The following is a 108,526-nucleotide window of genomic DNA, read 5'->3' as shown; positions in this document are numbered from 1 at the left end:
ATATCGCTGCAGTGGATGAAGCTGCTCCCCATACACAATTCTCCGCCGAAAAGCACAGCCACCCACTCTATGCGGCGGTGTTTCAACATTTGGTTTCGATAATGGGGCAAACACACAAAGTTAGACCATTAGGGCGGTTCCGCCCCTTTCGCCACCCCAAATTCTTGGAGTTTGCATTCAAGTTGCCTTTGCATGGGATGAATCAAAATCAAAGCTTGCTGGGCACTGCAGCTGTATAAATTTTACATTTGTTTCCTTTCAATTTAACAATGTGTACTTTTGGTATTGTTTTGCTTTTTAGCGTGTAGAAAGTGGAGTGGCTCGGGCTGCTCCTGCTAGCCATTTCTCTTTTCGTTCGGTTTTTTCGCCTGATTTCGCAATATTTATGATTAGCAATTTATTATTCATCATTTTTGAGTGTGCAAACAGAGGAAAAGGGGCGGTGAGTGGAGCACAGCTATGATGGGCTCTAATAACTCTTGTGGGAAAAAATCGGGACTTGGGGGACGGCTTTGCCCCACCATTAACTTGCACTTAATTTGATTAACAAAAGCCGATGTTTACATGCGCCGAATGCGATGGAAATCTATCATAGCTCGGCTCAACGAAAACTCGAAGGATTCCGTGGGGAGTTCATATCCTTGAGAGTTGTGCCTGGGCATTTTATCAGCAAGCTTAGCCCGCTTGATTTGTGTGCTCTGCAAAATGTTGCAAATACGTATGAGCATGATTCGGTCGGAGGAAATTTCAATAATTACATTATTCACAGATTTCTTTAGAATAAAATCGTGTCCTTAAACTGTGATCTGTTCCCAATCTTCAGCGCCAAAACACTGCAAACTGTCAGCTGCATGTGTCTGAAAAGTAAGGAAATAAGTAATAAGAAATGCGGCTATAGAAATCTCGAGGAAGGAAATCGCTGCTGAGTGGGAGTGAAACAAATCGCAGCACATGTTGGCATTAGCTTCGAATTACGCACAAGTGCAACAGCGGCACACCAGGACCCCAGAATATCGGCACATTCAGACACCAGGACATCCCAGAAAGGAAGTCCAGCCAGGGGCGGACTCTGGCAAACAGAGGCAACATTTTATTGATGTTAATTTAATGCAGAAGAAATAAAAAAGTCAACGGCGACGGCGGCGGCCGTGCAACGGAAATAAGAAATGAAACGGAGGCAACAGCGAAATAAAAGATTTGCATATAAACACTTACTCACACACACGAGGGCACAAATGTACAGAGCAAAAAATACCTATATTACAAAATATATCTTAAAAGATCAAGCTTACTAGCCCACAAATATATCTTGAGTTTCAGTTACATATTACATGTAAATACAACCAAGAAATGTAAGTTTTGTATCTCATTATGATATACACAAACGTATGGACTTAAATGTAACGTATTACATATAGTTCAAACTAATTTTTTGCAGTGCACCCGCATTTATATATAAAGATATTTGCATAACAGACGTAGACCGGATCGGAGCCCAAAAACTGTCATTGCCAAGGTTTTTACATCCGCTTGCCGCAATCATCGCCGGTTGCTGTTGTTGTTGCAGCAAAGGGGCGGGTCCTTGAGAAGGGCGACGTGGAGCACTGGGGGGCTGGAACAATTCAATAATATTTATAGCGTCGTCTCATTCTGGAAATGTCCGCGGCAACATATGCAAGTGGATATTGCTCTATTTTCAAGTGGGATTCCATTATAATATTGTTGTAAGTAGCGCAAAAGGAAGGGCCTGCAGTTCGGAGAAATGGGGATACATTCGAATATATGCAAATCGGAGGGCTCGGCCGCGTTGACACTTTGTGACTCGAAATTTATTGGCATGTGCGGGCAGACAGAGCCGCATTTCGAAGGCAAAGATACTTTCGCACTTACTCCCACTCAGCTATTTGATCCGAAATCGAAATCCACACATGACCAAACATTTAAATGTAATTGCACATATTTAAATTCAATGGGCTCCGTGCCAAAATATTGGAGCATTCAATTTATTGCCGCCGTCGTTCGATTGCCAAGCAAATGGGGAATGGCCGATTGATGGGCGTTGTTTGAAATCCATTTAATAGCTCCTAAAAGGCGCTAATTATTTAACCACATAAATCAGGGCGAATTTATTGGCAAGAGTTGGCACGGGAAAAACCAATCATTTCGAGTTAGCAAAGGAAAAAGGAAAATTAAGTCAACTGTAGCCCTTCGCATGCCGGCAATACATTGTAGTGAGCAGAAGAAGAACTTTAGTTGGAACTAGCGTGGTTTACCAATTTGAACTCTAATGTTAATTCTACAACATTAATATTCAGTGAATCCTGGGTCAGTAGCATCAGCTTATCGATTCCAGTACTCTAGAAAGTCCAAGATCCTGTCTGGCCGGCAAACAAATAAAAATGGTCATGCAATATTAATATTTATGCACAAATATTGGGACTGGGGAAAGGGAATACAAGTTTGCTTTATCTAAGTGAAATGCTAAAAGATTGATGACTTTGGCGCTGGGCTTGCCCATAGTGTGTGCCTGTATGTGTGTGTTCTGCCACGCTTATAAGAATTTATGGCAATCGAGGGCGAGAGAAACGCTGCGTATACGCAATATTTATATTTATGTATTATGAATCAATGCGAAAGGGCCGGCCAAGGCAATAAGAACAGGAGAAAAAATGAAACGAGTATAAAAGATGCGCACTAAAACAAAAGGATAACAATAACTTTTCGCAGGATGCGTGACGTGGTAAGCAGGGTAAAAATAAGAGAAATCGACGAAAATCCAAGCTTCTGGCCGGGGAAAAGTAAATGGTTTTGCAGACCTGCAGAGAAAGGTCCATTGGGGCGGATTATGAGTAAGATGCTCTCGATTCGCCGCCCCCCAAAAAGAATAAAGAACAGCGCACAGAGCCAAGTCATAAAAATTGCATGAAAATGGGGCCGGCAAATTCGGCCGCCTCTTCCACCGACTCATATGTGCGGGGATTATCCGCCGGATGGGATACGCCGGGCATCCAAGTGCTTGTCTTGTTTATTTGTTTGGCTTCTACGGCAAAAATTATACTATTACAATCAAGTTTACGATTGCGATTCGCTGCCCCCGTTGAGTGCCAATGAATGCGATGATGGCAGGATACGAACATGATCATTGCCATTGCGTTTGTTCCTGATGATGATGATGATTGGTTGGGAATACACATAAATTCATCTGCGAACGATTTTCATTGGGGACGGAGCTCTGACCATTTGGGACTTATCGACTAGGAAGTCATGCTTGCCGGAAGATGATTTTCTTTACATTTGTATGCATTCAAGTGGAAAGATAAGCTTAACTTGCTATAAATCCATATCTTAGATTTAAATAGTTTCTGAAAATATATTTAGTGTAGTGAAGACGCCTTTTAAGCATTCATTTTTACCCCGAGATGGAATCGCAGACAGATGAGCCTAGTCCTTCCGGCTCTCAACGCGTTGCCCTGCATCCTTTCCCTGGAACTCATCCTTCGTCGAATTCTAATGTGCAAGTTGACTTTGTGCAATCGCGCATTGCATGCCACGCAGTTACCCCTCAGCCCACAGCCCACAGCTCTTAACCCCCTAAGGATCCTCAGCCGTTCGAGGGATGCGGCAACTACATGGAGGCACTAACCGCAGCAACAACAAGGACAACGCCTGCGACAGGATATGGCAAGTGGGCAACTTTGGAGCGGGCGAGTTTAAATTGCCAGAGCTAAAAGGGTTGCCAGCAAGAACGCCGTGAAAAACGTAACTTTTTTCTGCTTTCCCCTACGATTTCATTCCTTCTTTTTTCAGAAAACATCGACAAGCGGCGCTTTTGACTGCCATTACCCACATTGCCACCCCTCGCAGCTTGTTTTTTGTGGCACAAAACTTTGCACTTTGACATGCAGCCACGTGTGCCATGATGCTATATGTTTAAGGTGTGTATGTGTGTGTGAGTGGGTTTGCAGGTGTGGGTGAATGCATGTCTGAGTGTGGGTGTCAGTGTGAGGGAGTGAATTGAATGAGCTTTCAATGCTGCCTCCGCCAATTGGCCGACAAACGTGTCTAATAGTTCCCAATTGCAATCACTGATTTGTGATTCAGAACGAGAAGTGGATTTTTACTTTCCCGGTGAGTATATTATCAGGAGTTGTTTGATCAACCTTGAGTTACTTATTTCAGTGTTCAGTCCTTAATCAAGGTTGAAGTTCAACGCAGTTTATATTTATGACACAGGAAACTTCTGAGTAAAGAATTATATATTCATTTCGTTGTTTATCGAAAAGCTTCCTTTTGTTTTTTGCATTAAGTTGTTGACTCATTTTCATAATTTTCTCTGTGGAGTAATCAGCGCACAAAATACAGTCATTATAATCAACGACCTCTTGGTACAGTAAACAGCCCCCTACAACGAACCCACGCGCACACGTGCGCACACTTGAAAAAAATCTTTCTACTCGCATGAATATTTTAAAGCTCGCATCACATTCAAATTATGATAATGATGGCGTGAGGCGAGAGTGTGTTTTTGCATATGAGTTAAAGTGGGGGGTTCCGCAGAATGGGTGTTTGAAGCGCTAACGAGCGCAGGTACACTCTCAGGAGCTCAGGGACAGCTCCCCAGATCCCCGTTCAAGGACCACCCCTCTGCCAACCCAATCCCAGTTCCACCCCACCATTGCCCAGCCCCCCCGCAAAATGCTTTCGTTAATGCATTTCATTAATTTTTATACAATTCGAATGGGCATTGTATGACCGGGGGTGTGTGCGTGGGTTTAATGAGCACTTTTGTGGAAAGGATTTTGAATGCGACTGATCGTTAGAAGTCACTTCGTGTGGCAACCGCCAGAGAAGTGAGGAATACACCTCTGCCCATAAGCTTCTTTGCTTTTGTCTTTCGTAGATGGGGATCTTAAATATATTAAAAGCGAAATATGATGCTAGATTAAAAGTGGTCACAAGAGAAAATTGTGCTAAAGGAGTCTTTGAATACACACTCACACTTGTCTGAATTTTTTGTAATTTATTCTAATTTACAATAAGCTAAACGTTAAACACTTCAATACTGTCAACAACTGATTAGTCATGGATGACATATTATCAACGGTAGAAGGGGGAACGTCCTTCTATGTATCTATGTACTCTGGAGCTGGTCGACAGACACGGATCTCGGTATCGTTCTCCTGACCGTTGTTATGGTGTTCCTCTGCTGCCTGCTCATCATCTGTCTGTCGCTCTTCTACCTGTGGGGCTGCGGACACCGCGCCTGCGACGAAGGATGTTGTGGTGATGATGGTGAAGGCGGCGGGGGTGGATGTTGCGGGGATGGTTGTGGCGACGGCTGCGGGGACTGCAGCTTGGACGATGATTAATTCGAGTTTCTATTAATATGTTCGTAGTGCTACGATATGCGATTTAAAATCCTATAAATTGAATGTGCCCAGATACAGATTCACTAGGAGCATCCATATGCTCATTGGAAAAATTGTGGTCTATTTATAAAAAATAATAAAATCGAGCTTAATTTTGAAATGCTATCTATTAGCTCAATATAAGGCAACCAAAATTCAAATTTTAAGCTCAAAAAGTAACGACTTCAGTAAGCTGCGACTGTACTCTTAAAATTAAAAAAAAATCTATACCCAATACAATATTTCTGAGAGCAGGGTGATCAAAATTCTTTAGCTGCTATGCAAGGAACGGTAAGAAGACTTCGTTAATTTAATGTGGCTTTCCTCATAAATATTTGCTTTCTTTTAGAGGGCTCAATCTATTATCGAAATCATCAAAATTTGCCATTTATTTCCCATAAGCTATGGCCGGGTTGGAGCCTACAACTGTCCTATCTGAATACGATATTGAATATATAGACATTAACATGACAACTGTGGCGTACCGTACAACCACTGGACACCCGGATACTAACCTAGGGGTTTGGGGACTTTTGTTCATATTCGTCGTAATTTTTCTCATCATTGCTGCATGCTGTGCTTGTATGGGTCTTCTCGTCCTTTTTGGTTGTATGAAGTCCTTTCTGTGTTTTCGCTGTAGACGCCGAGGTGACGAGTTTATAGGAAGGGATCCCTGACTGTCGTTGAAATTCTGTCATTAAAACTAAAACTTGTGCAAATAAAATTATATGTTTTATATGAATCGAAGTCCAAGGGAATTATTTTGCCGGAAAACTCACGCGGTCCTGCCAAACGGAAAAGCAAGAGGATGTACTAAAGTTCAATATATAACATTAACCAAACATAATTCCAGGGAGAAACGTCAGGACGTACCAGATTCCTGGACAAGTGGCATCTACCAGCAGAGAATCCTTAGCCAAAGTGCCAGTGTGACAAATGTAAACCGATTAGCCACAGCTGGGGCCGATTATCAGATGGCCCAAAGAAAATAGCCCAGGCCCTACAGAAAATGCCTCAGGTCAGGAATTTCTAGAGCTTTCTCTGCGGACTGTGGACTATGGACTGAGTGCATAAATTCCCTGCATCTCCTGCAGCTGTAGGAAAGACACAAAACACTCGCCCAAGTCCAAGTCGTAAATGCACTCAGCACTTTGTCAGCTCTCAGACAGGAAATGCAGTTGCCATTTTTCTTTCATCCCAGCAAATCCCGCTCACCTCCTGCCTTTGGCCCCCGCCCGGAAAGTCGTTCTGCAACTGTCTACATTTTTCACTTGCCATCCATAAAAAGTATCAGTTTTAGTTTCAGTTTTAGTCCTCGCCTGGCTAAAAGTCTCGTATGTCTTTTGCCTGTCTGTTGGCTCTGTTGTTTTGCTGTCTCAATTTCGCCAACGCTTCCATATTCAGTTTCATAATTTTTACCAAGTTTATCATCCTCTTTGCCAGGCATGACAAAGTTTTCATTGCCGTCGACACAGGGGCTGGAAAAAGTTTCCTCCAGCTGTGAAGTGCATTAAACAATGCCCTCATACATGATCTGAGTGATGGGGAAGGGGACGTGCTGTGCAAAATTGCATTTATCGAAGGGGAGTAAGTGCAAGGACACAAAAGGATAATAGCTGCGATGCACTTTCTTACTGCCATTTGTTGGTACATGTTGAATTTACAAATGCTATGAATACGTTTCTTTAAAGAACATCCACTTTTCGTTGTTTGTTAGCCAAGGCACTGATTAACATAATGCAAATTCAAACTTCTTTTTTATATTGCTTTTATTGATAATACCTCAAGGTCATGGCCGGTTATAATTAAACCACAAACATTCTCTTGCTCCACACACCCATAAATAATGTTTATAACTCTTCTTATCACTAAACGGCATATCATATTGCCTAACAATTCGTTCACCCGGGCCGCCACCCTCTAATCTCTGAAATTTCCCAGCCATTTGACGAATTCTCTCAGCTTCTCCAATCTTCGGGGGCCGCCACGAGTCAGGATTCTCTTCCACCTGCGCTCCACAGCCAATCGATCCTCCCTGTCTATGGACTCCAGGTGCTTCCTCAACTTCCGGTATATTAGCTTTTGGAGCTGGGCTGTCCGGGTCTGAACCGTGCGCTTCCATCGATCGAATCCGTTGCGCTGCAGGCAAAGGGCAATCAACTGGGTCTCGATACTGGAAGTTCTCAGTGGATCCCCCGTGGTATCCGAATCTAGATAGTCCTCAATCACGCCATAGAAGGCATTTAGCTTCTGCTCGGTTTTATTCGCATCTACGGCAGTGAAGGCGTCGAAACGATCCAAGTAGCCCAACAGAATGGAGTTCTGCGAGTCCAAGACGATCAGATCTTCCACCATATAGTCCACCAGCTCAATTGCCTGCGAAACTAGCTGAGTGCTGATTGTTTGCAGAGCGTAATCTGATTGCAAATACAACCGATAGCGACTTTGATCTCCATAGGCTTTGATTAAAGAAGGGGTCAGCTGGAATAATATAGAAGCATTTATAGTCAGTATAAATTGATTATGACAAATTGAGTATAATAAAATGTTAATTAACCAAGCTACACATATTGGATGATTTATTGATGGAAAGCTTTTATATGTTAACTTTTATATTACTTGTATATTCGATACCCACCAAGAGCAGAAAACCTAGGAAATTCTGGTAGCTCATGGCTGACTTGTTCGCTCGAAAGGCGTTCGTCTACTGAACATACTCTACTCAATTCAATGGACTGGGAAACAGAGCAAGTCGTAGATAGTCTTATCTATCTGAAATTTCCATGTTAAATCGGCGCTTGTCCAAAGGAAATAAATTATTTATAATTTCATAAAGATGACACATTACGGCATCAAGCCAATGACGTTTCGTAGGTGAAGAACCGGCAGATAAGTGATAGGTGGAGGTTTATTGGTTTTAAATTTATGAATGGACGCCGCCGGGGGCCAGACATTTAACAATGATTGTGATTCAGGCAAGCGTCTGAAGAGTTTTAGCCAGTGGCTCTTTATCTCTCACAGAGAGCAAATAATCCATCATGAACCGTGAGATATGTGCCCAAATCTAAATCGCTTAGCAACTGAAGATGGCCAGCGAGCAAGTGAAGGCAGAAAAGGGCAAAAGCTTGGCAGCGAAACTATTCATTGCGTAGTCGCAGCTTTGGCCGTAATAGTAGTGAAATAAAAGTCCACTTAGTCAGCAGCGGGACGGGCAGTGGAAGAGGAGTGGTGGGGAAAGGGGAAGAGGTTGAGAATGCGATATGGGGGGTCATTCATTGTGCTGGGGTCAGACCCTCAGGACAATCGCCTGTATCCGTGTGTGTGCCGTTGTGATAAATGCCTGAACTGGGTCAGTGGCGTACGATGATGAAACTCGGCGCGCCAAAACGGCAAATAAAACGCCGATTGTCCGTATCAGAGTTTCAAATGAAATCCTCTATCCCTGCCCCACAATAAATGCCTCGCATTTGGAGTTTTCGAGTGGCCGACAAATCCCCAATGCGCTGCGCTCAGCAACGCAGCAACGAACTGCAATTTCAACTTTGATAAGCGAAGTTTAGTGCAAAAATGCAAAAAAAAAAAAGGAAATAAAAAAAATCACCCTCACCCCCGCCATATGACAATGTTATTAGCGTAGTTTTTGCGATTTCCAGGGATTTAAAACGTTTTTATGTCCCTTTTTATGCGGCTAGCGTTGCGATGGTAACTTTTCAGTGCCGCATCCAAATCCTGATGGATGCGAAAGCGTTGAACCGGTCTAAACTTAATTGGGAATCTGTGCGAAAGGGTGAAGTCCCTGGGATTGTTGAGAATTCCGCAGCCAAAAAATCAAGGGAACATCATCAAGCCCGAAGACTGCCAAACAATTACGTCCTTCGGGGCTGAGAAATCCCAGCGCCTTTTATATGGCGAAACAATAACCGAGAACTTTGCCTCCGGCGAAACAGCCCCCTAACACAAGTGCTATAAATTGCCTCAACAACGCCTGCTGTTTCTCCGCCCAACCATTTCCCCTTTATCAACTCCCCACCCGTTGCATGCAAATTTCAATAACTTGTATTCGGTAACCCTTCCAACAACTGACACTGAATATCAAATATGAGTTGGGGCCAAAAATTATTTGCATACTTTCGGGGATGCTTTGCAGCACTCTAAACAACAAGCAGAGCGATACAAAAATGGAGATAATATGCATAGTGCGTTCTGCCTAGGCTCAAAATACCCTTTCTTTTACTATATACTATATTTATACTTTATAAGCTATAATAAAGATTGATAATATATCAAAGTGATCGAAATTACACAGCAAATGTTTTATTTCTAAATAAATACCAAATAAATAAACTGGTCAGAAACAACCTTAAGCTGAAAGTACCTTAAGTACCTTATAGATTTGAATGTTTTAATTTTTTTTATTGGAAACTTACTCAATACAACTTATTTTTTATAGAGTATTCCAACCGATGAGGAAGAAACCCACAGGAAGTACAACCAGACTCGCACATGTGGCGCGCTTTGGTTTCGGTGGGGGGACGAAAGCCCTAAACAGGAGCAAAAAAGGATACAGAAGCGAAAAAAGAGGAATCGCTACATGCCTTTGTAAGGGGGTGTAAACAGCAGAAGCAAGCCTTTTTTTTGCTACACCGAAACGAGTTATTTATTGCATTTGCAAATTTTACACAACATTTTGCAGTTACCTCAGTGCCGTAAAATCCGGTGCTCTCTCCACTTTTCCCCCGCAAAAGGTGGAGCCGAAGTTTATCGCGGTAAAAATTGATTCAGTTTGTACACATTTGCATGTGTATCGGGGTAGCAGACTCCACCTCGGGCTTTGTGTAATGCGAAGCTGCAAGTTCAATGAAGCCAAAAGGTGTTGCCTTCCCATCCCTCAAGCCGTGAAATGGATGTGCAAATATTTTCATAAATTTGTATGCCAAAGTTTCAGGTGTCATGTTTGAAAATATCCCAGAGAAATCCCGAAATTCCACAAAAAAAAAAGAGAGAAGAGTGCTGGAAATTTGATTTTTGCGGTGGCAATAAAATTTTGATTTCTTACATTCTTGCTTGAAAAATTGCAGCGATAATTTTTGATGGAGTTGTAAATTTCAGTTTGATTCGGAGGAAGCGGTTTATGAAATTGCAACATCATTTATTGTATCCCATAAATATCTTGGAATTTCTTGTGACATTTAGATAAGTGGAAAATTTCTAGGCGCTGTTCATATTAAATGGAAAAGTTAAGTGAGCTTTTTTTTCGTTTAACGATTTGATTTCCCTTTCATTGCTATATTTGCAACTCTTACTTTTTGAACCCTTTCCTGAGGATATTTTCCACAAAAAACGTAACTAATTCGCATGTCCTTCCGGTTGCCACTTATCTCTGCTGCTGTTATTTGGTGAAATATGGGGGATGTCAGGCCAAATAAAGGCGACCAATAAAAAGTGTGGCCAAGATAAGCAAAGTGGCGCAGACAAAGCCCGCAAAACAAAACCGGGGAAAAAAAGGCGACTGAAACCAGGTTGGAAAGCTGAACAAAAGCTGGCTATGATTTAAGTTTTTTTATTTTCTCCTCGCGCCAGCAAAATTGATCAAGATATATAGGTGTATTTTGCGGGTAACCTGGTTAAGTGCACAGTCGAGCTGTCAAGATAAGTTCCTTGTTTTAGGTTTCTGGCAACACTTTAAGCCCTTAATATGTGTGTCCAACTTTTGTTTAACTTTATTCGGATTTCTTTGACCGCACCGGTTAGTCTTTGTCCCGTATCCTTTGGGTTTCCCGTAAGATGAATGCGTTCTGCTTATCTGGTGGTCACTTTTCCCCTGTCTCGATTTCAATGTTGAGGATTCCCGATTTCCGGGCTTTCGTTGCCTGTCAAACGGTGTTTTAGTGCCGGTTACAGGATACTCCGGTCCGCCCGATTATCTCCTAGCTCCGTGCTGAAAGCGATATGTCTGCACGGTGGGCTGTCCCTTGTCCTCGGGAATGGGATATCCTTCGGCTTGACAGCATCTTAACTAATATAATGCCCAATTTTCTGTGGTTTATGGCTTACAACTGTCAATGCCTCGTCCGACCATCCATCTAAGCATTTGCCTCTGCGGGTTGCGGTGAGCTTTTTACGGGATTTTCCTTGACCATTGAAAGGTCGTTATTTAAATTGATATAAATGATATGTCCTTGCGTTGCCTCTCCTTCTTTTTTTGAGGTCTGTGTTTGGTCAGTACTTTGACATTCGGCGGGGCTGTAAGTGAATTTCAAATCGACATCAACGCTAAGTGACTTTGATTTATCATTGTGCATTGTGCATGAGTTATTTGCACACACGTTTGTGTCTCGACCACTATTTGAGCAATTCTCCTCGTCCTTGTCCAGAGTGCAAACACAGTGTCCTGTGGACACAGCTGTTGGACCCGCATGCTCAGGGTGCACGCAAACAATTAGCTGAAGTGGGGCTTCTGATTTTGGCTACACAACATCTTTTCAATCACATTAAAGCCATCGCCTCGGCGATATTTTATTGGGCAGTTTGCGCGTCTTTTAACAAATTGCAGGACATTACGTTTTTATGTTCGCAGGCACTTGGTCCTGTTTGAGTGTTTATCTGGCTATATCTCAAGATCCTCGCTTAATGGCATCGCTATAGCGAAATTTCATTTGGCTCGGGCAATTAAAATGCCACTGAAGTCGTTATTCAGATGGCTAGCTGCATTTAATGGAACACACTCATCCTTCGATTTCCTGCACTTTATGACTTATGCGCCAGTTTTTCCGAAACATTTTCCGAGCTAATTAAAGGACATCGCACAATGTTGCCTCCGCCCGATTCTGCGTTCAGAAGAATAATGTCGAAAATATTAATTACTTGCCATTATTCACACGCCTACACCCGTGATGCTCTCGAGACGCAGACTCAGGTGTTTCCTTCAATCCGTGGGATTTTCCGGGGGTTGCTTCTGTGGGTGGTGGATGGTGGGCGCTGAGTGGTGGGTGGTTATATTTCATGCCCCAACAAATGCCCCACAATCATTCAAACGCAGACACGGGGGATTTGTCGCCGTCTAAGCCCAACGTTGAGTTGAACAACTCAATGAGTGGCGGAGACCCAGTTTAAATGAAAGTGAGCTCCCGGCATGTTAATTATTTAGAAAGCATTCAGATTTATTTACTTAATTCTTCTGCCTTTATGTTCCTTTTTTTCGCTTGCTCTTTTGTCGTTCTACATTTTCTATTTGTTCTTGCAAGTGAGTTGGCAATTGTTTAACAACAAGGGTTTCCATGGTGCTGCCACGTAGTCCTGCGTCAAATGTGTCTTCAGGGAAATAGATCATTACATCTGGGATACTTTATGATTCAATTCACTTACGAAGCAGAGTAGTCTGGTGTTTAAAATTGAGTCAAAAATATGCTTCAAACCATTTTTGACATATACAACTTAAATATCACTTACCTTACAGCCAAATGATCGTTAAGTATACGATGTAATGTGTAAATACCTCAGAATACAAGAGTATTCTTCAGTGGTAAGTCCTTTTTAATTTATGAAATATAACGTTTTAAATGCAACTTTTTGATTTAATTTTCCTACTCAGTAGAGAAATATTCAATCCAGTTGCAACTTAAATTGTTTGCCTTCACCAGGATTTAACAGCTTTAGTGGAAACCAACAATTCAGCACAATTGACTGGGCAGTAAATATTTTACTTTACTTTGGTTTACTGAGCCACATATTTCCGCCACTCCCCTTATTTGTTTTTTTTTTTTGGCCTTTGTCCTGCTGTAGGCGTTTTGGGTTACTTACTTATGTGGGCGGCTGTATTTGTCGAGCACTTGTTTCGGCACTAGATTTATGCCTTTTCTTCTGCAGTTTCGGTTTCAGTTCACTGGGACCACTCCCTGTGCAGGGATATACAAGGACTTTATTTGTTTTACATGGATTTGTGCCTGGCTTCGTTTTGCTGCCCAGTGAATTTGTCGTATTTTATGGCATCTGATGAGGAAAAGCAAAGACCAGTTCATCTAGGTGAATCCATTATTTATTACAATCTGTACACAAATTTGCAGCTTGCCACTTTGATGCCATCCCCTGCAGTTGATTAGAGTGAAAAGACATGTTTTAATTTCTCGTTTCTTTTTATTTCGCTTCATCATTTTCTTCAGTCTTCGTATAAGAAATAACATTTTTTGTTGTTGTTGCTGTGGGTGTCTCTATCATTTAATTAAATATTTTTGCGTATATCATATTATTAGATTTAAACTTACGTTTGCCTGGCTTCAATTTGCCGTTTTCCCTTGCTCTTTTTGCACCTTTTATACACAAACTGCTTTTTATTTATGTTCAAATTGTATTTTCTGTCGGTTTTTCTAAATGCATTTCGTGCATAGCTAGCCTGCTTTTTGATTTTACTTATTTAGCACATACGCATATAGTTTTTATTTTAGAAATTTTTTTACACTGGCTTTTTGTGTGCTCTGTGTGGCTATTTTATGCAAATACCGGTTAGTTTTGCTCGCTATTTGCCTTGCTGTTGTCGCATTTAATTAAATTATTATTCGCAAATCAAACTCAACCGAAAAATAACAACAAACGAGCCTTGATTCTGAGTTATTGCTTTTTGGAAATCATTTATTCTTAAATCAATAATCTATGCACTTGACTAATGTTTTAAAATGCATTCCATAAATTATTTACAGTAAACGTTCAAACACTCTGCTGAGTGCTTCGCCATTGAGGGATATTTACAAATTATATTTATAATTTCATCAACTTTGAGTTCTGGCTCACTAAGATAATATAGGTGTTATAATTTAAGTTTTAGTTTTCCACTTAATGTTTTGCATATTGTCATTCGAGATGTTTGCTAAAGTTAGGAAACTTGGGAATATGGTTCAGCAGGATAATGGATGCCAATAAACCTCTTTGGCAGTTGGATTCATTCAGTTAGTTCTAGGCTGGACTGGACTGGACTATTTGGTCCCCATTAGTTTATTGGTCTGCCAAAGTGTTTGTCATTCTCTCCGTATATCCCAAGTGTTGAAGACATATTCAGTAAATTCAAGAATCAAATCAAGAAAATCCCATTAGCTCCTTTAGCTTGCATCCTGCTCAATCGCTATACCTAATATATATTCATATATATATATTTAAATTCACTTGTAAGTTCTTATTCGCTAAATGCTATCTAGAGTATTCGAATGCTAAATGACATTTTAACTATGAGTGGGAGAGAAAGAGTGTGAGTGAGATTTGAATGCAGCTTAGCTTAGTTTGGGGCCAGCAAATTGGTTTCTTTGAAATCGTATTCGTCTCTTAGTTTAGCGGTTAGTATACATTTCTAATATATCTGTTATCCGTAGGTAGTTAAGAGTATTTGTATGCTTTCTATACACGTAGACATATCCCTTGTTTCATTTGACGCTTGTTAAACTTTGTGGTTTATTCGAAAAAAAAGTTAACAAAGGTAAATCACCATGGTGTCGCATTAGTGGAAAATCTCGACGATGCAGAAGTTTGCTAGAAGCTTAGACACTTGCATTGGGTCAGATACAATAGCCTCCCCCATCTGCTTATGATTTCTTAAAAACCATTCGCATTTGATCAAAGATACCTAGTATCTCATCGAAATTTCCCACTAAAAGCTACCAGTTTTAGTGGCTACATCCTCACCTAAACTCGCCTTAAACTAACCTCTCACTTTCCCTGTTTTTGCTTGTTTTAAACCCCCGTGATTCATCCAACTCAGAACTGGCCACTGGCCTTGGCGCTCTGTACACAGCCCCGATAGTTGTTATTGTTGTTGTGGTGGTGGTGGTGGAGGTGGTTCAGCCCGACCATTTCCATATCCGTATTAATCTGGGTGAACCGCTCGCCCGTGCCACGCCCACGTCATACGTAGACCACGTGTGGTTTTCCCGACGATGGCGGAACGGGCGAAGGACCAGCCGAGGAGTTGGAGTGGTTCAAGGACGCCGCCTGCTTCAGCTTGCTCATGGTGTGAGTGTCCGGATACTCGTAGTGATCGAACCGCTCGTAGAGGTGCTCCGGTTCATCGTCCGCTTCCTTAACGGGCAGTTCCCAGGGCTTCAGGGCCCGGTATTCATTGGCAATGGTCTGGGCCGCCAGATAGCGTTCCAGTTCCAGTTTGTCCAGTTGTGGCAGAGTCGTCTGCTGGTACTCGTGGTTACCATTGCCCCCATGGGACTGCAGTGGCATGGCCTGATGGTAGTGATGGTGGGCTTGCAGGGTTTGTGCATGATGGGGATAGTTGAGGGTCATGCCCAATCCGTTAACATGGTTACCGCCCCCCAGGGTCATGCTTATGCCGAGGCCGAGGCCCCCGGGATTGTGACCCTGCAGGATGCGATCGTGAACGTTGATGATGCTCTTGCTGGTCCGCATGGGACCCCGCTCGTGGAGCAACTTCCTCCGCCGCTTGACAAAACGCAGGTAGTAGAGCACGCTGATTCCAATCATGGCCACCAGCAGGCAGGTGATCACCGCACACACCACGGTTACAATGTGGGCGGGGCAGGTGATCTCGCCCTCGCTCATGGTCAGGAGCTTCCTTCTTGTACGCACCTTATCCCGCCAGATGTCGCAGCCGATCTGCTGCCGATCCATTCGCAGGATACCGGAGTTCCTGTTCGAGGAGGACGTGGCCAGCTCATAGGCACTGGGTTCGGTGGTGTGCAGGGCATTCACTATATGCTGCTCGGCTATGTAGGCAGCCAAAGCGGCCACTCCGTCGTCCGTGGAGGCCACAGCGGTTGCCTCATCCGCCAGCTCCTCGTCGTCGGCTTCCTTGGCCAGAGCAGCCACAGCCCCACCGGCTGCGTGTTCCATACCCGGATCGACTCCCTCGAAGTTGCCGGTTACCAATCGCCAGAGCCACAGCAACGAGCAGTTGCACTGCAGCGGATTGTCCCCGAGGTATAGCTTCTGCAGCTGATCCACCGGGAACTGCGCCGAGTACAAGGTCTGCAGGCTGTTGCTCTGCATGTAGACCTCCAGGATGTTGGGGTTTCCCTGGAACAGGCGCATCGGTATGTCGCTCAGCTGGGGATTGTTGTTCAGGTGGAGCGTCTGCAGGTGCGTGTTGTCCACAAAGGCTCTGGAAAATGCAAAAATGGGAATATTTTAATAACAACTAACAATCATGTTTTACTTATTAAAATTCGGTCAATCGTACAAGATTATTCAACCTCAAGAAGAAAGAAACCTATTTCAAGCCTGAATGAATTTGTTTTTATCATTTATAATTGAAGCTTTGAAATAATTTAAGTATTATTATTTATTTTTCCGCAGTGATGGCTTTAATTAGCCGACTGACTATCTCTCTACGCCATTCGTTCTATCTTTTTTATTATTTTGCCAGGCTCCAGTGCAATGTTCGTTTTAATTATGCACACTGCACGATGCATCAGCATTCAACTTAAATGCCAGGCAATGAAATACATGAATAACACACATACGCTCAGCAGTTTTCCCAGCATTTTCCGGCGACACACACATTCGCACACACATGACAACGTCAGAGCTTCGACTTAAGCGACATGGATTTATTTAGCCTGCGTCTATTTCAACTTAATAAAAGAGGAGGTGGATGAACGGAAGGGATAAAAAGGGGAGGTATTAAGGGGCAAAAGGACGAAGGACGAGGCAGCAAGCTGACAAGGCTCCATGTTATTCGAGCTCCGTGGAGCGTTGTCGTAAATCCCTGCCAAGTTAAGTCAACGCGCTAAGTCGCTGACTTGGGGGAAAGGATGCAGGACTGCAAGGATGCTGGGCGAGTGTGTGCGTGTGTGTGCAGTGTATTACCCAATACCTAAGACCCAAGACCAGATCCTGCCAGACAGTCTCAGATGTGGCTGCAGCTGAACGAAATAAGTGCAACGTGGCGTATGAGCAACATTTGGCGAGGAGCTCCGTGCTGACTTGACTTACTCCGCTGACACAAAGCGAATTTGTCGCTTTTAAGCGTTCTGAAGCAGGCCACATTTCATTTCAATACTTGCAGCTTGCGACTTGCATTTCATGTTAAATGAACGCATTTATTGCACAAGCTGCATTTGCACTTGCAGTTGCATTTCCCAAGGACCCAAGGATTCAAGGACCCGCAGAGCGCATTGATTTGATAAGTGGCCGCATTTTGTTAAACCCTTCGAGGCCATAAGCTTCCAGCGAATTCATTCGACTGCGACTGGTGATGAATTCGAATGGCAGTGGCAATGAGAACGAAAATGGTTTGTCAGCACTAAAGTGCGGAATTCATTAGGTTGACTGATGTCCTAAGGGATTGGCAAGAGGGCTTGTGGCATTTGTGTTCGTCTGCCCGTTTTTCAGTTGAAAAATATATAATTTTGAGATGCCTAGTAAAAGATTTATTAATAAGATTAATTAATACCCAAAATTGGAATTGATATTAGGAATTCAAGATTAAACCAATCTTAAATGTTGTTTATTTCGTAAGTAGTGTGAAGTCTGTGCAGCAATGTCTGCAAAGTCCTTAGAATCTCAAAAATCGAGCGCCATTCCCAGCCAGACACACTTATCATTACCACACAATGCCCGCCAACCCGCATTCCAATTTACCTGAACTCCACTACTATCGTTCCACCTTTTGCACATTCAATTTCATGGCAAGTTTAACATTCAACTTAACTAAGTTCGAAAAAACCTCAATTGCAGGCGATCAACGTAAAAAAATGGGTCTTTGCATTACCAAAACAAACTCTGTCTGCATACGACATAAGCCGAAACTTACCCAAAACAATTTAGCGGGTAGCGCCAAAGCCGCACAAGCAAAAAATAAATTCAATTATTTGTGCAAATATTATGCAAATACCCCAGCAGGGCGTAGCCAACACGAAAACGTGACATCTAAGGAACTTTTTGGGCTCTTTCGAGGGGCTCCACAGGTTGATGATTTACCTCATAGACCTGTTGTTGGCCTAAAGTGCAACTGCCTAAAGAACCAAGTGACAAGGCAAACAAAATGGCGGGAAAAGTGGGTGGAAGGGGGTTTGGTGTGCCTCGGACCCACCCTTTTGCTGTTTGCCTTTGGTTTTTGGTCTGTTTCCCGCGATTCAAACTTCATTTTGCATGTTTCATGTTCTCGACTGGCTTCTCAACCTCCCCTGATTTCGGTTTTTCTTTTTTCCCGACTATTTTGTCTGCGTTTGCCAACGTCAAACGTGCGGAAACGGAAACGGCTGCTATGGGTGAAAGCATGTGTGTATGTGTGTCTCTGGCTGCGTGTGTGAGCCATAAATGTTTGCCTTGTTCCGATCTTTCTTTTTCCCTTTTATGCAAATTGTCTGTGTGTGCGCGTGTGTTTGTGTGGTGTGCGAATCTGAATTGGAATTGCTCGAAATCCGATTGAAATGTTTGCTGTCCATGTTCGCTGGGTTCACTCACGACTCCCAGGACTTTCCAGCGCGTCAGAGTTCAGTCACATCGTCAACTCGTTGGCAGGATGTATGTTCGGGTGTCTGGACGGTCAATCAGGCAGCCTGTCAAACAGTTTGTCAGTCGCTTTTTGATATAGTTTTGAATGGAAGTCAATCCGTTCGGACGGCCCAATTGCCACAAATCCCCACTTCTCTCTATTCATTTGATTGACGTTTTAACTACATCAAAATATAAAAGGATAGGCACTCAATAGGCCGACGATCTCCACTTTCTGAGGTTGTTGAGCTCTCCGACAACTTAACCCAGCTCTCGAGTTGCAGCCATACCAAGCCGATAATCAACTGCCATGCACGCTATGTGTAAAGCTTGGGGACACATTATCTATCAAATGATATGGCCGCGCAATTTGTTAATGACATTTTAAACGTTTTTAAATTACGTATACGCCCACATGTTCCTTTAATTTTTCACCCATACAATAGACAAGTGGGCGTTGTCACAAGAAACAGGAGTGTACTGAAATTGTCCTTCTCAACGCCCCTTTAATTTGACATAATCACAGTTTACTTATAAACATACATCTTGGTGAAGTTGAGTACAGTATATAAGATACATAAAAGTTGCCATAGCATAGGAAACTTAAAGAAATCGCATTGACCACATGCTTAAAATATATTGTTGCATGCTTTAAGTCTTCATAAGAGACAGAAAATTTACAACATACTTATTAACTATAAATAAACTAATAATGGTAATTTGTCAGAGCTTTTTCGAGTCCTATCTAATTATGTCACAGCGTAAACGCAAATGCACGGAAAATGAAAATGTGTGGAGAGCTAATTAACCTCGTACATCACATGATGACATTTATGGCCCAGACACTTGGCCATTTTCCTGGCGTATTTTCATTGCCCGCGACATTTGCAATGTTTCCCATTAAAGACAAGAGGTCAACGAGTGAGTGCTTAGAGTGGCCATTAAATTGTCCTCTCAATGCGATTATCAACCGTAGAGTCATTGACTGCCATTTGCAGGAGTTCCTTTTTTCTGCGCTGCTCTGATTGAGGGAAATGTTAATAAGAAATATGTCAGACTAATGAGCCAACAACAGGGAAAGAATCTTAATAAACAAGAGCAGAGTAAATTTACACAAAGGACTGAGTCAAAATGGTGGGGCCTTTGCTCCGTTTTCCCGCTGTTATTTGTGCTCGAAAAAGTATGCAATGCTTATTTTCGCAGAGACAGCGAGTAACAAAAAATTGCAAACAACAAAATGCCGAAGAAAAGACAAAATGAAAGCAGGAAGAAACTGCGGAAACAGTACAACATAAACATGCCATATTTCTCCATAAATTATGAGCTGGGAATTTTTCAAGGCGGCAGCTCAAGCCGTGAGTAGCTATTATGCGTATTTACCAGGGGAAAAGGGCGTTTAGTCTTAGAAAGTCGCCCGGCCGTCTATGCATATGCATTTTCCTCACCCTTAACCCCCTACTGCCTGAGAATTCGCGAGAGTTGAATTTAAATAAGGCTATACTTTGGCATAATGAGACAGCATTCGCTACACCTGTATACAGGTGAAAGCTATGAAGGGCAAAAGGTGGCGGGGAGCTACAACTTAATTAGCAGTGCTTTTAAGTGATTCTGTTTAAATGAAAAACAAGACAAGTGGCAATTACCAAGAAATTGGACAGAATACATTATGAGATGAGGAGAAGTAGCTAATAAAGAGGGTAATTGGAGCGTTGTATAGAAATATATAAACTGTATTTTCGAGAAAACAATAAAGAAACACCTAACATTTTATATGAAGTTTATGAATAACTATGGCTAAAGTGGTTATTAAATTTGGCCATATGTTCTACATCTTTTTTACCCCCCAAGACTTTATTTCTAACCCATTACAGTCCGCACAGTCCATTACACTCGAACTCAATTCCCAATTGTCACATTCAACTCCATCATCCGGCTTCCATCCTCATCAGGATTCAGAGCGCAGTCAAGGCAGTTGGGCCTGTCCCCAAAAATTGGGGATCAGCAACCCCAAAGCTGCCGCAAAACAAATGTCACACATGAACCCCCTACCCCGGTTCGCATAAATTTTAAAACAATTAGTTTCAATTTTGAAACCCACAACCAAATAAACCGGGCAACACCTACCGTCCGTTTTCCCGACTGACTTTCTGCTATTAAGTCATGTTCACTTTCACATTCCCTTTGATAAAAGCTAACGCTTTCGAAAATTGTGAAACTCCTGTTTCCGGGGGTTGTTTGTTTTTCAAGGGAGGTTAGAGTGGGTGGACAACGTGCTGCTGCCTAATGAATTTTGCAAGGACTCGCGCTGATTGTTTGGCCGTAAGGATTTCATAATGAGCAGCGATTTGGGGAAGGGAGAAGCACACACGGTCTTTTGGAGAAATGTATCCTGTCGCCCCATAAACCCGACTATCAACGTGTCGCCATCGCTGCTCGTCCTTTTCCGCCGCCAACATATCCCCCTTTCAGATTTCAATTAACGCATTTGCATAAATATTTACGTGTATGTCTCGCTATCTCTGTCTTTGGGGGTGTCTCTGTCTATCTCTCTTAGCTTGAAAGCACTTTGCTACATATTTACATGTGGGGAAATATGGTTAAGGATTGTAATCTCGGCAAGGCAACTCCTATACTATGTCGCGTTTACTCATTTTCGCTAAGGAATTTTACATACTTTTTTATCATTCAAAAAAGTAAACAAATTTATGTTTTCCGTGTGTAGTGGTAGTATCATTGTAGAAATCTTGAGGATACATTTTAATATTAAAAACAAAATCAAAATCCAGGGGAATTTACCACAATATTTATTGTGCCCCTTTTTATTTCTAAGTAAGCTTAAACTCTACAAAACTAGCATAAGGAAATAAAATCCTGCGAATTTGAGTTATCTATTGTTCGTCAGTCACTCAGACGAGGAAAACATGAATTTAGTTTGCAAATCAGTCAACACAGACACACTCAACGCACATGTGGTGTGCACACACTGGTATGCAAATGTGTTTGTGCAGATTGAGCAACAATTTCCACAGTCTGCGAACAATGTGTGGAGAAAAGTTTACACAAGCCTGAGACAGAGACCAAACAAAAGCCGAACAAAAAGCAAAAGCAATTACAAAGGCCAACAGAGTGGGTGGTTTCCAAAGCGGGCGGAAAATGGGGTTGCAGGGCGGATAAGCCTCGACCAAACTTGGGCCAAGAAAATCAAACGAAAGTTTCAAATTAAACTCATTTAAATGGCATACGACGAGGCTGCTGTCTGCTTTCCATTTCCTTCGGCGGGGAATCCCCACCGAACGCCCCTCTCATCGCTTGTCATGTAAGTCATGTTAATGTCATTGTAAAGCGGCATGTCGCCCAGGGGGCGTGGCATGCGGCTGCTACCGAGCGCAGATACATATCTGCCACATAGCTACTACCTCTCTGCTGTCGGTGGTTGATTGACATGGCCAATTCAAAGGCAGACAGGCAGGCAGTCGTCGAGACTCGTCCATTGATTTGATATGAAAATTGCCCGGAATTATTGAATTAACATATGCTCGAGTTGAGCTAAAGCATGTGCCCCTGCCCCTGCCACGCCCACTCGCCGCCTCTTGCGTTGAGGAAGCTTGTGCGGTGGCATCTTATTCCCAAAAGCGTATTAGCCATGATTGATTGCATCGAGCAATAATGATTTGTCTGCCGCTTAATTCCGTACACTTTAAAATGAATTACCAGAATGTGTATTTAACCTACCATATTCATTGAATATTAAAATTTTGGCTGAGCTGCCTTATCGGTACTGAGAAAAAGGGACTGCTGGTATTTAAGTTCATATTTTGAATTTATCGGCCTGAAGATCTCGTTTAATTTAATTGAGTCGCACATGGAAAGTGCTCTCTTATACACTCGTATCACTATAGTTTCATTGGAGCTTCAGTAGTGTAAAAAATTGGCTTTCTTATCAGTTGCTGTTGAGTGATTCAAAAAGAAAGATGTGCTGCTGGTTTTCGTTAGTTCTGGTCGCGGTTGTGTTTTACCAAAATGCGGTCGCGCAGCTTCTTGATGAAAACTGTGATATAAGAATAGGCTATAGAGTGAAAAACGGATACCCGCCGAAAACTACTCAATTTATGGCAGCCTTGTATAACAAAAGCGAATTTTTGTGTGGTGGATCACTCATACATAAGCGTGAGTCATTTGGTGTTTCGGAAGGAAATTCTTATTAACAACTTTATATTTAGAATATGTTTTAACCGCTGCGCACTGCGTAAGTGGCTTCGATGAAGTGTAAGTCCCAACATTATACGGATGAATGTGTATAACAAGTCCTAACTATCTTAGAACCGTTCACTTGGGGGAGAACAATCGATCGTGCCCGATCCCAGTATGCAAACACGTGCTGCAACTGAACGCCAAGGTAATTTTGAATTCCCAATGGGAAGATTGTATATTTTTGAATGATATAGCTTTGCTAAGACTGAATCGCGAAGTGAAATTTGAAGGTAAGTGGTGCTTCTAATAGAATTTTATTGATTTAAGGCTTAAAACATAAACGTGGCCCCTCGTTTACAGCCCATATAAGACCCATATGCATTATCCTCGACGAGAACGTTACATCAGATAGTCAAAACCATTTCACGGCGTTTGGCTGGGGTATGACGGAACACAGAGGTCTCAGCGACGTACTGAAAGCGGTAGAGTTGGTGAGATTATCCAAGTATGAGTGCTACCAAAACGTCGGCACAATATGCGCGGGCAGCCATTTGGGAGACACCTGTCGGGGTGACTCTGGTGGTCCACTCGCAGGCAATATGGTATACCGTGGGAAAAGTAGACACATACAGTTTGGGATAGTAAGCTACGGCAACGTCGATTGCGATGGCTCCAATGGGGTCTATACAGATTTAAATGCCCACAAGTCGTGGATAGCTAGCGTCGTTCTTGAATCCGAACCGAGACTTTTGAACGAGAATTGCAAGAGCGATTGGGGTGCCAAGGTTTATGTGCGCCTTTGGGAGATGTCACTATTTGAGCATAAATTCGCTGGTGCATTAATCACAAATCGTGAGTAGTTATTCTCAATAAGATGAAGCTCTAATTAATTGTCCGTGCACTTTCTAGAATTTGTTGTGACTGTTGCCAGTGCGTTCCCTGACAATTTCAATGCCACCGAAATGTAAGTAGGTTGCTTGTAGAATATTAAAAAAATGAATGAAAACTGTATCATTTCTATGCAGAAAGGTAGAATCCACATATATGCAGGTCTTCGACGTCGAATGGGTTCTAAAGCACCCCCACTTCAGACCAGCACCGAAAATAAGGAATAACATAGCTCTGATTAGGCTGGCTAAGATGATTCCAAGATCAGGTGAAAATACAAAATGCCCTTTGACATCTTTATAGTAAGGAACTCATCCGCTTGCAGATCTTAACATACCAATTTGCTTGGGACTGAACTTTAGACCTCCGACGACTTGGAATGCTCTGCTTTATAGTGCCAATAATAAGTTCTTGGGCAGTCAACAAGTACATTTAAGGAGAATCCCTGATTGCCCTGAACCCAAGCAGTACTGTGTCGAGAAGCCCGATCAGTTGAATTATCTACCTTATGAGACACCTGGTTCTGTGATAGGTACCAGTGAAATGTTTAAGGGAAGAGAAAGATATCTTATCGCAGGCATAATAAGCCATACTCAAGGTGATGTAATCGTCTTTACGAACATCCAAGACCACGAAAAATGGATTACAAGAACCCTGACATATACATAGAATGACTGTTATATTTTTGTTAGAATTGAAATTAATTAATTTTTTTAATTAAATAAAGTCTTCTGAGAAATATGGGTATCGTTACCAATATGTGGTTCATTAAGATTACTGGCCTATTTTTACTTAATGTTCGTAAATTCCACTATTTTAGGCTTATCTTTATTAAGCCTCAAACAATGATGACTCGACTATTTAAAGTGCCACAGGATAATTTTATGCTTATGCTGCTTATTGTTGACTTTAAGCCCCAGATATTGTGTTGGAAATGACTTTTATTCAGCTTAGCTGCAAACACCCAAAGGATCCTAAACTTTCAAACAGCTTGACATCATCTTACGCTGGTGTCTTGTTTATTGTGAGCTCGCCCTAAAGCGAAAATAGTTTCCTTTTCGTCTGACCCACTTTCACTTGTACTTGGGTTCACTGAATCGAGCTGTTGGGGAAAAGTTTTGGCCAAGAACTCACCTCGAATCGATGCGCTGCAAGAAGTCCAGCCGGCTCAAATGCAATTCGCGCAAATGAAACAGGTTCAGGAAGGCGACGGCGGGCAGCTGGGAAAAGCGGTTGCCGCCCAGGTTCAAATAGGTGAGGTTCGAGAGTTTCGAGAGCTGTTGTGTAGGCACCATCTGCAATAAAAGGGAAAACAAGTGGCATTTTATTTAGAAAGCATTCAAAATAAAAATGAAAACTTTGGCCCAGCTGGGTCAAATCAAATATTAATGCAGGCCACTCAACTTTAAAAACGTTTTGCGGTGGCAAAAAGAGCTTTCCTCCAACCCGAAAAACTAAACACTAAACAGTTAAAAAGAGGAAATCAATAGAAAAGCGTTGCTTAAGCGACTGCAGCGGAAACGGAAACGCGCGTCATGTTCTTCCCCGCTCCTCGCGTTTTTTGTTCCATCACTCGCTGCCCAGCAAATTCGTCTGTGTTTTTCGCTTTTTGGGGGGCAATAAAATCAATCTTGCAACGAATTTGTTACAACTACTGAGACAGCTTCGAGGAGAGTGTGGCATGCATAAAAGAAGAGGTTTCCTTTTTTTTCGGAAGGAGCGTGCCAAAAGCTTTTGGCTGTAATTTTGGCTGCCACTTGTGTTCACCTTCCTCTGCACCCCTTGTTCGTCTTCCGCTATCCCGATTTTTCTCTCCCTTAGCGTGTCGGAAGCTACGTGCCAGGCGTCCGGACACGAACACACTCCGCGATAACGTAATGAACTTCGTGGTGGGGGGAAAACTCCGGGAAAGCGGGAAAAATATAGAAAAGTGAGCAGAGCCAAAATAAAAAGGAGAACCGAGAGCGCCTAGTGTGTGGCAAATGAATTCAAATGCTGGCCCAAAGCTCATAAGGCAGCAAAAATGGCTGAAAATTAAAAGGCATTACGCATACGCAATGTAGGCCATGCCGGGCAATTGTTTAACCAAATGGCAACACTTTTTTTCCCCCATTATTTATATTGCTACCCCCAGCGATATTTTCTCCTTTCAGTGCGGGTGCTTTCATGTTGGCACTGCACTCAAAGGAAAACCCGGCCACTGCTGGACTAATTAAAAGGCTTTTCCTCTACAGTTCCGCATTTCCCGCAATTTTCGGACGCAGGGCGGCGTGGAAAACGGCGTGAGTGAAAACTGTAGAAAACGGAAGGGTGCAAAAGACTCGGAAAAGAAAGTGAAATTTATTGAGTTTGATTTTTTCATTCAATTTCCTTTTTCCTACTTCCTTTTTATCTACCAACGGGAAAACGCAGTAGCAAGTATTGGAAATGTAAAAATTAAAGCTAATTGGCGAGTAATTGCAAAATGAAATCTCTACAGTAAAATTATAGAAACTAACAAAAATAACAGGCACCTTAAAGCATTAAAAATGTTTACGCCATCACCTGCACAAATTCTCAGACACAAAAACATGAAGTTTTGCAGTTGTGCAACCCAACGTAAAATTTATGCAACGTAAAATACAAACAAGACTGAATGATAAAATGCAAATAAATAAGGTACGTATATACGCTTGCACCTAAAATAATAGCGAAATATGGTTTTATTGAAACTTTATGCGAATTTATTCTCGAATATTTTTGCAATTAGTCCTTTTAATCTGAGAGCTGAGTGCAATAATGTTTCTGTATTCATATTTATACACATAATGCAAAATCATAACCCACAACAGAAAGCACAAACACCATTCTTTTTCGCCATTCATCGCAAATATTTTTGTTGAATTATGAAAATGTGAAATTGTCCATACGTTTTTTCAACTGGCTCTCATTGAAATATTTCGAGTTTGCCCAGAAAAGAAAATCGGTGAAAAACGGACAATGGGAATTAAAATGCAAATGCGTTTGTGTCGAACAGGAAACCTGAAATATTTAGAATAATCAGTCAATTGTGCGAATTATTCACAGTTACTATCTATTTGGTTATTTCCATTTGTGAATTGGAAGTTGATCAAAATTAATGCGAGACTATTAAATGTTTAAAGAGTTCAGTACTTTAAAAAATGAACTATAAGGGAAATCTTTGCCTCACGCTTTAAGTTATTCAAGTTCTAAAAAGGAGCGACCCTTTGAGCTTTCAGTTGTTCCAGATTTACATGAGGCACACATGCCCACTCGGTTTAAAGTAGCTACTCAGCACACTTCATAAATCATTTTCAGCACCTTCCATTTTACAAGCTTCATGAGTTGTTTCAGACTCCAGTAATAATGCCATTGCGCCAGTACCCTTCGCCCCCTTCCATTTTCCGGAAAACTATGCAGATGCAGACAACAATTTCATGCACTAGCCGCATGCCAAAATGGAGCAGAATGTCTGGCGGCGGATATATCCTGTGTGCATAATAAAACAACAATCTGTCCAATAGGAAAAAGAATGCCATTTGAAAATACCGGAACACCGGTTTGCAGCAGCAGATTTAGCCTGGGACTTCCTGGAAATGCTGGGAATAAAGGGTTCGGGGGATTGCGAGTGGGTGGTTGACCGACCGACCATATTTCAACTACAAAATGCCAAAAGGTATTTTAAGTAGTTTCGAACTGATTCCGAGCGCCATAAATTCCTCCGCACCGTCAGTTGCCGTTGACTACGCGCGGCTGCTGGTGCTGCACCTGCTTAGAAAGTCCTTTTTAGCCATCAGACAGGACACACACGCACACTTTATCCCCTCCTAACGACCCAGGCATATATATATGCATCTATACAGATTCCCAGCCACACGAAGAGAAAGGAGGCGATCTGGAGTCCAGGACTCGGTCGCATTGCATCCATCAGTTTGCATAAACAGGTTCCTGATGTTGCAACTACAGAGAACACTCTTTTTTGAAATACTTAGTCCTGAAGATATATTTTTAAGTCCCTTATGACTTCTTGTAATCTTTGGACTGCTTATTTTATTTGCTCATTAACAAATAAATTTTAATTTTCTTTTTGCTTCTTCCTTCAGCTGAAAACACTTCCCAACTTCTCTCTGTGTATTGGATACCTGTGATTACATAAAAAGGCATTTCTGGAGACGGAGCTGCCTTCCCATTTCCATTATCTGAGTGTGGGATACCAGCCAGGACATGCAGTTTCGCCTTTGAGCAGGGGATTTGCACAACTCAGCTGAAAGTTGCGCACCTCTGGCAGGCTCGCACACAAAATGTGTGTCCTAATGATATGGTCTGGTCAATTTAAAGTCGAAGGACTCGGCTTGAAACGGACTACAGCTCGACTGAGTTTTGATTGCCAATACTCGAGAAGATAAGCTGAATTATATTATAGTTTCTCTTGATTACATTCGATAGTTTCTTTTAAATAGGAATCTCACAACTTTAATATCAACAATGCTTCGATTAGAAGCGTGTTCTTTTCCCACATAATACTCGCTTTCAGCTTAATCCAAACCATCTTAAGAACCCTGGTTCAAGACTACATCCCACATTTTACCTTTCTTCGATTTCGCATCATCGTTTTAAGCTTTATCCCGACCTCTTTCGATTTAAGTTCACAATTTTTGCCCAACTGTCTGGTCGTAAAGTTTAGGGCAGCTTTAAGCTGGATCAGTTGCTGGGCAACGACTGTGTCTTTGGGAAGAAAGGGGAGCTCAGTGGAGGAACCGAGGAGCTGGCGGCATTTAACAACGTCCGGGAAAGGATGGCCATATGGCCGAGGGCCTAAGCAAAGAGTGGGCCAAAACAGCAGAAATCAGGCAACACGGACATGTTTGCATGCATAAATAGCAGAAAGGACATGGCCGGCAGAAAGGAGTCCTCGAATACCGAGTGCGTGTATCCTTGCCATCCTCATATGGGTGTGTGCGAACGGACAGCAACAACGAGTTATGGTTATTAATTTTGCGTATGCAAAATGCAGCTAAACTCCAGGAAGGACGAACTTAGACGGGGCGTTCGAGGGTGGGTGGGAAATCCGCTTTGGCAAAGTGTTGCTCACAGGATTTAGTCCTGGCAAAGTGTCTGAATTTATGAGACCAGCTACGCTAGTTTTCTGCGGCAATGGCGGCGACATGTTTGTGTAAGTTCACACTTAGTTTTCGTTTGAAAAGTGAATTCTAAGACTCTTTAAAAGTGGATTATTTAACGAGCAATATTTAAGTGCAGAGATGAAAAATATTGAGTAAATCAATTTACCATAATGGAATAGGCTTCCTTTAGGGAACTGAATAAGATTAAAAATAAATCTTACCGTGAGATTATTATCGGACAGATCCAGATGTTTCAAGGATATAAGTCCCTCGAAGGCACTCAAATCCAGTTCGCTCATCACATTGCCCTGCACGCTGAGGGCCAAAAGCTCCTTTAAGCCCTCGAAACTGTCATTCCGCACAAACTCGACCAGATTCAAGGACATATCCAGGCTCTTGATGGCATGCAAATGCCAAAGATTACTGGCTGGAACGTCTAGCAATCGATTATTCCGGAACACGAGAACCTCCAGGGTGTTCATGCCCTTGAAGCAGTTGTCCTCCAAGCTGACAATATTGTTGTTCGTAAGATCCAGCTCCACCAGGGAGGCGAGATCACTTAGAGCGGTGGGATGCACAGTCTCAATGCGATTGAAGCTGAGATCAAGGAGCAGCAGATTGGTCAGACCCTTGAAGGCGTGTTTGTGCAGGGAACTGACCAAATTCCGGCTCAGATTCAGGGTTCTCAGTTCCGATTGGTACTCGAAGTTCTTGGAGCCCAGCGTTTCGATGATGTTCTGCGAGAGATCCAGGATCTCAAGTTTCATGTAGAACGGCAGCGAGAATTCCAGGGTACGAATCCGATTAACTGTAAGGTTTATGTATTTCGTCTCCGGATTAAGTTGGATAGGCACATCCTCCAGAGCGGCGTCCACGCACAACGCTCTACTATTGGCCTCGCCGCCCAAACACTGGCACTTCGAGGGGCAGAAGGCGGTGGATTCCAGAGGCAGGATAACGAGAGTCAGCAGAAGGAGCAGCACTGGGATGGCTCCACTTAGCCATGGCCTACTCCTTGTCGTTGCGGTTACTCTCGTGTGGTCAGGCATTTTGTGTTGACTCTTTGAAGGCTCTTCCTCACTCGACTCGATAATTATTTGTTGACCAGTTTGTGGTGCAAGTCTGTTACCACCATTTCATGTCCGACATCTTGGCAACGGAAGGATTCTGCAAGATCGAGGAAGGAGAAAGATGGGCTTAATATTTTGAAGCAGTTGCCAAATGTATTCTCTGATAAATAATTTTGTTAGGTAACACGTAGAATATCTTTCCATAGATTAGAGAACTGCAAAAGATTGTACTGCTACTGCCAGTAGCCAAAGTTTCTCCAGGACTGCAAATTAGCGCATAGTTTAATGAAGATACTTTGCATTTGGAAATGCGATATTTAAAAGGACTCAGCGACTGCTCCATACTATTCACACCTTTTTGGGGAGTTCCTCTATTCTTCGTTATTTTTTTTTTGGGCATTTCACGAAAAACTTTTGCGGCAGAAGAGTCTCACTACGACTCTGCAAGATTTATGTGCATAAGTTGGTAGCTAATATTTCATAAAAGTCGAGACGCAGACACAGAAATAAAGTGGGATAGAGTTGGGTCTCCTGGCGTTAACTTTTTTTGTGCTGACAACTTTGCATTTGAAACTTGCTGACTTACCAGACAGGATTGGAAGGACGAGAGGCTGGCTAGGCGCAGTCGGCTGCATTTTATGGTTTATAAGTTTTGCATAATGCAGTCGGACCGTCTAATAGTTATGGCCATGATGAGCCCACCTCCACGACAAAAAAGAAATGAAGAGTTTCGCAATAGAATTTTATATGCGTAGTCCGAAAAAATATTTGAACTTGTTAAAATACTTCCATAGCCAAAATTAGCGTGCTACTTAAAGTAGACCACATATTAGATTACTTTAGTTTAAAGTAGCCTAATTTTGGAAATGAACAGTTTCCAGATTCCTTCCAACAATCGTAGTTGGCCGACTAAAATTACATATTTACCCGGCGGCAACACTCAATTAAGTAATTAGCAAATCAGACGAGGAAAGGGGCTAGTGAGCCATTCAATTTCACTGCTGAAAGTCTGTCTTTCAGACTCCGATTTGCATACAGAGCACAGACACAATGGCTCGAGTAGGAGTAGAATGGAGCCCCCTCTCAACTTATTTTTGCCCCCCTGAAAAGCACACACACGCTCAGAATAATGGCCTTAACTAGCTGTAAAACAAATAACAAAAACCAAAACGCAAACTTTAGAGGTTTCATAATGTCAACAAAAGTTAAAAGCTCACAGAGAACTCCGCCCGTGCCACAGCCCTCCATTCATTCATTCGTTCATTCATTCATTCAGTTGTGGTTCTGGTTCATATTTTACGCTTCAATAAAATTGGCGAAAAAGCCCCAACCTCCGCGTTGGAAAAAAGTGAAAATTGTGAAAAATTCACTCCCGTGTGAATTATTAAGTTTCACATGGCAGTTTCTCTTGTTGTTTTCTTCCTTTAGCAAAAAATACGTTTGTGAGTGCGGCAGAGGGGGTGTGTTTGTGTTTGTTTGCAAAAAGCACACAAAGTTTTTAATAAACTTTCGCACGCCAAGCGAACTCAACTTTGAACCTCCTGCGACCCCTCCTTTGGCCCAAAAAAATTGTTTGAGCCACGGGCGGAGGCCTATAAGTGGAAGGGGGGCGGGGGCACCACCATGACGCTGGGTAGGCTCCACACACAAACAGGCATGATTTCATTGTGGCAAATATTTTGAAAGCAAACTTGGCCAACGGGGGGTGGTTGAAAATGGTTTTTGGGGCCTGTCAAAGCCCAACAAGTCGAAAGCTGTGGCCTGCACTTTCATGCTCGCATTTCCACGCGGCTGAAAAGATCGAAGAGGGTCGCTTTTAATGGGTTAATTAAATGAATCCTAACTAACCTTGTCAGACAACTATAACAAATGGAACAAAGTATCTGAAGAACAATTCTTGAGTATTGATTCTTCGGTGAGGTTACATTCATTTCGCAAAATCATTTTTTGCTTAAGCCAAAGAGGAGGGTTTCTTTTCAAGATTCAAGTACAGATAACCTCCCTTTACAGACTCCCTCATCTCATTTAGGCCTGTCTATTGCCTGGTATTCCCCTACTTTCCATTTTCAGCATATTCATTCAGTTTATGACTGCAGCTAAACCAGAAATCCAATCAACAAAGTTGTATGTGCTCCGCAGGACAGTTTCCCACCAGAATACCACCTTCCTCTTCAGTTTTATAAGCTTCATTTAATTATATTGACATTGTTGGAGTCTGCTCCTATTCTTTTTTTTTTTGATATCTTCGGTTCAGGTGAACAAGCTTGTTTTCTGGAAAAATTCTGAAGCAGTGACACCCGAATCGAGGGTGTCCTTAACCCACGTTCCTCATTTGAACTTAAATGCCATAAAAATGAGAAAATAATGTCGAGGCGGCAAGAGGATCCAGAGCTACAAAAAAGCGCCGGAGCAGAGCAACAAATGCTGATAATAGAAATAGCGAGAGTTCCCCCAGAAAAGCGAGAGGCAAGGACTCTGTGCGCCACGCATAAAGTTTGCACATAAATTTTCCACGAAAAGAGCCAAGAAGCGAGCATGCCATTGACTTTAAAGGCCACAAATGGCAATCGAGGGGTCGCGGGTGTCTGGGGTGGATTTGAGGTGAGGTCAGGGTTCGGCGCAACTAGGGAAACATGGAAAGAAACGGCGAAACTGGGAAGCTGGGAAGCTGGGTAGCGAGTCGAGCAATCAAAGGTGAAAAACTTTGGTGAACTATGCGGAGAGCACACAAAGTCAATATTAATATTCACTTAGTCGGGGGAAATGGTCGTCAGGGGGCGGTGGGCGGGGCACGCTGACTGACAATGGCCAGGAAAAAGGCAAATGCCAAGCAAATTGAAAATGCGACGAAAAACGTGAGATGCTGTCTTGCCACTCCTCGCATCCCCCTATACTGCGAACAAATATTGGGAAGTTAGTATGATCACTAAATTTATATTAGGATTTCATCTTTATGACTGTTAATATAATATTATTTTAGTAATACTATATTTGTTGCAGTTTAATATTCTACATTTTTGTGATTACTAAATTTCATAATTTTAATTGCAATAATTGTGACCTTTTCTCCCTGTGTAGCAACGTGCCCGAGTGCGTTTATTTTTATCAAGATTAGCATTTGCTCCTCTATTCCGGACTGGGCCTCTCCTGGTCGTTTTCTCATCCCCATCCATGTTCCCGTCCCCAACCCATCGTCTCCACCAAAGAGACTTATTGGATAGGCAAACACTCTGCGGTGGCAAAACAAAGAAATGAATTCCCAGATTTTGCACGCACAAATTGTCAGCGGGGGAATGGGTGTTCATGAGTTTTGCCAGCATTCGCCATCAAAGATGAATGGCTGTTGTCACCAGAGTGCTGAGCTCCAAGCTCTGCGCTCCCCGAATTTTCCTGTTATGGCAGCAGTTTCCCAGCGCTTTCCACCGATGCATTTCTGGCAGCATTTTCGGGCCCGAAAAGATTTCACTGCACGCATAATTAATGCAATTGTTGGTCGCTTGGCAGGCAAATAAGAGTTTTGTTGTGTTTCTGGTTTTTTCGGTCAGCGGAGGCTAGAGTGAGTGGTCTAAGTTTGTTCAATTAGTGGCTGCCACAAAGCCGACAGCAACAAATGCGACATTAGTCCAGATAAAATAGTGCATTTTGGCAGGGAATCGTTCGAAATGAAAAATATGAAATACAAGACTTAAAATTATTCTATTATTTTATTTCTTCTCTTATTTAAAAGGATTAAGGAGCTAAAAAGGAAATGCATCAACTAAAACTGCAAATGCTGGCGGGAGAGAATAAAAAACATGGCGCAAATGCGCTGGCCAAGAATTTTAATTTAATTTAGTTTTTTCTTTTAACACTCTGCTTGATTTTGCAACAAGAAGTGTGGAATGAAAATGGCTTAATAACCAACAGACCCGAGGCAGCAGCCAAACAAGCCGCACACACACATAACACCACTCCATCCCGAGGCGAGGAAAACTCCCTCCGCAGTCCGCTATGCGCCCCTAGTTTTCCCCTTTTCCACTGAATTTGCAGACGCCGTGGCAGACGCCAGACGAGACGCCATGCGGCAAAATAAAAACCAGAGTGCAACAAAACCTGCACCGAAAAAAGACACTCTAGTGAGGTATTTAAAAATATATATGTTTATATATATACGACTGTCGCTGTGTATATATCATTTTGCAGAGCGTTTCGCCAAGTGGCCGGAGAAGTAAGAGAAATAATGCGACAATTGCATTAAGTCTACCAGCGCTGAATGCTGACAAAAAAATATATAAATATAGTGCAAAAGATGCGGGGCTGGCAAATGAAAAATGTTATCTCTATATGCAGCTCCTCTTTTTCGGCGCTGCGGTGCACTAAATGTTTAAAACGGTTTAGAGATCCTTAACTCGCTTTTATTGCGCCTTCTTATGGCCAGGATAAAGTTGAGTTAGTGAAAAGTGGAGCAGGCAGCGGAAGTGCAGGAAACGCTAGTTTATGCCTCTGAGTGTGTGGCCATCCGCTAAGCTTCGGATGATGTAGCAGCAGTTGCAGCACCCAAGACGTAAGATCTTTATTGGGAGAAAACCAAGCAGGCGCTAATAAAATTTAACAACTTTAATGTTTCCTAAATTGAAATATGTTAACTGGTTAACTAAACGCACAGGTAGAGTTATTGTTGAAAAAACTAACATCCATCGCCGGTACATGTCTTTAAATGTTTAAGCACCAAACTGCCGGGCAGCTTTTAAACGCTCTGTTGGAAATGCTAGAAATCGATATCGTTTGCATAGTCAGCTTTTCGAATATATGTATGTTGGTAGGAAAAGAGTACAACGCACTTTGCGTTTTGGCCGCTGCCCCAAACTCGCCAGCTCGCCGAAAAAAGAGCAGGAAATAAATGAGGCAGTTGGCATAAAAAAGGGGCCAAAAAGGAACTTTAGGCCACTGGCACAATAATTTGGCACGCAAACCTTTTTTCACCCTCTTGGCGGAGGGAAGGGGTGGGTAGCGGAGGTGCCACATGCACATACAAACATAAATAAAAAATGAAGTGAAATACATTTTCGGAGCCAGGACCTTCGAGTTCCCAGTCCCGAGCCAGTGGAGCACATTAAAAAATTGCCAAAAGGCAACTCGGAACGGGACTTTGGGGATGTGGCACACACTAAAAAGCGCTGGTATTAAAGCGTAAAGGAGTGGATATATCTGGATTTGAGGCAGGTCCTTCTTTCTGCTAATGCGGTCATAGTTTGCTTTGCGGATAAACATATAACAATTAGAGTCCCGGTCCACACAGTTCGTTTTGTTGGATTGCCCACTTGGGGTTGCTTTTTGTACGAGCGGCATAAATGGGTTAAGGGCCACCCATGCTAGTCGGTATATTCGGTTAAATATTTGAGTGGATTTCATATTTAATTCACTTTAAGGGAGTCTCACCGTCGCTTTTTTGTTTCAAGAAAAGGACTATTCAAATGAGCTCCAAAATTTGGGTCAAAGTTCAGGGAGAGGGTGTGTCCTGGCTGAATATTTATGAGACCATGTGAGCACCATGGTCTTGAAGTTGGTCTCCAGATAATGTGTGGGACAGGTCGGGCACATAACATATATATATATATATAGTACAAAAGGGAGCATAGCTAGGGGAAAATGTGCAGCTTAATGTGGCGTAAAATTAAGTTTCAAATGGATCGGTTTATTTTCTAAAATTAAATCTTCATCACTTGGCGTTGCTTTCGCAACATTTTACTTGCTCAACAGTTGTCATTAAGTTCTTGTCATAAACAAACACATTTCACATTTATCAAAAGGGTTAACTGAGCGGATTTGCCCCTGCCCCAATTGCTAACGCATAAATATGTTGTAAAAATTTCACAGTCAACAAACATAAATTAATTTAACAAATGAACAGAACTTAACAAACACCGAAATACGACAAAAAAGAATCCCAGGAATTTAACCTGAGCCCATAAATATTCTTCACCCCCAGACTTTCCATTCGGGCAAAGAAAACAAATGCTCATTAATATGCCAGACACATCTAGGGCAGCTCAGCAGGGGGAAATCGAGGAAATGTGGAAAATAAGGGACATGGAATTTTCGAAAAATTTATTAATTGGCAGCTAAATGAGAGGCAGGAATTAACATGCTCATAATTTTATTAGGCACGCAGAATAGGGTTGGCCAACAAACTTTTGGCTAGAAAATGTTGCAATACCTCGGAAATTATCAGAAATATATGTAGCACACTACGAGAAGCAAAGAAAGAATGTATTTACAATTCACATCAAGGCTAATGGAACATTTTGCAGACTCCCGAATGCCACTTAAATCAATAAATTACATAAAAAGCGCCCAAAAAATTTGAAACTGACATCGCTTAAAGCCAGCTGTTGGCGCACAATTCCGCTTAAGTGTTCTTCACTTTCCAAGGCATCAGACAGCTGGCCACGCCCCTTCTCTCTGCCCCACAATGGGCGGCATGGTGGGTGGAAGGGGCGGAGTTTTGGGGGGAGGAGCGAAAGATCCGAATTCATTGCCTTTTAATTGCAGCTGGCAGCGAGAAACGAGAGACTTTCGGATGTCTGCTCATCGATTTGGGGACTTTTCCGACTGTTTTCCTCGCCTTTCTGCCATTCCCGCGCTGTTACACATATATATTCAATTGTTAATTGAATCGTGGCCAAGTTGAAAAATGGGCTTGACTCTGGCAACCTGTTGATTCATCTTGAGTGATTTATTGTACGGAACTAGTACACCGAAATGGGAAATCAGAGGAGTTCTTAATTAAGCGTGAGACTTTGAATTCAATGAAAACTCTAGGGCTGAATGATGCTAAACTTTCCGTAAAACATGCAAATCGATTTAAGACCACCTTGCGGCCTCACCATAAATACGACGATTTTCATCGTAGGCATTTTCCTTATTTTCGTTAAAAATAAATCAAAAGCAAAATCAATGAAAATCAATGAACTGACTGCCGGCAGGTCCCGAAATGTTCAAGCAATTTATTTATAACAGGGCGAATGGAAACACAAAGAGATTTTGCCCGGAAAAGGGCAGCGGGAATGTCGGTGCCATAGGATCCCCAAAGGCACATGTGTGGGGCCTATAATTGAATTATTTTTACGCATTAAATTTATTTATTCAGGACGCTCGAGTGTGATTCCCCCCGAAATGCCATTGTTTGGCGCCGGCAGCACGTAAATGCAATTTAAATTTATTTAGTCAAAGCAACCGGTGCTGCCAAGGCAACAGGCACATATTTTATGGAGCAATATTTCCCAAATGCAGTACCAACTTTTATTCACACAAATCGGCTTAGGTCTCTCTTATGCTTGGAAACGCATAAAAAACTGAGTTTTAGTTAATATCTTTGAGGACTTGTTGCTACTCGTGGCCTTCTTGACATTGAAGCACGCACTTTCTCCCGCTTGGCTTTCGCTCCGCGTCCTGACTTTGACATGGATTTAATTAAATTTTTGTCAAAACTTTGCTACAGAACTAGAAAGAGAGCTAAAGCGAATTGGGGGCTAAAAACTTGTTGACTGGAGCTTTTCCCCAAAGCGTTTTTAACAGATCTACATTGTTGGTCCCGGACTTTTACTCTTGCTTTTACTTGGGCCCCCCGGCCATTTCCCTATTTACCTTTCCGCCACCCCACATCCTATTTGCTCCGCATTTTTTGCGGAAATGAAGAGAGCTTTTGGCAAATTTCAGAGCTCCGTTCTGGCATTTCCGCGTTGCATTAAAGAGCCTGCCCTTTTTGCCGGGTCTCTGGCCAGGAAATGTGATGGAAACTTCTTTAAATCTGCTCGCAGGCAGGGCGAAACTTCAACAGGTGCGAGCTTCACAAAATTGGTTTTATATGGCATTTCCGCAGAGCCATGGAATGGGTAATTGGAACTCACCTGGCTGTAGATGAAGTGTCCTCCAGTGGGAGTTTGTCTGTCTGCCTGGCAGCCTGATGGCAATTATAGCATCGTTCTGAAAAGAAAACATGAGGATATCTGGGTCAGGTAATGTGGAAAAGTTGTGGTGCATGAAGAACTCAGACTTGTCTAAGGGAAATGCAAAAGAGTTGGGTTGCTGGAAAATGCCGCCCTCTACAGCAAAGTTATGCTAGATCAGCGATAACATTATCGATTGCCCACTCACCCGTGGCTTTTCATACCCGCATCCCTTGGCCGTAAGTAACCAATTTTCCTGGCAACTTTCTTTCGGGCTGTCAGCAAAGTTTTCATCACTGTCAGAGGGGATAACAACTTAACTTGAGTCAGATCGGACGAGAAGTTGATGTTGCACATGCAACACGCTGTTGCACATTAACAATATGCGGTGTATGGAGTCTTAAAATGGACGCATGCATGATTTTACAGGGCAGAAAAGCGAAATCACCTTATACTAACTTATTGAAAACTTTCGCGATTAAATCTATTTTGAACCACTTTTCTTTCGTTAAAATATAGTGAAATGTTTTTCTTAAAATAGGTTTTTTAAACCAAAATGTTTCCACTTTTTACTTTACTGCATCCCTGGTTCCACCAACTTTCCACCCTAGAAAGGCGCTTCAAAAGAACAACCACAGCAAACAGGACACAATCAGGACGCGAGCTAATCGCCACATCAAAATGTCAGGTGGCATGTTATAGATTTCCTTGCGCTGCCGTGTACTTGCAACACTTTTTGCATTAAGCAGCAACATGACGTACTAACTTTGACCCCTTGTCATGGCAAAAACTTCGTTTGCTCTGCTGTCAGTTAGCTTTCCGTTTTGGAAAATGTGCGTTGCAAGACTGTTTGCCAATTCGAAGGCGCTGCAGAGAGCCATGCAACATTAATGAGGAGCATATTCTCGCTTTGCTACCAAATCAAAGTTACGAGGGCGACGTTGCGTATACTTGATCTTGTTACACGCCCAGCTAAATGTCAATTTATTTGCCACACTCCAAAACACTAAGCCGACAGCCACGGCAGCATCATCCCTCTCTTTCTCCGAACAACCAGCCATCTCTTTCACCGCCTGAGTAGATGTAATCGATGAGCTCTGTGGCCCTTGACTGACTTAGCGGCTGACAGACGATGTCTGCGAAATTTTCTTCGCAATTTGATTACAACTCATCGGGGCAATCAAATTATGATGGAGATTTATGCGCTTGAGCGAAACTTTTTAATGATTTTAATTATCATTTTTTCTAATTACATAAGTCCTCGTAATGAGCGGCAATTGAAAGCGAAACCACTTGGTAGAATAGAAGGGGAAGCATAATTATGGGTTATCTTAATTAGAAACAAAAAATTTAATTTTAAAGTAATCAGGTGTTTGAGATATACAAATTTTATGATCGTATTTCACTAATGAAAACTTAGTGAAATCTATAATACTTCGTCAAGGAGCAATAAATCCCAAACAAGCTGTTATAAAAAAATGGCAATAAAACCTTTTCATTAACCACAAAGCCATTTTTAACCTTTCCCGTTTCGATTTCCTATTTGGTTTTCTTTTTTTTAAGAATTTCTTCGACAGAGTCGACTGATAAAAATCCTCTGCTTGAAGCGCCCATTGTCTGCAGTTCAGGTGCATTTTACACCCCGTTTATGGGGAGTAGTCGACTGAAAGGCCAGCAAGAAATCCCCGTAAATGGAAAACGAAAGTTGAAATGCAAACGGGAATGGGATGGGACACAAATGGGGAAAAAAGCCAGTAAGCGAGAAATATTATTTGTATGTAACCTTTTATTTATTCTGGAAACCGCAGACGGTGGAGCTGCTCCCTCTGCCGAATCCTGTTTCTTTTTCTATTTTCCCTGCTGGTTGGTCACAGCTGACGGTTAGGGACCAAAGTCAATAATGCCGATAGACGGCAAATAAAAATTTCTTCCTTTTTATTTCGTGGGGCAGGGGCGGAGGGGTAAGAGCACGTTTTTCGATTTCATTGCTTTGTTGTTATTGTTTTGGGCCAGACAAAAGGCGTCTGGGGTTACGAAATGAATGCCAAAAGCAGCCACGCAGCAGAAATTTTGATCCAAGGGCCGCCAGCCATCCTTTTGGCTATTAATAACATACCAATGGTGGCCGGGATCCTTGCTAAAATCCCTTTTCACCATTTGCCAGTTGCCAATTCACTCCTTTTGGCCAGTTCACTCCCAGCTTTGCCAATTTCTCGCCTGACTTTGACTTTGGCATTGGCATTGGCAAGGTGGCTTTGTTTTCATTTCAATGCCAGACACCGTATTCCGTATCCCAGTGACTGTAGATACAGTTCCATTCCGAGTGGCAGTAGTTGAGAACTTGACGTCGGTGGCAAAAGCGGAAACGGAAATCGCCGGACAGCTAACAAGCAGCGCGAACAATTGTCAAATCTCCTGCCCCACAAAGTCAAAGTCGGCAGACAGAGCGGATTCCCCAGCTCTTTGATTGTTTGATGTCTCGTCTGCATTGTCTTTTTGGACATTCTTTTTCAGCGACCAATTGGCAATTATTTTAGACAAATAATTGCTTAAGTCAGAAATTGTTTGGGGAACGTGGCTCAACTCCCAAAGCCAGTTAGCTTTGTGTCCCTAAATCTCCCATTTCACCAGATTAAGGAGGGAAGAAACCTATTCCCAATTAGCAAACGTTGTGCTCAAAAAAAAAGTACAAGCTGCATTTAAATATATCTTATAACTTTATCGTTGCAAAGCGTTAACCAACCTCATTAGTTTAGCTCAAACTCTAAAAAAATCAAACAACTTCTTGGGTAATACGAGAAACTGTTTCGCACTGTGGTAGTATTAGGTTACTTGTAGTAGTGTAAGTGTTTCTTATGGCGGAAGCCGCTCAACTTAATTCAAAGTTCAGTTCAATGTGGCAGCTAACTGGTTCGACTCGGGGGTCTGGTTCAGACACCGGGTCTCCTCGGTCATATGAGACACTTGAGAAAGAATGCGCTGCTGCCGGTCTTTCAACATGGGAAACTTAACACTCGGCGTGGGTGGAGTACTTAGGCGGGGAAGGAGCCCTAAGTACACAGAGCTCGTATTTTCAGCTTCATTTGTGGGTCATTTGCTGTGATTTCGCTTGGCCAAAGCTGATGCTAAGCGGATTTTAAATGCCTCTCAAGTGGTGAGCTTCTTTGTTGACTTTAGATGAGTTATGAATGGCTAATTGCCGCGATGAAAGCTGGATATTAGGTTGAGTAAGGTGTGCTGAGTAAATAAGATAAGCAGGGTGCATACTATGATTGAATTTCATATTTATGTAAATATTTAAGCTTTGAGCTTTGTGAGCTGAATATAACAATCAAAACTGATCAGTTTGTATCGAAGAATAGATTTTTTTCATCTATTTCACTCCAGACATCGTAGCTAAAAGGTTTTCTGGCTACCATCAGGCATGTAATATATCTGCCAAGAAATATTCAATCCTTGGGCGAAGAACTCTGGATGCTGACAGTTGATTGAACACTTTTTGAAATGACAAAAACGCCCCACGGGTGACATTTCTCAAAACACTTTACTGCGTCTGCAGCGGGTTCGTTTTTCCACCTCTTAGCCGTCTTCCCCGCCCCTCCGGGATTTTCCCCTAGGTTGGCTAGGTGTTGCAACCTTGATTTACGAGTCAGTTTGGGGCGGTGGTTGGGCTGTGGGCTTTGGGCTCTGGGCTGTGGGCTGCCAGTTGGGAGTTGGAGGATACCATTTGCATAGCGTCGGACCAACGGAAAGGAGCCAGCGGCCAATCATTAAAACGTCGGCATGATGAGTTCTCCATGCCTCCTGCTCCGAATGGCAGTATCCTGAGGCTTCTCGCGCGGTTTTAAATTACCATTTTAATGCTGCCCAGTGCCGTTGATTGATGTGGTATGATGCTGATGCTGATGCGGATACTGTTTTCAGGGGCAGCAGTCAAAATGTAAATGCTTCCTCGTGAGGCCAAGCGTTTTTCCTGCTAACAAGCTTTTGGCATTTTGTCTACCGTTTTCGCTTTAAAGCCATAAAATAGGGAAAGATTTTTTAATGCTGACCATAAAAGTGAGGCCTCCGCAGACACGTAATATATATATTTTCCGTCTGAGGCACAGGCTCACCTATTAACAGATACTTTGAGACACTTCACTGGACCTGGCTGCTGCTCAGATGCCCTGAGTTATGCGTTTTCCCTCGCTCCCTTTCAACACACTTACACACCCGCCCACACAAACAAAAGTGCCCATTTTCCATAGGAATTCCTACCCGCTGATTGAGCACAAGTGCCTTGCTGACTGACAGACTGACACTTTGGGCTTTTAAATGCCTCAGAAATCCACTTATTTTCGGATCGGCTTTTAAGCAGCTTCCGAAAGATGCATTTCCCCGCCTTGGATTTTATAATTCTGCCCGGAGCCTGTTAATGAGTTGCCAGCAAGACAGAAACTACAGATAATAATAATATTAATGGTGCAAAATCCAACGCAGCACAAATTTAGTTTGGGTTTCTTATCATAATCATAATATAATGTTTGAAACACTGCTCTGGGTTGCTTTTTCCTGTTTTCTAATACATGTTCATAGATTTTTTAATGATGTCTCTTTAAAACTCTTGGCTTGTCAACTCTTGTGCAGTCACATCACATGTGTCACCTTAAAGGGAGAATTTACTTTGCAGCTCAGACATTTCACGCCCCAGGCAGCCAACAAACAAGCATACAACTTGTATCTTCTCATTTCTTGTAGAAAAGAAAACGAAAATGTATGAAAATAATTTTAATGGCGCCAAGTACTGGTAAGAAGGCTAGATGCTCGACTCCGACGAGGTGGCAAGTTGACACCAAAAGTGAAGTCGGGCCAAATGCACTTCCTGCTGGAATAGAAGACTCACACTTCTTCTTCCACCTCACTTCCGTTTCGATTTCATGTTTTTCCGACTGCGTAGGTGTGAAGTGAATTTTTCGCCTGTGGCAAAATTACCCCAACTTCCTCCACAGAAACTCCGTGCATAGAGGGAAATCAGACTCCCTGGGTGCGACGTCTTTTTATATTTCACTTGGCGTTGACATGATTGCCTTTAAATGCAATTTCATATATCATATCAATCCGGAGTGAAGCAAGTAGGGTGCTAGTCAAAGGGTTACTCTCATCCGTTGGGGTTGATGATTATTATTACAAACACATTTTGTTTCTGCCAAGTGAACGCACTTTACTGAATCATGCGTGGGCCAAGGCTGATCAAAATTTCATGTGGGTTTTATGAAGAATAAAGCTAATGGCCTCACACACACTAAAGTTAAAGACTATTGATAACGTAAAGCAAAAGCTTTGCTTTTTAAGAGATTGAGCACTCATCGTTTAAAAATAATCTGTGCGAACAACAATAAAATCTAGAAAAATAAAACATATAGATAATGCGAGCCTATATAAAATTTCAGACAAACAAGTGCGCTCTTTATGGTTTGAAATGTATGTAAATATGCCAATTAAATCATATTATTGGTTTTTTATTCATGTTTTATACTAATTAAATAAAATTCACAGCGCAATCTATCAACAAATATTCAGCTCTTTAAGAATTCACATTTTTCTTTTAAATTCTTAGAATGTCTTAATGCTATTCGCAGCTTTAATATTTTCGCAGCTTGAAATGCTAATGACCCACATAAGTCATTAACTTGGCCCCGATAAACGTTAAATAAACGTTGGAAAAAAGTTGCGAGAATTTCCGCATCAAAGCGAGGAGAAAATTCCGAGGGCAAAAAAAGAAAGGGAAGAGCTCGAGAAAGGAATGGTTAGCAGCATCGTAAACTTTTCACAGGACATCATCATCATCATCATCAGCAGACACATGCCTCCCCCAGTTTTGCTCCTTGGATCTTAGCGGGTGGAACGCCTGTCAGTTGCTCATCAAATTGCGTGCCGCCTGCAGGAAATTAAATAATTTTGTGTAATGAAAAAAGACCAGCAAAAAAACAACGAGCGGCAGCATTAATGTTAATGCATTTTTTCCATTCCCGCATTGCGCCTAAAACAAAGGCAAACACTTAAAATGATTGTTGTGGGCGTCGCTTGTGTGTATGTGTGTGTGTGTGTATGCCACGCCCCCAGCAAAACGCACATAAAACAACAAAAAAATAGCATAAATCCTCAGTTATTTGGCTGAAATTCATTGCAAATGTGCGCACATTTTCCAATTGAAATGCCAAACACGAAAAGCGAAAATTTCCCAGCTGCCATTTGTTGTTGTTACCTGATGTGCGATATACAAATGTGCATATAAAGGTGGTAACTTCTGAATTTGCTGCCTCAGTCACCAATTTGATTTATGTGCATTTATTTTGCACTCACTCGCTGTTATTGTTATGGCCAACAAACCATTTTCAAGAACTAAAGACAGGCTTTAGTGTACAGATTTTTCTTTTCAATATATTGTAATATTTTTTAAGCTCTTTATAGGCTTTGCATTTGAAAAATACACATTTCAAGTAATTTCTAGTATTAAATCTTGGTTTTTTGTATTTTCAATGTTACATCCTGTGCACCATTTCCATTAGAAATTCGCAGCTCAAATTAATTTTGACAGCCGTCGCACCCAAACCATGTACCGCTTTTCCAGCATGCCACCCACATACCGTCTCCTTAATTTTCCAGGATCGCCGGAGTGGGGGAAAACCAACAAGCGTCGACCATTTGAAGGGCAGAAACACGCAAAGAGAACGAGACGGACACACACCTAAATTATGGCCCCAAATGATTTGAAAATAGCAGCTGTAATTTGTTTGCCAACACACTGGCACGCACTCAAACCCACACGCAGAGCTCACAACCCCCAGAGTTTTTCCCCATTCGGAAAATCCTCCGGCTCCTCCCGCACTCCAATCCCAATCCACAAAGAATTCTTCTCTGCGAGTCCACTGAAAAAAAGGCGCAACATATGCCAACATTTCACCATGCACTCCGAGACCTTGGGGACTGCATTATGATGGCGAGTGGTTTTTGGGATGGTGGAGCGACAATTAGACAAAAGCTGGGGACACACGCAGACATGGCTTCAATTCCATGGCATTGTCAGGCTTCGGAGCAGGACAAAAAAGTGAAAAAAATGACAAAACTGGAGCGGGTGCGGCTGCTTTTCATTATTATTTTGAAATTAAAATTCCCCACTCGAAGGCAAGGTCCTCTGCTGCAGTGAACATGTGCATTTGGGGTTTTAACATCTCATCCTTCGCTCCAAAGGACGATTTTTATGAACGAGTCTGCAGGGCGCGGTCCGAAATGTGCACGTAGCCACAGTTTTTAATTGATTAAATATGAAACAAGCCAAAAAGCACGACAAGGATGCAGATTGTCCTTGGGCTGGTGCCATGAATAATAAAACCAAATGCATAAGATTAATAAGGGGAAAATTCATGTTTAAAATAAAAACGTTTAAACCGATAGTACTTAAACTTTTAAGCCAAATTGACAAGAACACAGAGCTGTGCTCAACTAAAAAAATAAATAAATAAATAAGGATAAAGGATATACCACATGTGGAAATGGAGCTGAAAAATGCTACCGATTTCGAAGCAGTGAAAAAATGTTTGCGCAAAATATCAAAGTTTATTCAGTCGGAGCTGTAAAGTGATTGAAGCGGGAACTAACTCCTCTGACTAACTGCCACACATCGCTCACTCAATCACAAACCCTTTTCGATAGCGTTTCTGCCCGTTTCTTAGCCAAATTCCCCCGACTTCCTGGCGGAGTGACAAATTTGCACTTAGCCCTGGCTTTGGCTGTGCACTTGTTGAGAATCGTGAGCTGCATTTATCTGCTATTGAATTTCAACCAAAAAAAAAAGGCGATAAAAAATATCCGAATTTATAGCCCCGATCTGCTTTCCTGCCTTATACCCTCGATTTGTTGGCGAAAAAAGTTGGCGTCTCGCTAGCTTACACGAAAATGAATCGCATTAGTTAGGGTTGAGTGATTTGGAAATTGCGGCAACCCCAAATGGCGCTAATTTTCCTTGCAACTTTATTTCCGTGGGTGAGCCTGTCTGCGGCTTAAAGTTTCGGCGCACCTTGCTCACTTTAATTGAACTTCATTAGACTTACCTTGTAAGCCGCAGGAAGGAACTTAAAAAGTTAAGCGAACGTTAAATTCAGAACAAAATTGTACTGACTCAATATTATCCAGAATATATTTAAATATATTGATACCAAGTCTAAAAGTAGTATTTTAACAACATAATTACGGCTTACATGTCCACTTACCTAACCACTTTTCAGATTTAGAATCAATAACTCTGCTTCCGAGCAGCGATTAATTTTCAACCTTTCAACAAAGTTCGTTAGCCAGCAATTTTGTCTACTTTCCAATGTACATAATTCGTTGACAAAATAAGTAAATTGAAGCCTGCTAGTCCAGCTAACTTTGTGGAAAAAAACTGAAAAAGGAAGGATTAACGCTAAGGTACGACAGCGTAATACCCTTTCGAGAATCCCCAAAATGTTAAGCAAGTCAAAGTATTTCCTACTCCAGGGTATGCCAGGAATCTATCATGTTCGACCCTCGAAAAGCACACCGAATTGACTGCCACAGTTCACATCATGAAATATTTAAGGCATTCGACTCCTTGAAACAGGAACTGGAGCTCATCGCCCAATCGTGTGTAAAGTGACAACTTTATACCCGGGCTTTTGGACCGAAAAAAATCTACGAAAATGTCAGGCAAGTCCAAAACTATTCTCGTGTCCATTCGAATATTTAAAGCGTTTGTGGCTGTTGGCCGCCCAAATAAAAAATAGAAAGAGCCCCTAACCGTAGATATTCCGGGTTTATCGGTTAGTTGGGCTGGTTTTATTGCCAACAGTGTGTCCTGTTTATTCAAACAAGCCCAAAGTTTGGGACGACTGGCTGCCTGGCTGCGGTTGCCATTAAATCCTCAAAAATACCTCAATATATATGTGGACTCGTTTGAAAACAAGGACCCACCTCCGGTCCTGCTGTCAATGCGCCTCATAAATTGTGTATAACATTCTGACCAGTTAATGGATTTAAATTTTCATGTGTGTTTTGCCGGGGCGGCAAACTAACACACAAATCTATCCATCAGAGGTTTTTGCGGTTCACCATCGCATTTTAGGCCCAACAGCAAATTTCATTTAGTTGCTGTGTCGTTCGGTTTCTTAAACCTCAATTTAGGTACACTTGTGGGCCTAGTTTCAGATAAGGGAAAAATGCCTTTCGTCTTGACACAAATGTAATAACAATTTTTTGGCTCAAGCCGCAGGAGAAGCATTTTGATGCTAAATGGTTTTAATAACACGAAGATGTGGCTTTAAAGTATTTACCTTTAAAGTGGTTCGGGCATCAGTAAATGCCCTTTGACATTTTTGTTCATCTCGAGTGACCAGAATAAGCAACCCAAATGTTGGTCCAAAAAGGTCATCTCCCGCTCTTAATGCCAGCAATCAAAAACTAATCAATATGACTGAATGAACGACTGGATCTGGCAGACACACTCGATCGGTCGGCGATTTGAATAAATGCAGCCGCAAATAAATCGAGCTGCAAGGTAAGTCGAAGGCCCCTCAAATTCAAAACCCCATAGTTCAAAACATTTTGTGAGTAAATGCAAATTTATTGCAACTAGTTGAGGATGAAAACGGCGGGCGGAGTGTGGGGGGTGGGTGGAAAAAAAGAATTTGCGTATTCGAATCGGACTCCAAATCGAACTGTGAATACAAAAAGTCTCTCTGCTGCATGTAGTAAAATATGCTAAAAGTAAATCCGAGTTGAATTAATGGACAGCAATCTTTGGATAAATCTTATGCATTTTCAAATGCACACAAGGGGCATTTGCATAACCGCAGAGCAAGCCAGTAAACCAGAAGGAACTCGACTCCGGCCACAATTTATGCAAATTCAATTGCAACAACTTTAGCAGTCGCCACTTTTTCAGGTCCTCTATTTTTTCCCTCCTCTCCTCCTTTTTTCTTGGCCATCCCATACGTTGGTACCATAGTATATGTGCGATGGTCAGGCCAATCGATGGGCTGTAATCCTGATCCCCAGAGATAGCTTTGTCCGCAATGATAGCCGGAATTTGTGGCAGGTTTTGTTTGATTTTCACCCATTAAATTTAATGAATGAATAAACATTTCTTCAGTGATTTTTTTTAGGGAGAAAAATAACGCCTGACAGCTTACACTGATTACAGTTCAATGCCAGTTACCCAAGAGTTTAATCCACTTCCACTCACGACTTCGCCGCATTCAATTGCCTTGAGTTTCACAGAAATCTCAACAGACAACACAAATCAACACCTACACACCGTGAATGAAAATGTCGTGGGGCGCAGGAGGAGCAGATTGGAGCTGTGGTATTATGTCTCCATATGCGAAGTCTGGGGATAATAATCACAACTAATGCGACAACTGCCTTGGTTACTTAACTTTGATGTTGCTGCTGCTGCTTTTCCATGGACTTCTATCCTTCCTCCTACAACATGTACATAATGCCTCGGCTGAGAATAGGATTTTCGGAGGAATGTAGAACAAACTGAATTTCGCCCCGAGCTAATGAATGAAAGTAACTTTACTGGAGAAAAATTTGCCAACACAGATGGGGAAATATCTTAACCATTTAAGCACCATGTACATCTTAAAGAGATTTTGGCTTACACAATAAACTAAGTGAACGAAAAACTCGTGCTTCCACTTCCAAATTCAAGAAAACTAAAATATATCTAAGATATTTCGAGGAACCGACAAGAATTCGATGACTCCTTTCGCTTTTCACTTGCCAAACTTCCGATTTTCCCTACGAGCCATCTGCTTCACTTTCGTTGACAATTTGAAGGCGCCTCATCGACGACAGCGCCATTGCCGCTCCTCCAGTTGCTGCAGCTCCTCCGGATTCTGCCCGGACTACCACTGGGCCAAATAGTTGGCAAAGAAGCCGGCAGACAACGTCTTCCTGCCTGGCAATCTTACACATGATTGGCTTCGTGCGGGAGTGAAAAGGCGGAGAGAACTTGAACTTCTTCCGCAACATGATTATTTCTTGTTTATTGTTATTTTACGCTACTTTGAGACTTTCAACCAATCCGCTCTGTGGAGTGCAGACAAGCTGGAGTGCATAGTTTTTGAACCCATTTTCCCGACTCTGTTTGCAGCCGTCATCAGTTGACGTTTTGCCTTATCGGCGAGTCAGCTTGGGTGGCGTTTTAAAGTTGCTTTCTGTGTCGGGCTTTTCGGCTACTGTTGGTTACCTTATCTTCCCAAAGTCACAGACACGTTTAATTTTCCCTCCGACATCATAAATCGATTAACCAACGCTGCCCCGGATCATTAACAGCGAGCAGGCCAAAGTTTCAGACATCGAAACGCGACCCATTAGACCCTTTTCAATGTCAGGGCAGCCAAAGGCGCTAATTTGGCTACAACGGCTCTCAGCCAGTTAGACAAAAGGGTAGGGCAACAGCAAAGAAATCGCTTATACACTGTGAAAAACGTTGTAAACTTAACAGTTTTCAATGCAACTATGAATTAGATAACGTTCATTTACATTGCTATTTTGTAATTCTGTGCTGTGTTACTTATTTTCCTTTTTTTCTTGAATGAACTGCCCTAGATTTTTCTCAGTACCTTGACTGCAATGGACAGCAGCTGGAGTAGCAAACATTTTGACGCAGATGAAGGCAACAGATTCCCCAACTCCGCAAACATTTCACAGAAAGACATACTCTGATAGCCAAAGGAGCAGCAGCTGTCATATCTGACATTCGGAGCTAATGCTAATGCATTTGAATATCCACTCGGGTAGCCAGTTACTCCAGTCAGCCTCAAGTGGTTTGGTAATAAATAGTTAAAGTTTCGGTTTTTGGCACAAAAGGCGTTGCTTTGTGGCTGATTTGTTTTCCAGTTTTCCGCCGCCGTTGATTTTCGGCGGGGAAAAGTCTCGCCTTGAGCGCTTAGTCGAATTTTCCCCGAGTTGTTAGCCGTCTTGGTGCAAAACATTAATCTGTACATCATTAGGAGTACGTCTATGATGGTCGACTTGAGATGTTTTATAGAGGCGTGTGAAGCAACATTTTTGTGTGGGATTTTCCGGCTTTGCTTAATCACTGTCTAATGGATATCTTTCCCAGAAGAGCGACAGGCCAATTAGAATGGCAGGGCATGCTACTAAATCAAGGTTAAAGTATAGTCCCAGAGCTTCTAGAATTTCTATTCAATAATTCATAACAGAAAACCCAACATTTCCCTATTAAAATGCCTTTTCAAAATTTTTACCTGACTGGTTAATATATATTCCTGATTTGAAAATCCACTTTGATTTCATTCCAAGCGTCTGCATCACTTATCTGATTTATGGCAAAGTCGAACCCAAATTGGATTGCTCACATCATAACATGTCACAACACTCAAATGAATATCCCACACCCACACACGTAGTGAGTGGAAAATGCCAACTCGTAACATAATTCATGCAAATATCATTAAGACCCATTCAAAACTCACTTGGGTATCACAGCATTCGTAATTCGGATTTTTCGGGCAGATAACTTTGGAAAAAACACACATACCTGCAACGAGATAAAGATAACAGAAAGATGAGTTAAAGGCCGCAAATTCAAATTAGGAAACTAGGGTTAATTATGAAAATTTGAAAACCATTAGGTGATATTTGTAATGACTTTGAAGCGCGAAATATGGGGCGTATGAGTAATGCAGCTGAGCTCTAAGGCAGCGCAGCGTGAAATTTTCAACAGACAAAACCAAATGGAATTGGAACACCACAAACTCCACTCCACATAGACACTCGAATTCATGTGGGTGGACCCCCAACCGCGAATTATTTGGACACAGACGATACGATAAATTTTAAACACCACATGTTACAATCTCATTTGCATCACAAAAGTTGGCCAAAAAACGCGGCGATGGGGCTAAAACACTCCTCGAAAAGGGCGTGTTAATTATCCACTAATGTTGTTTGCTCCATAGTCCAATCTTTGACACATTATGCAGTGCATTATGAATGTATCATTTTGTACTCTCCCGCATGGCCTGAGAAATGAGTGATTTGAGCTGTAAACTGTGCCTAATTGATTTATTTTGCCTGGGTTAATGGTACCCTCAAGTTGCATAAGGTTTTTGTAGGTTGTGAAAACGAAAGTAAATCGCAGTTCAAAGTCGAAGTTGAACAAAAAAAGTTAAAAAAATGTGGAGCCCAAATTGAAAGCCTCTTCTTTCCAGTTTCCCAGCATTCCACCAAAACATAAACGTCTTTAAAAGACTACTTAAGCATTTCAACTGCTTTGCTTTACAGAATCCAATTGGGCCATTCCGACAATGGCTTTATCCGGCATCTTACACTTCTCATTCCCCCAAAAAAAACCGTAGCTGGGGTCAAGTTTATGAGTTGCCTTTAAATTTTACAGCTTAAATAGAAGCATTTAGCCCTCGCAGTGACCAGCGTGTGTCCATTGGCATCTTCGGATTCTCCGATCTCTTCGGTTTCAGATAATGACCCCCTAGTTCCGAGGCACGGGTGATATAATCAGAGACACACGCCGGCAAACAGTGACTGAAACAACGGCGAATGCCTCGAGGCGAGTTAACTTTTTCTCATTACACGTTGATGGGTTTCGCTTGATGGCAATGGCCAGGAACTCGACTCCCGACTCTCGACTCCGGACTCCTTGCCTTCTGCAGTCGTAATCTACGCTTATTTTCATTGCCAATTTTAGTTGCGCCCGTGGCGAAACTCGCACATTTCCGTTGACTTTTGTCTTCGACCCTCATTGGGCCACTTCCCCCCATTCGCCGTGTTTTTCCCACTGATGACACCAAATTCACACTTACTAAACGTATCCCGGGGCCTCAATTCCCTCGCCCGCCCGCCTTTCAAGTGGTATCTCTCCGATTACCAGGCCTCACCTTGCCACGCATCTAGTTAATCGCAATCTGGCAGAGCGGAGAAGTTTCCTGAAACTGAAACTGAACCGCAGGAGGAATTCAGTCAGGCAGGGCACATCCCACACATCCTTGTTGCAACTATCTTAATCTGTGGTTAGTCGCCTTTTGATGCTCTGCTTTCAGCTTATTAGCAATTTTCCAAGCAATTAATTTTTATTAAAAGCAAATTATAAAAGTTGTCAGTGGGGAGCGAAGGAACTTTAAGCTTGTGGTAAGTAAGAAGTAATGGAATTGTACTGCTTAAGTATTTCATAGGAAAGTGGCTAGAGCACAAGGTAATGCACCAAGTAATAATGGAGGGTTCCACCTAATATTTGTTTAAGTTTCATTTTCCATTCTCCATCAGAAAGCCATTGCAATTGGAATGCAATTCCGTGGCTTCGCCATCTTACCGTTTGCAGCCCTCATCATTTACCGATTACCGAATCGATGGCTGAATAAATTCCCCTAAATAACCATTAAAGCCAAACCAACTCATCGAAGTCATTGCCATGAACAGCTTTTGCACAAATGAGGGTTTTCCCCCGACCCGACCCCCTTACCGGCCATTGCAATTTCCGCAAAGGCTTCCCCTATTTCCCATATAATTTCCCGCAAAAGCACTCCACAGGCCACATCGTTCACTCAGCTTGACCCCATGCATTGCATTCTGCAATTTTCGCTATGCCAAATGTGGCACTTTAAGTGGACAACAAGCAAACTACGAATTGCGGCGGCAACGAGCGATGTTGCAGCTACACCAGCAACATCAACATCAGCCGCAGCAGCAGCAACACCAACTTGCAACTGAAACAATTGCAATTGGCAAAAGGTTCAACGCACAGCTGCATTGCGACCGAAAAGTGAGCACTGAACACTGAAAACCGAAAACGAAACAAAAGAAGCACATTAGAAAGAGCCGGGAGCAAAGAGCCACAAACCGTCAGTGAGTTCATGGCCAATGGCAAAATGGCAAATAAAAAAATAACCAACAAAAAAGAAGGCAGCCAACGAGGAAAAACAATTTTGCACGCCGAATGGACGAAAATTGCAGCTAGGCAGCGGCATTGCAGACAAGTAACGCAACCGAAGGAAACCGACTCGAAAATCTATTATTGAAATCTATAAAGAACCAGCAGGGACCATCAGCAGCCCCAGAAGTGGGGGTCGGATCAGCAGGAGCAGACCGGCACTGAGAGAAAAAAGGCAATACATAACTTGCTAACTGATATCTTGCATTAAATGGAAGAATATTACTTAAATAGTGTTTTTAAATTGAAAAATCCTAGATGTTGATTTAGATATATCCCTATCCAGATATCCTTATATCATTAGGTCCTTATTTCGTTTCAGCCAATTGAGAGCAACTATATTTTGTTTGCTGTGCACAAGAGAGTAGTGGGGGAAGGAACCATTGACCATTGACCATCTCAGCTAGATTCGGTCGACCGAAGGAAGGAAGGTTTGTTTAAGAGTTTTATATACATTTTTAATATGGCCAAAGGAGGGAAGTGGCCCGAACTGCCCGCGCTGCCCTCGCCCGGCTAACTAACTTGGCCCATAAGGGGTCGAAACCGGCAGATTGCGGAGCGATAACAGCAACAACAGCCACTATTAAGTAGCAAATGCTGTTTTTTGGGGCGGAGGAGTGGAACACCGAGGTGGCAGAGGTGAAGTTCTGGGCGTTGTCAGTTGACTGATGCATCGAGAGTTGAATGGAAACCGAGGAAGCACGCGCGTGGAAAATAGATTGAAATGCAAGTGGAGCGCGGCGGAAAGTGCAGGGAAAATCGCTGGAGTCGGGGCCGCAAATCTTTCAACTTGAAAATCTGATAAAGGCGGCAAAAGTACCATTGAAGCGGCATAAAAAGCAAATGTAGAAACACAAAGCGAAACACACACAAAGGAGGGAAAAGCGGAAAAGTGCAGGGCGAGGAAAAGCGACCAGAAACCCTCAAAAAGAACTGAAGACATCTCCGAGCCAATCCATCCGTAGTTGAAGTCTTTTGGCCAAAAGAAGAGTAAGCAAGACTCGCAGGAAAGAGAGGGAAATTGATGATGTGGATGAATGAACATTGGGCAAAGTGATTAAGATTACGTTAGAATGATAACACGGCCAAAAAGGTCAGAGCTCTCAAAAGTATATGTACACAATAAAGTGAAGTAAGCCAGCTGAAAGGGGAATATGCAAAGAAATTGCATTTAAAATGGAGTAAAAACGCAGAGGACATGGCTCAGTGGCCAGAGCAATCTTCAAAATGAGATAAATTTAAATGCGAAATAAAAAACCCCCAGTGCTCAAAGAACTCCATTAATATAATTTGCTTAACTTGCTGGACTCTTTGCGAAAATCAAGCACCTTCAAATTTATGGATAGCAACCAAATGAGCTGGGCTGAGGGCCAAGCCCCCATATCATCTTACGAGACCCACACTATCTTTTCGAAAATCTCACATTACCCAAAGCCTTTTAAAGCCAGGAATCCTCGGCCATCGTCTATTCAGCATAAAAAGCCAAGTGAATGAATTGAATGAGTGACTGACTGGCTGACTGACTGACACAAGCGTCTGACTTGCCGTCTTCTGCTGCGGATTTTATGCACTTTTAGTTAACATAAACCCCGAGCTGCTGCCCCTGCATATATATATTTAACACTTGACTGCCCCGACTGACACCTAACAAGAAACCTCCCCTCCCCGCCGATCCAAGAGCCATTGTATCCGATACTGACAGGCAATCAACACAAATCGATCAAATCAACCGGCAGCAGAGGGCTCCAACTCGCTACTCGAGTCTTTTGTGGCCACAGAGATGGCCACAGCCACGGCCAATTTAGGAAGCGGGTTCAAGATCCCTGAGTGACAAACAGACAGCCGGGGCAGAAATGCAAGACCGGGGGACACCAGTTGTCCGTGGAAAGTTTATACTGCCAGGCCGGATCCCCAGAGCCCCAGATCAAATAAATCAGCGTAAATTGCATGTGAAATTAATGCAAAAGCGCCGATCGCCTCGGCCGCCCTATAAAGTGCATTTAATGAACGGAAAGTCGTATCGAGTGGCTCTTAAATCAAGTCGCCGATGGCCCCAAGCTTGAATCATTCAACGATGCTGTGTTCTCGCAATAATGCCGTCCCCAAAAAAAAAAAATTAAAATTACCATTTTAATTTGCATTTTGTTGGCCACATTTTTGAAGCTGGAAAAATCGTTTTGAATATTTTTTGGGTTTTTGTGGAGTCATATCCATCTCGATTCTTTCCTGAGAAATTCCTCAATTTGCGCAGCCCAAAAATAATTATTTCATTTCTGGCTTCTTTTTGGAATTTTTAATTTATTTGCCACGGCTTTCGCTGACTTTTTTCGCCCGTGGCGCTGATGAATGTTGCGTGCAACATGTTGCAGCAGGCTGTCTTGCCATCGCCATCCGCTCTTAATTTATTGTTCGTTCGCCTGGTAGCCGGCGAAAAATGTTAATAAACATGTTTATTATGCGTTCAGTGACAAAAAGCGCAGGCATACAGACAAAAACGATATTAACAAAGCGGAGGGATTCCTTTTTCCAAAAAATTCCCTTTTCCATAATTTAATATGAATTTTTGTATGACTTTTTTGTTTGTGTGCCCGTGTGCAATGTCCTTTTCGGTTGGCAGAAAAAAAAGATTCGCGCTTTTTAAACGCACAAGCGTTTATTCCATCGGAATTTTGATGAAATTTATATGCGTACGTGCTCAAAATTAGCCAGACCAGATCAATCCTTTGCGGAACCCCCATTCACCTCGCTACGTGCGTTGCGAATGCGCCTGCTTAAATTAGACTTTAAATTGGCTAAAAATGCGGCGTAGCAAAAATGTGAATTGTGCCTGCTCCGCTCGGCGGATGAGCAAAGTAGATGGAGCTGGACGGAGCTGCAGATGACCATCTTTGGGTGGCTGCTGCTCCTCTGCCTCCATATCGCGCCGGATCGATCGTTCAATGGCTCATTGACTTTTGGTATGCGCCAAAGTTTTTCCTTCGAGCCTCACGTATCTACGACGTTTGCTGGATTCTTGGCCACCGATTCGGATTCGGTTTTGCTTTTGGTTTTGCTTTACTGTGCTGGGTTTGGTTTTCGGACTTTGGAGCTCCTTGGCGGCTGTCACGGCATTTAGCGCACAGTTGCCGGGGCTAGAAACTGATTTATGTGGTTATGCGCGGCTCGCCGGTGGATTGCGTCTTCCCATAGAACACTCATAAAGTCGGATTTCGATGCGTGAGCGCGGCTTTTGGCCAGCCGTTAAGAAAATTTGTAAATAGTTTTGGTCATTGCAGGATAATGAATCGAAGCCGAAGCAGAAGGGGACGAAAATCGACTTGCGATTGACTTTATAATGGAGCTCGAATTGGTTAGAGTCATCCCAAAAGGCAGTTGGAATAATTGAAATTACTGGTAGAAGTTATTCTTCTTTTTGGTTCTGACTAATGAGGAGAAAAGTAAATTATTATAAGTTACAGTTAATATCCATAGAATTTTCTTTTATTTATCATAGCTAAGTAAAATACCTTTTTTGTACTAATTCTCAAAATCCTTTGTAATATTTTGTTGCAAGTTCGTAATGTTTTCGTATTACTTTAACTTATTCCAGCCATTAAATCTTTTGCCAACCCAAGGGAATTGACAGCCAGACTGTCCCACACACACAAAAAAACACACACACACACCACAAGCACATACACACACAAGCACACACTGTCCTTGTCTCTTAGTTTTTAATTTATGAGTAGAAATTTATTTAAATTAGGAAATCATTAGTTGTCGTTGTCGACGATGTCTGCGCAGGCTCTGGGGCACCGTCTACCTTAGTTAGTGGGGCCTGTGGGGGATTTTCCACGGGGGAAAAGGGGGAAATGCTGGGTGGTGGCAAGGGCACCACTACTGTTTCGTGTTTATTTCTGTTTGCTGAGTGGCACGTCGGCCCGTGGACTTTATTACATTGTAAAGTTCTGTTCGTTCTGGCAAATTGAGTGAGCGACTTGACTGCAATTGAGTCATGTCCTGGCATAAATTCCAACGGCTCGAGAGGAGCGCCCAATTTGTAAGGATTTCACAACTGTTTGTCTTTGAAGGACCCAATCAAACATGTCATAAATAAAATTATGTAAGAAAACCCTAAACAAACACTTCGTTGGGGGGGCGGGAAAAACCCTTCGCCAGCAGAATGGAAATGGAAAGTGAAAAATTCTTTGGGCCAATAGAACGTTGCATGATAAATTAGCACAAACAGCGCGGTCGAAGCTAAAGTGCCCGAAATACTAATTTTCAATTCAAATGCAAACAAAATAATGGAAAACAAGTGAAAAAGGCACAAGCAGCGGACAGCAAACAAAATCCAAAACAAAGCAGCAAAATGGAGGAAAAAAAGGTAGAATGGCCAAAAGTTTTACAAACCGCAAAATTGTAGCGGTTGCAAAAGAATTTCACCACCCAAGGAAACCAGAAAAAAGTGAAACATTTTTTTTTGTTTTTTTTCCTTTGGCGGCTATGGCACCCTCCCTTTGTCAAGGATACTCGTGCTGTTGTGGTTAGCCTGTTTGACTTGAGTGTTTGCGATGGCCATAAAAAATTAAGCACCATTTCAATTGTGTGCTCCCATTCTGGATGTTGTACAACATCAAATTTAACATGAATATTTGTTGGCTTTGGCTTTAGTTTTACCCCTTTTTTTTAGCCTTGTGGGTTGCTGTGTTGGTCAAAGAAATTTGTTGGCCCAAATGAAGCTATTTGTAGCACCCCTTTCTACTAAGTTGGGTGGTGGCCTTAAAATATCTTTTGAATTGGAAGAGTTGTTAAGGTAAGTAATCACTTGGGCAACAAACATCAATTATGTGTAAGTTCAACTGATTCTTACATTTCTTATTCTTTGCGGGTTATGTTAATAATTAATAATAGCCATATTTCCTACGTATCTCTTCTCTAGATCCCACATCCTGACTTTAATTAAACGTGATTAATTGATTAAGCGACTCTAGCTGCTTCCAAAGACCTGCTCCACCGATTTGCTCCGACATCGACTATATTTCCCTCCCCAAAAAGGAGGCGTGTCTTTGGGTGTCGCCTACTTTGCATTTCAAATGCGCCGTCGCCGTGTCGTTTGTCTCGTCTACATGGCTGTGGCAATGCCGAGCTGCCGTGTTTGTGTCGTCAAATTGTGCGACATCTTTTCAAATTGTTTAGCTATTTTCGGTGGCCGAGCTGCGGAGACATTTGTGCGGTTTTCCCAGTTTTCCCAGTTGTCGCCGGAGACGCCGCCACAAATTGCGAAAGCGGCACGTGACCGACAAGACAGCCTCCTTTGAGGCGGCGAATGGAAGAGTCGGGGAAAAACGGCAGGGGTGCCGTGGAAAATCTGTCTGCCTCAGTCGACGCGTCTCCCTATATCTTAGCCTACTTATTAAGCCCCATTTATTATAATATATGGTAATAATAATTTTATTAGATAAATTACCTGCAGGCGCAACGCGCCGCCTTTTGTGGCATTTGCCAAATGTTCTTCATACGCTGTAACAGCTGCTGCGGTTTTTATGGCCAAAATGAGGTGGTCTATAAAACATATCCATATGGCTAAGACGGAGTGTGTTTATCTTACGCCGGATACAGAATAAAAGACGAAGTTCTGTTCACAAATTTGTATTCAAGTGGTGATTATTATTACGCAAACGGAACACACATGGGCAGAAGGTAAACCATCTTTAAATTTTAGCAAAACGTTTAAAGAAGAACCCAATTATGCTTCACTCTTTGAACTAATTGAAAGGCCGAGAGCAGACTTCCCATACATTTCACAGCAACTTGAACTCATTCTTTAGCTCAAATCATCTATCACCCAATTTGGAGTTACAGCCCCCCTTTTTTTATTCCCCACAGGCAGAAAATTAGGCAAACAATGGCCCGAAGAAGTCGAAATGGGAGTCAAAAAGAAGCGCACACCAAAATTGGTAGGGCAAATAGGCAGAAGAAAAAAAAGGAAAAAGTAGGAGCCAAAGTTAAATGCTAAAACACAATTATAGTAGACTGGCATGGCCGGGTCACATTTGTGTGAGTCTATATGTAGGATTAACTTCAAAGGCCGCCTTTGACGGCTGAAAATGCGCTCAAGCAGGAAACTAAGCCAACAAGAAGTGGAAAAAGCCGAAAGGCATGGCGGCAGTTGGAAAAGTACATAACAACCAGCTCACTAAAGTAGGCGAATTAAGGCAGCCAGGCAGAAGTAATATTATATACACACATGAAGGATCTGTGGCCTAGAACACATACATACATACACTTGCATAATGAGCAACCAAGCCCACTCACGAGGTGGCAACAAAGTCCCCCGAACAATAGCCTTTTCCTTCTTTTGAGATAATTCTGGGCAGATTAATTTTGGGTCAATAGCAGGCTGGCCGAGGAGGGAAATCAATAAATTATTACCAACTAGTTCAATAGACAGCTAGCCTGCATTTATTTCTCAGAGCTCATGAATATAATGAAAGGCAATCTCCAGCTTATTCCTATAAGGATATTTACTTCAGATAAAACTTGCCTTGCACTTCAACTGTTAAATGTATCCAATATACAGACGAAATTAATATGTTTTTATTATAGAATATACTAACGAATTCAATGAAGTACAGCACAGACTAAGATAATATAAATATGCAGGAGATAATCGCTATATTACCTCTCACTGTGACGCTTTTTAATGATGGAAACTAATCCTCTAATTAACTGCTGCCTCTTCTTCATTAAACCATCATTCAATCAATGCAACCCACAGGAAAATGCATGAGCTTAGGTTTGCCTTAAGACGCCAGATGCGGGGGAAAATCAAAGGAACTCACTGAGAGACACCCACAGAGGACGATTTGCCAGCGCTGATTAGGGGATTTGTTAATGCGCTTTTAATACAGGAACTCGCTCCCCCTCATCGCTGCCACGCCCCTACTACCCTGCCGCCTACTGTGTGTGCGGCATTATCGGGAAATCGACAAAAACTACTGGCAAACTGCTTAACCCCTTGCTGGGCGGTTTGGTTAAACGAGAGCCCCGACGACGACAATGCAATTAATTATAAAAATTCGCTACAATTTATTTGCGTTGTCGTTTTTATTTATGAACGTGGAAGGCTGGAGAAGGAGTCGCCTTTATCCGCAGCACTTTAGCCTAATTATGTTCGATTGTTTCCATTGTTCACGCACCTTCCGCTCCCGATCGCAATCAGTGAGTCAGAGGGGTCTGAAAGAGAGAGACGGCAAGTGGGAACGGGACGGAGCGAGGCCATATAGGCACCATACCATACCATAGCGCACTGGATCCCCAGATCCCCCGATCGAATCCGGCATTGTTGGTCGTCGTGCTCCACACCGAGTACCATTGTTGTTTTGGGTGTGTTCCTGTTTCGGTTTTTCTGTATTTTTCGGTTTTTTGGGTTCGCTTCGGTTTCTTTTGTCGCTTTTTGGCGTCGGCGTGTGTTTAAATTATATGCTTTTAAAAAACGTTTAAGGATTAATTGGATTATATCGTTTCTTTTTTATTTTTGGCTGCTCTCTCGATTTTGTTCTGTTTGCCGCACTTTTAATGCATTTTGAATGTTGTTTAGAGGGTTTTTGGGTATTTAAAATGGGACTAATGGTGCAACATGTTCGAAGTTTGGGTTCAAAGATAAGCGATATTAAGAAATCAATTAAGATCGAAAAGGTATCGTCTTTGTGTTTCTACGCGATTTAAAGGGCAGAAGGGCAGATGGAGATAAGATACTTCGCTGAAGTTATATCAAAAGTTAAATGTCTTTAAATATCTTTGGCAACAGATTCCAGCATTTTAAAACGTACCAAGCTTATTCGGTAGAGCCACAATTCGAAACCGATATTCAACAATTTCCATCACATAGACAATAGCAGCTCGAAGACGTTATTTATGATGCCATTGGAACCACTATTGATACCGATCTCGGCCAGAGTTTATAACTCTTGGGGAACCGCAGACTCGAGAACTGTAAAAATCAATTACAAACCCAAACAGACACTTACCATAAATAATAAGCCATGGAAAACGAAGAGAAAAGGCCAACTCAGCTTTATATTTCCTCAGATTTTCCCCATTCAGCTCTCCATCGTCTGCGATAGAAATCTTTACGAGGCAGCAACAAAACTATTTTGTGGTGCAGGACACAATCAAACAAAGTAGCCGGAGGAACAGTGGTGGGTTCAAGGAAGGGAGGAGTTTTCGACCACGAGGAACCCGCACATTTTTGATTGCATTTTGATCGACGGCAAACAACAAAAACAGGGCTAACGATGCGTTTGTGCCTGCTTTTTGTGGCTTATGAAATCGTAAGAAAGGAAAACGCTCACCAAACCGAATCACAAACAACCGAAACCATATCCAAAGCCAAAGCCCAAAAGCGTAACCAAAGCTCAACAGAGAATTCATAAAGCCGAAATCGAAACCGAAACCGAATCGAGGGGGAGTCTGTGGGGGCATAGGCCTAATCAGATAAAACTGGCTTTGCATAAGCCAAAATAAGATAGTTTTTTACAGTGGTTGCATGGCAATACTTAAAACCAACTTGTTGTACTTAAAAACCTAGCCAGCTAAACAGCCTACAATCATATCTTTACAATTGAAGGCCCAGCAACTTGTACAGTGGGTAATCTTCTTATCCAAAAGTAGGGCACACACATATATATTTTTTTAAAGTTGCCCACTGTAAACTTTGGCTAAATCGATCCAGCTTTTTCGATTTGGCAAGGCTTTATCTGTCTACCTGCTGGCCAAAATAAAAAGCCAGACCCAAACCCAGCCTAACCAAATGATTTGTGCGCATATTTCATCGTCGTCTCTCAATCTTTTCCTCCACAGCAGCAGAATTTAATGCATTTCTATGGAAAAAGTCGGAGTTGAGACGGACAAACTAAGCCAGGCCAGCCAACGATTCGTTTCATTTCATTTTGAATTTGCTACGCATCGCTTTTCCTCGGATTCGGACTCAGACTCAGACTCTCTTCAATTCCTGACTTAAATTTGCATTTATATTAAGTTTGGGTGAAAGGGGAAGGCGTGGTCATAGTTGGGCCCCAAATTGATTGATTCGATTATGGGCATCGGGAACTGAGCTCTAAGTTTATGGAAAGGTGTTTAGCCGGGGGATAACTATGGGAATATTTATGAGGGGAGGTATTGAATCAAAAATGTTAATCAGAAATATAATAGATATAAACCATAATTATAGTGCAAGGTTTTAAATGTAACCGCATTATATTCAGAGAGATTGGAAACATTCCCATGGCGAAACCTCCAACAAAAGACCTATCAGAGATGACGACTCTGCTCGAACCTTTAAGACTTTTCGCCACGGCTCATCATCATTAATGCAGAATATTTATTTCCATATCGCTGGCAAAAGGAGGAGTCATATGTGTATGATTTTCTTGATTATCATTTCGGGAAATCTACCCGGGAGAGTACGTGCCATAATTTTTCATGCCTCGTGATCATGATCCTCATCAGACGTCGAAAGCTTGAAATTGCCATTGTAATCGACACATCTCGAATAGAGGGAACTGAACTGAGTGAACAGAGTGGCTGAGCCGGCGGATGAAGAAGGAATTGTTGAACTCCAGCTCAAAGTCAGAGACTCTGGAAAGACTCTGGAAACTCATCCTCAATTGCTGCCCACGGGTATCTGCGTTCGGGCATATAAAATACAAACGAGTATATGTGATTCAGTGCGCCTTATCAAAGTTTAATAATCTGACGTTTTGAGTTTAAATGAGTCGTCGGCTGGGAGAGTGCCTCAATTGCCTGCTCAATGGATGGCATTTAATATGCCGCTCAGTGCTGTTGATCTGACTTCGGTTTGACACATTTGTGGGCCGATGCAGTGACAGACGGATCGAAGATGAAAAGGCGATTTGTGGACTTAAGTGCGAGGCACACATGTCGGGAGTGAAGCAGGAAACCACAACGTCTTTAACTTCTTGTGAACTCTGACCCATTTGAAGGACTCTCGGGCATGGGAAAGTCAGTAATCTTACTTCCCTTAGGCTTTCATTTACTTGCGCTCCTTTCCCCCCAGCAGTTTTCCGTGGCTCGCAGCTGACAAGTCGCTCCCTCAACTTGGAAAATATGCAAATGAATTCGTATTATTATACACCAGGGCCTGCCTACCTACCTCGAAAAGCGAAGGAAAAAAGAACGCTCAAAATAATCAAAACGAAACCTATAATTTGTTTTAACAAGTGAAACGCCCCGAGTTTCATAATTTACCCTCGGCACATATTGAAATGAATCGAGCGACAAGCGCCACACGAAAGTCGGCAAATCAAGAGTGAGTTGGGAAAATTTGCATATTTCTTTCGCATTTTTCGGCCTCTTAGTCTTTGAAGTGTTTCCGTTTAGCCAGAGAACCAGACAATAACAGCATCTGCAGTCCAAGTCTGGCCAAGAGTGACCCCGAAACTCGGTCACAATTATCGGGTCTAGACTGAAGGGTATCAAATACCACAAAAGCGTGTCCAAGCTGAATGGAAAACGGGGCAGTGGGCGTGCCTCATTTGCGGGGGTGTGCCAACCGACGGTAATTAGTGTTTCAATGCTAGAATTTTATTCCTCTATTGGGCGGAGTTGTTGAAGGTAAATAAATGGTAGTATACAGTAAAAAGGAGCATGTACGAGTCCGAATGCATTTTTAATTAGAAAGGAAAGAGTTTCTATCATTAAAGGAGCATAGGACTATATATACTACAAAACAATCGCCATACATTTGGTAGAAAAATCTCTAAAAAAAAAAGGCAATACAATCGTAATTTTCCCCCTATCGAATCTTTGGTAATACTTCGCAAACGCCCCTGCCATTCAGGATAACTCCCCATTCGTGTGCCAAGTTATCAAATGGCAACCATAAAACTTCAAAAGCTTCGCTCGGCTCAACGTGAATTGGGCCGTCCGAAACATGCAAATTTGTGCGATGTATCGAATAAAGGGCCTCAGCTGTTTGTATGGCCTTTCATGACCCCCGTCCCCTGAGCTTTTCCCATTTTCCCTGTTTTTCCGATGCCTTATTTTTAATTCTGCTGGGCGGAAAAGCGCTTGCACACGGCCAGGAGCGAGGACAATGGAAAGGCGAAACCGCACCTAAACACATTTGGCAATTAAGCCGAAGCCTGGCAGGGGAAATGGGAAATGGGAAAAGGAACAGGCACAGGCACACTCGAGGGGAAAACCAGGGGATACGGATACAAGAGCAGAAACAGGAGTAGCAAACGAAATAGGAGCAGGATGCCAGGACATTGAACAGGCGGCCGTCTGCCGGTTGGCAACCGCACGACAGGGCTCAGACACATGAGCTGGATCGCTTGATATATGGCAGAGCTAAATGCTGGAGAAAGCTGAGAACCAAACCGAAGCTGCCAGGACACTGAGAGGAATGGGGAGCAAGTGCCTCCACCTATTCGAACTTCAGTTTTGCTATTACTATGAAGTATTAAAAATTTAAAGTAACTATGCAAGCGTTTTTATAGCTGAGATACAAATTGTGAGGCTTATTTCTTCTAGTACTTTCAAACTATTTCTCTCAGTGTATACCAGCTGAATGTTGTTTAGAAAACTTGAAATGGGCGGCAGATAAAAATGTAGCGCTGAAACAGCGCAGGGGGGCCACATCGCCCACCTACGCCCCTTGTCCACCCACTAATAATAATAGCCCCCCTCCATTTATCCCCTGGCTCCTTTTCCGAACATGTTTAATGGCGTTATTTATGCGGGCTCTTTGGGCGGAAAGGGGGGCAAATTAGTGGGTGGGTGTGGAGACCGTGTAATTTGTAGGAAACGAGAGGGAGAGTGAATGGAATTTTATGCCACTTGAACCTGAAAATTATTTACTCGTGGATGCACAGCGAAAAGAAGAAAAAATAAAGGGGGAGCATTGGAGGGGAATCCCGAAAAAATGGCAACTATTTAATACGCGCCCTAGACATTTGTTTGCCCTTTTTTTGCCATCCCTACACTTCTAATTCTGCCTCTGTTTTTTCACCAAAGTGTGAGAAGTTTTTTCATTACACTGTCTGCCGAAGTTCAGATTGGGCGAAACGGAGGAACAGAGGAGATATGGAGGAGGAGGAGCAGGAGTTGGAGCTGGGGGATTTTGGAGCATGTCCAGGACTCAAGTGGCGCCCTTGCGTGCCATTTAAATGAAGCTGTTTCGCTTGTTGCTGTTTTTATTTATTTTCCGAGTGGGGAGGTCTAGAGTTCTTTTTCTATTTTCGTTGTCTGTGCTGTCTGGTATTTAATTTAAAATTGTTTTTTATATCCGTCTGCATGCGCTGCGAAACTTTGGGGTAATAGTTTCCATGGCGATTGGTCAGGGGTCTATTTTTTCCGAGTGCTTTTATTATTTAAATTAAAATACTCATATGAGCAGAAAATGCGCAAAATTTAATTGATGTATCTCTGAACAAATAGTAAATAAGATAAATGGAAAACGGGGTTTAAGTTAATGAAGATTACTAAACTTCTTACAACAATTTAAACCTTCTTGTTTATAGGGTATCTAAGCTAAGTAACTGAAACCACAATTGAAAAAGGAACTACAAAACACAGGCTAAAGGAAACGAAAAATATGAATATAGCAAAAGCAGGTGATGAATTTCCAGGTGAGCTACGTGATAAACGCGACAATTTCGTGCCATAAACAAATTAATCGACAATTGCAAAAAGGAGAAAAACATAACGAAAGCATTGGGTGGAGATAGCAAACACACAAACGGGGTGACAGCGAAAAAAGCACATCAAAATGGCCATAATAAATGATTAAATAAGCGTAATTATCACCTTTCCACCGAAGGATCCTCCACCGAACTTGGCCCCGCGCGTTTGCAACATTAAAACAAATTTTATTACTTTAATTACTTTATTTACATTTCGCCAAATGGCTCAAATGGCTCGAATGGTTGACACGGAACGCCAAAGCAACGGAAGTCAACATAAGGACACACAACATTGCCGGGCGGAATAACAAAGGCGCCGGAAAAGGAAACAAAAATTACTCCATTTTTCGGGAGAGGGAAGTTACCTATGTGTGTGTGTGTTAATGTTTATGAGTGTGTGTGTGTGAAGCCGTAGCGATTTGTGGCTGATGAGCAGCGACATGCAAAGCCACTAAAATGGAGTGGGCCGAGTGTAACGGTACATTAACGTAGTCATAATTTAATTAAGACCCACTGTGCACGTAAGCAAAGTAACCAAGCTTTTGTTGGCCGCATTTAATGAGTTTGGCCAAAAAGAATTGTCGAGCTAATATGCCCGCAGAGAAATGCTTCGGTGTATTTGGCAAGAAAAATCTGAAAGATTGAAGGAGTGAAAAGTAGGCTTTATTCCTCATGCAACATCCATGAAAATATGAGCGTAAATCTTTCAGATTACATTTTTCAAATCCTTTCAAAGGGTCGAGTGCTTTTCAGTTTTCGATCAATTTCAATTTGGCTTAGCTAATTAGTTTGTATAAATATTTAAGCTTTTGGCAGTTCAATTTAGGTCATCTTTTTACCCGGAATATCAAAGGAAAGGCGGAAATGAGCTAATCGAAAATCCCCAACCATTCTGCAATCCCTTCCCCCTTCTCACCACCCGAAAGATAGAAAATAGGTGGGGGATTGGGGAAAAGAGGAGGCAAATTAGTTCCACACGCATGTACTAAACGCGTTTTAAATGCGCTCTTAAAGACCATTAACCATTAACCAAGCCATCTCGATGCGATGTTGATGAGCCGAAAACAGGTGGCAGCCAAGTTTCCTCTTCAGCCAAATTAGTTTTTGTCCGTCGGCGTTTGCTCTTTGATGTTTTATTGATGATTGAAGTAATTAGAGAGAGGAAAAAACAGAGTAGAAAAGCTGGGATCTTTGCAAAATGGTTATATAATAATTAGTAGCGATTTGATTTGTATTTAACAGTCTGCAAATCACTCGAAAATACAGCACTGCATTTCTATCGCACACAGATTTTAATTTGTTATAATGAACAGCAATTAAAATGTCTAGATAATGATATTATCAGCAGGAATTTTTCTATTAAAATTCAACAAAACAATTTCAGACTAAATGCATTTAATTATGTTCTAATGGTAGCAATTATCAGTTTCATCTGGCAGTAAAATATCAACAGTTTCTAATGAATTGAGATTACTGACAGCAATATTGGTCCATTCACTTTGATGGTATTAGCACATTTATAGAGTTTGAATCTTTTTTGATTTACAACAAATACTGTGACTTTGTAATTTGTGTTAAAATCATTGAGCATCGAAATTGCTGACATAGTTTAAACAAATTGCAGTCACATGCTTACAAAGAACATTCATTTGCAATATTTATTTCAATGCACTTAATATTGTGTCAAACAGCGAGTAATGAAACACCAAAAACCTGCGTTTAGTGAATGTTTTTGGTTTCAAATTGTGTATATTTTCCATTAAAATGATTATAAAATTTCGAATCCATCTCCCGCGTCCCCCTGATTTACCCTCCAGCTGTTTAATAATTTATCGAAATTCCTAACCATATCATGGGGCTGACTGAGCCAACTCTTTTTGTTTATGGTGCTCATTTGGCATTGTTTGAATGCATAAATATTTTTGGCCACATGCAACATGCATCCCTGATCCCCTATTCCCTGATTTTCTGATTTTCCCGCTGTTTGCCAACAATTTTCAATTAACAATTGTTCAGCCGCCAGTGGCTGACTTTTGGGGGTTTAAGGTATGGGGCCTCAAGACTGATTTTGACATCAGCCAAATTGAAATGTAATTGTTTTTGCCAGGTCCTCCATTGTCTGTCGAACTGGAGCCCTTGACCCTCGACCCCCATTACCAATACCCCTTGGGACGCCTCTGGCTCCATGCTGTTAATGATGCAGCCACAAAATGCCGTTTGCATATGTTACCACTCCCATGGGAAATAGATGAGGAAACTGAGGGAAAGCGGAAAATGGGAAAACGGGAAAATCGGGGGCGCCAACGCAGACATCAAAGGCGCATTTAAAATCCCAAACATATTTGAAAATTGCATGGCAATGAATTGGAAATTGAATAGCAGAATGCATTCGATATTGATTGCAGGGCAAATATGTTGTTTTACATTTGTTTGCTTTGCTTTTTTGCGGAATTCACAAAAATATTGGATCTGGTATTTCATGGGATAACTTACGTATATTTTATGTGCGGATATGCAATGAAATCCGAAAATATGCTTACCTGCAAAAAATAAAGAAGTCAGTTTAGGTATAATATTATATTAATATGTTATTATCAAATTATTCCTAATCATCTTAGAATTATTCCTAGACTGGTTTCACACCTCTTCATAGCATTTTGAGCAGCTGTAAGCCTCATGCCTGACTTTCATTTATTCCAGAGACCCTCTACACCCGAAAATGCCCACATATGCTGTCATAAATCAACTCGATGTATATCGCCACATAAGTGACCACACTTGATTCAACAAAAAATAAACGCACACCCTTCTGACCTGTTTTGGGTTACCATGTGCCATATGGTTACAGCCACTCCTACCGAGGGTCAAAGGGCACCCTTAGCATGGGCATACAAAAATGCATTTAATTATCGCACCTAATTTCAATTAAAGTCAAAATATACGTGCGCAATTTGTAATCATTTTTCGGTCCTTTCTCCGGATGGAAAGTCAAGAAAAAGTGTAGCCAATAACTCAACAAAATGGAAAGAATGTCGGCTTAATGCTTCCAGGTGAGTGCACATTATTCATTGCCCAAAACACACCCCTGAATTAGACGAGGATGTTCATATGTGGGTGGTTTGTATCCCTTAGGTGAGGGGAACCCCCATCTCTTGCCCTTTTTAAGTATTATTAATTGTCTTACATGCTTGTACTCTGCCGCAGGATGTGTTTTTTAGATAGTAGAGAATAATCCAATTTGAATTTTAATACCTTCTTTGCTTCTAGCGTATGGTTTTCACAAGTATGTAAACGGGTTTTCCCTATATTTGTGCTAAAGCTGTGGGGGATATACAGAAAACTCGCTGTCCCTTCTATTTATTTTGATATCTCGCACCTACCACTTCTACCTATCCATGACACCGCCCAAAAATATGACAGAATATCCCCCGCAGTCAGGGAAAACTTGAACTTTCAAATCGAAGAACAGAACGACAAAGTCGTGTCCAAAGATGAAAATCCCGAGGGCAAACCAACGGAGCAAACGGTTTGGAATTGCAGAAGAAGTCAAGCCAAAAATGGCCAAGAAAAACAAAGCCACGGAAAACTGAAGGAAGGTTCGTCTGGAAGCGAACCGAAGCCCAAGGCAATGTGACTGCGATTTACTGGTTCAATTAGCCTGCGAAGGATGATGGTTTTTGGTGGCTTCGATATTTTTTTATTTCTGCCCCATAGCCGGGGGATCTTTTTCAGTGTGAGCGACCATAATTTGCGAAATTTATGCATGCAACCAATGTCGGTCAAGATTACTGGAAATCTACGCTGCGATTGCCGTCGTTGCAGTCCATAATTTTGAGATTTTATATCAGAAACCGACATCCCGGGGTTCTCTCAACGCCCGTCGAGAATGCTACCATAAATTTGGACATCCAATGGTCACAATTAACTATCGCTGCCACGATCCGTGGCCCCCATCTGGTGTTGTGACATCTCCTAAGTGGACACAACTTTGAGCGGCATCGAATTTATGGGAACTTGTTTAAACCGGCTAAACCCAATGGTCGGTCGGTGCTTTTTAGCCGATAATATATGCCATGCGCTTTCCAATTACATGCTGACGCATTCTCATTTAGATTGCGCTGCCCTTTTGTCGGGCTAATGTCTTCATTTTGAATATCAAATGGGTTTGGCAGATGCTGGGGGCCTCCAAAGAGGTTAGTATACAGAGGTTAGAGCAGAGGATTAGAGAATAACAACAGTTCACAGTTACAATTCAAATAAGTAATAATGTAATAAAAGTATCTTAGCCAAACATTTTTAGGCACCCCAACTTCAACTGTGTTTTAAGCCACTCCAAAAGATCCGGGTTACATGGGCTGCCTAAATTAATCCCCGTGACACCTGGAACAACTCCATGTCCATCTTCCGTCAGGCTTAATTAGTTATGCAAAACAGTTGTTGGTCCTACTCCGTACGAATGTCACCGGCTGCCTTCATGATTTGTCACACGCAATAAATTATGCAATTTCGGATGCCAAAAAATGAAGATAAAGATAAAGTCGTTGCGTGCCATTGCTCAATCATCATCACCATCCGCCGCAGAGCAGCATCCTCAAGAAGTGAGCATGGATGGGCTGGAGGTGGGGAAATGGTGAATGTGAATGGGATGATGATGGGAACTTTTATGCTCACTTTTGCATGGTAAATGCGGACAGACATGTCGCTTACTCCGTATAAATAAGTAAATACTTTAGTTGGCGCACAAAAGTTGACATTTTATGTTGATTATAATGCTGATGAACCTGGAATTATCACATGTTGTGTGATGGACTGCAAACACGCACAATGCTACAGTATTTACACGGACCATACATACATTTATAAGGCAGTGGACTAAAGTCAACTCAAGTCGAGCCTGAACACGCTGCCTCTATCTCTAGTCGCCGCCCAGTCCCAGTTTCTCTCGACGAGTTGATAATCTGCCTGACACTTTGATGAAATGCTCTCTTTTCTTTATTTATGCTGGCATTGATAAATCGTCACAAGTGACAAACAACAGAAGTTCTGACCCCTCGAAGGCGCAGCAGCCCCCACCGCTAGATGTCGCCACTGTGGAAGTGGAGCTGTGCCCTATCAACGTGTGCCTCTTTTGACTTTCCGCTGTTGTTCAACTTGCTCTACATACTCGGACATTGATTAATTTCATAGTTAATTTGTCAGCATTAATCAGTATTAACTTAAATAGACATCAACACGTCCCAGGCTTAGAGGCTGATGTCTCTCGCCTTTCCTTCTCCTCAATTGTTTTGTTCGTTTTTTGTAATATTAATTAGATTTTACTTCTAGTCAAGATCAACATCTCTTCTTCGGATTACGGGGGACATGGGTTGTGTGCAACTCAATTAATTGCCTCAGATTTGGGTAGATAAGTAAGTGATTAGCCGGAGTTAAGGTAAAGCCAGAAAAAGTCGCTTTTAAGCGTATAATTCCCAATTAGTTTAAGCGGTGCTTTGAGCTAGTTCTGAAGAAAAAATGGTAAGATGTAAAAGAAAAAAAAAAAACAGAATAAGTCAAATTTAACATTTTGGCTAACAGCTAAAAAAATTTAAAGCATAATTGGGCTACGTAATTCTACTTAATGAGTTTGAGAAGAACAACGGAACAAGTACTATGTACAGTCACTGCAAAAGCCCAAAAAGAAAAAACTTTCGACCACTTGGCAACCCTGTGGGCTCTGCCAAACAGAGTTGCTCCATTTCCCGTGTTTGCGTGCGTTTGCACGCGACTCTTTGCCGATGCAAAAAATGTTTGCCAAAGCCCAACTTACACACCCAAACAAACACACACACAAGCACACGCAGTCTGAGGAAAGTCGGCGCGAGCGGTTAAGGCACGTTCATGGGTTAAACAGAGCAGAGCAAACATTAGCGACGGCGGCAGAGTTTCCAACTCCCCCGACCACTTCCTACTTCCAGGCATTTTCCGCTTTTCCGACCTTTTCCCACCTTTCCTCACCTTTCCCAAGCGAAAGCGCGCTTGCTTTTAGCCGTTCTAATGGCCACAAACACATGCGGCGATCTAACGCAACGCGGCGAATTCAAGTGCCGAACGTACATAGCGGTAAACATGCTAAGCGGTTTTCTGCCAGCCTTTCACGGGCTTTCTTCGGGGGGCAAAGGCGTGGAAAAGCGAGGAAAACCGACTACATAAGCGGCAGGGAGGGCAGCAAAGTCAACGGTAAAAGTGTTTGCCAAAAGACGAAGTGCAAAAAGGCGAAGACAAGGCGGCCAGGATAAAAATGCATGCACTCAACATACACTGGAAAAATATGTGCACCATATCATCTAAAGAACCTATAAGAAAACTAAACTTTTTAGCTTTTGCTTAAAAAGAGGATATAAAAATACGGAACCGGATAATAAAATTGACTATCAAAATTGTTCTATGTGTATAAATTGAGGCCTGTTCCTGGGATCTTGGCAGTATTCTGTGAGCCCAATTGCGGTTAACAAAACTGTCTCAACTCACTGGCTCTTTAGACTCTGGCCCAAACGCCTCCCACCGCCCAGGCAGCTTCTGCTGCCCATGTCGTCCTGTCCAATTGACGGCTACTTGACATTTGGCGCTGCTCCCTCAGCTTTTGTTTCCCTTTGCTGTTTGCACAGGCCGCACTCAAAAGGATGAGAGGGCAGAGGCTGGAAGGAGGAGGCGGGCGGGCTGTTTCGGCCAAATGGAGTAGAGTAAACACTTCGTTCTGAAAGTCTGCGCCACACCGCTCCTCTTCCTGCAGCCTGGAAAAATATTATTTTAGCGTGTGAAAAGTGTAAAGTGCTATAATGTTTGGAAAATATATAACAGCTCCCCCAGTCGCGCGTGCACAGAGACATATAGTATGGTATAGTACACCGACTTGGACGTTCAACGACCGCACCCCGACCACTTTTCCGCCCACTTTTCCAGCCCCTTTTCCACCCACCGACATGTCGAGTTGACTTGACTTGTTAGCGAGCGAGTGGAAATGCGAAAAAGTGTGAGTGAAAATGTTATTCCTCATTTTGTTTGATTTAAGCTGATCAAGTGTTGCACTTGCTTTTATGGCCAGCTACTACATTTTCTTATTCTTCTTCAGCTTCTATTGTTTACACTCCAGTTGGCTAAGTGCAAACAACTGGAGAAGCAGCCATACTTCGATGGGATCAACTAGGGAAGAAATGGAAATATATTGAGTGCTTCCAGAACGGACATAGAGGATAATGATTTTTTTATTTTCAGCAAACTACATAAGTGATTTTGGGTCTCAGAATCTATTTAACTTGATACATAAAGTTAACACGGAGGACTCCTTACTAAGCAAGTAACCCATTATTCATATAAAATGTTGAGTGACTTTATTGTGAGACAACTAATGTCTCACCCCTTCAGCGTGTGAACTTTTTTAGGAGTCAGTGTGGGTTTTACGATCAATTTCCGTTGCAGAACAAGCCTATAAAAGAGAAACTGTTTGGGGTGTGGGAGGGGATCGGAAACAGGAGATTCGTGTGCATAGCAGCAGTCATATGAAACCACTAAATATGGAACATTAAAAACCATAAATATTAAAACATAAAAATAGCCATAAAACGAATAAAAGAAACACCCAACAACTGCGCCAACCGCAAGGAAGGGAATATTAAAATTACAATGAAAATGCGTTTAGAGGGGAAATTAATTTCCAGCAAGCAGCGGGAAAAACAGCTGGAAGTCAATGAGAGCTAAACAAAGCTGCTTCCAAAAAAGAACGAGAAAATGCCACCCAACGTCACACACACAAGCACGCACAATTAGTCGGAAAATTGGGGAAGGGGTGAAAAGGTGTTGGCGAGGGGAAAATCAATTTCCAATGGTTTATCGAAAATGCATTTCCATTTACAAGAAGTTTTTCACTCCCCTGTCTGCGGCAGTGTATTAAAATCAATGAATAAATAAACAAAAACCAGCAACTATCTCCCACTCTCCGTTTTTTTTTTGTCTGGCGGGATCTTTTGTCTCTCGGCATACAGTGGGAATTGGTGGGGGATCCTCTGCCCCAGAAGTTGATTTATATTCGTTTCGGACTGCATTGTGTGAACGGCGACAGCTATAAAAGCTTTGGCGGCACACGTCTCCGCGTTCATGTTTTGTCCGTATATTTATTTGTCCGTATCTCTTCGTTGAACTCTTGAACTTCTCTGGATTCCGTCCATTTATATTTTTCACTTTTTTTTAGCCCAGAGCCTGCTGTTGTATGTCTTTAAAAAACTTCAATAAGTTTTGAAAAAGTTCAGTTTCATTTCCGAAGCGCCAACTATTTGATTGCTTAATTAGCAAACATTTTGGGGTCGCCATGAATGAGGACAATTGAAAATGTCAACAGTTGTCTCTTTCGGTTTGTGCATAATTACAAACGCAGCAACAAATGTTAATGCTCGGGGTCATTCGGATGGGTTTTCCAATAAACAGGAACGTTGTATTTATGAGGGCTGTAGGAACTACTCTCCCTATATTTGTACATCATGTTTGCCACTCCATAAATGTGTTAATTAGTCGCAGCCCGCAAAAACTGCATCCATCGCACCCTGGCAAATGTCAAAAATCGAAATTATGAAATGACATTTCCCTTCGGTCCAATGTTAATTAAGTTTTCGATTGTATACAGATGTATTTAATGTTTTCCAGGGGCATATTAGGGTGAAAAAATGTCAAGGGAAATTTGATATTTATATCCGAAGTTTTTCTTCTATAAGAAATTAATTGATTCGGATTTTGTCATACATGTATGTAGATTCTTAACAATTTTGATTGATGGTTTGTTATGAAAGCTGTGGGAAGAACACTTTTTCTATGGTGTATGTAAATGATTGTTAGTACTGAAAATATATTTATATTAAAATGAATTAGTTGTTTCGCTTAGCTTCAAGGTAAAAGAATAGAATAGTTGTGTAAAATTAATATTCTACGATTTATATTTTCAAAATGTGGAGCATTTCAACAAATGATAAATCATGTAAACAAAAGTTGGCTGGCCCAACTTTCCTGGCCCCCACGAATCTCAAAAACTTCAAAGGGCCAAACAAACATATAATTAATAACAAAAGCTGAGAGGCCAAAAATCAAAAAAACTTTTCCTGTCACGCCCAGTTAAGTATAAAAAATTTTGAAATTTTAGCCGCCCGTCTTGCTCTTTTGCAAAGAGCACTTGTCGTTGAAAACATTTGTAAAAATTCCCATGGGTCTTGAAAATGCAGAAGCGACGACTATAGCCAAGATAAATAGAGGGAGATGGCAGTAGATAGTAGATATGGAAAGGCAGGAAGATGTGGAGTGGTCAGCAGGGGGCATCCCTCATCTTAGTACTCATACATGCATAAACAAATAAAAACCCATTAAGCAAAGCCAACAACAACTACCGCATTCATGTGTGCAGTGATTAACGGGAGAAAGAGAAGGGGACAGAGCTGCAGAGAGAGAGGGGGAGCTGAAGAAAGTAGCAGCAAACAATTAACAACTACAGCGACAAGCAAAAGGAGCAAGGGAGAAGGAGCTACTGCTGAAACACTGGAAGAAATAACGTTTTTTTAAGCAAGAATTAAATAAGTAGTTAAGCTATGCTGAGATAATTATTTCTTTATTCATAAGTCTTAATAAAAAAAACAGCTAACATTTAATTGGCTTGCTATTAAGTATTATATTATTATATTATATTATAGCTATTAAGTAGTATATATTAAGTATATTCTCAGTGCATCCATGTGTGCGGGGAATACAATATCATCCGCAGAGATAAGAGCAGCAGAAGAGAGAGCGCGAGGGAGAGAGGCAAGTGTAGGGGCGAAATGCATTAGATAAGCAAAACTCAGCTGGAATCCACCGAAAATGAAAGAATGGGTCCAGCTGTGTTTACTACATGAAACAGAAGCCGCTCATCCAAAAATATTAATCTTTTTCTCCTTCTACGCTTTCCATCTTTCTCTAAATGCAAAGTGCAGAGATTATAGTTTGTGTGAAGCATTTTAATATTTACTTGCACAACGCAAGAACTCTAATCTCGACTGGTAAATACGCTATCTAAAATCTGGTATTATTATATAAAAATATTTATACATTCCTGTGGTTTTATATTTTAAATAAATGCTTAAGTTGTGTGATAAAATGTAGCAAGCTAAATACAGCGAAAGTCAAGGCAATTTGCAAAATATTTCTCATCAAAGAACAAAAGTTCATATGTGGGCAGAAATGGTCTTGTCAACTTGATGGATCAGGGATGAAGTTCAAAGGGGAGTGGGTCTAGGCCCCCCAACCGCTTTTCCGCAGCGCCCTTTGCGGAATCCGTTACTAATCACACGACTTACATTTGTAGCCCGCTTCCGACTTTCCCCCAACCGATCCCCTCTTCAATTTCCATTCCTCGGTTCAGGGTTGATGGGCTGGCTTGATGTTGATGTTGATGCATTCGCAGAATCTCAGCCTGTCACATGCTCGTAAAATCAACAAAATGCAGGCGACTGTTGTGACACTTGCCATGACAACAGGCAAGAACGGCAGCAACAACACTCCGTGTTGCAGTTAGCAAAATGTGTAATGAGTGGCGAAGAGACGGACATACATACACTGGCAGAAATATCTTCAACTTCCAAAAAATGTATTTCTTAATTTTTCAGAATTATCAAATAACAAAAATATATGTTTCCTTGCTCGTACTTAGCAGTTATTAAGAATCATTAGCAATAATATTGATATATATTTATTTAAAGTGTATTTGAATATTGTACACTTGCATCTGCGGTAGGTTTTGGCTTAAGAACTGACTATGGAAAATGGGAAACAGGGGGCTTGATCCACCCCAAGAAGGGGAGGAGTGTGGGGTTGGCCCACCCACTCGAAAATGCGTCGCTCTCTTTCTGCATTCTATGTCAGCTGTCAAAGCCCAAAAACTGAAGTTGCCTTTGTATTTTTCATTTTTTTTTTTTTTTTTTGCTTTATATATGTATGCATGGACATGGCCGGAGGGGTGATGGCCAAAAGGGGGTGGGAGGTGACTGGATGATGCTGCCGTCGGGCAAAGTGTCCATTATGTTGATTTGAAAAATAAAAGCAACGGATGCGATTGCTCACACAAAGATGAAGGGCGGACTGACAATGGGCGAGGAGTTTAAAGGGGGGGGCTTATAAGGCGGGATTTTCCGGGTGGTCAGAAGGGGTGGGTGGGGGCGTTTAGCATGGACTGGTGCTTCAAATTTAGTTGATTGAATGAAATGACAGTAATGTGGCTTTTAAATGGTTTTAGTCTGATGGGGGATTTACTAGGAAATTGGACAACCAAAAGATTAACAAATACAATACATTTCCATTTTTTCTACCTTGATTTTGCTCTCAAAAATACTAGGAAAAATAAGCCAGCAAACTGCTGCACAATAAACGAACGAAACGAGCCCTTCTTACCACCACACATGATTGCGATTCAAAATTCCTAGTGCCGAAAATATGATGAAGAAGTTTCTAGGCAACAGCTCGAATAAAAATAAAGCTCTTAAGTTCGACGATGGAATCAACTTGGACCAAATAATTGCAAAGCTAAAACTGATCGGTGAGATAGGATCCGTGGTTCAGATTTCCGTCCGGGAAATCGAAGCGGTTTGTTCTCGGGCCAGGGAAGTACTGCTCAAGCAGCCGACTTTGCTGGAGATTCCTGCTCCGATTAATTTACTGGGAGACATACACGGTCAGTACCTAAATCTGTTGCGCTACTTCGAGTCCAACGGCTATCCGCCGGATTCGGTGTATCTGCTACTGGGCGACTATGTGGACAGAGGCAAGCAGTCCATCGAAACATTGACCCTGCTCCTGGCCCTCAAGGCGAGGTATCCGACCAAGTTCTACCTACTACGAGGAAACCACGAGTGCTCCAGCATAAATCACTTCTACGGATTCTACGACGAGTGCAAAAGGCGATACACGGTGAAGTTGTGGCGCACTTTTGTAGATTGCTACAACTGCCTGCCACTGGCGGCGATCATCGAGGAGAATATCTTCTGTTGCCACGGCGGTCTGAGTCCCCATCTGTTCAGCATGCAGCAGATACGGGAAATCCGCCGGCCCATCGAAATACCGGAATCCGGATTGATATGCGATATTCTCTGGTCCGACCCTGATCTGCGGATCATGGGCTGGGGTCCCAACGAAAGGGGCGTGAGCCACACCTTCGGTTCAGATGTGGTCAGTGCCTTCTTGCACCGGTTCAAATTGAACCTCATTTGTCGGGGTCACCAGGTGGTCGAGGATGGCTACGAGTTCTTCGCCAAACGCCAGCTGATCACAATTTTCTCGGCCCCAAACTACTGCGGGGAGTTCGATAATGCTGGGGCCATGATGTGCATCAATCAGGATTTGTTGTGCACCTTTCGAGTTCAGAGGCCAATACTATCGGAGCAGAAGAGACTATCCGAATTAAGTGTTTAAATGTTTAAAGATTCGTCCGTTTGATCGTTGTTAAGTAATTTATTTTTTAAAACCATATTGTAAATTCCATATTCCAGTTAGTGTTATAAGAGCAAGCACAATTAAAATCTAAACGTTGCAGTTGTCATTTGCAGTTCAAAATAATATTCTTGAAAAACTTTTAAACATTATTAGGCTACAATTTGATATCACGTGAACACCACAAAGTAGCTGATATTATCAGCACATAATTAACTGTTGCACTTTGCAATTAATCGAAAAATCCATTAAATTACATCCCATCTCATCAACAATTTCAGCCTAGAAAAAAACCACACTGATTTCTCCATTTTGTACAGTCGCGCAAAAAGTAATATATATTAATTTGATAAATAATAATCATTAATTTCCATCTAGTTAAGTCATAAGGGCAATTAAATTATGGCAGAGTTGGCAAAGAATTTTGTACAATTTTCCTCGCCCAGTTCAAAAGCTAATGACTGCCCTCAACGAAAGTGAAAAGCAGCTAAAATAATTACTAAAATGCATTACAACACGCACACTCACACAGTGGGAAATGCGAATTGGCGGGGAAATATGAAAAAAATAAATGGGGAAAGAGAGAAATTAAATGACACAGCAATTTGCAAAGGGAATAAATTAATGGCAATCCATTTCGGAAAATTGGAATGATGCGCAGTGGCCATTAATGCAAATTTAAAGGACAATGAAAGAGAGAAGGGGGCGGGGCTTGCGTGACAAGACAAGTACGAAGGACACAATAATCAACTTCAATTCAAAGGCATAAATTTAGCTTTTTAAGAAATTTAATTTGAATTTTCTAAGCACCAAGGAAGCCCAAAAGTTAAGTTTGCAACTCTCAGGACAAAAAGGAGTTTCAGTTGCAAATATCCTTGCCATGTTGCTGACAAATGACAACACAAGCATATCGATGTCGCAACAGCCAAGAAAAACAAAAACACCCGGGCAAATAAGCAGACATGTGGGGTGGAAAGGACCCAGCCGCATTAACCCCACAATGGATGCAGCATGTCCGAGAAAAAGATGGAGATGCAGAGATATGGATGGGAAGACAGGGACAGGCGTAAGCTCAAATATCCACAAAACTAATCTGAGCGAAAGAGCCAGTGCTAGACGGAGGGAAAGAGACGGCAGCAAGCTGCAGGATTTACATATTAAGCCATTTTTAATTTACGACTTGCCAAAAAGCTGCCAGTCGAAGGAGCAGGACGAAAGACTTTCACCCATTTCTCCACCGCCTGACTAAACAGCAGATAACAAAGAATGGAGGAACGCCGGGAACACAGATGGATGATAAAGCAGCCAAAAGGGATAACGACGTCCATGTATCCTTACGCAAAAGCCACATAACGGCAATGGAAACCACCCACCAGCCAGCCAGCCACCCACGCTCCCCCCTTTCATCAGCCACACAACCTTGGACCCAAAGGTTTTCCCCGGAAGACGGAGAGGCAGCAGCCAGTGAGCTACAATGACAGTAATAAAATAAAAGTAAATCCATGCTTCAATTTTTTTTCTCAGCTCCTTTCTCCTTTCTTTGCCGGCTGGCATCTGTCAAAGTTTGACATTGACGTACAAGTCTCGGAAGTGGAGAATCGAGAACTGAGAAATGAGACGCAGCTTGTTTAGAGATTTAGAGATGTTTTCCATGTCGGGAGTAGCCCTTCGGAAAAGCTGGAAAATGAGAGGTGGGAAAGTGAAAGTAGAGCTGAGTCCCAAGAACAGTTTTTCAAGGTTTTAAAGGTGTTTGATAGGAATATCAGAAATGCTTGTTGTTTTGAAAAGAAATACAAAATAAAATTTCCAAGCTATTCATTCCACCCAATATTTGATAGTCCTATAATCTGCATTTCCTTGGGGTCTCTTTTTCTAGAAAAAATAGACCCAGCAGGAAATGGCAATAACAAGCATTATAAGGGATATTTCCCCATGGGCTGTTCCATTTTTATAGAGCTCCACCCTATCGCAGGGAAAATCTTCAAGACCTTCCCATACTTTTCAGCAACTTTTCCAGTTTACTGGTGCGACAACAGGTGCAGGCGAAAACCCGAGAAAGGAAGAAAAAAGGGATATGCATGGACTACAGAAGAACCATCAATCACGTGCGGACTCGCAAAGCCAAAGCCAACTTAACCATATGCCAAAAGGTAGTTACAGAAGACCCTCGAGAAGAAGACCCCCTTCCAACCGCAACTTTTCCCGCACCCATACCCTTTAATCCCCCATTTTTGTGGGGCGTCAAATGTGACGCTTGCAAAAAAAAAAAAGAAGAAAAGCTCCAAGCTCCACCCCCAAAAAATCCCCGAATAAAACCTCCTCTAACAAGCGGAAGGAAATGTTGGGCTGACTGATGCCGACGATGATGATGATGACAATGTTCCTGGCTTCGGTTCTTTAAAGTTTTCAGGGATCCCGGTAGTGGGAGACCAGTGAAAAGTCAATGTCTGTTGCGGTTTTGTCACTCAAAACACACAAAAACCGCTTTGTTTGCCGGGCGAAAGTGAAGACTGGGACGAAAGGAAAAGGAAATCCCCATCCAATCCAGATTCGCCTGCTTCTATTGTATCTCTGGGTGTGAAAAGATTTTCACTTGATTTGGCTTTGCTTCACGAGAAATTTTCTCTTTTTTTTCAGTTGATTATAAACTTTTCTTACTCGAATCATTTCACTAGCTTGTTATCCCTCCAAAAGTTCACTCACCTGCAAAAAAGAAACAGAGATAGGGTTAGAATGACCGAAAAAGGAGTTATGTTTGCTAATTAAAATTGCATTAGCTGGTCACCTTCCTCTTCTCCTTTTAGGGGGAATTTCAAAAATATAAAAAACAAACATTTTTTGACAGGAAAAGCGGGTGCCTTTGGCATGCCGTGAAAAATGATGACTGTGGCAATTGGATTTTTGGGAAAAGAGGAAGGTCGTTTCAAAATACAGCCAGACGAAGATGAGTTGTCTAAAATAGTTAGAACATCTGGGAGCCACTGGAAATTAGTTAATAAAGCATAGAGCTGGCAATCATCTAATTAATTAAGAAGAAGAAAGAAATACACACTTTAAAAATTGGGTTAAGAAATGAATTCCAAAGTTCACCGAACAAACATTCAATCAAGCTTACCACTTCAAATTTCCAACAATTTATTTTCCCCAAAAACCCTAATTCAGTTATCAAAATATAAGAAATTTTAGCTCGGGCCACTTTCACTGCCATAAGAACAGCTGCCAGCGAACCCATAAAAAAGCATGATTAATCAGCAAAAAAAGGAACGAGGAAAACCACAAAAAATTGTAGCGAGAGAAAGAACAAACAAAGTTGCAGTTATGATGGCTCAATAAGCCAACAAAGGCGAACCTTAGGCCTTGGCCTCCAGTCGATGATGAAGCATTTTCCCCACTGCCTCCTTCATTTTCAACGAAAAGCCGCAGACAACAACAATGGAGTTGCATGATGAGCAAAGGAAAAATTACTAACCACAATGAAAATTGAAAAACATTTATTAGGAAAGCACACAGTGCACGGACAGAAAATGCGTAAGCCGATTGGCTAGTTTTGGCTCCTTGTGAAATATCTCAGCATAATTTAAATAATGTAATATTTATTTTAATATTTACTTAATATTTTCATAATTAAGTCTTTTTCAAGTGCATGGTAAATAGCGAGGAGATGAGGTGCATGTGGCAATGAAAATGGGAAGTAGTCTGCGGCAGAAGTCTGTGGGTTAAGGCGGTTTGAGAGGGGTTAAGGGCTACTGTGCGAGTGACTTGTTTATGGGGGTTAATAATCGAACGCGATTGCCAGGACAAGATAAACTGCCTGGGACTATTGTAACTCTTATCGTGAGTCAGCAGAAATCATTTTTCAGACTGCCTTTGCGAATGCGGGCGCATCATCATGCAGCTCCTCCACTTCTTCTTCTCCTTCAGACCGATTTCTTCTGTACGCAAAATGCTTGGAATAATCTATTGATTACTAAAATATTCAGCGAAACCCATCTATTTTGGTGGATTTTTGATGCGCGTGGGTGTCAAATTAATGAATTATACGAAGATAATCAATCATTGAATGCGCTTTTGTGTGCCTCGCATAAAGGGAAGATCACCCACGATGCGATGGCTTATAAAAAGCAGAAGATTTATGTGCGAAAACGTTGGAAGATACAGGTTGAAGGCAGCTAAAGGTGGGGCACTAAAATAAAATTGGTATTTTAAAGAATGAACTTAAGGTGGGGTGTTTTCATAACTGTCATTAAAATGCTTTGAGTAGCAGTAGTTCAAGTAAACTTTCCACCAGCTTACGATTTAAGTATTCCCACAAATCACTATTTTTGCCAAAATTTATGTGACCCCCAGTAAAAGTCGGATATAAAGCCGGAAAAGTGAAAAACCAACGGCAGCTGGTCAATTACAAAAGAATTACCCGCCGCAAGAGTATTGCATTGGCATTTTCCCCGACATTTGTCAATTGCAATAAAAATAATCAACATGCATCGCCTGGACCGGGCTGCATTTTGCCTTTTGGCGCTGACTTCGGTCTTTTCGCGGCTGGAAACTTTCAGTGGGAATCGAAATCGGAATCGGGAGTTGTGGACTTGCGGAGCTGCGGAGTTGGAGTTAAATTTACGACCCGCATGGGCAACACGTTCAAGGAACCGAGAACTGCGAATGCAACTGCATTTCGTTGCCATTAACATAATAATGCTGCGGCTGCAGACCGTTTATTTGCATTGCACAATTTGAAGCCAAAGTAAATAATCAACTCGCACTAATCTGCAGCCAAACTGCATTTAGCAAAAATGTTTTCTCCGTCCGAGCCATTTGGTCAGTTCATTTTGCGGTCGAGGCGGCTGGCAAAGATACGAGTATAAACCGAAGACAGACCCAATGGAGAGAATGGGTTTTTTGTTTGCAGCTCCGGCTTTATCATAATTTAACTCGGTTTTCTATTTGGTCTCGGTCTGCAGTTTGGGTTTTTCTTGGGTTTTTGCTCGCAGTGAGTCCATTCAGTAGCTAAACTCGAGATCCTGACACTCAACTTGGACGTGAGTCGAATGCAAATTGTGTAATCGTTGTGGGCAGATGGGCAGGGCACTTCGAATGGCCAGTTTCTGATTACTCAGAAATTATACCTTTGGCGAGGGAGTCGATAAAAATGCAGTTAACTTTGATGGAAGGTTTCCAGTTTCTCTGCAGTTGGACTTGGGATAGATCAATCCGCAGGTTATTGGAAAAGGATGTGTTGCTGATGACTCCAGCGAGTTGGTTCTTTGAAATATTGTTTTAAAAGGGAAACAATAATATATAAATTAGGTAGTAGAAGGACATAAATGGAACCGTTGCAGAATAATAAGCATGCAGCTTTACCAGCTCTTTGTTCCATCAAGGTACAGATAATATTTATATTGATTATTGCCTCACATCTCGCCCCTCCTACAAAATTCATATCTCTTCCATCTGAAAAATAATCCGACGCATAACCAAAAGCATATGAGATTTGAAAACCAATATTACCCGAATTAATTGTCCCCACGCACATGCCCATAAAATGTGAAACCCTAATGCCAGAAAATCTCCTGAAAATCTCGGCCATAACTCAATCACTCAAAAGATCTGTGCGACGACATCCATGGAAAATGTCAGCAACCTTGCCTGCCCAGCACTTTATTGTTTATCGGCTATTGGGGATCTGTAACCCAATACAATGCCCCACACTCCTCCAACTCAATTATGCAAATTACCAAGACTCTAAACAAATTTGTTTGCCTGTCGTCATCTTTTCTGTGGCTGTTGTTTAATGATTTCATATTGGTCAACTCTGGCCATAACTCTGAGTGTGTTTATATTTAGTACAGATGGACCACATGTCATGCGATGCTTTATCTACGAGATATAAATTAGTCGGACGACAGGTGTAGGCATCTGTGAGATTGTTGGGCAACTCGGGCAGGGAAAACTTCACAGCGTTGCCCAGCACGAGTAGGATGGATGAAATTTGTTTAGTTTTTAATGCCCACTGACACTGGGCAGACAGAATGACATGAAGACCCGATGAAGATGGAGATACTCCTCCCTGAATGCCTTGTGTTTTCCAGATAAGTCACGTCTCTCGTGTCATCGCTTATTTGTCACAGAGTCTGCTCGGCTAATTGGAGTGGGCAGATATCCACTCCGATGTGGTGGGCACTAGTTTGGCCAATTAAATTCGAGTCCAAACTTATTTAAAACTATTATCTGGCGCAGCAACTCAAAGCAAACCGCACCGAACATGCCCATAATCAGTTCAAACAAATCAACTTTCCCGAAACGAGAGGCAAACGAAACCGCCGAGACCACCGTTTTTCAACCACCGAAATGCAACCACTTGCCTAGCAAAATGTGCACCACAATTGCAGCTGAAAAGCGGGGAAATCGGGGAAAATCGCCGAAATCGACGCAAATGAGAGGAAGGCAAGTGTGTAATGTGGTGGAATTATTCACATCACAAACGGATTTCGGACTGGGTGCGGCACGAACTAAAAGCCAACGGCTTAGCAGATAGTTGTAGGTGCAAAAAATTAAAGCCGGCAATTGCTTAAATCAAGAATTAACACGAAAGCATAAATTCGGTCAGAAAATGCATTAAAATATAATAGAAAAATAAAAAGGTAATGAGTATGAGCCTGATGACTAACATTATGAAGGTAATAGAATATACAAGGAGAGAATCCTTTTATCTTAACATTAAAAGATTGGCATTTAGAATACCTCCCATCCATTTATCCTCCAATGAAAACGCAGCTGTTTACCCACATTTTCCGGGAATAACTCCATTCGAGCCAACACCTCTGACACTTTCCCCAACTGGGCGACAAATTTAAAGACCCAAAACGGAAGTGTACGAAGTACTTACTTAGGCCGACTTAACTCGATTTACTAATGCAGTTCACATCAGAGAACTGCAAGGGTGGCATTTTTTACCACTCGACTCACACCCAACAATTTTGTGTGCGGGTGCTACCCGCCACGCACATCGCGGGTACTTACAAACACACAGTATACATCTGCACATGTAGACAAGACACCCCGTTGTGCCCGCACCCGAATCAATACGGTGACCTGCGTCGCGGGTGCCGATCATACTCGGCACCCATAACGGAGGGTAGAGAAGACAAACAGTCAGAAAAAGACAAATGCCTAAAAAGGGATGAGTGACAAAAGCACTTGTGGGTTTACCGTTAAACACATGGGTGTTTCCAAAAATACTCGGGTGTTTCGAAAAATACTCGGGTAATAGTCTCTATCAGTCTATCTACTCTTGTAGATAGTCGAGTCACAGACAAGATGCGTAACTCCATACGTTTTACACTCCATACGTTTATACACTATTCTTTCGGCGTGGCTCTAGACTTTGTCGAATACTTTGTAAAATATGCCCTTCATCTTATTATTATATATTATTATAATTATATATATTATATTATATTTTATTATATTATATATTATAAATATATATATATATATATGTAATTTAATTATATATATATATATATATATATATATATATATATATATATATTATATTATATATTATTATATATTATATATATTATTAACGTTTTCATTATTTAAATGTAAATTATAGTAAGAATAATAGTAATAGTAATAATGCTAATAGCCGAATCTATGTACATAATGTCACAAAATTCATTTCAAAAATGAATTTATGCAAGAATATTTGTCATTAGAGTATTCAGCTAGCGACTTGTGAAAAATTAGTAAGGCAATGATTCGAAACGGGTGGCACCCGACATGAGCACGAAATTTTTCTTGGGTATTCCCTTTTACCCTTCATTTCTTATACCCGTCGCGCTTCCACCCATACAAATTTTAGGCGCACAAAAAATGACCTGCGGCCGATCGTTGACTGTGCGTCCACTCACCCATACGGCTCTTGCGCAGCAGGCCTCGGGTGGTTTTTTTACTCGTAACAAAAACACAACGTTGGTAAAACACCCGAATATTTTCTGTTGCCGCAAGTAGGGTGTCAAAAAAGACGGGGTGCCTAGAGACCGAGTGTTTATCGGGTGGACGTAGAGTGCCAGTGGCGGGCTGCAGTTCTCTGGTTCACATCTCATTCACACTTTCTTTTCGAAGAGGTGGGCCAAGTTGTGTCAGCTGGCTGCGATCCGACACACTTACACAAACATTGCACAAGCTAGATACATATACAAAAGGAAAAAGGCACACATCAGGCAAAGAGGGAGAGGGAAGATCGCTAATGCGTAACGTGTGACAGTTGCTGTCATCCGGGCTGAACGAGATGGAGGATAGCTACGTGGGTCCACCATCTCCTTCCAGTGACCCCGCGACCCCTGTCTTTCAATAAACTGTGTAGGTGCAATGTTCTTGCTCGGCTAATCTGTAAGTGGAAATCTGTTTGCATTTTGTTGAAAATATTAAAAAGCAATTTCCATTCCTGTGGATTTTTTTTTTTTAATTAACTCAGGTCCCTCTTCGTTTTCCAAGCCACTTGAAAGTCCACTTGAGGTAAACTCTTTGCTCAGCGAGAGCGCTGTTTTCCTTTTTTCTACGTAAATATTTGCCAAGAATGTTTCCTACACAATTTTCCGTCAACTTGACACACACATGCGATGCTCACATTCACTAATTATTCTCCAAGCACTTGAACCAGATTTTCACCCCCACATATTTTGAAGAACAATGTTCTTATTGTGACTTGGGGTTTTCTAGAGACAGCTTTGGGTTAAGGTGAAACCTCAGGACCTTGCCTTAGTTACATTTTAATGGCTATATAAACACTTTATAAAGAATGTTCAGCTTTGAAAGTGATACAACAAGAAATTTAAATTTATCATTCTTAATTCTTAAACATTCTTTAAGCTTTCCTCTTACAAAAACATTGTATTTATGCCCAACAAACTAAAGAGGAATGTTTTGTCTGCATCCATCACTATTCGACAAAAAGTTCTGTGTTTAAACAATTGCCTTCGGGCCACTTGAAGCTGTTTCAATAATGTTCGATTTGAGATCCACTTTAAATAGACGCACGTAGCGAAAGGCAAACAAAGCTAGCAACTAGAAATTACTGTTAACAACTGCAGCAATAATATTTGTACATGCGTTGCATTTTCACGCCGCATAATTAGACAGTCGGGAAAGCCTTCACAGCTGCCGCCAACTTGAATTTAAATTCAATGCAGCCAGCGAGTGCAACACCAGCATTCACTTTAATTAGATGCCAACCGCAGTTAACGTAAAGTACCTTTGTACATTTATGCTAATCAACACTCATGGGTTGGGTTCCCTCGAAAAAAGATGGTACCCGAAAGACAAAAATGTCAAACCTGCCTGGCATTCGGAAAATGCCGTTTTGACCCACATCAAATTGACCATAAAGGTAAGGAAGTATAAAGGAGGGGCAGGAAGACTACTGGAAAAAGATAGTTTATTGACACCTCCAATAGATCATTTAAATAAGCATTTAATTTTGGATGAGTAATTAATTTTATTTTTTTGGTAGCTAACCAATTCATCCAAATAAAGAACCAAATTCCTAAACTTGCACAGTCAAAATCTTGACATGTTTGAAATTTACCCTCCAACTTTATACATTCCCATACAGAAATTCCATTCTGCTGGATAATTACTATCCCGTTCCGATAAGAATCAAATGCAGAAATGTGTAATTACAATCCTTTCAATCCCCTTCAATTACAAATTATTCCACCAACTCACCTTTTCGTAGATAAGCACTCGCAATACAGAGATTTCCAACTTCTTTGCAGGAACTTTGAAATTATGTCCAGGAATTTCTTTCAGGCTCAATTAATCCATTAAAATGATTGCTTTTATTGCATTGAGTGCGCACTTTGCAATCGTCTCTATAATTGCATTGATTCTGTGTGTAATTTTAATTGAAAATTCCTCAACTCGCACTCGTCACTAACAAAGCGTAAAAAGCGGGGATGAGCGCCCGTCTTATTCCGCTTCTTCACTTATTGAATTCTAACGCACTTTGGTCACACTTGCCGACAGCTTTTAATATAATTTCTTGAATTTTTCGGGCGGGGACGGGGTGCAAAAGTCGCTGTCAACGGTTATCAATCAAGGCAATTACACGCACACAAAGGGCCAATAAAATCTTTAAAGCCGAAGCAGCTTGTTTTCTTTCCGTTTTCTGTTTGAATTTATTTCGGTAACTTTGTTTCCTTCTCGTTAGCACTTTTAATTGTGTTTTATGGCCCAAAACTCCCAACTTTCCAGCACGCGCACTTCCAATTGGCCAGCGAACTTTACGTAAATTTGTACCTCGATGAGCGGCGATAACAGAGCATCTGCATCCGCGTGAACAGCCGCGTGAGAACCGCCTCCGTCGAACAAATTTTCCAAACTAACCCCCTGCATTTAGCGAACAAACGAACGAGCCACTTTCCTTACATTCGAATTTCCTTCGGCTGGAGTTAACAGCGACAACTTTAACCCTTAGCGGTTAACAGCGCGACTCATATGGGAAGTTACACGTGCGAGGGCAGCTAACAGTCCGATTTGTACGGAGCCAATCGGTTATCATTGAACAATATAACAGCGAACCAACCGGTTTTGCTCTCTCGGCTTTATAGAGCATTTGCTTGGAAAGTCGCATGCGATAAGTGTGAGAGAGGATAGAATTTAAAAGGCCTCGATGTTGTTGCTGTTGCACCACCAACAGCTGTTTTTTGTTTATTTCAATAAATTCTGTAGCATTGTCTGATAAGCACGTGGATTTTTTTCGATCCAAGTGAATTTATAAAGCGGCCACAGGTAGCGCATTTAACAGAGAATGTTAAGAGCTCTGATAACAGGACTGTCAGCAGAGAATCTTTTTTCCGCTTTTTTACAAACGTACATAATTTATATATATTGATAAATACATAAATATTTCTATCACTACCAACAGCATAATATTTTTCAATAGTAAGTGCCACCATTTATTTTAAAAATAAGTAGTATTCTATGCACTGCGGCTAGCCAACGGCACCCATTAATTAAGAAGCATCCAATTAGCTAAATAAATCCAGTTTGCAACGCCCTGTTGACCAAATGAAATCGCTCGCGGAATCGCTGAAATCATCCACACAATCAATTAAAAATTTAAAAACTCGCAAATTAATAAGTAGGCGCCACACACACGCTTAGAATGTATTAGATACTCTGGGGGTTGGAATAAACACAAATATATATCTAAGGGGAAAAGTATCTACCAACTCCCCATATTTGCTAAATCAGCAAATGTGTCGCCCAAGAAGGGTGGGCAAAAAAAGTGCACGGGAATTCTGCTTGATGTAGAATGAAACGCATTAATTTGCCTCGTTATGATTATTGCCACGCCATGCCACGCCCCCCTCACGACGCCCCCTTGTTCGCAGCTGAAGGAGATGAAGCTACAGAGAAAAAAAAATGCTAATCTTATGTTAAGGAAATATCTTTGTCAAATAAGTTAAAATGAGTAGTATATAACAACAAATAGTTTTTTAAAGAGTTTGTTGTAAATAAATTGTATAATCTCCTAAACTTATATTTAATGTATAATATTAAATAAAGATATCATAGGAACGCCAGCTAAGATCTTTAGGTGTACACTTCAAGTAGACCATATGGAAATGCCCTGAGTAATATGTTTGTCTGACTCTGCACAGACCAAACTGTGACCCTCAGTCAGCGCCCCTGCCCCTCGTAATCCCCCTCCGTGAGCCCCTGGCCATCCCCCCTTTTGGGTGGAACAAGGGAGTGTGGCGGGGGAACCACCGCCAAAGGCGCACGTTAAGCGAATCGTGCACACGCCCCATGACGATGATTAATTACCTTTTTGGCTGCTCGGTTCGGTGTTGTCTCGAATGTATCTTTGTATTTTGTATCTTGTGCACATTTCACTTATGCACGCCTCACGCTCCGAAGACGGCGACTTTTCGGGGGGGTGGTCCTCTCGAGGGCGAGGAACCTCTCTTTTGGGGGTTCGTTTTTCGCTGATGAAGTTGTATTATTTATCACAAAATGATTTTTCGCACTTTCTGCATGTCTGCGGCTGTCTTTCTTGCGTCTTCTTTATTTCAGAAAGGTGGGGAAAATTGAACGAGGAAGCAAGGAATAGACTTAAAACATTGGTTGTTGCATTCAGTAAAACAACAGTTTTACATTTTAAATTACAATATAATGAAAACTGTATGGAACCAATAATATTCAACCAACAACTTTTGTTCCATAATATTTCATTCCACCAAAACCTTTAAAAATTTACGGACCATGCTAACCACAAATAAATTTTAAACGCAATGGCCTTTGTAGATGCACTTTAGATCTACTTAAACAAGCATAACTTCATGGCTATAAATATACGACTCCCCGTGGCAACTCGACTAGGCCAGCTCATAACTCTAGATTGCATTATCTTAGGATCTCCAAATGTAGAAGACACATGTGTTGCTCCCTTTACTTTCGGCACTCCCGCGATTCCCTTCGAAATAAAGTGAGGACATATCAAGTTGCCCTTTTCGAGGACTGCAAATCGATTGAGGAACCCTGTAGGAGTAGGAGTTGCTGGGGAAGGGGTTTTGAGTATTTCACAGAAATTCGAAACCGCGCAAAGTCAATGAACCAAAACAAACGAAAACAAAAGGGGCCACCACCGCGATGGAAATGAAAACAAATACAATAGAAAAAGGCAACAAAAACGTACAAAATGCACAACAATTTGACATCTGTTTCAACAATTTCGTTTGGCGAAAAAGGAGTAAAAAAGTAAGGACGAAAAGGATGTCACGTAGATTGACTTGTACAGCAGACAAAAGGAGCCAAAAACTTCAATTCAAACTTGGAACCCACTCGAAAACTCCTTCATCTTCAAAAAAGCAAAACGAAATTCCCCCGCGTTCGTGTGACAAATGTCAAGGGTTAATGAGATCCCCTTTTTTACAGTACTCTTCAGAAATGGAGTTGTGTTAATTATCATCAACGAACAGGAGTTTAAACGCTTCATTAGACAAAACAGTGCAACCAGAAGACAAAGAACAGAAAGGGAATGGAATAAGTATCTACAGATACGAGGGGTGAAAGTGATACCAAAAGGGGAAATGAGTTTAAACATATTTAGTGAAAAATTCGTGGACATCGAAAATATCAAATTACCAAAACCGGGAGTTGCCTTCTCGTCCTAACGGGAATGGATTTTTTAGAGCAAAAGCAAAAGCGGGAGAAATAGGCATTCAATTAGTCACAGTTTACATGGGTGCGAGATACAGTCGGCAGATACATTGTGAAGATACATTTGCATTTAACTGATTGTGTTCTAGGAATAATATAAAATTTAAATTAATTTTAATATACAAATATATACAACTTTTAAGTCTATAAGATTTGATGAGCACAGCTTGCACATTTAAAAATGCCATTTATCCCTTGGCTATTCCCAGAAATCTGTTGCTTAATGAACTAAATTGTGAACTCTTTCAATATGTTTAATTGTGGCATTTCTTAAGAAAACGATAAGATCATTAATATGCATTGTATTTTGAAAAATGATTTTTTTGCATGCTATATGGCAAAGTGATATTTTAGCCGCTAATTGTCAAAGTCCACCAAATTATGCAGTTCCTAAAATTATGGAATATATTCATTTATTTTAATTAGCTTAACCTCAAGGCGAAGAAAGCGAAGAGCAGAGAAATAAGTTCAATGAGACCCCAAGGTTTGCCTTCTGGCAAGTGAAATGATTGATGGATTGGAGCTCCATTGTCTTCGCATGAGTCACTAAACCACGAGAATCTTATAGAGTGTATCACTTGCTGCAGTGACTCACTCTAGAATAAGGAAATATAATCGAAACTGGAATCGGAATCGTAAAAATGCAATTCAGATAGCGAAAGGGCGGAAAACAGCTGGGAAATTCGGGGCTAGAAGGTCGGGCTCAGTCGTCTTCATCTTTAATTGCTTGGAAAACAATAGTCTAAAAGGAAAACCGATGGAGTAGCGCCCCATAAACCATAAAAATGCATAATCTACGACCACTTGACACGCATTAAACAAAAACAAAACAGCACTGTGGCGGCGGCATTCCTACTTTTATGTTTTATGAACTTTTCGACATTTTATAAAATATTTTTTAGACGAAAGAGAAGGGAGATCTCCATATATAGTTGATCAAATGTTGTCCAGATAAGGAGTAAATAAAGCCCCATAGCTCTCTACCCGTAAAATTAAACTGAAACCGAAACTTATGTAGTGCTTTTTATGAATTCATATAGGGCTTCCGTCACACGACTAACTCAGATCGTAAAAAATGTACAACAAAAGAAACTTTTTCGTTCCGCCAAAAGAAAAAGCAACAAAAAATAGGAAGCAATGAAAAAATTGAAAGGGGTTTCATTGTCAAAATCACGTGCGTGCTGGAATACTATTTTTTCCAACTGGACTTGTAAATTTATTCGTCATATACAGCCGTTGTTCTTGTTATGCAGCTTTTCATGGGCTGCCCTATGATTTTCCCAGGGAAATTACAACTTTGTCATCAAATTCGGACTGTAAACATTACAACTAGCGTAATAAAAGAACAATAAAATTGGAGGAAATATTCGCCAAAGAAATTGAGTAATGAAATGCTTAATTATATTCAATAGACGAACTATTTACATCAGTAATTCGACAATAACTAAAGGAGCTATAAAGGGTAGGGTATAATAATATGCTAATAGTTGCTTAAAGCAACTGACCACATTTTTTTAATTTACTCCTGGTGACACGTGAAATTATTGCATAAAATTCTTGTCAGTCAGATTTTTTGCGCCTGTGCCAAAAAAATCAGCAGTTTGTTCATCCAAATATCGTGCATCAGTCAGAATAATTGGGGGTGTTCGCCATGGATGATTCATGATTAAAGGATGTGTATTAAATATTCATATGAATGTCAATTTAAAGCTATCTCTTTCGGCACAGTGTCACCCTCTCTTTCTCATTGACTGGTTATAGACCAGTTGAGTGCCAGTGTTGGCGGCTTTTTGTTGTCTCGGCTTTGGTCTGCATTATTGTTGATATAGCCCATGAATCCCCAATTGAAAGGCTTCCCTTACTTTCCTTTTTGAACTTTGCCGCCCTTGGAAACAAATGGGAGGGTTAAAACTGGGGGTTTTTGGGGTATAAATAAAAATAGATTTATGGCAAACAACACATGAAGTGCATTCAAATAGAATGAAAGGAGCTTTGTTTGGTTTTCGCCTGTCTACTCTTTCACTAAAGCTAAATTGTGAAACTTTAATTTATCAATAATAATTTTTGCAACAGGATAATTATAATGGAATGCAAGGCTTATTTAGCATGTAAAAATAAAGCTATAAATATTAAGTGTGTCTGCTTAAAGTACACTGATAAAAGTGTGCTTTCTTAAAAATCATCGATGAAAAATGTGAGGAATAACACAAAAACTTAGCAACACTTTCTCCGAATGGAAAACAACAGCAAGGTAACTCTAAATGTTGTCAAAAGTCGTTTGTCAGTCCACATAATTTTCCGGCTTGCTCGTTTCCCCAAATATTTTTTCGAGAACTAAAAAGTTATCGAAGTTTGTATATAGAAAGGGAGAATGTCGAGGAACCGAACCACTTTGCGCCAGTCAGAGCAAGTCAGTGAGAGTGGTGATGAATATGAAGAAGTCGCAGCAACAAGTTGGAAAAATGAGTGGGAACAGGGGGAGTCAAGGTCGCCCGCGGATAGCCCAGAGTTTCAGGACTTTGAGGACTCCGAGGATCCGCTAGAAGAATTCGAAAGAAATCCTTTGCAGCAGGAGCCTCTCGATGTGGCAGTTAAACCTAATTCCATCATCAATAAGAAGGCAGTGGAGAATCACAGGCGGATTTACCGACAGTTGGGCATCCATATCCCGGAAATGCCAAAAAACCATCCTCTACTCCATTATGCATTCGCCGTGAAACTGTTCCTGGCCACCGATAATAACTCCATTAACTTCCTCAAGTGGTCGCCAAATGGCCGCGAACTGGAGGTCGATTACCAGGCCATGCAGGAGCATTTGTCCAGCGGGTGTTCCATATTTCATTGTCGAAATATTTTGCAATTTACGGGCACTCTATTGGCCCACGGATTCGAACGCGTTTCATTGAAGGATGTGCGTAAATCCACAGTAGGTCTCTCCAACATCACGCTGGTCTATCGGCATCCAAATTTCGTTAAGGGTCAGTTACTGAAGTTGCATAAACTGGCCCAGGAATGTGAGAAAATACCTGAAATTTCAAGCCCGGGAACGGCGGAGCTGCGACGTCCACCTTTGCACCTCCCGAACTATGCCAATATTGCCAGGATGGTCCAGCGAGGAGATCTCTGCTCCACTTCCTACACATCCCGTTCTGCTCTGCAAGTGGCTCGATGTCATTTCCAAACTCTGCTAGGATATCAAGCCGATCTGGGTGTCCTTAAGGATCGCAACAGTCACGATGTGTTCAACAAGAGCATTATGACGCAACTGAATGTGAAGAGGGGGCGTTCATCTTTCAATAACGCCCCAGTAGACTTAGCGCCCAGTAAAATGTCCCTTGCGAAATTCGTTAAGCCGCACGAATCGGTGATTAATATCGGAATTGGTCAAGCTCCCGATTATGCCGGTTATTATGGCCAGGTCGAGCTAGGCAAAGTCACCGAGTTCTTCTCCGAATATCTGCCGCGCTATGGTAGCAAAATCACCGGCTACAAGGACATAGTTATGGATGCCACCAATAAGTCCATTGGTTTCCAGCAGAATCTGCCCATTGGTATGAACTACTCGGATGATGAAGACGATGCCCTACCACCGATTTCATCGGACTTCGACTTGGACTTCATGCCATCCACCTCAGCGGCGGCTATGCTGAAATCTTCAGGTCGCAAGGTAGTGGAGGACTCGGACTTGGAGCAGGCTATGCAGGAATTGTGCGGCGGATCTAATCTTAACGAGGAGGAGGAACTTCCACAGGCTAGTACCACCACTAGGTTTAAAGCAAAGCCCAAACCGAGAGCCAAAACCAAAGCCAAGCCCACGAAACGCCAAGCTAAAGCTGTCCATTACAGTTCCAGCGAAAGTGAAGATTTCAAGGAAGACGAAGTGTATGAAGGATTTAATTCTAGAAACCCAAAAAACATTAAGTTAAAGCCTAGTGACGAAAATGTCTCCTATACTGCTGAAGAAGAAACTGATTCCGAGGAGCAAGTCATCGAAGAAAGGACCGAAACCAAGGCGCAGGGTTCGCCATACGATGACGTGGACGACGACGACGAGGAAGAGGATTACTTAGACGAGGATGACGAGGATTATGTTTACAAAAATTTGCAGTACAGGAACGCTCCTGAACCGCCAAAAAGCCGACGCTATGATCTTCGCAACTCCAAGCGAAATCCTCGTTGAGTCTGCCAGTCATTAGATTTGTATAGTATATCTTAGGCAACTAGAAATTTTAATTTGTTAAATAAAATACTTGACTGAGTGGATAGTTCAAAAGCATATTTGTGCGCCACGCAAATAAACGTTGTTTAGTAACTTAAAAGAGAGTTTTATTTGTGGAGGTTTCATTTAACACATTTCCAAAGGCAAAGCTAAAGTGACCAACAGAACTTTTCATCTCCGGACCGTTCACCTCTGCCATATCTTTTGTTTATTCAACTTTAGGCCCATTCCTTTAACCATCTTCCATTGGGCATATCTAAACCTTCCATTATAGCTTTTGTTGCTCTTCTTCGAAGGCAATAAGTTTGGACATATGGGCAATTAAATCGCTTATCGCTCTTTGATCTCTCACGCCCTCAGTGCCCCATTACCGAGGCCAATCAAAAGTGTAATATCATCTGGAAATATCTTACCAATTCGAACCGAGGGCCAGCACCCACACGAACTCACAAAAATCGAAAACGTAACCAGAAAATAAAGAAAAAAACCAGACAGGGGCACAATCAGTCGGATGTTTACAAGTTTTATGAGCCACCAAATAACAAGATGAACAACAGGCAACCGAAAACGAAACCAAAACCAAAACCAGAACCAAAGCGAAACCTAAACGATACTTGATTTCGAAGGGATTTCGGATTTGCGGTGTACCTCGCACCGCATTTGCAAGAGGCGCAAAAAATAAGCGCTTTTTTATATAACTCAGCGTGAGGCGAGACACGATTTTTATCGTCTTTAATTTGCTTTTTATTTGATATCATATTTCAAGACAGCCGGACGGACCAATTCGGTTTGGTCCCACTCGCAGAACTCTGGAGCGTTGAAAACAAAAGCCGGGTATCCTCTTAGTTGCCGGCTCCGCTCCTCCGAAAAATCCCAAAACAAAAGAGGAGAAACCTTGAGTCAAGACGTCATAATGTCATAAAAATGTCACATACTTTTAATAACTTTATGACAGCTACAAAATCATAAACAAAATGCTCTGACAGCAGCACACGAACTGCGAGAAGGCGAGGGATTCTGCGGTTGAGTTCTTTTGGGAGTCCTCATAATGAGATGTGTCATGTTTTGCCTTCTGAGAAATGTTTCTGCTTCTCCATTTCGGTGGCTTTTGCCATGATTGCCCATCGAGGAGCCGAGTTGACCAGGCTGCCATCCTCCTCCCATACTGCCTTCCCCCAAGAGTCACAATTATAAACATGACAGGCTGATTATTAAATTTGATGTTTAAATGATGATCTAAACAGCAGGGATATTCGATAGTAGGGGTGTGTGTAGCGTGTGCCCAGGAGAATAAATCACTGAACTATACATGTAGCTTGAACTTGTAAACTTAACATTGAAAATGTTGTATTTTGGGATACAGGGTAGGGATTTGGATATATATAGATGCTTTGGAATCGTTTTTAACTTTCACGCACCAATTGAATGCAATCCACACACACCTCTTCGCTCCAAAGGCCATAATCTCAGCTTTAGTTTCAACACATAAATTCGCTCCAGTATTAAATTATGGAAACAGGAATAAAGTCGGGACTTTTGCTGCATTATAATGAAGTCAGAAATGTGAGGGTGGGGCAAAGAAGTTTAGGGGGGAAAGCGAAATGCCCTCCGAATGCAGAGTTATTAAATGCCAAGTTATTTGTCGTTTAGCTGGAAATCCATGCAGGTCGGCAGTACTTTAACTTCTGAGGCTCACAAACTTTTTTTGAGACTGCTTTATGGGTTTGAGTAGGAAATCTTTACGAGTTTCTGCCGGGGAGACAAATTTATTGGCAAGGCATTTATGTTTTCTTTACTGTTCGTATTTCTCTCTTCCCTCTCGTATTTTTCCCGTTTTTTGTCTGACTTTAATACGGAGTCGTAAAGTTTTTTAATGATTCAAAGCGGTGGTAAAACTATTTACATATGTATCTGCATGCTTTATGGGGGCCAACACGAATGTATCCCCTCTATAAGGTTTGGCAATTTGTCTTGTGGTGGGAAAATGCCAAAGGAAACGAGGTGTTGACTGTGGGCAATATAGTTACGGATCTAATAAAGTGGAGTCATAAAAACAAAGGCATTTAAGAGCTATTATATCCTAAAACTTTCCAATAATATCATCACTGATTGGCCATTACTCTTAATCAAAAGCGTTTTAGGATTTACTAATTTTAAAAGTTTCTTCAATTGGAATTCAAATTCATAACTTTTCTTTTTGCGCCAGCAAACTTACTAACCTTAACTCTCAATTACCAACAAATCGAAACTCAATTTACCAGTTCCCCTGAGTAAATAATTTGTTGTACATTTGTTAAAAACTTTGCGCTTATCTGTATGCCTTTTTCAAATCCAACTTTGTAAATAAGCTATACACTGTACAACTAGCCACCAAATGCGGTGAAACTTGCTCCTGTGAGTTTGGCGTGTCCTTGGGCTTTCTTCCCATTTTTGCGAGCAGGTAGGGAGTTATTTTATGATTGCACAAATGCAAAACGCATAACAATCAAAATTGCACAAAATATTCGCCAGCAAATCGGGATTTATATGTATGAGATATGGCCTCGTTCCATCTGCTTGGCAAACTTTTCACCAAAAAGGTAAAAGGATTCAAATAGCTTGCCTTCAAGTGTTGTAACCCAGTTTCGAATTGCTTTTTTATTTGCCAATGGCTGCAGTTAAGGATGTGGTTATGGATATGGATGTGCTCCCCGGGGGATAAGCTGAGCGTTTTCCAAGTAGTTTATGCAACATTTGCTAAAATCTAGCCAAAAAGTTGGTGAGCAACTTTTGATCGATGTGCTGCTTGGTTGCAAATTTGTGTGCACTTTGCATAAATTAGTTAAAAGTGGGTGCATAAATTGTTATTGAAAAAGCAGTTTGCATCATTTATGCTGCAAAATTATCTTAAATTTTAAAATATTTTTAAGGTGCTACAATAAATTATATTCATCTGTTGATTGAGTTCAGTAATCTTCCTCAGGATATGGCATGCAATGACAGCCTCCTTGAGTATTGGAGCCCAACCAGCGAAGATACTGATTGACCCTGGTGTAAACTCCAGGCGATTGGGGTCTGGCACATCCGACACCCCAGGAAACGATTCCCGCCAGCTGATATTGACCCGGCTGCTCATCGAAGGTGGTCTGCAGAGGTCCTCCACTGTCGCCGCTGCAGGCATCCTTGCCACCCTCCGAGATATATCCAGCGCACATCATGTTATCCGTAATTTGTCCAGGCCTATAGGTTGTGCCATTCCGACACTCCGATTGAGGCAGCACTACAACTTCAACTTCCTGAAGTTCATAATGTTATAGTTACCCATTCAAGCTCAAGTCTTTTTTCTTACCCTTAAGGTGTCAGATCCAAATCCTCCTTCCCTCTGAGCTCCCCAACCAGCAACTATACCCAGTTCGTGATCGAAATTGTACGATTGTACGGGCAGACAAATGGGTCTCAAACGATGATGCCTCATATCAACCGGTTGATTAAGCCGTAGAATTGCTATATCGTTATCAAAGCTCCGCGGATTATACAGTTCGTGCACCTTCACCCTGGATACGTATCTCTGGATCACTATATCATCATTGGAATGACTACGATTGTGCTCGAGAAATCGCAACGTGATTAGTTCCGGTGGTACGCCTTCCACACAATGGGCTGCTGTTAGAACATACAGATCATTGATCAGGGATCCGGAGCAATAGAAGCGATCGTAGATCAGAATCACAGCCATCCAGGGATATTGATGGACTCGGGTCTCCTGACCTCCGACGATTTTGTACAGGGTATTAATCAAGCCACAGCGACAAGTAACACAATCCCTTTCAATGGGAAAGTTTGCCACTGTGGTTCTGGATGTCGTGGTACTCGTACTGCTCGTTGTACTGCTGGTTGTTGTGGTTCTCCTGGTTGTTGTGGAAGTTGTTGCCACTACCGGAGTTGAAGTTGTCGTCGTAGTTGCAGGCAGCAATATTGAACCCAGCCACTCGAAAATCGTTCCTTCATTTGGCCGAATTCTGCGTTCGATTGAACCACTGCACAAGCCGCAAAATAAAGCGATCAAAATACACGGAAGCTTCATCTTCCTTGGACTTTTCACTACTAAACTGGATAGTGTGGCGGATCATTTATTTAAAGCAGAAAATCTGGCTGCTAATCACGTTTCATTCTATCCGCCAGCTGGCATCATGTGGCTGGGTAACTTTTCATTTTGGCAACACATTTTCCAGGCTGTCGCACAAATGAATTCATGAAATGTTTGCCAGCAAAGTGTAAATGCCTCGCAGGTTAACTAACAATCAGGGTTTGAACTGACAGGAAAAGGGGCCATATTTGTCAGGGGTTTTAGGGGGAATCAACCAGAGTGTTGCACTTTTCATTAATGCTAAATTAAACGGCTTTAATGGGGTCGGGATTTAAATTAAACATGTGCAATTTGAATTCCAGCGCAACTTAAAATCTGTGGAATTTCGTTATGAAATAATGCCAGCAAAGTAATTAGTTTTTGTTAAATCAATTTATTTGTAAATAGAACGAAATTATTTTTTAATGTTTGAATCACATTCTATACAAGCTTTGTGCAAGCTTAATCCCCACGGAATTTTGTAAATGAAAACCTAAATAAGTTTCCCAAAAACTTGTCCAACTATTTAGCCCATATTATGCAAATCAGCCGCCCAATAAGCGATCCAATCAAGACTCGACACTCCACATATTGCTGGCATGCCCCGCAAGTCTCCATTTTCCAGCGATTTTCCTCCGATTTTCCCGCCACTTGTCATTTGCGTCTGAGTAAGCTGGCACAATAATCTGTAATAGGCTTAGACATGAAATATTGACGCTTAGTGACCGCTTAGTGGATGCCAAATGACTAAGTAGTAACATCATCTCGGTGGAAAAACGCCAGACCCAAACTCCAAGTGTAATTAGAAGAGCTCTGGAAATTAGTGAAAGCATTTTCATAACAATTTTCCCGCATGTGTGTGAGGGTGTTTATGTATTTGTGGAAAACTAAGCCGCTTATGCGACTGTGAGCACAGCTTTTCGACTTCGACTAATTGAATTTGGGGTATTGGAATATCCATTGGGGCGTATCTGTAACCCCAGCACACGACTTCAATTCCGATGGGCACGCCCACATGGGGCACTAGGTTTTTCATGCTTCAACGCCCAAATGGTAACATTTTCCCCAGTTACATTTTATAGACTCCAGACTACGACTACCGAAGCTGATGAACCAAATTGAAGAGTTTAGAGGGGCAGCCGAGCATTTCCAGGGGGCAGCACCTCAGTAAATTGTCCAATTATAAAACTGCGTAGGCCAGGTAGCCAGTGGAGAAACCTGAAGACCACAAGACCAGGAGCCAAATCAACTCTACGGGGAACACAGAGACGCATCCACATGTTTCTGTCACTTTTGATAGTCGCTCCTCTCGCTTAATTGATATTTATGGAAATGGTCTTCTGCCGGAAAGTGGAGCACATGTGGGGAGATTTACAAGCCACAACATTGAACTTCATTTTGAAGTTGCGACAGCTCATTAGCGAGTGGGAGACACTCGGCAGCACTCGAAGTTGGAAAAACAATGCTGCAAAGCCGGAAAAGTAATCCACTGACCCACAACTGCAGGCAGCGGGTGGAAAAAGCGGGTGGAAAATCAGCAGGGGAGCCGCTTTTGCCCAAGAAATATATGGCTTAATTGTGGCAAAGTAATAAACATGTCCAGTCCGAGTATAAAGTTTTGGTTGCCAAGAAGTTTCGACCGTTGTTTGTGCTTGCAAGCCGCAAAAGAAAACCAATTAAAATGGCAGAGAAACAGAAGTCAGAAATTAGACGAAAAATAAATAACTGACCCAAGTTTCAAGAGAAAAAAACAGATAAGCCAAGTGGAAAGTTTAAATAAAAGGGTTAGGTTATAGTTGAGAAATGTTATTTACATTTAATAAAACTATGCATGTTCAAGCTTCTAAACAAAGAATGTTTAAATAATATGGCTATATTTATTGAATAATAAAGCTAAATGAGCCGCTTTTAATTGCCCAATCCGAATCCCTTTCACAATTCAAATATTCAATTGCAAAATAACTTTTGGATACTGGGAATTTAGGCTTATCTGAGTGAGAACCGAATGTTTTGCATTGCGTAGGCTGATCGGCGTGAACATGATTTAAACCCAAAGACTGGCAAATATTTATGCACACACACAATATCTTGACTTGTGGCAACTACTTAGTTGTCGAACATGAGCTCTTTGGCCGCTATCGTGACAGGATCGGGCTTTAAAATACGGCTTACAAAACAGCAGGCAAAGCAGCCAAAACATTCCAGCGACTTTTAATTAAAAGCAACATTTTCACAGGCCGCAGAACAAGCTTATTAACAGTTAGCCGACCCAAACTAAAAAAGAAGGGGGAAAAACGTAAAATAAGAAGGAAAACAACGTCTGTCAATTGATAAACAAGTCAACTGTCACTTAGGCCCAACATTGATAGCGACTCTGCGAAGCGGCCAACGTTAATCAGGCAAAGTGTCCGGCTCCAGCTCGGCATTCCCTCGTCCCCATCCCCATCCCAATTGGAATCCAAAGTGTCCTGCCCGAGGACCGGATCCAAAGAGCCCCAACTCCTTTCGAAAAACTCCACTTGTTGCTGCCGGCTGATGGCGATAAGCAGCGACACATGTCACAAGATTTTTCTGCCTTTCTGCCCCGTCGTCTCGTCTTTTCGCCTTTTCATTTTCATTTTGTTTATTTTTTTATTTTAATCAAAAGTGGAAATTAAACGCGGCTAATGAAGATTTTAATTGCGTGCAACGGCGAAATGAAGTTGCATGTGGGTTTTGTGGCCGTCTGGCCAGCATTACCACCATATCTATAAGTGTCTGTACATACATGTATATATACTCGCATAGAGAGGGCATGCAGCACATAAACTTGCAACTTAGGATTTACATGATCAGCGTTTGTTGCAACACGCAATCAATGTGCGAACGAGAGAGCTCCTAATCAACTTCAGCTAAGCCGCTTATGGCAGATTGTAAAGGACAGTGGGCTGCAAAGCTGAATTGAGTGGGCAAAAAGGGTGGAACAGTGGGCATTATGTGGCCAAAACCAACAGGAAGATGTCAGTGCAAGATGCAGATAGAGTCAGGAAGATGATTTTGAATGTAAACACGTAACATATTACAAAGACATAACGTATTCATCTGTAGATTTTATGGCTATTACTCGATTGACTTTTACATTCCACCCATTTAACCCTATACATTCCATTGTTACACATGCTATCAACCAGTTAAAGAGCAATTGATTGTTCAGAAAACATACCCATCGAAATCCTTTGTCGTGCACCCAATTTGCATAGAGCCGGCTTGCCCCAACCCCCAACAATTTCCGCCCCCAACCGGAAAAACGAAGGGAAAATGTGAAAAATGTCACGCTTCATTTGCTTTAACCGTTCAAACGGACACCTGGCCACAGGTAACCTTCAAAGGAGAAAGAAAGAAAGAGCCCCACAGTAGATAAAAGGTATCAGTTTGGCATGAGGTAGGGGGTAGGGTATGGTATAGTATGGAAAAAAGTCAACACGGCACACAAATTCCATGAGAGACGTGAAAACAAATCGAATCGGACAGATCGATTAGGCATACAAATGTGCAATTAGAAGTGGAAAGTTCACCGTGTCCACTCGAGATGGATATGTGTGCCTCGATATATGTATATATGGATATATGTATACAGCGGATATATAGATAGGTAGCTGCCCTTTGCCCAATTAGGCGTTACAAATGGTTAGATGGATGTCAGGAATCGGAACAGGAAGCGGAAACAAACAAACGAGTAACGAGCCGTGTGAAAGAGATGACAGCCAGGTTATCTCCATCGCATTTCCCCCTTTCGCTCGCCGGACCCAATTAATTGAATTAAATTTTGTGAGTAATTTTTTGTAATTTGCGCGCCATTCGGTTAACCAATGTCTGACGCTGGCCACAAATTTCAATAATTACCGACAGTTTTTAATTATCAGACAGAACGAGAATTTCGACAGTGTGAGGGCGTTTTATTGCCCAAAGTAGTTTGAACAGCATTTAATTATTATTTATGATTGTTTAGCGCCGTTTTACTGAAATTGATTTATGCGGTTTTCTCGTGTACGGTCAAGTTTATTAATTTGTTAAAGCCAGCAGCGATTTGACACAAAATTCCCCGCACCACCCACATGTGTGTCCATGTCATGCCGCCTGCCCATTACAATTACATATTAATTAATAACAATTTTCTTTCGAGGCGGGCGTTGATGCATGTAAGCTATAATTAACAAATATTCGATTTCATTGAAACTTTGGGAAGTTTTCAAGGAAAAAGGGGAGAGAAAATATTATTGTAATTAAATCTGTAAAATTCTTGTAGCTAACAGGTTGATTTCCATTTTTTTCTTCTTTATAATAATCTTCAGTAGTTATTTTACAATATATAACTAATAAGTTGCATATTATTCGATGCACATCCGCTTAAATAAAGATACTCCTTTTTATTTGGGTTAATTTAACTGGCCAGCCCCGAATGCAAACATTTCCTGCTTTCGCCAGTGCTTTTCTGCTGTCCCCGTGCTCCAATCGACCCCCTCCGGTTTGTCTTAACCCACTGATGACAGTGCAAATAGCCAGACAGCAGAGCAAACCCAATGAGCAACGCCTGCGTGAAAAATGCAAATCAATTCAATTAAAAAAGAACAAGAGCAACGTGCAACAAGCGGCAACAACCAGCAGTGCAGCAACAATAGCCGGGACGCATAGCCGCCAGGTAAGAAACACACGATCTGGATGCTATATGCGCTCCACTATCTGAAGAAAAACCCCTACCATTGTGCTAAAAGAAAAGAAAACGAAACAAAACACGCTCCATAAAGATCCCGAACAACAACAACGGCAACAAAAGCAACAGCAACGGCAACTACAACACATGCCACAAAAGTGTTGCAGTTACAAGAATTTTAATCAAGCGTTTAACACTAAACGCGCCACAAGTCGCAGAAGGCAAAAGACGAAGGCGACTTTTGCGGCTGCGCAGACGCATAAACAATTTTCAAATTGTTGTAGTTGTTGTCTCTGCCGCTGCTGTTGTTGTTGTTGTTGTTATGTCTGCCTTGCAGCCTTTTATTGGCATTGTGTTGTTGCCGTTCCGCCGCCTGTTTTTGCTGTTGTGCATAAATTAACTTGCCGCTTGTCTAGGCCCAAAAGCAACATCAACTTCCCGGCGCACATACGAAAAAAAAGGTTCTCATTTTCAACTGCATTTTTAAGATACTTTCTGATAATATAGGTTTTGAAATAAGTGAGAATCCTTAAAAAGTGTAAAGTTCTTACATGAGAAAGGTACTTTAAAATTATGAAAGTGAAGTTGGAGCTGATAAGCTAGATTTCAGCATAATTTCTTATGATGTAGTTTTAATTATTTTAGCTGTAAGTGATCAATTTTTTTTCCTGTGTGCGGTTTGTCTTAAGCTTATCTCCATCTCATTCCCCTCCTTTCGTTTTGGACAAATTTAAATTTGCATGACAGACGCACATTGATCATATTGGTGGGTTAAGAGCGGGGCAACCGGGGGTTAAACATGCCACAACGAGCTCCAACTGTGCCAAAAGGAGTCTTTCAATTTCATTCGATTCAATGCCGTTTCTTTTCCTTTTTCAATTAACCAAACATGCGGAGCACTCAAAATGTCATTTGGTTATGTCAAATGTTTTGGTTGCCTCCGTCTGTCTGCCGGTTTTCCCTGTCTGGGGAACAGAGAAAAATTTAGGCCAGCAGCATGCGTGAAACTCCCATAAAAAATCATTCAATAAATCACAACAAATTAACATAAATCTTGTTCTGTCGTCGGCGCTTTTCAGCTAGGGGATTTCAGCGACTGCAGGGGGCGGGGCCACTCAAGTGGAGTTCCCTCCTTATTCCACTTCGAAAAGCTCTTGTTTTGCTACTCCTGATGTTGATGATGATGTCGATCGTAAATCGTGAAAATTGACAAATGCCCAAAAGCTTCCACGCACTCAAATGGGCAATAAAAAATTATAAAGTAAATATTCTGAAGCAACGTCGCCTTCGCCGGCCCGCAAAGATGGAGTAAAAATCTTTATTGCATCTTTAACAGCAGCAAAAACACAACGCAGAACAAGTGTTGCGTAGACTTGATCGCGAAGAGGAAATACCCTAGATTGGCAAAAAAATCTGAATAAAATAATAAGGCGTCTGTTGCTATAATCCAATCTATATTTTATTAGTTATTGAGATTGATTAATTGAAATTAAGTGGAATGATATATGAAATTCCATTGTGAGACTTCACCCCCTTAAAAGGGTATTATTACATTCAAGTATAATATCATCTAAAATCTAACCGAAACAGATGGAGAAATTCTCCTGGTCTCGACACACACACTCACACACGTGCACTCGCCGCATAGATGACACAAATGGCACACAGAATGTATCTTTTAGAACGCCAAATGAGGGCCATAAATGCAAAGCAGACAACAATGTGGAGGCTGGCGAAGATCGGGACAGGAAGATGTGAAGTGGGGCCCCAAGGGGAGACCGCAGCGCACATGTCTGCAAAGTGTTAATGTGAATTTATGATGCATTACGCGCCATCGCCACTCGAGAGCCCCATATTCATATTCCAACCCATTCTCCAACTCGCATACTCATCTCATATACCTCTAACTGTCGTCTGGCTGCACTTTCGGCAAAGATAGATAGCTTCTTTTGCAGCGCAGTTCAATTTTTCTAGTAGCGTAATGAAAAACAGATTTGGGAAAGTTTTTACGATTTTTTTTCCGTTTGCCTTGGTCGATTTTTCGGTAGTTTTTATGATGGAAATTTGGAGTGAAGTTTTATTATTGTAATAAACAGAAGATTGCTGGCAGATCAAAGCATTAAGTTTTTGGGTATTTTGCTTATAATTAGGAACATGAAGTTCTTCAGAGGATGATGCAGGAAAACATTTCAAATGGTGATAAGCACTGCAGCACTAACTTTTCTTTGATAATCTTAGTTTCTTCACAGCTGGCACTTATTGAATTTTCCCGCCCCTTAACTAATTGAAACCATTAAAGGCTAACCCCAAAATCTCGCGGTTTTTCGAAACTCCCTCGAAAAACTCACACCTGAAGTGCATGACAAAGTTAATTAAGGGCCCGGCGAATGCCTCTAATAAACTTTCAATTAAGACAAATACCCAAAAATACGCCACACAATGTATGTCCATAGGATTGGGGGTTGGATGGAGATGCGGTTGTGGTTGGGGCACCATGGCACCAGAAATAGGAGGCGTCTGTGCGTGCGTGTGTGCACCACGCCCATTAAAGTGCATTATTGAGGGGTGCGGCAGGTCGGTCAATTTTTTGAAGTCTCGGGAGAAGACAATTTGCTCCAGTTCACAATTGTGGGCGGGCGAGAATGGGAAAGGGATCGGGAAAATGGGCGGACGGGCGTTGACAGCTGCGCCTGGTGGCCGCAAACTATACGAGAATCGTATAATTTATGCAGTTCCACAAGTTTAGACAACCATCTCACTCGGAATCGAAAAAGCGGAAGGAGGAGCGGCAGTTGGTGGTGGGGGCTTCAGCGCAATGAGCATGACAAATTTTTGTTTGGGCCGCTGGCTCCTTTTGAAGTTCCCTTTCCTTGCGAAACTCCCCAAGTCACCTTCGCAGATGGATCTGCGCTATATAGCTTTCCTGGGTGCTTGAGTTAACCCATACCACCACGTTCTTCTCTTGTTGGCGGCAGCTCGTAAATAAAATCGTAAATTGCCATTTTGTTTTATTGTCCTCCAGTCCGGTCGGTCGACAGACAGTTTTTATTTTTATTGAGCCCGTTTTGCTGCCGCAGCCAGAGGAGTAGGAGCTGTAGGAGGAGGAGGAGGCTCCTCCGGCTGCCTGTGGGATGCAAAAGCTATCGTGGTTGCCACGACATGTCGTTAATGAGCCATAAAGGTGTACAGCGGCTCCACCGCCAGGAGGCATTGAAATCGAAAATGCGGGGCGGTTACTGGCCAACGGGCCAGATGAGGTGGGAAATGGAAATTGGGCACTGAAAGTGTTTCTCGATTTCCTCCCCATGGGGATTTATGATCGGCGAAGAATTTTATTTTGATCTGGCTATTCGGGAGTGATTTATAGATGGAGGGGGCATGTTCGCTAACACTTACTGCATGTGATTTATATCAAACGGATTAAAAATGTAAATTTAATTATATCTAAACTATTAAAAAGGGGTAATATGTGTAGTCTGCCCTTCGCATCTACACTTTTTTCTATGAATCCATCACCCTCATCCATTTGTTGATGTGTTATGCAAATTCTAGTTATTCCAGTTGGGATCTATGATATATGGAGTCGCAGCCCGATGCTTTATAGAGAACTACAAATTGCACGCAATGACAGCTCCACAAGAGCAGAAAGTCTGGAGGGGGAAAAAGTGCTTGGCCTAATGATTAATGTAAGTCGCGTACAAGAATCGGGAGATGATGACGATGGCACTGTGACGGAGACGGAGCTTTTCTTCCCGGAATCGAGGCACAATGGCCATTGGCAATGTCATTGCCTGACTGACGGATTGACGGACTGACTTGCCTGCCCGACTCGCTGGCTGACTGACAGTAAATAATCTATCAATAATTGAGAATGCCTTTTCGCCTTTTTGCCTCTTTGAATCTTTTCCTAGCCCTGGCATTGGCATCATCGCCCGTCCAAAGAGGAGCGGCTCGTGCTATCGGATCTGCGAAGTGAACCCACGGACCACACTTGGCGACGTTAAAGGATTCCGATTCCTATATTCCGATTCCCTCCTCCGATTATTCTCTTTATGGAGCCAATGCCGTTGATAGGCTCTAGGCAAACACCC

The 108,526-nt window shown here is 41.8% G+C and overlaps 7 protein-coding genes across 7 annotated transcripts; 4 read left to right on the top strand and 3 right to left on the bottom strand.

Moving 5' to 3' along the window:
• Positions 1-5,327: 5,327 nt before the first annotated feature.
• Positions 5,328-6,155, top strand: LOC27207867. Its single transcript, XM_039291968.2, has 2 exons — positions 5,328-5,699; positions 5,758-6,155. The coding sequence occupies exon 2, from the start codon at positions 5,813-5,815 to the stop codon at positions 6,083-6,085; it is 273 nt and encodes a 90-aa protein (XP_039147902.1). The 5' UTR covers positions 5,328-5,699; positions 5,758-5,812; the 3' UTR covers positions 6,086-6,155.
• A 1,004-nt stretch (positions 6,156-7,159) lies between these two features.
• On the bottom strand, positions 7,160-8,156 carry LOC6735642. Its single transcript, XM_002082524.3, has 2 exons — positions 8,047-8,156; positions 7,160-7,889 (listed from the first exon to the last, which is right to left on the bottom strand). Exons 1-2 carry the CDS (start codon positions 8,080-8,082, stop codon positions 7,329-7,331), a joined length of 597 nt encoding a protein of 198 aa, XP_002082560.1. The 5' UTR covers positions 8,083-8,156; the 3' UTR covers positions 7,160-7,328.
• Positions 8,157-14,005: 5,849 nt separating this feature from the next.
• LOC6735640 (toll-like receptor 8) lies at positions 14,006-88,614 on the bottom strand. The gene is made up of 5 exons (XM_016168713.2): positions 87,921-88,614; positions 38,016-38,091; positions 29,278-30,223; positions 25,068-25,228; positions 14,006-16,518 (listed from the first exon to the last, which is right to left on the bottom strand). The coding sequence occupies exons 3-5, from the start codon at positions 30,103-30,105 to the stop codon at positions 15,294-15,296; spliced, it is 2,214 nt and encodes a 737-aa protein (XP_016028997.1). The 5' UTR covers positions 30,106-30,223; positions 38,016-38,091; positions 87,921-88,614; the 3' UTR covers positions 14,006-15,293.
• Positions 22,672-24,602, top strand: LOC27207507 (inactive serine protease 54). The gene is made up of 7 exons (XM_016183186.3): positions 22,672-23,021; positions 23,075-23,120; positions 23,175-23,335; positions 23,406-23,897; positions 23,955-24,009; positions 24,071-24,201; positions 24,259-24,602. The coding sequence occupies exons 1-7, from the start codon at positions 22,826-22,828 to the stop codon at positions 24,600-24,602; spliced, it is 1,425 nt and encodes a 474-aa protein (XP_016029000.1). The 5' UTR covers positions 22,672-22,825.
• Positions 77,063-78,317, top strand: LOC6735639 (serine/threonine-protein phosphatase alpha-3 isoform). The gene has a single exon (XM_002082521.4). The coding sequence runs from the start codon at positions 77,199-77,201 to the stop codon at positions 78,171-78,173; it is 975 nt and encodes a 324-aa protein (XP_002082557.1). The 5' UTR covers positions 77,063-77,198; the 3' UTR covers positions 78,174-78,317.
• Positions 88,615-93,646: 5,032 nt separating the features above from the next.
• Positions 93,647-95,727, top strand: LOC6735638. Its single transcript, XM_002082520.4, has one exon. It carries the CDS (start codon positions 93,793-93,795, stop codon positions 95,599-95,601), a length of 1,809 nt encoding a protein of 602 aa, XP_002082556.1. The 5' UTR covers positions 93,647-93,792; the 3' UTR covers positions 95,602-95,727.
• Positions 95,728-98,195: 2,468 nt separating this feature from the next.
• On the bottom strand, positions 98,196-99,713 carry LOC6735637 (clotting factor G beta subunit). The gene is made up of 2 exons (XM_002082519.4): positions 98,969-99,713; positions 98,196-98,915 (listed from the first exon to the last, which is right to left on the bottom strand). The coding sequence occupies exons 1-2, from the start codon at positions 99,701-99,703 to the stop codon at positions 98,586-98,588; spliced, it is 1,065 nt and encodes a 354-aa protein (XP_002082555.1). The 5' UTR covers positions 99,704-99,713; the 3' UTR covers positions 98,196-98,585.
• Positions 99,714-108,526: the final 8,813 nt, after the last annotated feature.

Source organism: Drosophila simulans, chromosome 2R, assembly GCF_016746395.2.
Source record: "Drosophila simulans strain w501 chromosome 2R, Prin_Dsim_3.1, whole genome shotgun sequence".
NCBI lineage: Eukaryota > Metazoa > Arthropoda > Insecta > Diptera > Drosophilidae > Drosophila > Drosophila simulans.
Note: the sequence above shows the minus strand (reverse complement) of the source record. Positions and strands in the feature narration are given on the sequence as shown.

Excerpts from the sequence above, each read along its gene's own strand:
- LOC27207867 (XM_039291968.2), top strand. The coding sequence starts at position 5,813 with ATGGCCGGGTTGGAGCCTACAACTGTCCTATCTGAATACGATATTGAA.
- LOC6735642 (XM_002082524.3), bottom strand. The coding sequence starts at position 8,082 with ATGAGCTACCAGAATTTCCTAGGTTTTCTGCTCTTG. Across the intron at positions 7,890-8,046 it reads TCCTAGGTTTTCTGCTCTTG|CTGACCCCTTCTTTAATCAA; the intron begins GTGGGTATCGAA and ends ATATTATTCCAG.
- LOC27207507 (XM_016183186.3), top strand. The coding sequence starts at position 22,826 with ATGTGCTGCTGGTTTTCGTTAGTTCTGGTCGCGGTTGTGTTTTACCAA. Across the intron at positions 23,121-23,174 it reads GTAAGTGGCTTCGATGAAGT|AACCGTTCACTTGGGGGAGA; the intron begins GTAAGTCCCAAC and ends TAACTATCTTAG. Across the intron at positions 24,010-24,070 it reads AATTTCAATGCCACCGAAAT|AAAGGTAGAATCCACATATA; the intron begins GTAAGTAGGTTG and ends ATTTCTATGCAG.
- LOC6735640 (XM_016168713.2), bottom strand. The coding sequence starts at position 30,105 with ATGCCTGACCACACGAGAGTAACCGCAACGACAAGGAGTAGGCCATGG. Across the intron at positions 25,229-29,277 it reads TGTCCGATAATAATCTCACG|ATGGTGCCTACACAACAGCT; the intron begins GTAAGATTTATT and ends CTTTTATTGCAG. Across the intron at positions 16,519-25,067 it reads TTGCAGCGCATCGATTCGAG|AGCCTTTGTGGACAACACGC; the intron begins GTGAGTTCTTGG and ends TGCATTTTCCAG.
- LOC6735639 (XM_002082521.4), top strand. The coding sequence starts at position 77,199 with ATGATGAAGAAGTTTCTAGGCAACAGCTCGAATAAAAATAAAGCTCTT.
- LOC6735638 (XM_002082520.4), top strand. The coding sequence starts at position 93,793 with ATGTCGAGGAACCGAACCACTTTGCGCCAGTCAGAGCAAGTCAGTGAG.
- LOC6735637 (XM_002082519.4), bottom strand. The coding sequence starts at position 99,703 with ATGAAGCTTCCGTGTATTTTGATCGCTTTATTTTGCGGCTTGTGCAGT. Across the intron at positions 98,916-98,968 it reads TTGGATCTGACACCTTAAGG|GAAGTTGAAGTTGTAGTGCT; the intron begins GTAAGAAAAAAG and ends TATGAACTTCAG.